At 34.5% G+C, this 134042-nt stretch overlaps 7 protein-coding genes, 3 long non-coding RNA genes and 3 pseudogenes across 11 annotated transcripts; 4 read left to right on the forward strand and 9 right to left on the reverse strand.

Annotated features, from left to right (window-relative positions):
• Positions 1 to 5082: 5082 nt before the first annotated feature.
• Positions 5083 to 5595, reverse strand: LOC137000682 (uncharacterized). Its single transcript, XM_067358022.1, has one exon. The coding sequence runs from the start codon at positions 5593 to 5595 to the stop codon at positions 5083 to 5085; it is 513 nt and encodes a 170-aa protein (XP_067214123.1).
• Positions 5596 to 11228: 5633 nt separating this feature from the next.
• On the forward strand, positions 11229 to 12803 carry LOC105669022 (uncharacterized). The gene has a single exon (XM_012361765.2). The coding sequence runs from the start codon at positions 11229 to 11231 to the stop codon at positions 12801 to 12803; it is 1575 nt and encodes a 524-aa protein (XP_012217188.2).
• Positions 12804 to 14917: 2114 nt separating this feature from the next.
• LOC137000392 (uncharacterized) lies at positions 14918 to 20502 on the reverse strand (annotated as a pseudogene).
• A 10059-nt stretch (positions 20503 to 30561) lies between these two features.
• Positions 30562 to 32636, forward strand: LOC105669023 (E3 SUMO-protein ligase ZBED1-like). The gene is made up of 5 exons (XM_067358023.1): positions 30562 to 30594; positions 30820 to 30993; positions 31071 to 31140; positions 31300 to 31557; positions 31717 to 32636. Exons 1-5 carry the CDS (start codon positions 30562 to 30564, stop codon positions 32634 to 32636), a joined length of 1455 nt encoding a protein of 484 aa, XP_067214124.1.
• Positions 32637 to 33777: 1141 nt separating this feature from the next.
• On the reverse strand, positions 33778 to 35062 carry LOC137000683 (uncharacterized; annotated as a pseudogene).
• Positions 35063 to 36654: 1592 nt separating this feature from the next.
• Positions 36655 to 40162, forward strand: LOC105669173 (putative nuclease HARBI1). Its single transcript, XM_012361969.2, has 4 exons — positions 36655 to 38024; positions 38133 to 38279; positions 38347 to 38614; positions 38688 to 40162. Exons 1-4 carry the CDS (start codon positions 37759 to 37761, stop codon positions 39210 to 39212), a joined length of 1206 nt encoding a protein of 401 aa, XP_012217392.2. The 5' UTR covers positions 36655 to 37758; the 3' UTR covers positions 39213 to 40162.
• A 520-nt stretch (positions 40163 to 40682) lies between these two features.
• On the reverse strand, positions 40683 to 45170 carry LOC137000394 (uncharacterized). Its single transcript, XR_010890644.1, has 3 exons — positions 41453 to 45170; positions 41011 to 41196; positions 40683 to 40913 (listed from the first exon to the last, which is right to left on the reverse strand). It is a non-coding gene; the product is annotated as an uncharacterized lncRNA (long non-coding RNA).
• Positions 45171 to 54835: 9665 nt separating this feature from the next.
• On the forward strand, positions 54836 to 57626 carry LOC105674038 (uncharacterized). Of its 2 annotated transcripts, XM_067357340.1 has the most exons (5): positions 54836 to 55780; positions 55864 to 56148; positions 56229 to 56393; positions 56509 to 56635; positions 57027 to 57626. In XM_067357340.1, the coding sequence occupies exons 2-5, from the start codon at positions 56083 to 56085 to the stop codon at positions 57473 to 57475; spliced, it is 807 nt and encodes a 268-aa protein (XP_067213441.1). In that variant the 5' UTR covers positions 54836 to 55780; positions 55864 to 56082; the 3' UTR covers positions 57476 to 57626. The 2 variants fall into 2 exon arrangements, with proteins under 2 accessions (XP_067213441.1, XP_012225512.2); XM_012370089.2 differs by lacking the exon at positions 54836 to 55780 and having other exon boundaries at positions 55837 to 56148.
• Positions 57627 to 64393: 6767 nt separating this feature from the next.
• LOC137000897 (uncharacterized) lies at positions 64394 to 110915 on the reverse strand. Its single transcript, XR_010891066.1, has 3 exons — positions 110691 to 110915; positions 66760 to 66957; positions 64394 to 64853 (listed from the first exon to the last, which is right to left on the reverse strand). It is a non-coding gene; the product is annotated as an uncharacterized lncRNA (long non-coding RNA).
• LOC137000898 (uncharacterized) lies at positions 83740 to 86761 on the reverse strand. The gene is made up of 2 exons (XR_010891067.1): positions 85613 to 86761; positions 83740 to 85498 (listed from the first exon to the last, which is right to left on the reverse strand). It is a non-coding gene; the product is annotated as an uncharacterized lncRNA (long non-coding RNA).
• A 3109-nt stretch (positions 110916 to 114024) lies between the features above and the next one.
• On the reverse strand, positions 114025 to 114927 carry LOC137000685 (uncharacterized). The gene has a single exon (XM_067358024.1). It carries the CDS (start codon positions 114925 to 114927, stop codon positions 114025 to 114027), a length of 903 nt encoding a protein of 300 aa, XP_067214125.1.
• Positions 114924 to 115877, reverse strand: LOC137000686 (uncharacterized). The gene has a single exon (XM_067358025.1). The coding sequence runs from the start codon at positions 115875 to 115877 to the stop codon at positions 114924 to 114926; it is 954 nt and encodes a 317-aa protein (XP_067214126.1).
• Positions 115878 to 116589: 712 nt separating this feature from the next.
• Positions 116590 to 118458, reverse strand: LOC137000650 (uncharacterized; annotated as a pseudogene).
• Between the last annotated feature and the right edge of the window lie 15584 nt (positions 118459 to 134042).

The raw sequence follows: 134042 nt of genomic DNA on the forward strand, positions 1-134042 counted from the left end.
CCTGAACTTTGAGCTAATAAACTCACGAGATTCCAAATGTTCTCGGGAGTCAAATCGTTCGCCGGACGGAACGATATTCCAGCGGGGCCATGAGAAAGAGCCGGAGAGTCGAAAGACAATCCAACATAATCTCCCGGTACGCATGAAAATATCGCGTAAGAGTGAATTTCGCAAAACGCGTTTTCCAATCGTGTGTAAACCTCCCCTCCTCCCTCGGGAATCGGAAGTATACGGAATCTAGCCTCTCTACCCTCTATCCCGAAATTTCTAAACCTACGCGTGTTTTCCGATACTAATTCTATATAATTAAAATTATCGCCGACCTGATTATTATTCCTTTCCGCCGCCGATGCTGCATCGATATCCTCCTCGCCTCGTTTCCTCCTCCTCCGTTCTTTTCTCTTCCTGCGGCGCTCTTTCGTCGTTTTCGCCAGTCGATTCAACGCTCGACCGAGTTTCCTCCGGCTCTTCTTCTCTACCACCACCTGTTTGAACTGCAAAAGTCAAAATTAAAAAATTAGCGAATTAATTAAAAAATTTGATAAAATATTATATTTTATATCTTCATGCTCGAATTTTATTTGCAATAAAAATCGAAAAAGTGTTAAATCAGCTCACCTCTAGATTTTCTTCTTTTTTATTTTACACCCTCGTTTGATAATTATAATCGGGAGAGTAAGAAATCACAGGGGGTCTGTATCCTGTAAAAATTTTAATGTTTAAAAAATAAGATTTGAGCATAAAAGCAACTGTAAAAATTTTCAATCTTTCTTACCTCTGTCACCCATTCCCCATCCGTCGTGGCTTTGTTCATCCCTTCCTTCATCCCCTCCTTCATAATTCCTCTCCTGTAATTCCTCTTCCTGCTCTTCCTTCTCCTGCTCTTCTTCGTCTTCCTGCTCTTCCTCTTCCTCTTCCTCCTTCTCCTGCTCTTCCTTTTCGTCGTCAGCCCCGGGTAATATTACTCTCTGTTGACGGTCGTTATCTAAAAATTTACGTTATTAATTTTTCAAATTTTTAGTTATTTTATGCTTCTGCTAAGATAACTTTTCTTATCACTTACTGTACAAAGGACTGAATATTTCCTCCTCATCGAACGAGCTCACTTCGCGAGGAGCCGGCTGACTCGTCGATTCGTTGCTCACAAGATCGACAAGCTCCGGCGTAAGAATAATTCGCGCGCGAGCTAAAACATTAAATTTTTTGAAAAATTTCCTAATATTAAATCAATGCTGTTATTTCATATAAATTACTTTTACGAAGGTCTATTACTTACACGAAGGTCCAGCCTCAGGCGAGGTATCGGCTTGCCGTCTTACCCCGCGGCGTTGAGTAGCTCGCTCTTCGACATAATTTTGACGCACGCTACGCGCCACACCCTCCACCGTCATGACTTTTTTCGGCTCGTGACATTATAGCGTTCCTAAAAAATAATGATTTTAATTTTTTTAAATTTTGTTTTAAATATTCATAATAAAAAATAAAAACTTACCATTTTTTACCGCACCACGATAGTAATTCAGCAGGCCGGCGATATAGCCTCTCGCATCCTCTTCTTTGTTGTCGTTAAACACACGCCTCATCTCGATTATTTCGCCGGCAATAATCAAAAGCTGGAGGTAAATCGAGAAATGCCCCAAACGGAATAAAACCGCGAGCACCGCGCTAGGGCACGCACCCGCAAACTTTGCGAATACAACATAATTATTATCGTTGTTGTCGGATAACAACGATAAATAATTATCGATGCAGAGCCCGTTTAAACTACGCATCAATCGCAAACACGATTCGATAATTTTCCGCAAACTAGACATTTTTAATTCAACGCGGCTTCGATACGCAGTGAAATCACACGAAGACGGAAATACAGATCGCTATAATCCCGAATGCGCGAGAAAATGTGAAACTGTGCGATTTTTCAACGTCTTCCCGTTTTATACCAGTTTTCCCCCCACCTTGAGAAAATTTAGGAAAAAAGCGTCGTTTTTAAATATTTTTATTACACTTCCTTTGAAACTGGACAACGGCCCAGGTCCTTTCGGCGTACAACGTTTCGGTCATTTCGTCATACTTTTCACGATAATCCTATTATTCAACGAACGATAGTTCAAGATAGGAGAGCAAGGTGCTTCGGAAAAAATAAAATATCAAGTTGATTGATTCAGGGTAAGAATAATCCTATAGTATTAAACACGTAGTAACAATTCCGACGATAAACTTGTTAAGAAATACTACGCAACGGGTAGAAATTCTATTGATTGAATAAGAATAATGCACTATATATCAATTGCGTAGTAAAAACCACAATAATAATAATAATAATAATAATATTGTAACGGGGGGTCGTTCCTCTTTCGATGCACCGCCCGCGGCACCCAGACATTGTCCATTGTGCCTCCCCTCATAAACTTACTTATGAGAGACCTGTTTTTCTCCAAAAGAGAATCAGATCCCTCACCGGCAGTTTCCTGATCTGCTCGGGCCCAAGTAGTGCTGAGCCCAGCATCTTGTGTCTCAACCCTGCCTGTGCAGGACAGTCGCTGAGCACATGAAGGCTTGTTTCCTCGTCGTCTCCACATGCCCTGCACTTGGATGTATCGCTACGCCCAAGCTTGTACATGTGGTAGTTTAAGGTGCCATGACCCGTCAGTATGTGTACCGCTGTCCTGGCATCTTTCCTACTCAGAGCCCTTATGCTCCAAGTCAGTTCCCTATTAGGAGTATCCCCCATCAGAGCTCTAGCCTGTCTGCATTTGGACTCAGATTCCACTCTTCAGTGTCTTAGATGTTCTCTGCGGAGCCATTCTTTGATCCTCTTCTTTCCTAAGCAAAAGGGGATTTCCAGGGCCGGCCCCGGTCCTACCATCGTTAATTCTGAACCCGCTTTTGCCAGCTGGTCCGCACATTCATTACCTTGGACGCCCGAGTGACCCGGCACCTAGGTAACGGTAACTTCTCTCTCTCTCGCCAGTTCGTTCAAAACGCATCTGCACTCCCGAACCAACCGCGACGTTATTGTCGGAGCCCCCAGCGCCTTGATGGCTGCCTGGCTGTCCGTAGAAATTCTGATGTGCTCTCCCGCTTCTACCCTACTCCGTACGGTCTGAGCACAGCTTAGGATAGCCACAATCTCCGCTTGGAATACCGTGGCATAACTGTCGAGAGAAATGCTCTCCTTCCATCCCTCTCGACTGCCAAAGAAGCCGGCCCCGGAGCCCGTGTCCGTCTTGGAGCCGTCCGTATACCAGACATTTCCTCCACGCACTCGAGCTCCTAAGTTTCCACCTTCCTTTTCCCATTCCTCCGGCCTCGGTATATGCACTTTGAAGCGCCTACCAGAAGCCCGAATAATAGGTATTCTGTCCTGTCGCATCTCGAATATCGGATCCAGCAGAACGTCTTCCGGCAGCCTCGTATGCCGGGCTCCCTTCTTCCATTTTAGTTCGCATCTCAGATGGTATGCCGCCATTGCTGCAGCAGCCACCACCACCTAATGAAATGGTTCGATGCCGAACATTACGCCCATTGCCGCCACTGGTGTCGTAACCATAGCACCCAGGGCCCCTCTCAAAATCAGAGCCCTGACATGCTCCAGCGCAACTTTGGCTGTTTTCTTTTGCACCCTAGTCCACCATACTACGGCTGCGTATGTGAGTCTGGGGCGAAGTATGGCTGTGTAGATCCAGTGTATCATACTCGGTTTCAAGCCCCAAGTCTGGCCAAAGGTCCTTCTACACGTCCAAAAATACTGGCACAAGCTTTTGCACCGATTACGAAGGTGCTCCTCCCAAAGCAGTTTCTTATCCAGGATAACTCCCAAATATTTCACCGATTCGGTCGGAACTAACCTTACTCGTCCAAGAGTGGGTTCCACAATGGTGCCCACCTTGTATTTGCGAGTGAAGACAGTAAGACCGGTTTTCAGTGGATTCACCGCTAAACCTGTCCTCTGACACCACTCTTCTACAGCTTCCAGTGCCCCCTGCATGAGCTCTAGAAGCGTCTCTAGGAACGGGCCTCGCACAAGTATTGCCACGTCGTCCGCGTAGCCTTGTGCAGTGAAGCCTCTATCGTCCAGTGCCCTTAATAAACCGTCTGCTACCAGGCACCATAAAAGTGGGGAAAGTACTCCGTCCTGCGGGCAGCCTCTTCCCACCCACCCACAGACTTTCGCAGTTCCCAGCGAAGTCATCACACGCCTCCCTAGCATGCCCCGGATCTACTCAACGAGCTTTATTGGGACACCCCTTCTGGCGGCTTCCTCACACACTACCTCGTGCGGTGTGTTGTTAAAGGCGTTCTCTATGTCCAAGAAAGCACCCACCGCGTAGCCCTTCCTTTCCAGCTGCTCCTCAATATACGCTACCGTCTGATGTAGAGCAGTCTCGGTGGAATAGCCCGAACGATACGCGTGCTGATTCTTGTGGAGAGGGTGACTCCACAGAGTTGTCTCCCTCAGATACGCGTCCACCAGCTTCTCCAATGTCTTAAGGAGAAACGATGTTAGGCTAATTGGCCTGAAATCCTTTGCCTTGGTGTAGCTCGTTCTTCCCGCCTTCGGAATGAAAACTACCTTGGTCAGTTTCCATGCGCTGGGTGTGTAGCCCATCGCGATACAAGCCCTTAAGGTTCGGGTCAGTGGGCCCACGATCTGTTCCAGTCCCTCTTGTAGAAGAGCCGGAAAGATACCATCCGGTCCCGCTGACTTGTAGGGCTTAAAGATGTTAATTGCCCACTTGATCTTCTCTGGCATGACAATCTTGGCCGCCATTCGCCAGTCCGCTTGTCGGGCTCTTCTGAGTGAGCCCGGCTCCTTATATGCAAATAGCTCTCTCTGCTCTCTATGGAAGCCCGGAAAGCTCACTTCCAGTAGATGCTCCAGACATTGCTCTCCAGTCACCACCGTCCCATCAGGGAGTGCGATGGCTTCCAGAGTCGCATCCGGGTTCCTAGCGAGGATCCTGCAGATTCTTGCCGTTTCAGGCATTCCCTCTACTTCCTCGCAAAACTTTCTCCAGCTTTCCACAGTTTCGCCCTAACCACAGAGTCTCTATATTCCTTCTGTGCCCTCCTAGAGAGCTCCTAGTCGGATTGGCGGCCCGTGTTCCTGGCTCTGTTCCAGGCCCTACGAGCCGCCCCTCTGAGACCCTGCAGTCTAGGGGTCCACCAGGAAGTTCCTCTACTATTTGTAACCGCCCTTTCGGGGCAGTTACTTTCGTAGCAGTTTACCAGAGACCTCTGCAAATAGTCCACACAGGTCTCCAGTTCGTCCTCTGTCTCGTGCCTTTTAGGGAAGCCTTTAAGACTGTTGGCCAAATCTTCCTTATAGGAGTCCCACTTGGTTTTTCTCGGATTCCTGAATTTGACCTCTTTCCCCCTAGCCTTAGCTATCCTGAAGGAGATCTGCCTATGGTCAGAGAGCGAGGGCTCCGTCGAGACCCTCCACTCCACTACCTCCTGTATCAACTGCCTGGAACAGACAGTGATGTCGAGCACTTCTCTGCTCGCTATAGTGCAGAAGGTGGGCTCGTCTCCTGTGTTGAGGATTTCCAGATCCGTAGATGCTAGAAATTCCAACTTTCCTCCCTCTTTCATTGGTGTCCGAGCTTCCCCACACGGTGTGATGCGCGTTAGCGTCACATCCCATGATCAGGGAAAGCCGTTTCTCTTGGCAGTATTCTGCCAGTTTTATCACCGGTACAGGCGGCACCGCCTCCCCCTCGTTATGAGAGAAGTAGGCCGAGCAAATAACCATCTTCTTCCTGTCACTGGAGTCATCAGTGAAATTCACTTCTACAGCCGCAACGTCCCTGGAACACAGGTGAGGTATCAGCTGGGCTTCCATGCCCTTGACGGCCACGCAGGCCCTGGGCCGGTCCACTGATGGAGCCCTAAAGAGCCTACCGCAGGCCGCCAAACCCCTGATGCAACCTCAGATTACCCAGGGTTCTTGCATCAGTGATATGCATGTTTGTCTCCCAGCTTGTTGCCTGGCCAAAACAGCCGAGGCCCCTTTGCTGTGATGCAGATTAACCTGGGTGAAGGCTATCCCTCTTGATCCCGCCATTTGGCTGCGAGACCGTTTTAGGAGGGTTCTCCTTATCCCTCTTTACCCCCCCTGGGCTCCACTTACCCGAAAGACAACCCTGTCGAGCCCAAAGAATGGTCTGAAATCCAGTGTCTTCAATTTGAGGACATTGGACCCCGGGACACCGAGGACCAGGTTCCCACCCTCCCTGGTGGTCCCTACCCCCTCCGCGAACACTTTCCAGCTGCCGGTGATGAGACCCGGGTTCTGCTTCTCCAGCCGCTTCAGGACTGTGGCCGCGCCCTTGGGAAGTCCCGGGACCCAAACCACCGCCCTGTGCTGCTTTTGAAGCGCGTCTAAGCCCATCACCTTGAGCCTGGCGCCCTCCCACGGAGTGATGCCGCCGATCCGCCCCACGAGCCAATCCAGCAACGCCCCATCCGCGCATCTTAACTCCGCCGCACTACTCCTTAGAAAAGTGCCGTGGAATCTGGGCACCGGACCCTCCTGGATCCCGTCGATCTCCTCCAAGACCGCACCCCTCAACAGAGTCAACTGCTCAGCAGTGATCCCTGTCTCGGGGTAGCCCTCCGCCACAATCACCTTTGCCAGAGGGTCAGCAGCGTCCGAGTAAGCATGTTGCCCGTCGCGAGTCCTTTGCTTTTTCAGTGGACGGCCGCCCGATAGAGGGGTATCCTTGGAACCCTTCCGACGTTTACCGTCGGCGTGCCCCTTCACCACCTCCACCGGCGTACAGGGGGAAGCCACGGGAAAAGAGCGAGCCCCTTCCAGAGCCGCTGCTCTCATCTGCTTCGCCCTCCTTTTTTCGGCCCTGCACCGATTCTTCTTCGTTGGAGGTGAAATCTTCTGCCGCGCAGCCGGGCCGGCCTTACTTCCGGAGCCCTTAAGGGTCCCGTCCGTCACCGTCCTAGCTCCTTCCCTCGGAGACCCGTCACGCGAGCCCTTCCGACTTTCCACTTCGTTCTCTACGTTTAATTTTAAATTCGAATCCATAGTGGTCCCACAAGTAGCTAGGGAACTACACGGTCCGCCCACGCAGAGCCCCGCATGCGTGGGTAAGGCTGGATACTCTGGGGTTTCGCCCGGTTCCCCAGAGGTATCGTTCGCGACACTGCTCCCCCAGTGACATGCAGCCATCGCCACGATGGCTTACAACTTGGCTTGGGGAGCTGGTCCGCGGCAACGGTCTTCCCTTACCCTCTACAGGGTTTTACTTCCGTGGGGCCAGGTTATAACCGCCACTACCCAGCAGCACTAAGTCCCCTCAGAAAACTCACACCTACTGGGCATCCTCCTATCCGACACCTGGAGACGCGCCCGGTGGGTAGCTCAACCCCCGGGAAAAACCACAATAAAGTAGCAAAAATTTTTCCGTTGTAAGATCATGAAAATTTATTCCGTAACATGTTGCGACACGAAAATTGAAACTTTCTTTATCTAGTAGAATTTTCGTGGGAATTCGGAAAAGTAATATTTGTTAATGCGTCGTCTTTGCGCCCAATCATAGTGCATAAAAGTTTATATGTGTTCAAATTTCCCCCACCATTTTCCGATTTTCTGTTACGCGGAAGATTGTAACATTTTTCTCATTCGTCTCCTAGCATTCGAACCTACAAGTTCAACAGCGAACAAGTTTCAGTTTTCGTATTTTTGTTTCGCGTCTGCGTATAAAAATCAGTGTCATGGATAAACGACGGGAAATTGTGAAATCCGAAAAGCCGACAAAGTGCAGCGACACTTCCGAAGCAAGATGCGACATCTCCGAAAAAATTGTGCAGAATTGCATGCTGTTATCTACAACATATGGATTAAATTTTTCCTATACAAAGAAAATTCATGTTGGGCTGCAAACTTCAATCAACGGCGACGAGTTTGATTTTCAACCTTTCGTTAAATTTTCGTCCAAGGGAGCTGATGGTATTTGCTTCAACATGGCGGAATGGCAAAAATTTCAAGAAAATATGAAGCAAATGTCGGATTACTTAAATGGAAATAGTATTACGGCAAACTCGATTATTATCAACAAGATAATTATAAATTTCACCACTGTTTATGGAGCAAGAGCTTTGTTATTGACATATCGAGAAAACGGACAAGAAGTTCAACCTTTGGAAAATATCACGACTAAAGAAGAAATTCATGCTCCGAAGAAACGCCGGACTTATTTGCTCGCTATAGCAATGCAGAGAGCTAGTTTTCTGGGGCTAGAAAATATACTCGAATGTGTAAACGCTAATTTGAATCGACTGAATATAATCACCACTAGTGCCAATGATTGCGCTAAATATCTTATTAATGAAATACAAATAAGACTACCTATCGTGGGCTATATCGAAAACGATATTATAAAACTCGCGTTCAAATCAAATTGTCACGAAATACAAACTAATGTACGTACGCAACTAAAAGATTTAACATTTCTCGACGATTAATTTGAAATTGTATTTTTAGAATTAATCGCTCTTTACTTCGATCAAATTGTACATATAATTAGATTTCAACGAAAATTGTAATTCATACATTAATGTATACTTTTATCATTTATAATTAAATTTGATTCTATTGAAAATCATAAAATGTATAAACTTTATTTTGTCAGTACAATTATGTATTCTTAAGAAAAATTTCAAATAAACGATTTTGTATTCCATTTCTCGTGTTTGTTTCCTTTCTCTTTTCACATGTTCCTGCACTCCCCAATCCATACAGCGCGCTTAATCCGCGAAAACGGGTGGCTGACGCTCACTCCGTTTACGCGATATCGCTGCACTCTTAACCAACATGCCGAATATTAGACTGAAGGGCGTCCGATCATTCGTCGCTGCGTTTTTTTGTTCGCTATACCGGCGCGCGCTCTATACCGTTTGCATCCCTTTAGTCGTCATCTCGTGGAATATTGGTCTAGCAAACTAGAATCCACCGTTTGACTCCGCCGTTCTTTTGTTCTCCCATACTTGCCCGCTCACAGGTCGTAGTTCTATCATCCCCCGCCCGACATCTTGGCGATGTTTGTTTACATTTCCCATACCTGCCAGAGAGTCCGGGGTACCTCATATAGACGCGGCCCCACCATAAATACGCTCCTTCACGGGGCGACTGTGTGACGTCGTTTGTTTTGATGCCCCATACCTGCCAGAGAGTCCAGGGTACCTCATATAGACGCGGCCCCACCATAAATACGTTCCTTCACGAGGCGACTGTGTGACGTCGTTTGTTTTGATGCCCCATACTTGCCAGAGAGTACGGGGTACCTTATGTAGACGCGGCCCCACCATAAATACAACCCCTTCTCGACTGCGTGACGTCGTTTGTTTTGATACCCCATACCTGCCAGGCCCCATAGCTTGTGACGTGACATTTTTGAAGTCCGTCACAAGGGCGAGAAAGCCCGATTGAGGAGGGAAATTTGAGGTCGGAGACCCCACCGCGGGGGGCGACGACCTCTCCCTCTTAATTCTCTTTTGGAGATTTTAGATTTTGCGTTGTAGCGAATTAAGCGAGTCGTGGTGAGTGGCCAAACTCCCATATTGTGAATTACCGTGGAGCAGCCTTCGTGGGACCTACGAGGGACTCAGCAGGCAGGACGACGGAGGCCCGGACGGCGTGCAGACGGATCCAGGATAAGGGCAAGTAAAAACACCCTTGCAAATATCATTAGATTCCAGACACAGTCGCTACCGCAGTTACGATTTCAGATACGGAGCATATCGAGGCCGGTGAACGCACCGAGAGAGATGACGCCCGAGAGGGAAGCGCGCTCTCACACGCCGAAGACCCGGGGTGGAGTACCCGAACAAGGAGCTGTTGTAACGAGCCAGGAAAGAAGAATCCGGTCGGAACCTGGCCAGTTCCCGAATGATTCAAAGAAGGTTCGGATCCGGAAACGGAGAAGGCCACGAAGGGCGTTAACGGCAGCTGCCAAAAGAGAGAGACCGGGGTCACCTCGGAAAAGCGTCACCGAGGGCCGAAATATCGAGGAGCGACGCGAGGATCGAGATCGCTAGATATATCGAAGGATCAAGTAGCGCTAATCGATAGCGCGGATCTACATGCGCAGGACGATGCGCGGAATGTCACCGCTGTCCGGCGAGCCTCGCTGTCGTCACTGTTCGGCGAGTCGGCAACCTAGGCGGAACCTCGAGGACCACTACGGGCGTACCAGCGATTTGTAAGGCCACCACTTCGACTTCGCGGTAAGAGCGGTATCAGCAGGCGGCCCGAGCCTCGCGGACTTAAGAACCCGCATATTTTGCGTAACGAATATAGCTTATCTCGAGATGCCTCGCGCTATCATGTGAGGTTAGATTTTGGCCGGGCCCCGCTGACTACCGCTTCTGTAGATTAAGATTTCGCCATGCCTTCTTTCCCCTCGGGGCTGCCGAGCCGACAGTCGTTTTATATGGAATAATGTCTTTTTGTGAGTAACCATTTCGCGTCGATTTATGTATTGCTGTACCGAGCGTTAAAATCTTGAAGTTAGCCTATCGCGTATTTCTCGCCTCGGCCTTCTGTCGAGCGTTTACTATCCGAACCGTGAGAATAATATTGAGACAGAACTCGTATTGTAGGCTAACCGTTAAAGAGAAAGGTTAAAGTTGAGTTAATCGTAACAACTGTATTTAATGAGAGTGATCGAGCTTGCACGCCAAATATTATACCGTGTGAGACGAGAGTACGCGGATTTCCGCGAGTCGAACAGCCAAATCCTAAAGCCTCTCACAGAGATAAAAGAATGTCTCCCCTTCGCGGGACTGTTAAGGCGTCTATCAACCGGCGTCAACCTTATTTAACCTAATTACAAGGATTAAATGTTACTTGTTATCAAATAAATGTGTTCTTAATAATCAACTTCTTTCAGACTCCTCTCTCCCAAATCAGTCTTGAGCTTCTCTAAAGAACCTCGCCCCTCTGCCAGTTGTAGAGTGGGCTAGTCGCGCTTATCGCCGTTGCTTTCAAACAAATAAAATATTGTTTTGATGTAATTTGTTCGTGCGGCGCGTTAATCCGCGCCTGGCGCCCAATCATAAGAATTGTTGAAATTGTTGACATCCAGTAAATAAAGCAACGAGGTTTGATACGCTTACCGGCGGGTCTACTTCTGCCCGACGGAAAAGTCGTCGCACTACATTACTTTTATACACGGGAGAAGTTGTCAGTCCACAGCGTCGACTGCCGGAAGATGAACGACTGCGCCGTCATTCTTCCCAACAAAGACAACAAGTGGCTGACGTTCCGCAACTACAACCGGAAGGAGCGGCTCCCGTTTGTAGTGTACGCCGATTTGGAATGCACGCTGGAGAAAGAGGAGGGACAAAACCATACCACATACGCCTACCAACATCACAAGGCGTTTAGCGTAGGATATTATGTAAGTTGCGCTTACGATAACTCATTATCTAGTTTTAAGTCTTATTGCGGTGAGGATTGCATAACATGGTTCGTCAATAAACTCCACGATTTGGCGCGCCGTGTGAAAGCGATCCTTACCACCGTCGTCCTCATGGCGGATCTTACGCGGGAGGAATCGGAGGAATTCCGTAGCGCCGTAAATTGTCACGTGTGTGAAAAACCGTTCGCACCGGAAGATACGCGGGTGCGCGATCATTGTCATCTTACCGGACGTTACAACGGTGCCGCGCACTCGTCGTGCAATTTAAATTACAAAGACTCCCACGTTATCCCGGTGATATTTCACAATTTATCCGGTTACGACGCGCATTTTATAATCAAAGATGTCGCTAACGCCTTTGAAGGCAACATTGATTTACTACCGCTGACAAAAGAGCGATACATTTCTTTTACTAAAAACGTTAAAGATACGGAGGATGAAAATTCCAAAATTTGCGTGAAATTATGTTTTATAGATTCGTTTAGATTTCTCGGCACCAGTCTGGAAAAATTGGCATCTTATCTGACAATAGATGAATTAAAAATTTCACGATCGGAATTCAATCATTTATCCGCGGAACATTTCAATTTGCTTACTCGAAAAGGTGTGTTTCCCTACGAGTACGTCGACAGCGTCGACAAGCTCCGGGAGACTTACCTACCTCCGCGCGAATCATCTTACAGTTCGTTGACTGGTGAAACGGTATCCGAGAGTGATTACGCGCAGGCGACAAACGTCTGGCAAACTTTTTTGATCGAAACTCTTGAACAGTACAGCGATTTGTATTTAAAAACGGATGTTTTTTTGTTGGCGGATATTTTTCAAAATTTCCGAAACACGTGTATCAAAAGTTACGGTTTAAATCCCGCTCAGTATTACACATTACCGGGATATACGTGGGGCGCCATGTTGAAGCACACGGGCATCAAGTTTGAATTACTCACAGACATCGATATGGTCATGTTCGTTGAACGCGGTATACGCGGCGGTCTCAGCCAATGCTCCAACAGATACGCTCGCGCAAATAATAAATACATGTCATCGTACGATCCATTGAAACCATCATCGTACCTCATGTACTTTGATGTAAACAACTTGTACGGCTGGGCAATGTGTCAACCGTTGCCCTATGCCGATTTTCAGTGGGTCGAAAATGTCGAAAACTTTGATGTAATGTTCGTAACATCCGATTCGGCTACCGGTTATGTGTTGGAAGTCGACCTTCCGTATCCGATGAATCTTCACGCGCACACTGACTTACCGTTCTGCCCAACGCGCGATAAGCCGCCCGGCAAGCGGGAGGTCAAGTTACTCGCTACGCTGTGCGATAAGCAGCGATACGTCATTCACTACCGTAACCTGTAGCAATGTATTCGACACGGGTTGCAGGTTACAAAGATTCATCGAATATTGCAATTCGCGCAATCTCCATGGCTTCGAGGATATAAAATTAGTAGTATGTTGGCAGGTATGGGGCGTCACAACAAACCCCCACCACCTACCCCATATTTGACCCAGTGACCTACTTATGGTCTGGCGTCAAAACATTCTCCCACCCCTCTCTGACGGGATAGAAAAAAAGATGGCGGTCAAACAAGATGGCGGCTACGGGTAAACAAGATGGCGGAAATTTTTATTTTTCCGAATTGAGAAAATCCAAACGGGGTTCGAACCTGGATCGCTGGGTTTCTAGTCCTGGTCCTAGTCTGCTGGGCTACCTATAGATCTAATGAAGTAAGTCGTAGGGTTGTATTTATAGTAGGCGCGGGATGACGTAAATTTTTATTTTTTTCCGAATTGAGAAAATCCAAACCGGGTTCGAACCTGGATCGCTGGGTTTCTAGTCCTGGTCCTAGTACGCATGGCTACCTATAGATCAAATAAAGTAAGTCGTAGGGTCGTATTTATAGCTTGCGACGACTTTCCCGTCGGGCAGAAGTAGACCCGCCGGTAAGCGTATCAAACCTCGTTGCTCTATGCAATGGATGTTAGTGATTACTTCATTATTTAAAGTTGGGCGCCAGGCGCGGATTAACGCGCCGCACGAACAAATTACGTTAAAAACAATGATTTTCTTTAACGAGCAACGGCGATAAGCGCGACTAGCCCACTCTACAAATGGCAGAGGGGCGAGGTTCTTTCGAGACGCGAAATACTGATTTGGAGAGAGAAGTCTGAAATAAGGGGGATTATTAACAACACATTAATTTAGTAACAAATAACATGTAATTAGAAATTAGATTAAGTGAGATTGACGCCGGGTGATAGGCGCCTTAACAATCCCGCGAAGTGGAGACATATTTTATCTCAGTGAGAGGCGTTACGATTTCACTGTTCAACTCGCGGAAATCCGCGTACTTCCGTCTCACGCGGTATAATATTCGGCGTACAAATTCTGTAACTTTCATTCGGTACGGTTGTTACAATTAACTCTACTTTAATCTTTCTCCAGAACGGTTAGCCTACAATACAAATTCTATCTCAGTATTATTCTCACGGTTCGGATAGTAAACGCTCGACAGAAGGCCGAGGCGAGAAATACGCGATAGGCTAACTTCAAGATTTTAACGCTCGGTACAGCAATACATAAATCGACGCGAAATGGTTACTCACAAAAAGACATTATTCCATATAAAACGACTGTCGGCTCGGCAGCCCCGAGGGGAAAGAAGGCATGGCGAAATCTTAATCTACAGAAGCGGTAGTCAGCGGGGCCCGGCCAAAATCTAACCTCACATGATAGCGCGAGGCATCTCGAGATAAGCTATATTCGTTACGCAAAATATGCGGGTTCTTAAGTCCGCGAGGCTCGGGCCGCCTGCTGATACCGCTCTTACCGCGAAGTCGAAGTGGTGGCCTTACAAATCGCTGGTACGCCCGTAGTGGTCCTCGAGGTTCCGCCTAGGTTGCCGACTCGCCGAACAGTGACGACAGCGAGGCTCGCCGGACAGCGGTGACATTCCGCGCATCGTCCTGCGCATGTAGATCCGCGCTATCGATTAGCGCTACTTGATCCTTCGATATATCTAGCGATCTCGATCCTCGCGTCGCTCCTCGATATTTCGGCCCTCGGTGACGCTTTTCCGAGGTGACCCCGGTCTCTCTCTTTTGGCAGCTGCCGTTAACGCCCTTCGTGGCCTTCTCCGTTTCCGGATCCGAACCTTCTTTGAATCATTCGGGAACTGGCCAGGTTCCGACCGGATTCTTCTTTCCTGGCTCGTTACAACAGCTCCTTGTTCGGGTACTCCACCCCGGGTCTTCGGCGTGTGAGAGCGCGCTTCCCTCTCGGGCGTCATCTCTCTCGGTGCGTTCACCGGCCTCGATATGCTCCGTATCTGAAATCGTAACTGCGGTAGCGACTGTGTCTGGAATCTAATGATATTTGCAAGGGTGTTTTTACTTGCCCTTATCCTGGATCCGTCTGCACGCCGTCCGGGCCTCCGTCGTCCTGCCTGCTGAGTCCCTCGTAGGTCCCACGAAGGCTGCTCCACGGTAATTCACAATATGGGAGTTTGGCCACTCACCACGACTCGCTTAATTCGCTACAACGCAAAATCTAAAATCTCCAAAAGAGAATTAAGAGGGAGAGGTCGTTGCCCCCCCCGCGGTGGGGTTTCCGACCTCAAATTTCCCTTCTCGATCGGGCTTTCTCGCCCTTGTGACGGACTTCAAAAATGTCACGTCACAGTAGACACCTGTAATAATTTGTATGATTAAAACTGCGAATAAAGTTTCGAATTATTCTATAAATGTGTTTTTACTCACCGATCACAAATGTACTTTTTATGTGTGTGCTTGCTCAATTGCGAGCTCACTAGCCGAGACAGATCCTTGATGCACACAAAATGTGCCTCGTTGTTTCCAGGCACATAGAGAAGGTTGACACGCTTCTCCATCTTGTCGTTGGCGAGGCGTAAAGGGATGATTTTAGAGTCTTCGGTGGTAAAGACGTTGACGGAGATGGTGTTCAGTTTCTCGAACTTTGATATTTGCGGAAGCGTCATGGGGAACTCGATATCGCACAGATTCAGCACCGTTGAATAGTGCGGGTACTGCGATACTCTTTTCGGGGTACTTTTCCGCTGGATGTAAAGCGGCGACGACTGCCCACGCGAAACATGCATTGTCCGTTGATTGCACGTTGACCACCGCCCTTTTTAGTATAATTTTTCGCGGTAACTGAATGTGGCATCCCGCGCGTAGAGGATTGAATTTGTTGACGTTGATGCTGAGATCCAAGATACGTGACAATGCCCAGCCGCTGTCGCGTTCTTGAAACTCTTCCAAAGACGCCAGGATGATGTCAACCACATGCTTCGTGTACCACTCTTGTAAATCAGATACTGGAAAGAGCTCGCGGTTCTTGGTTGCGATAGTCTTTACGGCAGTCTTGTCACCCGCGATAAATTCTCCGTTGAACGCGGTGTTGATTTTAACGCTGTTGTGTTCCACCATGACGCTTTGGATCCGCTCGATGATTGTATTTCTTATCTCTTCCAAAAATTCGCGTGGATTGATGTAGTCGGAATTGATAACCGCACCGGTTAGTATTCGATTCCTGAAGGCTGTCTCGATTTCTTTCCAGGTGAATCTTCTCTGGGTTCCGTATCCGCCGCCGGTGGGTAGAAAACGCTCTTGAATGATCTTCCTCACACCCTCCAAACGCACTATTTGCGCCACCAGAGAGTGAATTACTCCGGTTTGTTGCTTCTTGCAACATTTTTCCCTCAGAGAATCGAGGTACTCGTCGCATTCGTAGTCCCATGGGAGGAACTCTCCCAACGTTTTGATATTCGCTGCTCGTACGGTAAGATCGCGCTTTTTCTTCATTGCGAATGACTTTCAAGATTTATATTTTTTTTCACTTGCTTTATATACCCGCTTGTTGCACACGACACTAATTAAAAATAGCGATAATGTCACACAAAATTGAAATCTGGCAACATGGCGCTGCCTAAAATTTGTATAAACAATCCTTATCACCCCCTCCATTGTCTGTTCTAAAAATAGCGATAATGTAATTTAAACAGGCGCTCTACTTTGATGTGTAGAAAAAACCTGCACGTGCCTGCAAATCATTTTTGTATAAACAATTCTTATCTTTTCCAGGAATCCTCAATGACTCATGTTTGTATTGTAAGTTGCAACCGATTACTACCGATAGTTGGCGCCAGCAGACGGCAGCCAGAGCATCGATAGCAGCTCCACGATATAATCGATTCTGCGCGGGCGCGCTCCCGCTCCATATATTTTCCTCTTGTTAAATTGTAACCGATAAAATGATCGAGAATCTTCTTGCGAGTCGACCTGATAGATAACACAAGAACGAGAAGGCACTCTCTATCGCCGAATCAACCAGAACAGTCGCACAATCGAAAGTATAGAGAGACAGTCGGGCCGAATTAGTCGAATCGAAACTTAGTCGTTTTTCGCACAGTTGTAATATTTCTACATAAAGACAGTTTGTTAAAAATCACGTAAAGCCAGTGTCGATATTATTTGATCATTCAGAACCATCCTTTCAATTACCGTTTTCATTAATATATTTTCTTTAATAAATAAAACATAATATCCGGGGTCATGTCTAGGACGTAACCGTCGCAGCCGTTTAAAATTAATTGTGTCGAGTCGAACTACTTTTTATCAAGAATTTAGAACGAATCTTTCAGCTCAGAAGTGGGATAACGGGCCTATTTAACCCGTGTCGGAAAAGTCGAAAAATTTAAAGTCGAAAATTGCCGTGTCGTGTCGGAAGGGATTGCAGGCCCTTTGAGTCGGAGTCGAGTCGAATAAAGTAGACGAACTTTGTCGTAATAGAACATTTATTTGAACATTTTTCGGACTGAATAAGTCCGCGCCGAGTCGAAAAAGTGACAAAAACTCTTGTCGTGCCGAGTAGAAGCAGTGTGCGGGCGGAAGTAATCCGCGTCGAGTCGAAAAAGGCAAAAGTTGCCGTCGGAGCGTGGCGGGTCGATCAACGGATTTTTCAAAGCCGCGTTGAGCTTTAGAATGCCGAAAACCAGGTCCATGATGGACAGAGAAGACCTAGAAAAGGCTTCGTTAGAACAGCTCCAGAGAGAAGCGAAAAGATACCAATTACCGGTCTCAAACGACCGCGATTTATTGGTAGATCAGATTCTGACTTACCTGGAGAGGACGAGCCATACCGAGAGGACGTTGGAGATGCCGAGAGAGACGGGTCTGATGCATGACCCAGCAGAGTCGTCCTCAAGTCGAGCCACCGATGCAGATCCACCAAACGCAGGAGCTCTCTGCCAGACTATCACAGAGATGTCGGTGATGATGCAGCAGCAGCAGCAGATCTTGCTCCAGGTGTTGCAGAGGTTGGCGCCACAGGAAGCGAGTGCACCGACCGCCCAGGATGCAGGGACAGCAGGTCCGAGCGGGCTGGTAACTCTGCAGAGATCATCGTCCGGTAATGTACGATCGAACCATAGTCATTATTCTAATAACGGACAGAGTCGATTAATGTCGAATGCGAGCGCCTTACCGGCCGGAAACGCGGTAAGCTGGTTGGCCTCGCAAATACCGGAATTTGGCGGGAGTGACGACGAAAATGTCGAAGTGTGGTCGAATCGAGTAGACAAGGTGGCGGAAATCCACGGCGCGTCCGACGGGATAACGTTGCTGGCCGCGTCCAGTAAACTCGTAAAGTTTGCCCGCCAGTGGTATGAATTCCAGACGGGTGAAACGATTGAGTCGTGGCAGGCGTTGAAATCAGACTTAATGAAAATATTTAAAAAACAAGTGCCGTACTATAAGATTATGCAGAAATTAGAGGCGCGAAAATGGATTCCGGGAAAAGAATCCTTTGATCAGTACGCGATCGCGAAGCTCGCGATGATGAAGAGTCTAAATTTGACGACGAGTGACGCGATTCACATGCTGATAGGCGGTATATCGCATGGTTCGCTAAGGGCTATAGCCCTCTCAATAAGTGATACCTCGATAGACAGATTTCTCGCGAGGATGCGAACAATCGCGGAAGGAAATTTTGAGTCCGACAGAAAATCCACGGCAGTCGCGAGCGCGGTGAGATCAGTACATACTACCGCGTGTAGAAACTGTGGTAAAAAAGGACATTCACATAAGGACTGTCGCGGTGAACTTACGTGTTTCTACTGTAAGTCGAAAGGGCACCGTCAGTTTGACTGCCCTAAGGTAAAGGAGAAAAACGGCGGGAATCCGCCGACGGCTCAGCGGTCTTCAAGGGCCACGGTAGCAGTCGCCGTTGCCGTCGATGAGGAGGAAGAAGAGGTGGTAGCTTGCGTTTCCGTTGCCGCGGGTGGAAACTTGGAAATCACCGAACCATTTGCAGAAATCTCGAGTATCTGCGGAAAAGAATGTAAAATTCGGGCGTTAGTCGATACCGGAAGTCCAGTCTCGTTTGTCGATAAAAAGATTTATTCTGAAAAAATCAAGCCGTTTGTTGAAAATTTTAAATTGTCGAATAAAAATTTCGTTACACTCAATCGAGAAAGATTAAATGTACAGGGATTCGTACAAACAGAAATCACATTGAGCGAACTTGGCGAAAAAAAGTACGAAGTCGACTTGTATATATTAAACGAACCGTTCGTCGGAGACATAATATTAGGAAGAGAGTTTCTCGACAAACAAAAACTCACCTTGATTAGACGAAGCCGTGAGTCAGCAGATTTCACGAGCACTGTTAGATTATTCGAACAACTGCCGTTATGCGTAAATAATGAGAATGTCGTTAATCTGAAAAGAGATTTTGAAATAGATATTAGTAACCTAGATGTAGAAACAAGAGACGAATTGCTTAACTTATTAAATAGAATAGAAGAAAAGAAAATCGTACCTGTCGATGACGATTATGAGGTGAGGGTTCATTTGAAGGATGACTCCATCTACGCGTATGCGCCACGACGTTTCGCGTATGCGGAACGCATACAGATACGCAAAATAACTGATGACCTCCTCGAGCGTGGCATCATAAAAAATAGCGTATCGCCGTATTGCGCCAGGGTAATACCTGTGAAAAAGAAAAACGGTGAAATTAGACTCTGCGTTGATTTGAGGCCGTTAAATTGTCGAGTCGTTAAGCAAAAATATCCTTTTCCATTAATCGAGGACTGTTTGTCGCGCTTGAGTGGAATGTCGATATTTATGCTACTTGATCTTAAGGATGGGTTCCATCAGATCAAGGTGCATGCCGAGTCGACGCGTTATTTTGCTTTCGCTACACCCGACGGACAATTCGAATATGTGCGCTTACCTTTTGGCTATTCGGAAGCGCCAGCCGAATTCCAGAAACGGATCATACAGATATTGAATCCGCTCATACGCGCCGATAAGGTGATCGTCTATATCGATGACGTGTTGATTCCGTCGAGGTCAGTGCGAGAAAATTTAGACGTCTTGGCCGAGGTATTGATGACCTTAAAAAGTTACAGATTTGAATTGAATTTTAGTAAATGTTTGTTCCTCAAAAAAGAGATAGAATTTTTGGGGTATATAATTTCGGAAAAAGGGATGACGTTGAGTCCGAGACATACCGAGTCGGTAAGAAATTATAGAACACCATCTAACGTGCATGGTGTGCAGAGATTTTTAGGATTAGCAAGTTATTTCCGGAAATTTATAAAAGATTTTGCTTTGAAGGCCAAGCCGTTATATAACTTGTTGAAGAAGGATGTAAAATTTTCATTCGACGAAAATTGCATTAGAGCTTTTGAGATATTAAAAAAAGAACTCACCTCGTCACCGATTCTCGCGTTGTATAATCCAGCCCTGGAGACCGAACTGCATACGGATGCGAGCAGTCACGGCCTAGGCGCTATATTACTGCAGAAGCAGAAGAGCGGGACTTGGTGTCCAATAGCGTTTTTCAGCCAGGCGACAAATAACGCTGAAAAAAATTACCATAGTTTTGAGCTCGAGATGTTGGCGATAGTGAGGTCGATTGAGAGATTTCATCTCTACTTATATGGATTATCGTTCATTGTCGTTACCGATTGCAATGCGCTAGTACATGCTGTCTCAAAAGCGAATTTGAACCCGAGAATAGCACGGTGGACTCTTACCTTACAGAACTATAGTTTCCGAGTATCACACCGGCCGGGTACACGAATGGCGCATGTAGATGCACTCAGCCGATGCGCAGCGTACGTGCATGAACTGCCGCTAGAAAGGGAGCTCGAATTCCGTCAGCTCTCAGACGCTAAAATAAAAAAAATATGCGAAGAATTAGAAATTGCCGATAATGATAAATTCGAGCTTAATGACGGTTTTCTGTATTATAAAATAAATGGAAACTTATATTTTGTCGTACCTGAGGCGATGGAAATCAGCGTGATACGTGCACATCACGACGATATGGCCCACTGCGGGCTGGAAAAAACGATAAAGGGCGTCAGTAAAAATTTCTGGTTTCCCTCTATGCGAAGGAAAATTAATAATTATATAGAAAATTGCCTCACCTGCGTAATGGCAAACGATTCCGTCACGCGATTCGAGGGAGAGACAAGTCTCTATCCCTCAGCGTCAGCGCCGTTCGAGATATTGCATCTCGACCATTTCGGACCATTACAGGAAACTGCCGACAAATATAAACATATTCTGGTAATAGTGGATGCGTTCACTAGGTTTTGCTGGTTGGTTCCGACGCGGTCCACGACGTCTAGAGAAGTCATTGTTAATTTAGAAAATCTTTTCGCGACGTTCGGAAGGCCGAAAGAAATAGTGTCCGATAGAGGTACGGCCTTTACCTCGAAAGAATTTGCCGATATAATAGAGAAATTTAAAATTAAGCACAGAAAAGTCTCAGTAGCGGCCCCGTGGGCCAACGGGACGGTCGAGCGTGTTAACAGATTTATTAAATCGTCGCTCACTAAAATGATTAACTCGCCGAACGAATGGAAGAACAGTCTAAACACTTTACAATACGTCATTAACAATACATACCACGCAGTCACGAAGTCGAGCCCGTCGAAGCTGCTTTTTGGTTTCGAGCAGCGCAGTCATGCCGATCACGAGTTTGCTCATTTCACCAAGGCCCTGGTTGGACAGGATACGGACCTGGAGAATGACCGAGACGCGTCACGACAGGCGGCGCGAAACGCAACAGACGCGATACGAGCCTACAATAAAAAATACCGTGATGCGAAGTTAAAGAAAGCAACTGTATATAACGTAGGCGACTACGTGATGATTAGAAAGACAAAAGCTACTCCGGGTGAGAGCGCAAAATTGCGCCCGAAATTTGTAGGGCCATACACAATAAAAAAGATTCTAGGAAATAATCGATATGTGGTGCAGGACATACCGGGTTTTAACGTGACAGCGAAGCCGCTCAATACGATCCTGTCATGCGATCGGCTAAAGCCCTGGATCCGATGTAGTCCTCCCTGATGAATCAATAGTCGAGAGTTGATCTACGAAAAAAAAAAATTTTATTATTAGGTTAATCATTAATTATAAGAAGTATTAATAATGTACGTTTTAGGATAGAAATATTAGAGCATATGTGATAAAAAAAACTTACCGAAGATTTGTGAAAGATAAATGTCGAATCGGCTACAACGAAATATTTCACTTTTGTTCACTATTTACACAAGCAATAAATTGCGCAACAATGACGCAATAAAGAACTTCGGGACGAAGTCCAGCGCTAGGACGGCCGAACTGTAAGTTGCAACCGATTACTACCGATAGTTGGCGCCAGCAGACGGCAGCCAGAGCATCGATAGCAGCTCCACGATATAATCGATTCTGCGCGGGCGCGCTCCCGCTCCATATATTTTCCTCTTGTTAAATTGTAACCGATAAAATGATCGAGAATCTTCTTGCGAGTCGACCTGATAGATAACACAAGAACGAGAAGGCACTCTCTATCGCCGAATCAACCAGAACAGTCGCACAATCGAAAGTATAGAGAGACAGTCGGGCCGAATTAGTCGAATCGAAACTTAGTCGTTTTTCGCACAGTTGTAATATTTCTACATAAAGACAGTTTGTTAAAAATCACGTAAAGCCAGTGTCGATATTATTTGATCATTCAGAACCATCCTTTCAATTACCGTTTTCATTAATATATTTTCTTTAATAAATAAAACATAATATCCGGGGTCACGTCTAGGACGTAACCGTCGCAGCCGTTTAAAATTAATTGTGTCGAGTCGAACTACTTTTTATCAAGAATTTAGAACGAATCTTTCAGTATAAACAATCCTTATCTTTTCCAGGAATCCTTATCCCTCAATGACTCATGTTTGTATAAACAATCCTTATCTTATCTTTTCCAGGAATCCTTATCTCTTCCGGGAATTGATGTAATCTGATACCTTTTCCTCTCCCCCGCACCTCCCTCGTCACCCCCTCTACTCCAAAATTACCCCTCTCCTCCAAAACGATGACGTCATTACCCTCTCTCCTCCAAAATTACCCCCTTCCCCTCAAACTTTTCCCCTCTTTACTCGCACTCCTCTCATTGCCTCATGGGTTAGAACCGCCATAGCTATATTATTATTATATGCACGACTTAGCTGGGTTAATTGTTCTTCTAATCCCTGCATCGCCATGTCTCGTCGCTCGTATTCCGCCTGCAGGCGCTCTCGATCCTGCCTGCATTCCTCTGAAGCTGCTCCAGCTCCTGCAAGATTTCTCACAACGTTTCCGTCTCAGCAGACACCGCTGGGGTTTGTGAGTAGGGATGAGCGATATTCGATGCTTATTTAAATATCGATGATTTTTTTCCTGATAATCAATTATTTTTGTCGATGTTTCTGTAAAACAATTAATCGATTATCGATATTTTTTTACACAATATCGATGTTTCTTGTGTTTTTTCTGGGAGTCGATTGTGTATCATAAAATGAAGTAAAAATTACAAAAGTGAACAAATTTACTAAAATATCTATGATCTTATTGATCAACAACTAGTAAATTTATTCATTTTTGTAATTTTTACTTCATTTTATGATACACAACCGACTCCCCTGGACCCGTATTCTGTATGTAAACAGTTACCGCAGAGAAGTCTTCTCTCTGGTTACCGCAGCGACGTGCCTGTATCAGACTATGCATTGAAGATTGAGATTAAAGATTGAAGATTGGAAATTTGACCAATTCGGAAGAAGCAAACAAATATTGTTTCTTCTTGATTGGTCAAATTCCCAATCTTCAATCTTTAATCTCAATCTTCAATGCGTAGTTTGATACAAGTTTTATTACACAATGCCAGGCAACAGGCAATAGGAACAGGAAATAACATAGAAAAGAAAGAGAGAAAAGTTATTTCTCTCTCTTTTTTTTCTACATCATTCCCTATTGGGGCTTAGGGCCATTTGCACCAACACCTATTAATTTAATCGGCAATTACAGGGTTGTCAACTTAAGAACGTAATTCAATGAGAACATAATTCTAGCTATTTGAAAAAATTGTTGGCTTAATTCAGTGTTCCAATTAGGGACCGGTTTGTTTGCGCATGTGCGGCCATACGGTGTCAATGAAGTGTCTCGTACATATAAAAAGAGACCGTTACCCAGCTTCATTTAAAGTAATAAAAATTTTTTTAATGTATTAAAAAATAAAATATATATACATATATATATATATGTACAAAAATACATTATATATATATAATTTAATTATTTTATAAATTTTAATTATAATAAATAAAAAAGCCTTACCTTATTTCTATTTTCCTAACCTCATCCTGTCAAAAGTCCCGCGTAAAGTCCTGCACACGACGTGTGTCGGCACTGCATTTCCATCGCCGCGCAAGCGCAAAGCCACATATACGCTAAGCAACCGGTCCCTAATCGAAACACTGGCTTAATTAACAATATTACACGACAAAGTATGTAACGAAAAATTATGGTTAAGTACACCAGAAGTACAATTGGTCACTGAATTATGTTCTTAAGTTGGCAATCCTGTAATCGCCGATTAAGTTAATCAGCGTTGGTGCAAGTGGCCCTTAAATGTGCTTACTGGCTAAATTGGTTAAGTTATACTATTCGATTGTATTCGATATAAGATTATCAGTTAGATTAAGTTCATCTAACCAAATAAATAATAAATTATTTAAAAATAAAGTTCTCAATTTTAAGGACGATGCAAAACAATAACGCCACGTAAGATATGATGTTCATATGATATTCAGTTTTATATTGCATTGATTTGTAACCTCTAATTAATTTTTTTTTTTTTGAGAGTTTAATAATGCCGTTTAATGTGCCGTTTGAGAGATAATAAGTTTTATCAACTGTAGGTCAAAAGAAGCGAGTAATGTATGGAACTTTTTTAAAAAAATTAATAATGTGGTAGCCCATTGTAATCTTTGTGATAAGAATTACAAACACGGAGGAAATACTACAAATTTACGACAACATTTGACACGGAAACATTTGATTTTTTACAACGTGTTGTTGTGTGTCGTAACATACAACGTGTCGCTATAAGGTTAATTAAGTTAAATACCAAAATAAAATATTAAGAAAGAATTATTTAGCAAATAAAGAATAACGATGAGGCTGCAGAGAAACAACCTCGGATTCAAGGTGACACGAATCAGCAATCCGAGAAATATCAACAATAACATATCAATAATATTACAAAACTCTTGATTGCCGATTCGTATAAATACAGTCGCGCGCAAGCAGCGACGGATTCAGTTTACGATACGCGAATACACCGACTCGTTTCCCCGTGTCCGTACACGGCTCACGAAAACCTAACACCGTCCTGGCAGTTTGTGAGTGATTAAATAAATTGTTCGAGTCAAGGTTTGCGTCCAGTTATTCCACACCTCTAAGCAGTGCGTCCTGTTCCCCAAGCGGATCTCGAACTTACGGTTGCGATCGGAAAGACTCGCAACATAAATTTGGTGGCAGCGGTGGGATCCGCAATTACCGAAGTTCATTCTGGACACCCGATGATCGGGAATCGGCAGTGGTAACAGAGGGACCACTGAGAGAATCTATCACCTGGAGCTACAAAAGTGAGGTGAGAAGGCAGTGTGGAAAATCGCCTGGATTCACAAGGCGACGACAGTCCGGGCAACAAAGCGGCGGAAAGGTGCCTGGCGGAGCAACGACCAAGCTGAGCCAGCGTAACCCGAGAGGACGACGACAGACAAGGATCGCAACCTACCTCAACAACGGATCAGCTAACCAGCAGCGTGCATCATGCGAGCGAGCGGCCTAATGTAAATCGATAATAAGAAATAATATTAGGAAAAGCGAATGTCCGGGAAACGAGAGAAATTAGGCTTCCAATTTTGGTTGAACGACGACCGAAATCATAGTGAGGCGTTAGATAGTTCCGCGAACGGAGAGGAAAAGCGCGTAATCGTAGAATCCCAACCAAACCAATCTCGGTTGATCCGCAACCAAGATCAACGAGCGTTGAGCGTAAGCGAACAACGTAGTAAGACGACAGGAAAGAAAACTGGAAATAAGAAGCAAAGTACCGGGGACGCGAACACAGATACCATTTCGAAAAAACCAACCGTTGAGCGCGATTGTACATTGCTAGGGCTCGACAGTGCTTTGAAAGCTAATCGCGAGGACAAAAAACCGCGACAAAGTAGGCATCTGCCAAGTAGAACTCCGAGTCACGTATCGGAATACAGTGAGTTCGCACTCACATCTTATGATAGTTGCGTTTTCGACCCAGACGAGTTTCGCACTGAAGTAAAAATGAATAATGATCAAGAATTACCGAAGACTACCGAGTCAGAAATCGACCGGGATATTGAGTTACTAAGAAAGGAAATGACGCAAAACGCAGGGGCAAAAACTGAAGATGCGACGCGAAACTCAGAGCTAACAGATACAATGATGGACTTTGTGCGCGAAATAAGACAACAGTTGACCGAAATGCAAGAGCAATTCCACGAACAAATAGAAAACGTACGGGGGCAACAGCAAGAGTGGCAGCAACGGCTCTTAGCTATGCCGGGCCAACGAGAATTGAACGTACCACTGACTACTAGGCGCGTAACTGATAACGCGGATGTAGCATATGGACGGGGTATGTCGGACATACGAAATAGGCCGATAGCCATGCATGGGTATATGCAACTAAAAGAAGCGCGAAGCTTAATCCCAGAGATTGACGGAACGTCACAGGCTAAAATACAAGAGTTCCTCAGCGCGAGTACTTACGCGGTGGAAAGTATAGACCCTTTGGAAGAATTACAGTTGCTGAAGGCGATACTGTGTACTAAGTTAAAAGGAAAGGTCTTGCTCGATTTTCAAACGAGAGATATTCAAACGTTCGTGCAATTAAAATGAGAAATAGAAGCAGGATATACAACTCATAAGAGTATAACGCACTTGCAAATTGAATTTAACACGCTAAAGCAGAAGCATGGAGAGAACGCCCAAGCTTTCGGTACACGAGCAGATCAGCTCGCGATGAAACTTTATGAAGCGATGATCGATGGAAAAAGTCTCACGGTCATGGAGAAAAATACAATAAAGACCACTATACAAAACTTAGCGCTACAAAACTACCAAATCGGACTAAACGAAAGCATTAAAACTATAGTACGCGCACGCAATTACAAAACGCTACAAGAGGCGATTGCGATAGCGACGGCTGAAGAAAAATTGCAAAGTCCGTATTCCGAAAATAGGAATTATAACAAATTTAGTAATAGTAACGGCGCAAGAGAAAAGATACTAAAATGTATCAAATGCGGCAAATTGGGTCATGAAGGGCGTGATTGCAGAATAGGACGCTTTCATAATTATAATAACCGGTATCAATTACCGAGAGCTAGCGGCCAGAAGGTCAACATGATGAACATATTTTGTAAACATTGCAAAAGATCGGGGCACAATCAAGATACCTGTTGGTCATTGCATGGAAGGCCAGACAAGGACGACGCCCGAACGAGGAAAAACGCCAAGCAAGGCGAAGGAGAAGAGGCAAACATAAAAACAGCACGACCCGCAAAAACATTGCAGATAGCATCAGTAGGCGAATATGCACAGGCCGAACTTAATCTAGATTTAATAGCAGTACCTATGCAAGAAATTCAAGCAGCACGGGCAGTTATGCTCGTAGATACAGGAACTGCAATAACTTTAATTAAATTGAAAACCTTAAAAGAAGAAACTTTAGTTTACGATGAAAAGATAATGATAATAGGCGCTACTGGACAGAAGGCCGAAACGTTGGGCACGATAATGGCTCACGTACTGTTGAAAGGGCAAGTTATTACGCATAAAATGCATGTGGTGAAGGACAATTTTCCGATAAGTCATGAAGGAATATTAGGAGTTGATTTCCTTAAAAAACATGTGATGAAATGGGACCCCACTAAACGACTAACGATAGGGGACACCAAATTTAAACTATTTTCGTGCAGACCAGTCACATTAAAGTCACGAAGTGAGACCATAATATCCGCCACTACAAATAAAAATATTACAGGCATAGTGCATGCATTGGAAATGCAGCCGGGAGTTATCATAGGAGGTTGCGTGACGACAGCTCAAGATTACGGTTGTGTCATAAGCGTAATCAACACTACCGAAGAGCCGGTAGATATACAGACTCCACACGTAGAGTTAACACTGTTAGAAGCGGAAACAGGAATTCAAGTATTTAATACTGAAGTTAACAAGGCAACAGATAAGCCAATGTCTCGTTTGGAGAAAATAAGAGACGCATTAAGAATTGAACATTTGAACAAGGAAGAGCAAAAGGCAATAACAAAGATTTGTGAAGAGTACAGCGATATCTTTCATATAGAGGGAGAACCGCTGACTCATACCGTGGCGATGAAACACGAGATCGCGACGCGGCCGGGGACGGCGCCCGCCAACTTGCGACCGTACCGGTTGCCGGAAAAGCATAAGAAAAAAGTAAAAGCTAAATGGTATTACGACAAACGGGCTAATCAAGTCATCTTCCAGGAAGGTGATAAAGTGTTATTATATGATGAAACGTTACGACGAGGACGTTCAAAGAAATTAGAAACGTTATGGTGTGGGCCATACGTAATAGTAAAAAGGAATTCGGAAGTAAACTATACTATTAAAAAGGGGAGGAAAGAGATGACGGTGCATGCGAACCGTCTAAAATTATTTGTAGAAAACTAAAAAAAAGGAGGAATAAAAATATGACGGAATATATTAAGCAGTAGAATAAGTTATGACGACAACAGTTAAAGAAAAGTTTATTCTGTAGGTGCATTATATTTCTTGGAACTCTGATGTCAGCAACGAAAACCGAGACGAATTTAGCCGTGGAGATAGAAAGATTCTCACACGAACCAGGAATATACTTTGAAGAAGTAGGTGAGATTAACGTCATCGAATCATATTGGAAGTTCGTGATAACTGTAGATATTTCGGCATTAGGAAAACGACATATTCGTGTACAAGAATGGCTAGAATTAGCGGAAAGCGCAAAGAACACGATACACTCCACACGAGCAGAAAAGAGTCAGTTCGCGAATTTACTACGATTAATTAGAAAAGACGAAGTTAGAGTAGCAGCATTATTAAAGAAACTAAAAAGAGTTTACGGAAATCCGAACGAGAAGAAACGGGGTCTAATTGACGGGATAGGAAGGGTAGCGAAATATTTATTCGGCACTATGGATGCCGGAGATGAAAAACGCATCAACAAGCAATTAACACTGTTGCAAAATAACGAGAGTACTTTTAATCATGTCACGAGGCATCAACTAAAAATATTAAACTCTGCAATAGCGCACATAAGCGATTTGGAAAAGACGATCGACGAAAATAACGAATTGTTGTACGACTTAGACGCACGCATTTATAATGGTACTTTATTAATCATCAAACGTGAGGAAATCAACGAGTACTGTGCATTACTCGACAGAATGTTAGCAGATTCCGACAGAGATATTCAAAATGTGTATGATTTCTTAACGCAGGCGTCGCATGGAATGTTGAATCCGAGTCTATTACCCGTCGAACGAATTTTCGCCGAAATGCGGGCTGCTGCGCCGTATTTACCACGCGGAACGTATTTTCCTCTCAAGCTAGATGTAAGTGATTGGTCAACGTTTGAAAAAATTACAAGTGTAAACTCGTATGTTAAGAATGAGACTATATTTGTAACATTGAAATTGCCACTTGTAACATATCCGAAATACAGGTTAATAAAAGCCATACCTTTACCTGTCCCTGACCAACGCGAGATATTTGTATTTACCGAGATTAACCAACAATTGTTTGCTGTAAATCTAGAATTATCCGTATACCTAGCGATAAGCGAAGAAAACTTAGAAAAATGTATTGAGATAGACAAGAAATATATATGTAAATCGGATAGTCCGATATATAATATTAACCCTCGAGCGTTATGTGAAGTACAATTGTATGTAGGTTTGACAAAAAGGGCAATCTGCGGAAATAAGTATGTAAGTTTTAACCAAACTATTTGGATAGCATTAACGAAGGAAAATTCTTGGTTATATTCGACTAACGGCGAACAAGACGTAATGATTACTTGTTTAAACCATAAGGAAATACAGACCAAAATCACACGAACAGGTAGAATAACTCTATTAAATAATTGTAAAATAATTGCGAAGGACATGACCCTGAACACAGGAATAATAATAGAAGGCCCGAACATTCATGCATATATACCACGTTTTAATCTAACGGGAAAAGTAGAAGGTATAACTAATGGTGAAACGAGCATGGAAATCAAACCGTTAAAATTGAAAAAGATGATACAAAATTCAAAGGAATTAATAGATTTGGGAGAAAAAATAAGAGAAGTAGACGACGAGTTAACAGAGGGAAAAATTATTCAACCCTTGATTTTGTATCCTGTGGTCACAAGTTCGCTTGCCATCGTGATTATTGTATTAGCACTAGGCATAGGAGCAATACTATTATTACGAAGAAGAAAGACTACTGCGGAATAATAGGTAGACGGTAGGACAAGAACTAACTGTAAAACTATACACTCGCACCGCCTACTCCGCACGGAAACTCCGTACCTACATTTCCTTCCATTCGCGGGGGAGGGATGTTGTGTGTCGTAACACACAACGTGTCGCTATAAGGTTAATTAAGTTAAATACCAAAATAAAATACTAAGAAAGAATTATTTAGCAAATAAAGAATAACGATGAGGCTGCAGAGAAACAACCTCGGATTCAAGGTGACACGAATCAGCAATCCGAGAAATATCAACAATAACATATCAATAATATTACAAAACTCTTGATTGCCGATTCGTATAAATACAGTCGCGCGCAAGCAGCGACGGATTCAGTTTACGACACGCGAATACACCGACTCGTTTCCCCGTGTCCGTACACGGCTCACGAAAACCTAACACCGTCCTGGCAGTTTGTGAGTGATTAAATAAATTGTTCGAGTCAAGGTTTGCGTCCAGTTATTCCACACCTCTAAGCAGTGCGTCCTGTTCCCCAAGCGGATCTCGAACTTACGGTTGCGATCGGAAAGACTCGCAACAGTGTCTAACGAATCTAACGATGACCTTTCATCAGATACAAGTTCTTCTGTTAGCAATAAACGCCAGAAACTTGAATTTAAGGTAAGTCATCAATATGTGCATTTGTGTGTGAGGAGGGAAGTGTTTTTACGTGTCACGTACAAATGTACAAATTACAGGTGAAGCTCAGACAGCCCAATCGTGATGTACAAATCGATATGGCATTTGAGAGAACCAATTCTTTTAGAGGTTAGTAAAATTTTAACTTGTACTTATGAACTATTAAGTTGCATTTTGAAATTTATTGCTAGTATTTTGACTTTTAATATTGACAGTGAATTTTGAAATGCGGTCTTAGTTACGCTAAAAATATAAAATCTAATGTTTTTGATTTTATGGTTTATGTAGACGGCGGTTTGATGGCTAATCGAATAACAAACGCAGTGCTATATATGATCGCTACTGATAATGCACCTTTATCAATAATTAAAAATGATGGCTTTAAGCTGTTAATGAAAACGGCGGTGCCATTATATAAACTACCGAGCAGAAAGACAATTACAAGACTAATGGCTGTTAAATATGAAATGCTCAAAGAGGATGTTAAGCTGCATCTTAAAGAACTTACGTCGTACACAATAACTTGTGACAACTGGACGGATGTAAGTAATTTAAGTTATATTGGAGTAATAATCCATTATGCAACGACCGATGGAATATTAAAAAATAGATGTCTGGCAGTTGAACCACTGCATGAAAATCACACAGCACAATATTTATCAGAAATTCTACTTTCTGTGCTTAACTCTTTTGGGTTGAACCCAGAGATTGCAACAGCAATTGTAACCGATAGCGCAGCAAATATAAAAAAAGCTGTGTACGAGTTGCTCGGTCGATCTAAGCACCTACCGTGCTTTGCTCATCTTCTTTCACATTTGGTTCCCGATGTGATGGCTGGTCGATGGGATAGTTCGATAAATGTAGACGATATTATTACTAAAGTGAGAAATATCGTCGTTTTAGTAAAAAGGAGTATCGTAGCTACCGACGAGTTAAAACGCTTACAAATCCGTGACGGAAAAACTGAAGCCACAGCTCTTAAATTTATCCAAGATGTTTCAACTCAATGGAACTCAACATTATACATGCTGGAGAGATTCCTCGTTCTCAAAGAATACGTTTATCTTGTAACATTAAAGTGCCGAAATATCCCAGAGATGTTAACACGTGACGAAATTCAATTATTGAAAAATCTCGTTTGCCTGCTCACACCAATTGAAAGAGTCATTAGAGAAATAAGCGGTGACACATATCCCACAACAAGTTTAATTATACCTATAATTCATTGCATGGAAGAAGCGATACACTCTTGGGAACCAAAAGAAGATGACAATGATAATGTGAAGAAAACAAGTATGGAATTCAAGGATAAACTTCTAAAGGCAAAAGAACACAGGTTTAAGGAACAAGAATTGAATTCAATTCTTGCTGTCTCAACTATATTAGATCTAAGATTTAAGAAACTACATTTCCAAAGCGCGCTGACGGCATCCTCTGCCATTACAAAAATTAACTCACTTTTGAAATTTGATGCAGCTTCTGAAATGTCCAATACAATTCCAAAAAAGCCTTTCAACAGTGAATCAAATATCTGGGAATACCGTGATAAAATGGTGACCAAGAATATGGATGCGAGCAACGACAAAGAAGGTCTCAACTTGGAATTGCGGCATTATCTTAATTAACCAGTCATTCCACGGTCTGAAAACCCTTTAAAATACTGGATATCTGTCAAATCAGCATATCCGTCATTGTATAAATTAGCTATAAAATATCTCAGTGTTGTCTCCACATCAGTTCCATCAGAGCGATTGTTTTCTAGAGCGGGTGCAATCAAAACAGAAAACCGCAGTAGAATTTCGGGTGAGCATTTAAATCAGTTGCTTTTTCTTGGGTGCCTCTCTCGTGAAGATTGGAGACTGGCTTAAGTAGGATTCTAAGACATTCTAAAATCTATATATAACTATAATTATATATTATTTTTACAAATGTTCCTTCTGTATTCCATTATCTTTTTACAAATTAAAATTGTCCCATCCAAATATTCCATCTACACTTTTCTTTATCCTCACCTTAATCATTTTTTTACTATTACAGATACAGTTTTTATATATGCATGATATTTTAATATTTATGCATAGAAACATATATGTGCTATATTTTAGAATGCTCTTATTTCTTATATACTTAATAAAAACTTTGAGTCCGATAAAGAATGCCAAGAATAAGAAAAGTTCTAAAATTGTTAGAAAATCTTTAAGTAAGATGTTTAGTATTTGTATTGTCAAAAAATATGATTAAGACATGAGTTTGCTTGACGGTAACATATATAAATATGTTACGTCAATTCTTATACGATATTTGTAGTTTGTGTTTTTAATTGGCAATTACTACTTGTTTAAAATTATGAGTAGAATTATGTGTCTTTTACTTTAATTTCTTACAGGTCGTACTATCGTTTCAGCCAAGACATGAAATGATGACAACATGTTTATTTCTTCAAGATCTACCACTAATTTTAATTTATGTAAAATATGAATAAAAGGCATGAATTCCATACACAAATGAGCATTTTATAATTTAACTTATTTTCTTGAAGCTATTTTAATATATTGGCTTAGTTTACACCGATTGTTTGATACGCGTACCAAGTACTAAATGTGCTTCTTTGATTGGTATAGATTTTACCCTAAATGATTTATACCAATGGTTGAAATAGGCTTAGTTTACACCGATTGTTTAGTACGCGTACCAAACGATTGGTGTGAACGTTGGCATAATGTTGTAATAACGTATGTTTTATATATATATATATATACAAAATAATTGATGTTTCAATGTTTTTAAAAATAGCATCGATGTTTATAATCGATTTTTTAGATAATCGATTTTTTCAACATCGATTTTTTTCTCGAACATCGCCCATCCCTATTTGTGAGCGCGTTCTTCTTGGCGTTGTTGCCATTTTAAAACAATTAATCACTGTCCGATCGTTCGTAAAGATCCCGGACAAGCCACCAAAAATATTGCGCCCGCGAACAATCTTTCCGACACGTTACAATTGGCACTCGCAAAAAAAATTAAATCAAGAACACTTTTTAAACACAACAGAAACTTTAATACACACAACACTGAACAGAACTTTACAGAACAATACTGAAAGATTTTGAACACCGCTGAGCTAGCAGAAACGCATTCGCACTCTTCTGCAGCTCCCAAAAATCTGAATCTGTCACTTTGTTTACAATAACCAAGCAATCATTCTCTTTATTTACAATATCCTAGTAATCATTCTCTTTTATTAATTATAAATCAATATTTACAATTTCCTAGCAACTATCCTCTTTTATAAACTTCGCAAATCAATATATCGATCCGTTCTATCAGCTGTTAAACGCAATACCGGGCGACAAAAAATCAAAACGGCGAGAACGCAACACTAACACAAAATCAACGACCTCTGGGTCAGCATAAATTAGTCTTCGAAATATCTTCCATTTAGCTGAAAGGATTCCAAAAATATTTTCTATTGTTCTTCTGGCCCGTGTCAGTCGATAGTTGAAAATTCGTTTCTGATCATCTAAAAACTTATCTGGATAAGGTCGTATTACGTTGGTAGACATTTGGAAGGCTTCGTCGCCAACAAAATAACAAGGTGTTTTCTTATCACTTCTTGAGAGCCGAGCTGTTCCTCTTGGCAAACGTACCTCCGTACAATGCTTTTCTAAAGGCAGATCTCAAAAGAATTCCTCCATTGCTATCGCACCTACATCGAACAACGTAAATCTATATCTGGCATCACTAACGGCCATCAGTACAAGGCTGAATGTCTTCTTGTAATTGAAGTAGATCCTGAGTTCGGAGGTGCCTGAATCGTTATGTGCTTGCCATCAATCGCTCCAACACAATTTGGCAAATTCCACAATGCTAAAAAGTCTGCATAGATCTTTTCCCATTCAACTTTTGTGAGAGATTTGAAATAGATTGGCATTAAAACATTTACTAGAACGGAGCATGTTTCTTTTACAATCATATGAACAGTGGACTTACCGACTCTGTAAGCTAGAGCCACAAACAGCATTTGGTTTCCGGTTGCTAAATATCTGTAACAAAATTAATAAATTATTAGCTAATTATTAGCTTGTTAAAACGTAAGTAATAAATTTAATGTAGTCTTACTAATCTAATTAACTTAACCAGTTCAGTGGTAGACTTTTCCGAAGAGTTTGTGCCAAAAGTGGTAAGAGTAAAAAGTTAAAATATCGAAAAACAGTGAAACACGGGTTCAAAGTTTTCAAAAAAACTACTTTTCGGAATGGGTATGGATCGTCCCTCACGCCCTGGGGGGAGGAGGAGAGTAGAATAGAAGTGGAAAATATTAAATGGCACTATAAGTCGAGTGGAAACTCATTTAAAAGGGCTTTCCAAGACGAGAACAATAATTTTTGAAAATATTTATTACGACCTTCCAATAAAAAGTTATGATCGTGTAAACCAAAATGTTGGGGATTGTTAAAATATTTAACCAGCTAATGATAGAGGTGAAAAAGAATTCTTTATTTCGAAATTTCAAAAAAGCCTTTGTGTACCAAGTACTATGCAAATATGTTAGAAATTATTGGTTTATTATTATAATTATTTAAACAATTAATAGTCGCCATATTGAATCTGCCATTTTGAATTTTGCAATTTTGACATCAGATTTGAATTCAGTAGCCCAAAAAACCTTACAATATCAAATTTTATGCAAATCTGTTGAAAATTATTGGAGTTATTTAAAAATATACATATATGATATACATTACCACTCAACTGGTTAATTAACTAATCTAACTACTTGAAATGAAAATGTTTTACTTCAATGTTATTGCGAGGCGCTATTTTGGACATATCAATGGTCTTATACTCCTTTTTTCCAAATGCAATCCTACCAGTCGAAGCAGTTCATAAAATGTAGACACATCCATTCTTGTGTACCGGAAGAAGAGATCCGGGTCTTCTTTCAACTCCAAAAACAGGGTTAGAAAGTTGCCATACTCTTAGTACGTCTCTCATTTGTGGGACGTACCCATCACCGTTGGTTTCTCCAACGCTTGCTTTTTTGTGCCTTCCATACAGTGTACAATTTTAGCACAGCCACTTGCATTATGCAGATAAATGCTAATTCTTCATCTTCCATCTTATCTAAAAATAATTTGCGTGAAAATATAATGCGTAGAACAATATACGTATACGTTCTCTGTAATATTTCACTTGAAACACTATAAAACATATTTACCAAAATCTGCTCATAAAACCATGTTGCAAAAGTACTCAGTCGAAGGCAAATTCCAACGTTTTGATACGAAATATTGGTCTATTAACAAACAGTCCTTTTGACACTTTTAGGTTATGTTTACCCGAAGAAGATGGAAGAATAGACTACAGTCTATATGCGATTTGATTGGTTGGTCTTTATTTCTAGCGCGCGCGTGCGCTATTCAGTATAAGGTATTGCCGCCTTTTCGACGAATTATCTCAAGCAGTCTATTTCTCATATTAATACATCTACTAATTTCGTGTTGAGGAATTTTCTGCCAAATCTCTTGGAGAATCCTTTCAAGTTCTGCTAATGTCGTTGGCTGCCTTGGATGACTTCTCAACTGACGATCCATATGTGTCCCAATACTAATTATATACAGGTGTTCAAAGGGTTAAGGTTGGAGCACAGACTTTTACATAAGGCATAAAGCATAACGCATAAGGGAATTAACCAATCAGAGATCCGCAGAATGAAAAGTGGGGATAGAAATAAAGGACTCTGATTGGTTGATTCTCTTATGCGTTATGTCGTATGCCTTACGTAAAAGTCTGTGCTCCGGCCTTTAACTTGCGTGACATTAGAAGTATAAAATACATCACTATTCTCAATTCAGGAGCCTAGTTGTGACTCATACGATAAAATATACAAAACCACGTATAATCGACAATCTCTGTCTTGTTATAGTGAGAATTAATAATAAAGTTCCATAATAATCAGTCTAGTAACTAAAGAGTTACTGGATTTCAGATCAGTATGGCTAGTTCGGTATATCTCCACTCGTTCTGACATTTTAGTTTGTATGCCGTGAGTCTGGCAATGTTGGCAATGATTGTTTTATCCAGGGGGGGGGGGGGAGGAATTGAGTGCTATTTTCAGCGCCTCTGTTGCTGTCGTTCTCATAGCTCCTACTGCTTCTCTAAGATAGCTGCCTTGTAGACTTTTCAGTAGGCAGTGTTCCGATTAGGGACCGGTTTGTTTGCGCATGTGCGGCCATACGGTGTCAATGAAGTGTCTCGTACATATAAAAAGAGACCGTTACCCAGCTTCATTTAAAGTAATAAAAATTTTTTTAATGTATTAAAAAATAAAATATATATACATATATATATATGTACAAAAATACATTATATATATATAATTTAATTATTTTATAAATTTTAATTATAATAAATAAAAAAGCCTTACCTTATTTCTATTTTCCTAACCTCATCCTGTCAAAAGTCCCGCGTAAAGTCCTGCACACGACGTGTGTCGGCACAGCATTTCCATCGCCGCGCAAGCGCAAAGCCACATATACGCTAAGGCCGCGGTCCGAATCGTGTTTTCAGCACTACTAACGCTCACGGCATTAATGGTCGGTCCGAATGAGAAAGCACGCTATTGATAGTTCGTTTCGGACCAGTCATAAGCTCGTAAATTTGTTACAGTAAAAAACATAACCTGAAAGACAAATGGATAGTGTTCTGTGTGCATGTATCAAATAGAAAAATAAAAAAAAAAGAAAAATGGAACTAAATGAAAAAATAACATTGCTGCAGTTTATTGAATTTTCTTTTGAAAGCGAGGATGAAGATGATGACGACTTGGAATTTGTAATGAATATGTCTTCAAGTAGTGACGAGAACGAAGAAGAAGTAAGAAACCGTATCACTATTGTAGACTTGATTCTAAATACAAAAAAAAGTGAAATGCAAATTAGACCTCGCATCAAAGACTATGTGGAAAAAATTATTCTCAATTACACCGCTGAGGAATTTAAATCGCATTTTAGGTATGGCTGACCATTGTTTAAAGAAACATTGTAGTATCATAAAAATTTTTAGTTTAAAGTAATTGTTAATATTTACATTCTGAAATTTCAAATTTCCTTTATTTACAGATTGTGGCCTACAACTTTTGAATTTCTATTGGAATTAATAGGACCTACGTTAAGCGCCACTAAATCAATTAGTGGCAGAAAACCTTTGGCAGCGCAAAAACAACTTCTAATAGCTTTGTGGATGATGGCAACACCAGACTCCTACAGGTATAGTAACATCTTAATTATTTGTCAAAACTATAAGCTTTTTTATTTGCTTGTCTCTGGCTTATAGGTCTGTGTGTGTAAAATTTAATATAGGAAAGGCTACAGCAATTCGTACTATGAGAAAAGTTACTTATGCTTTGCACATTCTCGCTCCGCGATTTATTCAGTGGCCTCAAGGTGAAAGAGCAAATAAAGTGATGGAAGAATTTGAAAAAGTTAGTGCATTTCCTAAGATTATAGGAGCCATCGATGGCACTCACATTCGCATAAAAGCTCCACTGGAAGATAAACAATCATATGTGAACCGCAAAGGATATCATTCAATCCATGTGCAAGTAAGAATTTTAAAAATGTCTTTAAGTGATTGGAAGTTCTTATCGTTTAATAATTTGTATTTCACTTTTTTAGGCAGTTTGCACCTCAAAATTGCTTTTTACAAGTGTTTTAGCTGGGAATGTTGGATCAGTGCATGATACACGTGTTTTTCGGCTCTCTCCTGTCAGACAATATATTACAAATCCACAAATTTATTTTCCTAATGATTCACACATTATTGGAGATGTTGCCTATGGTGTTCATCCTCATATCATGGTGCCTTTTAAAGATAATGGGCATTTAACAGTTAGACAGAAAAATTTTAATTTTTGTTTGTCTTCAGCGAGAATGGCAATTGAGAGAACATTTGGGTTGTGGAAAGGACGATGGAGAAGCATTCTTGATTGTTTGCCTATGATCACCTTAGAAAAAATTCCTGAATACTTATTAGCTACTTGTGTACTACATAATATTTGTATATTAAAAGGAGATTTGATAGATTTTGAGCAAACACATGAAGAAGATGTATCCAGTGAAGCATTAATATCTGATAGAATGGAGGACGGCAATACTAAACGACAAAGAATTATGAATAGTTTGATAATGAGATACCATTGATATTTTCAATCTTATTTAATGTTTCATTGATTGATTAATTAATGTTTTAGTGATAGTTATTTCATTATTTTTGCAGCAAATTATATGATGATTATATGATATGATTAATATTTTTATTGCAAATTATTTTTATCAAATTTATTTTTGTGAGCGCGTATGTTTAAGATTGAATAGAAATAACCTTATTATTTTTGCTATAGATTGTATTAAATATTATATAAATAAATGTCTTATACCAATTTTTGTGTATTTTAGTAATACAAATCTAAATTTTTATTAATTATCGCTTATTAGAATGATAAAAATAAATCAAATTTTAATATTGTAAACAATATTTATTTTCTACACTAATTTATAAAATATAATATCACATTGGTAGAAGAATAAATATCATAGCTTATTATTATTTAACTAGAAGCTGAAAATAATAGTGATGTATCTATATAAACTTAAATAGTTATACATTAAATAAAAAAATATTTATCTTATTTTCACAAAAAAAATTGATTTCACATATTACGCCCATATTGACATTTTCTAAGTTTAAAATGAGCTTTAATATAAAAATTAAAAAACATAAAATTATATTATTAATACAGTATCACTAAAATAAAACAAGTGATGAGATTAATAAGAATAACTGTAATATATTATTCCAAAGAATGCTCATCAGGATAGGCAAATCTTTAAGCTATTAATTCCAAAGCTAACTTTAACTTTTATATTTAAAAAAATAATATTTAATTTATTAATTAATAGTCAATTCATAGACTAGAAAATCTTCAGTTATAATTAGACAAACTATTATGTATGCAAATAATAAAATGAAAAAGATAATAGATATTCAAGTAAACAATTTTTCTTAAGCTCTATAAGACTACCAAAATTACTACATTGCAGGTACAGAGAGTATCCATGAAAAATAAAAATAATAGAACTCTTGGAAATAAAAACTACACAAATCGCATTAAAATACTAAAGAAAACAGTTGTCCAATTATTTCTTGGTGATAGCTTCAAACAACTTCTGCATTATTTTAATTTTTTCCTGATGCTGTCTTTCTCGTTGATCTTTTAAGTCCTGAAACAATGCTTCTTTGGCTTGCCTTTTTTTCTCCCTTTCTGCTCTTTCTTCTTTCATATCTAAGATAAAGTTGTTTATAATAGTCTCAATCTTCCGTTTATTGGATTTCCCTTCATTATTTTTACAATTTTTTGAAGAAGATTCCAGTAGGATTGCTTCTTCATTCGATGTAGATGGTCCAGCTTCAGTGGCAATAGCTTTGGGATTTGCCCATCCTGATTTCCCAAAAATTTCGTGCATTCTCTGGAAGAAAACAGAAATATTTTTCAATAAGTTTTAGTCTAATATGATTGAGAAGTATGAAATTTATAATATATTTATTTACTTTTCATATAAATGCTTACTTGAAAATATGGCCATGTTTTTCTGTCATTTCCTGATACTGAATTATAATCAATATTTTTTTGTATGTCTTTTTCAAACCATTTAATTTTGATTGGCATTGTGGTCCAGTCATTGTATATTCAATATTTGTTTTCCTCATATTATCAGCAATGGCTTCCCAAATTTTATTATGACGTTTTGTGCCTGCTGAAAATTCTTCTTTCCATTCCTCATATTTATCGAGCAGTAGATATACGCACTTGGATGACCATATAAACAATGATTTATCATTTTCTGGAATTATATAAAAATTTTTATGTATAAAGAAGACTTGGAATGAATATAAGAATCATATTGTAGGGGAGCCATTATATTCTTTAGTCATACTCACTTTGATCTTTAGGATTATTATCAAATTCTTGTGGCTCTGGAGATGAAACGTAAGATGCACTGCTTGCAGTTCTTACAGAATCAGTCTCATCGTTTTCATCAATCGAAATTTGACTTTCTTGACTGATAACATTTTCGTTTCTTTTTCTATAAATATTCTTAATAAGACTTGTCATATAATTCAGATCTGGTAATACAAAAAAAAGTTCCTTCTCATCAGCATTAATCAACATAAATCATAGTCATTGACATCAAGCATCAATTATTTGATGTCAATGATCAGAGCTAATTAGTATTAGTAATAGCTATTAGTAGAGCTAATTATCCATACAGCACGAATATCGAAAAGTAGACATCCCGAAGATATCTTTGAGATATGATATCTTCTAAAGGGTTAAGTATAATTTTATTATTAAAATACAAAAATTTATTTGTTTCCTTACCTTTAGTAGCCTTTGCAGCATCTTGTGGCGAAAGTTTTAAGGTCACAGTTTCACCTGTATCTTCTATAAAGACAGGGACGGAGATTAACTGATTTGACATTGTTTCTAACGCGACGACTAATAAATAAATTAATGTGTAGCACGTGTAGCATGTCTGACGTCACACAACCATAATCAGCCATGATGCTCACAGTGCCTCACCTTTCAACTAGGGGCACCGTGAGCACTGTGCGCGTCATAAAACTATGACGTGCTATGATGTCATTATGTCCACGAAGGCACTGCGAGCGTGAATTGGACCGATCGTTAGTGTACTGATAGCGCTGTGAACGTGAATCGGACCGCGGCCTAAGCAACCGGTCCCTAATCGGAACACTGTCAGTAGGTTCTTTGACTCCACCTTCTCCACTCTGGGCCACCATATTGGGCCACCGAGGCATATGTTAGTCTCGGTATTGCTTTGTATATCCAGAGAGAGCAACTCCTGGTTTAATGCTTCAGGTTTTGTCCATCACTCTTTTGCATGCCCACATGGAAATGTAGAATTTATTTCGAGATGTTGTTTCCAGTTTAGTTTGGGATCGAGGTGAACACTCAAGTATTTCACCGTGGAAGTGTATGCAAGCTCTTTACCTCACAATTTGAATAACTCAACGGTTCAGGCTTGTACTTTCTGGTGAAGATCATAACTTCGGTCTTGGAAGATTGACCATCAGACCTTCAGTTTCACACCAGTTTTGGGTGATCTTGAGTGCTTTATTCATAAGCTCTTTAAGGGTTGCCAGAAAGTTTCCTATCATCATTATGTCACGTCGTCGGCGTAGCCACAAATGAAGAAGCTTACTCCCTGCAGTTTGACTAACAAGGAAAGAGACCCAAATGTTCCCCTCCGATTTTGACGAGCTTTAAATATGTTGTAAAGTAGCTCAAAATAAGAGACACGTATTTTTTTTATGTGCTTTCATGCACGTTTAGGGTTGAAACAACCCCTACAAGCTAAAACGGTTTTTTTGGTTTTGACTGAATATTGTCAAAACTAAGAGATATCAAAAAATGTTTCCAATAAAAGTTGCATGATCTTTTATGAGTTTTATAACCGCGTAGCTCGATTTTTAAAAAATTTTATATTTTTTAATTTACCCCTATCTTTTCTTATTATTTTTACGAATTTCAAAATTTTTGTTATGACAAAAGTTGTAGCATTTTTCACGCTGAATACAACCATATATGATTTTATTATGTTTCGAAATCGCATCTTTTAGAAATGAGCTGTCAATGTCGCACTATATCGTTGCGCTGCGATATGCATATATGTATATGTATGCATGACGCATCGTTTGTGCCGCGCTTGTGTAATCAATGAAACGAATAAAATTAGAAATAAAGATTAGCATGTTATAAAGTATTTGAAAAAAATGTTCTGATCAAAGAACAAAGTTTACTAAAGTTGTTGCCAAGACATCCCCTCTATTTTACACTTTTATAGTCGCATTTCGAGCGCATTTATAGCGCAGCGCGTTGTCATATCCCGTCAGTGCATATTACGCTTTAAAGTTGTGCGCTTGTTAGTGATTACAAAAAAACAATATATAAAACAGCATAAAAAAAAGAACAGCAAATTCATTATAAAGTATTATTTTTTTGTACACAAATAAGGAGAAATATTTAATTGTTATATTTTTCAGAATGGCTCAATTAAATCCATTTAATGTAATAATGTTAGTATACGTAACTTTTTCGGCCCTTAATCTATCATCAAGTCCGATAACATCTGAAGAACGAGAAATGGCACGTAAAATAGAATCTATGCTGAAAGAAATGCGCGATGAGAGATACGAAATGGAAGTAGAAGAATCTTTTCTTTAGATTATGAAAACGATAACGATATTCCAACAGCAGAGCAATTCGAACTAGGAGATGAAGAGGAAGAAGGTGAGGTATTTGACGCAAATCCTAAAGTTATATGTACTACAGATGAACGTATTTCGTATAAATATAAAAAAAATGCAGTCGAATTTTGGAAAAGCAGTGCAACAAGGCCAAGAACATTAGAAGGAGTAAAACGAAGATTTCGGAAAGTATATTCATTACGTCAATTACGATGATGGGAAATTCAAGTGAATCAAGGTGGCAGTAGATTTGAAAAATTAAAACAAATTTTGGAATATACATTAAATAATTTTCATACAGCTCTTGAAAACAGAATTATTGTTCACGACGCTGATTTAGCTCGATGGGCTGTTCGGGCACAGGAAAATTTAAATATACCAGGATTCAAAGCTTCATTGCGATGGATACAAAAATTTAAAATAATACATAATATTGTATTGTCTCGTAAAATAACAAAATTTATAAGAAAAACATCTATAATGTCTAACGTCGATTTTGAAGAAAAATGTAACACATTTATTGAAAACGTTAAATATCAAATAATAGAATATGAAGTTGAAAATATTTACAACAGTGATCAAAGCGGATACCAATTAGAACTTCATGCCGGTTGTACATTGGCATATAAGGAACAAAAGAGATTGAATCTGCAGTACAATCCGTATCGGCAACTACGCATAGCTATACTATACAGTCTACTGTTTCAGCCGATGGTAGATTATTATCGCCTCTTTTTATTGTATTGAAAGAAGTTAGTAGAACATTTGGTCCCAGAGTGCAAGAAACAATGTTTAAGGCATCTAATATTTTTGTTACGGCTTCGAAATCCGGAAAATTAACAGCGCATTATTTTAAAATTTGGTTACGAGACGTATTTTTTCCAAATGTAGGTCCAAAATCTGTTTTACTACTAGATTCGTGGACTGGTCATTGTCCAAATATTATTCAGGAATCTAAACCAGAATCTACAGAAGATATTATTTTGTTGACTATACCAGCTGTAACAACAGGAAAAATACAATCATTGGATGTATATGGTTTTCGTTTGTGGAAGAATTTTATTAGACACTTTTCTGATATTGTAATGCTTTTAGGTCTGGAAGTCAATCTGCATGCAGGAAACACCATCTTAAAATTACAGTCATTGACTCATAATCAATTTTTATCGCCAAAATTCAGAAATTTATTGAAATACGCATAGTATAAAAGCGGGTACGTAATAAATAAGCCCAAAGAATTCGAAACACCAGCGGAATTTTGTTTCCATAAACAGTCAAAACCAACATGCGATATTTGTGACGCACCTGCAATAATTACTTGCGCATGGTGCAAAAAGTCGCTTTGTATAAATCACTTTTTTCACGAACATTACCTTTGTGATACGTTTGTTCCATAAATTCATCTGTTTTTAATATATTGTTGCGCCCAGGCTTTTTCGTCGCTGATGCTGCGTGCAGTCAGCTGAGAGACCGATCGATAATATCGATCGGTCTCTCAGCGAACAATTTTGGGAAGGGATGTCTCTCAGGCACATATTATACTCAATTTACGAATCGTCGGCAAAAATTTGGAGATGTTTCGGATTTAGGTGCTGAGATAGAAAGACTTGCCAGATTGGCATATGCGGAATGTACAATTGAAGTCCGGGAAAAAATAGCATGTGCACAATTCATCAATGCTTTGAACGACGGATTTATAAAGAGAACCCTTCAATTAGAAGGAATAACATCGTTAAAATTAGCGATTGAAAGAGCAAAAGTTATAAAAGAAGTCAATGAAAATAGTTTTTCTGAGAAATTTAAAAAGAACACGGAAAAGTTCAATAAAAATAAAAATAAGGACAATAATTATTTGAAAGAAACAAATAAAGAAGAAAAAGTCAAAAATAAAAAGGAAATTAAGGTTTTTCAAAAGAATGGGTTTCAAAAAAATAAAATTATTCAAAATAATAAAGAATGTTGGCAATGCGGAAATTCGGGTCATTTCCGAGCAGAATGTCCAACATTGAAGCAAAACCCTGAAAAGGGAAACTAGATTTAGTCGAACTAGTAGGGGCAAGTTCGGCTATTGAACTGAAGACCCCGTATGAGAATAATAAGATTTGTTGTAATAAGTTTAAAAATATTAAAAGTAAAAGAAAATTGTTTTGTTTTAAAGGTTATATTAATAAACAAATGTGTTTTAAAAATTGATATGGGCTCGGATGTAACATTAATTAATAAAAGTTTAGTGAAAACATCTAAACAACAAACTTTGGTAAATTTGTCTCATTGTTTGAAATATCCTACAGGAGAAAAGTTCCTATTGAATCCAAGGTAATTGTATTATAATTGAATTAGGAAAATATTCAGTTGAACTTCCGGTTTTTGTAGTAGATATGGATGAGGATTGTTTATTAGGGACTGATTTTCTTTCGGAAGTAAATTTAGAAAACATTTTTGAACCAATTTTTGGGAATTCTTTGCTGAAAGAGGAGAAGGAATTTGTTTGTTCCCGAATAGAAAACTATGTTGATAAAGTTCCTCAAATGTTAACTGAACTTTTTGAAAGGAAATCAAGAAATTAAAATAAAGATCAAAAAGATCTTTTTGTTCGATTTTTGATGGATTTTGAGGATGTGTTCTCAGAGGAAATTGTAGCCGGAAATTGTGACATGGTGGAACATGTCATCAATGTAAATAATTTTAATCCTATCAAGCAGACTCCTTGACGAATACCTTTGCGTATGCGAGAGGAAGTTGATAAAATCATTGAGGATATGAAACGACAAGAAGTAATAGAGGAATCACATAGTTCTTGGGTTTCTCCAGCAGTAATGGTTAAAAAGAAAGATGGAACAATAAGATTTTGTGTTGATTATAGGAAGTTGAATGCAATTACTAAAAAAGATTCCTATCCTATTCCTCGTATTGACAATATGTTAGATCAATTGTCTGGTAATTCTTGGTTTTCTACTTTGGATTTGAAAAGTGGTTATTGGCAAGTGAAAATTCGTTCAGAGGATAAAGAAAAGACAGCATTTTCTATTGGAAGTGGGCTGTGGCAATTTACTGTTATGCCATTTGGGCTTTGTAACGCTCCTGCCACTTTCGAGCGACTTATGGAAAAGGTTTTACAACAATTAATAAGCAAGATTTGCTTGGTATACTTGAATGATGTTATAATTTTTAGTAAGAGTTTTGAAGTTATGTTGGAACATCTGAGGCAAGTCTTCTTACGGTTACGTTCTTCAAATTTAAAATTAAATCCAAAGAAATGTTCTTTCTTTAAAAGGGAAATAAAATATTTAGGACATGTTGTTTCCGAGAAAGGAATAACTACGGATGATGAAAAGATTTTAACTGTTAAGAATTGGCCGGTTCCTCATACTAAAAAGCAGATTCGTAGTTTTTTGGGATTTTGTTCTTATTATAGGAAATTCGTAAAAGGTTTTTCGCTAATAGCGAAGCCGTTATTTTCATTAACGAAAAATTCCACAAAATTTGTTTGGTCTGAGCAATGTGAGACGGCTTTTGAGGAATTAAAGAGATGTTTAGTGTCTTCTCCTATTCTGTCCTTTCCAAAAGATGAAGGACAATACATTCTTGATACCGATGCTTCCAATCATGGAATTGGTGCGGTATTATCTCAGATTCAAGATAAAGAAGAAAAAGTGATAGCATATTTTAGTCGAGTTTTAAATAAATCAGAAAGAAATTATTGTGTCACACGACGGGAATTGCTTGCTATAGTTGATTCACTCAAGTCCTTTCATCATTATTTATATATGGAAGTAAATTTGTGATCAGAACCGATCATATCTCTTTTCGGTGGTTAATGTTATTTAGGAATTTAGAAGGTCAGTTAGCACGTTGGCTAGAACGGATTCAACAGTATAATTTTGAAATTATTCATCGGAAAGGGAAATTACATAACAATGCCGATGGTTTATCCAGACGACCTTGTGAAGAGGTCAATTGTAATTATTGTAATAAATTAGATTTTAAGGAAGAGAAAGAAAGATTAATAGGAAGAATAATTTTAAAATCAGAAAATTCAATAGACTGGAAAGAGGAACAAATTAAGGATTTGACGTTGATCAAAATTCTTCAAGGAAAAGAGAAAAATCAACGTCCTCATTGGCAGGAAATTGTTTCGGAAGATTCTTCAGCTAAAGTTTACTGGACGCAATGGGATTCATTAGAGATAAGAAATGGTGTTTTGTATAGGAAATGGGAATCCTCTGATTTACAAACTTATGTTTTTCAGATAATAGTTTCACGAAATAAAGTGCAACAGATTTTGGAAGAGGCTCACGATTCTTCTTCTGGAGGACATTTTGGAGTCAACAAAACTTTGGATAGAGTTCGAAAGCGATTTTATTGGGCAACCTGTAAACAAGATGTTGAAAATTGGTGTAGATCCTGTGATATTTGTATTGCAAAAAAAGGTCCCTCTGATAAAGGAAGATCTGAAATGCAAATTTATAATTCTGGAGTTCCTTTTAAAAGGATACAAATGGACATTCTTGATCCATTTCCGACTTCTACTACAGGGAATAAATATCTGTTAGTTGTGTCAGATTATTTTACCAAATGGGTAGAGGCTTTTCCATTAAAGAATTTTAAAGCCAACACTATTGCAGAAGTTTTTGTTAATCAGGTAGTTTCTAGATTTGGAGTACCTTCTGAATTACATACGGATCAAGGAAGGAATTTTGATTCACGACTTTTACTTGAATTTTCACATTTGTTAGGGATAAAGAAAACTAGAACAACTCCGTTTCATCCCCAATCTAATGGATTAGTAGAGCGTCAACATCAAACAATTACGAATTATTTGGCCAACTTTGTTTCAGAAAATCAACGAGATTGGGATCATTGGATAGGAATGAGTCTATTAGCGTATAGGTTTTCTAGACATGAAACCACTAAGATTTCCCCTGCTGAATTGTGTTTTGGTCGGGATTTGAAACTACCTTTGGATCTTCTTCGTGGTAGTCCCCCTGAAAAAATAGAATATTCAGAAAGAAGTTATGTAACAAAGTTAAAGGAAAAATTGAATAAAATTCATGAGGAAGTCAGACAACAGTTGAAAATGAGATCTCAAAAAGTTAAGGCTCTTTATGATCGGAAAGCTCGTCGAATTCGGTTTGAGCCTGGACAAAAAGTTTGGTTGTTCAATCCTCGGAGAATTATTGGAGGAACTCCCAAATTGCAAAGCAATTGGGAAGAACCATATGAGGTCGTTAAAAAATTAAATGATGTAGTTTATTGTATTCGGAAATCGAGAAAACACAAGAATAAAATAATTTATTTAGATAGGTTAGCTTCTTATCACGAGAGACAAATTTAGGAATTACAGAAAGTTTTATTACATCCGAAGCCCTAACTAATATTTTTCTTTTGTAATCAATTTACTTGTTTGAGTTTTGTTTTTTTTTTAGTGTTCTGAAGATTTCATCTTTATGAACATGGAACTGTTTGGAAATGGAAAGTAGTTAGAGGAATAGAAATGGAAAGAAGTAAAGAACGATTGATTGAAGACTGTCTCGCCCACGAGTTTCCTGAAAAGAAAAGAGGAAGGGTTTGAAGAAGGAAGTGGAGAAAGGATATTTGAAGAAAAGAGTTTGAAGATTTGAAGAAAGAAAGTAGAGGTTTGAAGAAAAGAAGTGGAAAGGATATTTGAGGAAAAAAAGTGGAGAAAGGATATTTGAAGAAAGAAAGAAAAGGAAATTTTGGAAGAAGAAATTAGGACAAAGATAGAAAGAAAAATGGAAAAAATTACAGAATTTTAAAGCTTTCATAGGAGACTGTTTCGCTCACGGTTTTTGAGCCGTGGTTTTCCCGTGAGCCGAAGGGCAAATGCCGAAGCAGAGGGCTTGAGAAGTCCTTTTTAAGGCGATGGGTCCACGGTGAATACCCCTCTCTTGTCCAAATTAGAAAGCAGAAGAAGCCAGAAAAATTTGAGAAGAAAGTCGATTGGATACAAAAAGATGGAGCTCGGTAACCTGCAGCAGAAGTGGCTCAGGGTAGAGCAAGAAACCATGAAGGTATCCTGGAATCGACGCTGCAGGGTTCGACGACAAAATCTTTCATGATTCTGAAGGTGTTTGATTGGGAATTTCGACGCTCGGTAACTTGTAGCAACAGCTCAGGGTAGGGCAAGAAATCGTAATGTCACCCTGGAGTCAACATTTGAAAACATGAAGACTACCGTCAACCCATTAAGCCAAGACAATTGTCGGGACGACAATTTTGAAGAAGAGGGGCAGTGTTGCGCCCAGGCTTTTTCGTCGCTGATGCTGCGTGCAGTCAGCTGAGAGACCGATCGATATTATCGATAGGTCATTCAACGGTTTGAGAAGCTGTTTCTTAGCAACTTTTTAATGTTATAAATAATGTCTCCATGGTAATATTGTTTAGACGTCTCTATGACAGTTTGTAAATAAACTGTGAGACGTCAGATTTTCGAGAGCTGCAGAAAAGTGCGGACGCGTTTCTGCTAGCTCAGTGGTGTACGGTTTAAACGGGATTGTTCTGTGTTATTCTGTTCAGTGGTTGAGTGAAATAAAGTTTCTGTTGTGTTCGTAAAAGTGTTCTTTCTTTTGTGCGTGCCGTTTGTGACGGAAAGACCGTTCACGGGCGCAACAATATGTTAATATATGTATTATATTCAATATATGTAGTATGTTATTGTTGAAGGTAAAGTTGTAATTGTTTCGACATATATTATTATAAAGGAAATAAAAAATAAACAAACAAATGTTTCTAGTATTGGTTAATAGAAAAACCTGAAATTAATTGTTTTCTTTGCAGTAACATTGAAAAACAATAAATTGCATTTTAATTGTAAGACTTTTATTTATTTAGTTCTTTTTCGATATAATCCACTCTTAAAAAAGGCATGAGAAGTCGATAGTCGAATGTATAAAAATCTCGAAAGTATCGAAGTGTATTGTTGCAGTTTTATCGCGACGCTGATTGGTTATTTCAATGTCATGTGCAAAAAATATATTTTGACAGTTTATATTTAAATGGTTGTCAAGGCAATATTGATTAGCAATTTATAAATGTTTCTATGACAATTGTTTACATTTCCTCAAGCTGTCAAGTTGTACAGACGTATTCCTTGTTTAAAAACCTATTTTTTTAAAAAGAGTGAAAGAAAAGCGAAAAAGTGAAAAAAAGAGAAGGAAAGGATAAAAGGGAAAAGAAAAGAAATTAGAAAGAACAAAAAAGGTAAGTAATAATTTTAAAAATTCTCATACCTATAGGCAAAAATATTTTAAAATATTTTTTTTTACATTGGCTGGATAGCTTAATATTAAAACGGTTTGAAAGATATTTGCAATTGCTCGATAATATCTGTTAAAATTAATTTCTCTAAAATTTTTAAATAATGTACGTATAAATAATACCAAGAAAATAGCAAATAATTTCAGCATTAACGATTTTGTGCTTTGATTTATGTGTTACGTCCTGATAGAAGTAGAATTTTTTCGTTGGGCTCGGCGATCAACGTAAACGGGCCTGACCGTACAAGCCGAGCGTTTAGGACTTGCGACGGGTCAGCGACTGGAAGAGTCGTTTTTACTCCGTCGACAGGTCAACCGCTCGTGGTTCCCTTTTTGGGTCAAGGAATTGAATCCCTTTTACCCGGGACGGAACCTTTGTGCGCAATTTGAGAGGGAAGGTGTGAGGGGGTGACGAACGAGGAAGGTGTGGTTAAATGAAAAAGAACAAAAGTTTTAATTTACTAAAGACTTAACATTTTAATTTAATTGAATTTTTAATTTGGATACAAAAACTTAAATTTTAATCGCATGTGAGCTTATGATTTTATTGTGTATTCTTTACAAATGTGCGCGCGCGCGCGCGCGCGCGCGCGCGCGTGTGTGTGTGTGTGTGTGTGTGTGTGTGTGTGTGTTATTCCTCAGAGGAGAGGACTAAGTTTTGGAAGTCAAACCCTGTGAATTCAGGATGAGGAAGATGGGGAGGAAGCTCGACGTATTCTATGGTAGTAGCTTCGGAGTTGACGGATATGTTGTTAAACTTTGGATTGTTACGTGAGAATTCCTCCAGTTGAGCCTTTACTGGAAGAGGATAGAAACGGAACAGGCGAAGGGGGTCTGTACTCCAGGAGCTCTTCAAGGAACGGAGAGATAGACCTAGGAGAAGGAAGTAGAGGAAGATCGAACACGGGAAAGGGTTGAGGAGATGGTTGAGGAATCGATGGTAATACAGGAGGTTGGTCGGTTTGCGTGTGAGTGCTTGTACGAGAGTTATATGACGAGTGTCGCCTAATTCTAACGGGTCTTACGGTGACCCTCGCCGCGTATCTAATATACGAAGGGAAAAATATGGCTAGGCAGAGAGCGAATGCTGAGAGGTCTGAACGGTTCCAACGATTGCTGGGTCGCGGCGAATGTTCGGTTCTCACTGATAAATAGCAAAAAAATTTTAAACAAAATAGGGACAAAGCACATAACAGGAATAAAGAAAATACCAGTGAGAGGGAAAAAAACAAATGAACTAACTTACTCGTTGCAGGGTAGTTTCGGAGCGGGTTGAATAGGTTCGGTGATTCTGAGCGGGCGCCCCGTTGAGGGATGGTGTTGTATAGGCGTCGGATCCTTTTTTTTGTAAACGTGTAGGCACCCTGCTGCGGGATGGTGTCGTCAGAGCGATGGACCCTCTACTCGAGATGCACCACTTGGTCGCGACAAAGTATCAACTAATTTTACTTTTTTGATTCGCGCCCCCGAACTACTCGAAAAACTATTTCAAGAAACTGAGCTAAACGGAATAAACTGCGCAAAAACTGCTTGAAGAACTGTGTGTAATTGTGTGTGGAGCCACCAAAACACGGGTTTTTATACCTTTTCCTTGGGGTAGATCCCTTTGGAAAATCTTAGGTTTTTGAGGCGGGGATCGAATAGGAATTAGTCTTGCGAGAAGATTTTTAATGTGAGGAAGGATGGCGTCATTTTTAGCTAATAGGATTGGGTTTAGATGATTAGGTTACTTGAAATGGGATAGGAAGAAAGAGGCCCTAACGAATAAGGAATAGCGTCGTTTCGGGTCCATATATGATGGGGGTAGGTTTTTGAGGTGGCGTAACCCGGTTGGTGTTAATTAGTATAGGTGGGGTGCATCTCAGTGTCTTAAGATCTGGGTGGGCGTAGTCTTTAGACCATACGATGGAATGATGGGTGGTCTATAGAAGTGCTTGCCCCCGATTCCCGGCTTTCGGATTGGATGGTTAAGAATCGGTATATAAGTTCGCAAAGTCTTGGGTCACTGATCTAATAAATTTGACTGTTTACGACTGTCGCGTGCCCTTGGTGTCGCGTGGAGAGTGCGACTAATGCATCTCGGTTTCCCAGACCTACTGAACACGTGCGCCGTATCAGGTGTCGCCTTCTCGGCATGCGACTGCGGTCATTGCCCGATCGTTACTCGGTAAAACCCTATCTATTAGCTAGGGTTCCCGTAGGTGGAATCCAAGAATATGACTAGCTAGTGTCAGTTTTTCTTTTTATCTCTTACTCTAACCGTCTGGAGTCGGTTAAGGACTCCAGCTATCGCAAAGTTTTGACTTTTACGGTTTTTCTGGCGACGATAGGCACGCTGAGCGGCCAAGGTATTTTGAAATATCCATGCCCCTTGCTATTTTTCTCTGTGAGAAGATTCGAACTCCTGGTGTCTCGTGAGAAAAACAGCTCTGGCGTTATAATATTTCTTAAGAGTTTTTGTTGGTCCCGCGTTTACTAGGTCTGGTATTTAATGAAAAGAAAAGAATTGTGAAGTCTGATCAGGACGTAACATATGTATAATATTTTTTTTTACATTGTAAGATAACTTCCAGAATCGAACGCGGGAGAGCGCCACCTTCTGGCAGCTCAGAAAACGCTTGGCGCCTCGAGCGCAATCGATTATCGAACCGGAATAATCGACCGGATTTAGCGGGTCCTTGGCGGAAATCCACCCCTTAATGGAACGTGCTCGAAGAATCGAGAACCTGCGTGCGAACGGAATAGTTTCCGTGCGAGACCATGCGAGGCACTCGTAAAGTAGTCGTCGAAGAAGCCAGTCGAGTCGGGAAAACCACTGGCTAGTCGTTAAATAATAATTCGGAACGAGTCGAGTCGTGTTGGCAACCGAAATCAAAGTTGTAATTCGGAGCCGGCAATTATACGTATTTCCTTCCAAATAAAGTGATTTCTCAAGTACAAGTGTACAGACGTTTTATTTCGGCCGGTTTAATTCGGAGTCGCTCGCGCACGCGAGACCGGAAACACGCTGTCGGGAAGGACCGTCGACGTGGCGAAAAATCTCTTCGCCGCAAGAGTTAAATATTTCGAAAGAACACTTCCACCGGGAAAGATTTAAAAAGTTCCCTAGTGCTTTTGTCCAAATTCTTACACATTGGCTGGATAGCTTAATATTAAAACGGTTTCAGCATTAAAATAGTAAATAGAGTATCAAATTATAATTATTAGCTCAATATTAAGCTATCCAGGCAATGTAAAAAAAAATATTATACATAAGTCAACGCACAAAATTATTAATGCTGAAATTATCTGCTATATTTTTGTTATTATTTATACGTACATTATTTAAAAATTTTAGAGAAATTAGTTTTATCAGATATCATCGAGCAATTACGAATATCTCTCAAAGTCGATCTCTCAAATGGAGATTGTTATTTGTATGAAATTAAATCATCAATGTACCTTAATTTCATACAAATAAGAATCTTTATTTGAAAGATCGACTTTGAGAGATATTTGCAATTGCTCGATGATATTTGTTAAAATTCATTTCTTTAAAATTTCAAGTACTTAATTACATTATTTAAAAATTTTAAAGAAATGAATTTTAACAAATATCATCCAGCAATTGCAAATATCTCTCAAAGTTGATCTCTCAAATAGAGATTGTTGTTTGTATGAAACTAAATCATCAATGTATTTTAATTTCTTACAAATAAGAATCTTCATTTGAGAGATCGACTTTGAGAGATATTTGCAATTGCTCGATGATATTTGAATTTCATCAAATGTCAACACACTATTGTATTTTTCAGCAAGCACAACACTTTACTTTGTAATATTATTAACAGTTTAATGAAACTCAAAAGCAATATCTATTTTTAAGGTGTTAAGCAGCACATTAAAAACATTTCAAACTGTTCTAAAAAAATATTAATTTACCAACTATATATAATTGATGTTACCAACCTAACGCAATGTTACGTAATGATACGTTAAATATTATAAGTCATTTATTTCTTTTTATTATCTAAATTACTTAATTATCTAATAATTTTTATAATTTTGCGAATAACAAAGCAGATAAATGTTTACTATTTTTGTAAGAACATTATTTTTTTACATTAAACATAAAAAATTTTTTCTAATTTTCACAATATTATTAGATTAAATTATTTATAACTCTCTACCAATTTACTAAAAACTCTTGAACTATTATAATACGGGAGAATCTCAACTGCCTACATTCCCATTTTCCAACAGCTTCGTTTGCCCACAACATTTTGCCAACAGCTTCAATTGCCGACATTCCCGATTGTCTACAGAGCGATTGCCTACAAACATTATTGCGCACATTTAAAAATTAAAAATACAAACGTACGTTTGCACAAAAGCCATTATTGTACACATACAGATTGCACACATGACATTATTGCGCACATACACATTGCACACATAATATTATTGCGAACATTTAAAAATTAAAAATACAAACGTACGTTTGCACACAAGACATTATTGCACAATATTTCATAAAATATGGTTAAAAAAATTAAAATAGTGTGTCATCTCGATTTTCATGTTCACACGACTTTAGCGATCTTTAGAACTCGCTAAAAAAATCTGAAAAAAATTGAGGATTACTTTTTTAACATATATTTTTGAATTCCGGTGAAGCATCCAAGAAAAAAAGTCAGTTTATATATATATATATACAGGGTGTCCGATAATTGCTGAATCACCTCTCGGGTGTAGAGCGGTTTAAACCGAATAGAAAAGTCCTCTATCATTTTGCGATTTTCGCAATAACTAATGAGGAATTAATTAAAAAATGTCGGCCAATTCGCGTGAGTTTGAGTGCGCAGCGAGAAGAGACCCGTGGCGGTACAGTCCATTGTTATTTGGTTACTAGGCACGCGATGAAGCGTTGGAAGGAGCGCTCTACAATTGACAACGGCAACATACGAGCGGTGTTGAACGCTAGATCCTTGCGTCCTAGCGACCACGTAACAACGGGCTGTCTCTTCTCGCCGCGCGCTTAGACTCGCGCAAATTGGCCGATCTTCTTTAATTAATTTCTCATTAATTATTGTGGAAATCGCAAAACGATAGAGGACTTTTCTACTCGGTTTAACCCGCTCTACCTGCACCTGATAGGTGATTCAGCAATTATCGGACATCCTGTATATATATAATTAAATATTCATTATAATACAGCTTATACTTACACTATAAATATATATTAATTTCTTAAATTTTATTGAAGGATAAAAAAAGGACAAAAGAGAGAGAGAGAGAGAGAGAGAGAGTGAGGAACTAGAGTGGGTAAAAGGAGAGTGAAGTCAATGCTGGTTCTTCTCTTTGATTGGTTTCGCCATTTTACGATCAGTTTCCGGCAGCGAAGCCTTCTGAGTACTTGACACGCATGGGCATAACCTTACTTTTGTGAAATTTATATTCATGATTTATGTAAAGTCAAATAGTTATGTTTTTTTTAATTATAAGTAAGTTATTAAGCAAAATAGTAATATTAAGTAAATTATTAAGTAAGGTAAGTTATTGTTTTTATAATTATTCACAATTACTAAAATACCAATTTTAAACACTTAAAATGCTTAATTGTCTATTCAGAATATTTTTACAATGGTCACGTGTGTTGCAAAAGGCTGCAGGAATTCAAACGCAAATGGTTCAAAAATGTGTAATTTTCCAAAAGATCCACAGCGATTACGTACATGGCTGGCAAATTGTGGAATGGAAAATAAAAAGTTTAATTATTGTGCTGCATTATGCGAGGTGCGTTATGGTTTTTCTACTTTTATATAATTTAAAAAATTATTTACTAAAATCAATGACTGCAGATCAGTAATAGAATAATAAAAAAGCTAAGTTAAATACTTCCATTTTTCAGTTTCACTTTACAGCTGGCATGTGGGAGAAAAAGCGAGTTGATGGATCCAAAAAATTAAAATCGTCTGCGGTGCCAACAATATTTGGTGAACTTGTGACTCAGCAAGAGCATCAGAAAATCACTAATGGTAAGTAAAAAAGATAGTTCACAAAAATTGTAGTGAAAGAGTGTTATTAATATATAATACTACGTGCGATAACGTATCCGCAAATCGTATTTTGATAATGCACAGTTACATAGAAGTTTTAGATCTTCGATCACTGATCGTGTACTCCAAAAAGCTAATCGATTTATTAGCGGATAATATATTTAAAAAAATGAAATGAATATATATTTTTACGTGTAGGAAGAAAAATTAGTGGTCTTTATATAGTCGATTTAGTACAGTAGTATGTATAGAGTATGTGATCAAGTTTTTACATTTTTGTTTACGAAAACTTCTTACAACCTTTCCCTCTCCCTCTCTAATTAAGACTAAAATTTTTAACAGAGTTGTGTAAAATATTATTTGTTTTCAGTGCCAACAGTGTCTACTGAAATTGAAGAAGTTATATCGGTGTTTACCGTATCGGCAAATAAAGAAGTAAAAATATTACAAAGCAAATCCGAAATTGCAAGAAATCCAGTAACAAATATTTCCGATAAGACAACACCCAACACACAAACTCGTAACTTTGAAAATTATGATCCAGATACTACCAGTAACGAAATGTTATATGAAGAGGATCACGTTGTAACGGATGAAACCAAGGGAGAAACTGAAGATGAGTCAATTACTTCAGGCAATTCCGAAGTCATTGAACAACTGCAAAAAAAGTTGCAAAAATCAGAAAGATTGAGGTTTGCAATGAAGAAGAAGCACAAACGCCTACAAAGAAAATACAGGAAAAAAATAACAAAATTGCAACAAGAAGTAGGTATACAAAAACATTTTTCGAGTGCATTAAAGAATATATATATTCAATGATGACCAAATAAAAAAGTTGGGGTGTAGGTATAAAAGAATGCCAAAATGGTGTGATTCCACTTTAGTCAAAGCCTATCAATTGAAATTTTCATGCGGGTTATCTGGCTACAAAGAACTATTAAAGCACGGTTTTCCACTTCCTTCATTGCAAACACTCAATCGAAAACTTGAAAATTTAAAATTTCAGAGTGAAATTTTTCATGAAGTTTTCGAATTTTTACAAATTAAAGTCTCGCAATTGAAAAATGATAGAGATAAAGATTGTTTACTTGTGCTTGATGAAATAAATATATCAGCAGGTACCGTTTTCGACATATCCACTAATACATATGTATAGGACGCGTAACTTTACCCGAGCATAATAACAACAAAATTGCGACCAATGGCTTAGTTTTTATGCTAGCAAGCATAGGGCACAGGTGGAAACAAACTGTGGCTTATTATTATACAGCCAAAAATACAAACGGTTCCGTGTATAAAAATATAATTCTTGAAATTATTCAGAAAGCAGAGAAAATAGGATTGTTCGTTCAAGAGATTGTTTCTGACATGGGTTCAGCCAATCAAGCAATGTGGAGAGAATTTAACATCAATGTCTCACGTCATTCTGTAAATAAAAATAAATGTGTACACCCATATGATGAGACTCGACACTTATTTTTTTTTCACGATAGCTTACACGCGTTAAAAAACTTTAAAGAAGGAATGCTTAACCACAAGTACATCACGATTCCTAAATATTACGTAGAAAAATATAATTTACCGACGAATGCAGCACTTTCAGCACATTTTACTGAATTATCAGACCGTCAAAAAAACACTTCATTGCTTTTGGCACCGAAATTGCGACCAGAATATCTCGACAGATCATCACATTTTTTAAAAATGAGAGTTAAAAGTTCCTGTCATGTTATGAGCCACGCAGTTAGTACTTATAATTTTTGGCAGAGGCGTTGAAACCTGAATATCAGACAACTTCGTGGCTGGTGAGACAAATTTGTAAATGGTTTGACATTGTTAGTGCACGAAAAATTACATTTGCTCTTAGTCGACACAATTTGGATAAATATAATGAAATCATTAATTTTCTTAGAGAATTTATAGATTTGATTTCACAACTCAGTTTTGGTGTTAAAGGCGATTGGAAGTCATTTCAAAAAGGAATGATTTTAACTACCCAATCATTAATAGATGTGACCGAATACTTATTAAGGGAAAAAAATTTCACTTATGTACTAGGTGGCCGATTTACACAGGATTGTCTTGAAAATCTTTTTTCCGTTCTGCGTAGTAAACATTGTATCTTAAATGCTCTTCAGTTTAAAAATAACTTAAAGTTAACAACAATATCTCAATATATCAGAAACATATCTACTAGTAACTACAATCACGATGATCGTGAGTTTTTACCTGATTTTTTGACAACCATTAAACAATTTAAAAAAAATGTATCAGACAGAATCGATGATGAACCAGTTACCGAATATGTTATAAAGACAGAAGTTACTATGGATATAATAGAATTGAATATTTCACACCATGTAGCTGGATATATTATTACCAGCATTACGAAAACACAAAAAACTTGTAATTACTGTCTCTCATGTGTCGGAAACAAAAAAGCTTCTTTCACACATTATAACAGATTAACGGCACTACGATGTTACGATAAAGAAACTTTATTTTTTGTGAATCACTTGACTTTCGAATTTTTTAGAAAAATGGAAGAAATGTTTAGAGCGTACGGAAAAACAAATTTATTTAAAAGTAACATTGACTTGAAAAGATATTTACTTGAAAAATTCGTAGCTGTGCATTACACAATACCGGATTGCCATAATTTAAAACGAAAAATTGCAAGTCGATTTGTTATTTTTAAATTGAAAACGCAAAAAAAAATTACTTTAAAAATGAAAAAAAATTATGCCAGTAAAACAATGGCCATACATTATAATGTCAATTAATAGGTAGATTGTAACAATTTGATACTCCATAAAGTATTATTGACTGATAGTTAATATAATATTGTTAAGGTATTGTTCTATTACTTTAGTGTTTATGTATTTTATATATTTCGTACATTAATCTTCTGTTTGCCTTATTTAATACATTTATCTCTTGTACCTGTATTTCAAACATTTATATTTATGTTGTATCTCAAAGACTGAAAACTGTTCTTTATTTATATATTATGAGAGATTATTTTATTTTATTGAGAATGATAACTATTGTTTATTTATTTTGTGTTTGAGAATGATAACTGTTCTTTATTCATTTTATGTCTAACAATAAAATGTTTTATTGATATTAAGTGTAATGTTTTGTTTTTTGATAATTTACTATATTTTTTGCATTAACTTGCAATTTTTTGTTTTAATCTTTCAGAAGAAAAACTTGATCATGAATACAGTACCAGGACTACTATTTTCTTGGGAACATATTACCAAATATTGCAAAAAATAATTCTACGTACGTTAGCAGTACTGAAAACTAAAATTTATTTCACATTTAAAAATGCTGAAAAATTGTTATTTCTTATTTATATACATTAATCAATTACTTTTCAAAATTAAGCAATTAAATCACACTTGTATATTATATTGTAGACACTCAGGGAAGAAGGATATTTTATTATAAAATAAAATATTGCAATACACCGAATATCGAAAACTGTGAATATTACTTCACAGACTGTTTACTGTATCTATACTTACTATAGCACAAAAATTCATAAATGATAAGGTCTGGCCAAGTTCCAAAAAAGACACTCCAATATGTTTATATTTTAATAATTATCTAAATTTTTAATATATCACCAACATGAAAAGTAACTGATATATTATTCAAGGTGCAAATTCAAAATAAACATATATAAAATATACATAAAATGTATAAATAAAACTGATCAAAATTTGATTTAAAAAAATTTAATTAAAATAACAAAATCCTATCTGAAAAAGTGCATGACATCGATTCTCGCATATCTCGAAAGTATTGTTGCCTCTTTTCCGCGATGCCGATTGGCTCTCTTTTTATACTGATTTCACGTATCTGCGTAACTGTTATTGCACTTATTTTGACAGTTTAACAGTTTGACTCGGGAAGTACGGTTATTTTATCGTTTAGATAGTTTAACTTTTAAGTGTTTGTTGTACATCAAGAAATACAAAGAGATACAAAGCACATCATAAAAATTAAGTGTTTAATTAGTATGCAGTATGAAGATTTCTTTGATTGCAATAATATCAAGATATGAAAAAACCAGCTTTTGTAACATATAGAAATATTTATGGGTTATAAAGAAAAATAAGTACATTATTATATATCCGTGATTGATTAATACATATTAATTAATTGATTAATATATTACAATTAATTGATTGATTAATACGTATATTAATACATTTTGTATTCCATCAGGATAGAAGACGAGAAGAGAAAAAGGAAAGAGAGAGAGAGAGAGAGAGAGAGAGTGAGTATAAGTGAAAAAGAGAGGGAAAGAGAGAGAAAAGTAAGAGAGCGTGAAGAAAATGAAGAAGGAATATTAAGAAAGAACCAGACCCTTAAATATATGATCTGACTATGAATACCGGCCTAATTTATTTATGCAACTACAACGTTGGCTTGTGTAGCGTTATTTTATGAATGTTATTTGATGTATATTCTATTGGATGTTTTGAATAATATATTAGAGACATCTTTATTTTTTTTATCTTTTTTTTTTTTTTTTTTTTAATTCTTAAATAAAATTTTTTAATATTATGTAAATTGTCAATTCAAATTAAATATTAGATAATACTTTTTTAGTATGATGATAAACTGCATTTGCAAACAAAGTATTTTATTAATTTGTTAGAAAATATCTGAATTGTATGTCTGTTGAGCTTTTACAATAAACAAATTATTATGATAAAAAAATTAATAAACAATTCTACATATACGAAAAAAATTGGCAAAAGTTTGTAGTTTCGTATTATTATCAGAATGAAAACCACGTCGATCATGTTCTCTCTCGCGTAATATCTTACCACCAATTTACTATATAACTATATAACTATTTCTACAATAGAATCGTAATTAAGTTGTAAGTCATAAGAAATTGACCAATAATTTAAATTAATTGTAATATATTAATCAATCACGGATATATAATAATGTACTTATCTTTCTTTATATAACCCATTTCTATATGTCACAAAAGCTGGTTTTTTCATATCTTGATATTATTGCAATCAAAGAAATCTTCATACTGCATACTAATTAAGCACTTAATTTTTATGATGTGCTTTGTTTTTGTTATTTCTTGATGTACAACAACACATTAAAATAAATAAAAGAAAAATTTAATATTCTTACTTTTTCCAAACTTTAATTTATCTTACTCATGTTGATTCTCAAACTCTCCCACGAATTTTTATTAAGTTTTTAAAGACACCGTTAGATCTAATGTACAACGTTTATAAAATTTAAAAATTAAATTTAAAGAAGAAAAAGAAGAGAGAGAGAGAGAGAGAGAGAGAGAGAAATAGGAAGATTTTATGATAACCTACTTATATATAATTTATATATATATTATATATTATTATATATATTTACATTTATTTTAATTTGAGCAAAATATTGATTTTTATTTTATTTAAATAATAAATGTATTATAAAAAGAATAAGATATATATATATATATATATATATATATATATAATACGGGTAAAATATAACATACTAATTTATCCAAATAATAAGTGTATATATATTTAATTAAATTATTCATTAAATTTATTTTTAATATAAAATTGTTTAAAATATAGAGTTTTTCTGTCCAAAAATATTTTATTATACATATATAGAAATTGATCTAAACTCAAATTATATTTATTTTCAAAAATTTTTTAAATATGTTTATATATATTAGATATTAGAAAGATAATTAAATTTGAAGATATTAATTAAATGTTTTACTTAATTTATTAATAAGGTAATAACATACACCAATAATTATTTAAAACATTACAAATATATTAATAATTAAATATTAATAATTATTAATTAAATTAAGAAGAATTAAATTAAGAAGAATTAAATTAAAGAATTGAATTAAACACTTCATATTACATATTTTTCTTCACTTTATTGTGAAATTTTCTTTGCTTCAATGTTTGCTTGAGCCTGTAAGAAAATAATTTATTGTATATTATTACATTTTTATATATCGTTATCCTTATCATATATATAATTACATTACATATAATATATAGTATATACATATATAGGGTGAACAATTTCAAACGTAACGAGCCCAATATTTTGGACAATATGAAAGATAGGGGAAAATGTTTTAAGTGAAAATTGTATGGTCCGAAGGGACGCAAGTATTGATAAAATTACTTTTCAAAAAAAATCAATTTTTTAAGGTCATATGAAGGTCATCGCCATTTTTTAAACGGAACTACCTTAATTATTTTAGGAAAATGGATCCCTTATAATATTCTACAAAGTTAATAATCCTTATAACTAAAAAATATCTTTATAACATTGTAGTAATTTCTACAAGTTATAAGGATAACATGACCAAAAATTGTATCATTTACGAGATATTTGTTAATTAATTAAGTTTGATGTATTTTGACATAAAATATACAATATTTCGTAAAATAATTTACTTTTTGATAATCTTGCCCTAATACTTTTATGCACAGAATAATGAGACGAATCATTTGGTTGGTGTATAGAAAGCGCATGTTTCGCGTTATGAATGCGTTTTATATATTATAACAAAAAGTACATTGTAAGTTATACATTTTTTGTTAAAACCATACGTTTTCTCTATATCAATTGATTCGTCTTATTATTCTGTGCATAAAAGTATTAGGGTAAGATTATCGAAAAGTAAATATTTTACGAGATATTTTATATTTTATGTCAAATTTATATAATTGTTAATTAAATATCTCGTAAAAGATACAATTTTTGGTCATGTTACCCTTAAAACTTTGTATACAGAATGTTACAAGAAATCTTTACATAAAACAATTATGGTAGTAGTTCTATTTAAAACAATGGCGATGATTTTTATGTGACCTTAACAATGTAACCCAAGGTCAAATCAATAGTATCTTTAATGTTTAGACAAAAGTTGTATGGTTATGAGGAGGATATAATGAAATTTATTCAATTGTAGATGGCGCCATTTTCTAGATATCTTTGATCAGACCATTTTTTAAAACGGAACTACCCTAATTTTTCTATCTAAGTAGATTTCTTATAACATTCTGCATAAAAAATTATAACATAACCAAAAATTGCATTGTTTACGAAATATTTAATATCTAAATCTGACATATTTTGACATAAAATATAAGATACCTCGTAAAATATTTATTTTTCGATAATCTTACCCTAATACTTTTATGTACAGAATAATGAGACAAATCAACTGGTGCAAAGAAAATGCATGGTTGTTTTATAACAAAAAGAACATTGCAAATTGCATTTTTTTTAAAAGCAATTATGTGTTTTCTTTGCACCAATTGATTCGCCTCATTATTCTGTGCATAAAAGTATTAGGGTAAGATTATCGAAAAATAAATATTTTGCGAAGTATCTTAAATTTTATGTTAAATAAAATATGTCAGATTTAAATATTAAATATCTCGTAAATGATGCAATTTTTGGCCATATACCCTTATAATTTTTTATGCAGAATGCTACAAGAAATCTACTTACATAAAAAAATTAGGGTAGTTCCATTTAAAAAAATGGTTTTATTAAAGATATCTAGAAAATGGCGCCACCTACAATTGAATAGATTTTATTATATCACATCCCCCTCGTAATTATACAACTTTTGTCTGAACATTTTTCTTATAAACCCATTAATTTTGCAATAAATCACTACAAGCCACGTTAAATCATACATACTGTATATTATACAGTTATATATTCTTATAATGTTCTTAATAATATTATATTATTGCATTGTAATTGCAGTGTTCTGTTCCAGACAGCACAAAATATTCGGAGAATATTCTAACAAGATTCTTTCATAAGTTGTAAGAATATTTGGAAAGAATATTCTATGTAATACTAAGAATGTTTTGGATGTTATTTGAATATTATTTGTTAAGTTCTTAGAATATTCCAATCAAGAATATTCTGAAGACTTAACAAATAAATATTATCATTATCATTATCATTATCATTATTATTATTATTATTGTTATATATTATTATATTGACATTTTATTTACTTGTGATAAATTGTCGTTTTCATGTTTCCTTTTTGTTGGGACTTTTACTCCTTTTAATAAATTCGGAAGAGTCATGTGCCCATCTATCTTCTGTATATCATTTACTGAATTTATTGTAAAGTATGCCGGTTCTATTGTAAAATTTATGTAAAAATATATTATTATATAAAATTATTAGCACCTTAACATAGATTAATATACATATATATATATATATATATATACCCAGACAGCACAAAATATTCGGAGAATATTCTAACAAGATTCTTCTATAAGTTCTAAGAATATTTGGAAAGAATATTCTATGTAATACTAAGAATGTTTTGGATGTTATTGGAATATTATTTGTTCTCAATTCATTAAGTTCTCAAAATATTCAATCAAGAATATTCTGTTTCATATAAAAAAAAGTTTCATATAAAAGTTGTTTGGTTTGAAGGGAAGAAAAAGATGGGAATATTAGTTTGACCTTGAGTAGAGGCGCCTCGAAGATTTGAAGGTCATCACAATTTTTTTAAATGGAATTATCCTTATTTTTTTATGCAAAAATGGATTCTTTGTAATTCTGCATAAAAAGTTATAAGGGTTACATGGCCAAAAATTGCATCGTTTACGAGATATTTAATATCTAAGTGACATATTTTTATATAAAATATAAAATATTGTAAAATATTTATTTTTCGATACTCTTACCCTAATATTTTTATGCACAGAATAATGAGGCAAATCAATTGGTGCAAAAAATCCATGGTTTATAACAAACAGTATACATTGCAAGGTTGCACATTTTTGTTAAAAATAATCATGCGTTTTCTTTGCATCAGTTGATTCACCTCATTATTCTGTGCATAAAAGTATTAGAGTAAGATTATTGAAAAATAAATATTTTACGAGTTATTTTATATTTTATATAAAATAAGTCACTTTTTTAGATATTAAATATCTCGTAAACGATATAATTTTTGACCATGTGACCCTTATAACTTTTTATGCAGAATATTACAAGAAATCCATTTGTATAAAAAAATTAGTTCCATTTAAAAAAATAATGATGACCTTTAAATCTCCGAGGCGCCTTTGCTCAAGGTCAAACTAATATTTCTATCTTTTTCTTCCCTTCAAACCAAACAACTTTTACATGAAGCATTTATTTCTATCTCGAAAATTGTGGATGTTATTTAAGGTGTGCGAGTTGCGTGTATCACCCTGTATATATATACATATATATATATATATATATATATATATATATATATATATATATATAACTTTTAGAACTCGGGCATATATAGAAAAACTTAAGCAATAAAACAAAAACAAAATTTAATATAATGAAGATAATTTAATAAGAAAAAGAAAAGACAATAAGATAAAGAGATAAGATATTAAAAATTATTTAATAAAGTTTAAAGATTGAAATTTGGCTAATCAAAATAAAAGGAGTTATAATTTCTTTGTCCTGATTAGTCAAATTTTAATCTTCAGCCTTCAATCTTTATCTTCAATGCATAGTAATATATAATCTTATTTAAAAAAAATTAATAACTTTCATATGACTTCTACGTCCATTTACAGGAAAAAACTAATAACATAAGAATGCTCCTCCGCTAGAAATCATTCAACTCTATTTGAATCATTTTTCGCTACGCATAATAATAATGACGTAAACTGAGTAGTATTTGGTGTAAACCACCCTGTATATTATATATTATACATAGAAACACATTAATTTATATAAATAATCAATGGCAAATAATAGTTGCACGCGGATGGATTTGCGAATGTTAAGAAATTTAATTTATGTGTACTAAGCACAATACTCTTAATGGAAATGTATCTCAAAAATAAGATCAATTAATTTTAATACTTGGTAAAACACCAAGAAATATTGTGCTTAGTGAACATAAATTAAATTAAATTTCTTAACATTCGCAAATCCATCCGTGCGTGGTTCTTATTTGGCATTGATTATTTATATTTGTATTTAATACAGAGAACCTTAAATCTTTATACATTAATTTATATAACATTATATACCTGTATTGCTCATCATTCCTGTTACTTTAATTTTGTCTCCATTTTTAATATCTAACTCATAGAATTTGTCCTCGTCGAAATTTACTACGTGTACTTCAATTTTATATATCCCATCAGTTATCGCTCCACAACCAATAAGCTTATTTAGCTTATTGTTATGAATGCTTTTTATATTAGTTCTTACAAATCCTTCAGTTACTGTAAAAATTATATATAATATATAAATAATATTTTATAATAAAAAAACAGGTATAACAGTATGTGTGATTTAACGTAGACTATAGTGATTTATTGTGAAATTAATGGGTTTAGAAGAAAAATGTTCAGATAAAAATTGTATGGTTACAAGGGGGACGTGTGATATAATGAAATTCATTCAATTGTGTGTATACATACATAATTATACATGTGTATACATACACACATAGTGTATACATACATAATTATGAGACATATGATTCATGGACCTTGTGGTGATTGGTGTTTGGTAAATAAAAAATGCTCAAAAAATTATCCTAAACCATATATTGAGGAGACTAGAATGGATAACGATGCTTATCCTTATTATCGTCGACGAGATAATGGCAGGAGTTTTGAACGACCTGGAGGATATATAGTTGATAATCGTTATGTAGTTCCATATTGTCCTATTTTATCAATTATTTTTAATAGTCACATAAATGTAGAAGTAGTTTCAAGTATTAAATCGGTTAAATATTTATATAAATATATTTATAAGGGACATGATGTTGCTGCTATAACAATTGAGCCAATAACAGAAAATATAATTATTGATCATGATGAGATACACAATTTTATAGAAACTCGATATGTTGGATCTGTAGAAGCCAGTTGGCGTATTCTTGAAAAAAAATTACAAGATAAAAGTCATACAATAGTACGTTTACCAGTCCATCTTCCTAATAAACAAAATATTATAATTGAAAATGAAGATATTGAAGGAGCAATGACTAATGTTTTAAATCAAGTTACAATGTTAATTGATTATTTTTCTTTAAATTCTCGCGACGAAAAAGCAAGACAATATTTATATATAGAAATTCCACGTTACTATACCTTTAAAAAAGAAAAAATTAATGGAAGAAATATATCGCGTTGGGTCAAACGCAAAAGTCATTATAATTGTATAGGACGAATGTATTCTGTTAGTCCAACACAAACAGAATTATTTCATTTACGTCTATTATTACTTACCGTAAAAGGAGCTACGAGTTTTGATGATATAAGAACTGTAAATGGAGAAGTATGTCAATCATTTTCAACAGCATGTTTAGCTTTAGGTTTGATTGAAGATGATGATGAATGGAAACGAGCTATGACTGAAGCTGTTGAATGGATGATGCCCCGACAACTTCGAAAATTATTTGTACGTATATTATTACATTGTCAACCATTGCATCCTGAAGAACTTTGGGAAAATTTCAAAGTAGCAATGTCTGAAGATTATGTTCAACATTTTGGTATAATAGAAGGACAAAAAAAAGCTTATACACAAATTGGCGTTATGCTTTCTGGTGAAGGTAAAAGTTTTGCTGATTTTCCACAAATGGAACAATTAATAGAAAATTATGAACTAGAAGATTATGTAACACTGGAAGAAGCTATGGAAGTTGGTACCAAACAATATCAACAATTAAATAACAAGCAGAAAGAAATAGTAGATCTTGTATTAAATAGATTAGATAATAATAACGATAATAATTGTTTTTATATCGATGGTCCAGGTGGTTCAGGTAAAACTTTCACATATACAACTATTTATTATTTAGCTAAAATTCATAATAAACGAGTATGTACAATGGCATTTACAGGCATTGCAGCAACATTATTGCCGTTAGGAAAAACGGTTCATAAAACATTTGGATTGCCAATACCATTATTCGCTGATTCATCATCTAGCATTAAAATCCAATCAAAGGAAGCTCAATATTTAAAAAAAACAGATGTTTTTATTTGGGATGAAGCGCCAATGGCACCACGATATGCTTTAGAGATTATGGATCGAACATTACGTGACATCATGAATAATAATTTACCTTTTGGTGGAAAAATTATTGTGTTAGGTGGTGATTTTAGACAACTTCTCCCTATTAAAATACATGGTACTCGAAGTGAAATCGTGAATCTTTCGATCAAGTTTAGTTCTACTTGGAAACATTTTACAAGTTTCTCTTTAATAGAAAATATGCGAGTTCTTCCAGAAGAAACTGAATTTGCACAATTTTTATTAAATATGGGAGATGGTATATTAAATGATTCTAATGATAATATACAACTTCCAGATTATTGTGTTACAAACATTAATGCCGATATTGTAGAAGATATATATGGTGATTTAATACGCAATAAAGAATTTAATAAAATGACGAAATGTGCAATACTTTCTGCAAGAAATGTCGATGTTGATGAAATTAATAAAAGAGTTGTTGAATTATTAGATACGTTTGAAGAACGAATTTATACAAGTATAGATAGTACTGAAAATTGTGATAATGGCGATTTTAGTGAAATTTTATTACCAGAATATTTAAATACTTTATCTCCGTCATGTCTTCCTCCTTATGAATTGCGTTTAAAACCGAATTGTATCATTATGTTGATTAGAAATCTTAGTATTAATGAAGGTCTTTGCAATGGCACTAGATTAATGATTATAGAACTTGCTGATCATTTATTGAAATGTAAAATTTTAACAGGCGATAAAGTAGGAGATATTGTTTTTTTGAATCGTATAACGCTATATTGCGAAAATATATATCCTTTTACTTTTAAAAGAAGACAGTTTCCAATAAAATTAGCTTTTGCTATGACAATTAACAAATCACAGGGACAGACATTTGACAAAGTAGGAATAGATCTTCGCAAAGATGTTTTTAATCATGGGCAACTTTATGTTGCCTTTTCACGAGTACGTTCTTGGCAAGCATTGAAAGTTAATCTTGGTAATCAACGCGAAAATAAACAAGTTAAAAATTATGTATATAAAGAAATATATGTTTGATCTCTCTTTTCCTGTAAATTTTTAAAAAAAGATTATACAGAATATCCCATTTTAATTGTCGCAGGCAAAATATCTCGAAAAATATGCAAGATACGAAAAAATGTTTTAAACAACAGTTATAGGGTTTGAAGGGAGACAGATAATGCTGATATTCATTGGATCTTTCAGTGATCTTGAAAACTTCTATTAAGTTAACTCTAAAATTTTAAATGAAACACTCTATTTTTGATTCCAGAATCTAATAACTGGTGTCAAGAGCTTTCCGAAACACTATAATAAAACATTTTTTTATGGAGTATTTTTCAAGTTATCATTATCCCTTATTTAACATATTTTGATATAAAATATAAAATATCTCGTAAAATATTTATTTTTCGATAATCTTACCCTAATACTTTTATGCACAGAATAATAAAACGAATTAATTGATGTAAAGCAAATGCTTGGTTGTCTTTAACACAAAATGTGTAATTTATAATGTACTTTTTGTTAAAAGTAACCATGTATTATCTTCATGATAACTTGAAAAATACTCAATGAAAAAATATTTTATTATAGTAATTTGGAAAGTTCTTGACACCAGCTATTAGATTAAAAATTGAGTATTTGACCAATCAGAAAGAAGCAAACAAATATTGCTTCTTATTGATTGACTAAATTCTCAATCTTTAATCTCAATCTTCAATGCGTCGTCTGTAGCGGATTTTAGTTGACTGCGATGATGTGTCTTGTTTTTGTTACCCGAGCAACATAACAACAATTGCATCATCCTTAAGAGAGTCCTCGAACCACGTCATTGTTCTTTGCATATTATTCGTGTTATTAATACATATTAATTAATTGATTAATATATTACAATTAATTTAAATTATTGGTCAATTTCTTATAACTTGCAACTTAATTACGATTCTATTGTAGACCAGGTATTATAATGAAAAGCTCAATGGCGCGCGCGAAGCGCGCGCTTATAATGTTCTAGTATTTATTAAAAAATACAAAAAAACTTGGCGCTGCCACACCAAACAACATGTTAACTTACATAATGTCAATTAATTACATGATCTCAATTAATCATTCTAATTATTACTCATTTTTATTGTTTCATAATACTTTGAGGTGTAAAGAGGGTTGGAGGGGCGGAGTGGCCCCTCGACGGGGGTGAAGGGGGATGTTGCGAAGAATTGCGCTGGGGGGAGGGGAGGCGATTAAAGGGGAGGGGCGAAGCCCGTTAGCAGCGCCAAGTTTTTTTGTATTTTTTAATGAATATTTTGTTATTTTAATTAAATTTTTTTAAATCAAATTTTGATCAGTTTTATTTATACATTTTATGTATATTTTATATATGTTTATTTTAAATTTGCACCTTGAATAATATATCAGTTACTTTTCATGTTGGTGATATATTAAAAATTTAAATAATTATTAAAATATAAACATATTGGAGTGTCTTTTTTGGAACTTGGCCAGACCTTATCATTTATGAATTTTTGTGCTATATCACCTACTTTTTTATAAATGTACAAAATTAATTATGTGACAGAATTGAAATTATTTTTCAATTATTTTTGCACATTTTGAATGTAACATTTATATTAAGTCAGTTATATATTAACTAAATTATTTTACATTCTAACACAAGTATTTTGTTTCATATCACACTTACATTCTATGAAACAGATGTTTGATTTCAAATATTCAAACTAAACTATTTTTAGTTGTAACATGTCTTCGATTTAACTGCCCCATTGATATGAAGTTATGGATAGCTGATATGAAATATCTTTGCTTCATATCACGGTTATGTTAAAATTTTTATAAAATATGCAAAAAAGACTATGATATAATATCAAAGACATGTTAAACATAAAATAATTTAGTTAGAACATTCGAAATGACACTTATTATGTTTCACCTAGCGTAATTGTGATATCAAACGTAATACTTATGTTATTAGTTATTTTTTAATATTACCAATAAAATCTGTTTCACAGGACATAAGTGTGATATGAAACACAATACTTGTGTTATATTGTGAAATATTTTAGTTAATATGTAATTAAATTAATATAATTGTACAAAATTAATTATGTAACAGAATTGAAATTATTTTTTAATTATTGTTGTACATTTCGGATGTAACACTTATATAAACTATGATATAAACTATGATATCAAATCAGCGACATATGAACATAAAATAATTAAGTTAGAACATTCAAAAGGACACTTATTGTGTTTCACATAACGTAACTGTGATATCAAACGCAAGACTTATGTAATTAGTTATTTTCTAATATTACAAATAAAACATCTGTTTCACATGACTTAAATGCTATATAAAACACAAGACGTGTTATAATGTAAAATAGTTTAGTTAATATGTAATTAAGTTAATATAAAAATGTACAGAAATGTACAAAATTAATTATATGACAAAATTTAAATTATTTTGGATTCACATTGGATTCTAATTAATAAGAAGATATCACTGCGTAGCTTATAGCGTTTATTTATTTAATTTTTAATGTTTTAACTATTAAGACAATGTATTTATTTTGTAATTTTCGATAGTGTCACTGAAGAAGGCCTAACATAGGCAGAAACGTTTGATTTTGAATGTAATTCATATCTATAATATAATTTGATTTTATGCACGAACACCTTGCAACGACTCTTTTCGCCTCTCATTTCTAACTATTGTTAATTTTGGAGCCTATCACTAATTCTAAATTGTTATATATACGCAGGCGTTAACATGCGTTTTATTCCGTTTTTCGAAAACATTAGAATACAATTTGGTAATACAACTTGCTTAATTGTGAAGAAATTTATAAAAATGTCGAAACTTTTTTTATCTCTACGTTTACGTATTAGATTCTTAAATCATTGTATTAATCTTAAATTAACTCCGTCACACTTAGAACATGCCTATAACAATAGAATCTTCTTATATCGAGATTTTAACAACAAAATTTTAAATTGTCACATGTTAAAACACATTAACAAAATCATAAAATTGGAATTACGTGACGCCCGCGATCATGCCCGTGTTACCCTTAACAAATTATATAACATTTCGAATCTTATCTCTCGTACCTTACCCTGTTATACCGCATCGGCCTTTTTTTCACACCAAGAGAGAATATATCTGGAATTGGAGTAGGGAATGTATTAGAATTGACAATAAAGTCAGTTGGTTAAATTTAAAAAAGAATAGAAGAATGATATCGTCAATTCAACCGATTAGGTATCATATAAACGCTCCTTCAAAGGATATACACAGCAAGGAGAACACAGATAGGATCACCAAACTTTCATCGGAGGTCGATCCCAACAACACACAATATAATGATGTTTTCACAGTCGATATCTCCGCAGACTCTTTTACGAATGAATTTAATTTGGAAACCCTCCACCACAAATGGCTAGTAAATCTTTCTGACGTCGAAATACCACATCAGGTTAAATCTCTATTACAATTGGGTGACAAGTTCGGAATGCCGATTACTAATAAAGACAAAACCAAAATTTCTATGAATCTCATAAAAAACTTGGAAAAAAATGTGGAGAAATGCAACAACAACATAGCATATGAGATCAGAAATAAATCGATACAAGTAATCAACAAATTTTGTAAGAATGATCTTCACCTGAACCATGAAGACAGGATTCTCCACACTTGGCTCATTAATACGGAAAAGTTTGTAAAGGATAACCCGGATCTAATCATAACTCGAGCTGACAAAGGGAATTCCACTGTTGTCTTGAACTTACACACATACATTGAAAACATGGAACTTCTATTAACTGACTCTACTACATATTGTGTTATTAAAAAAGATCCAACTAAAACACTAACTAACAATCTAAAAGAACTAATACTGAGATGGAAGAGCAAGAGACATATTAACGAATACACCTACAGAAGACTTCTGACTACTGATGGTCTTTTACCTAGAGCATATGGATTACCAAAGATCCACAAACCAGATCATCCTTTGAGAATCATAATTTCCTCCATTAATAGCCCCCTTCATACCTTATCCTCCTTTCTTCATAATATCCTTTACAACAGTCTTCCCAAATCTGACAGCCACATCTCTAATAGTTTTCAACTTGTTAATAAAATAAAAGGGTTAAAACTTGAGGGAGATTATCAATTAATTTCCCTCGATGTAACATCAATGTTCACAAACATTCCGGTTGATCTGGCAATTGAGAGTATAGTGAATAGATGGGATCTGATTTCGAGACATTCCCCGGTTCCTTTAAATGTATTTTTAACTGGCATACGGTTAGTCTTAAATTCTACCTTTTTTAGGTTCAATAATAAATTTTATAAACAAACTTTTGGAGCACCAATGGGTTCACCATTGTCCCCAATAATAGCCGACTTAGTTATGCAAGATATTGAGAAGCAGGCAATGGATAAATTAACTTTTAAATTTCCATTTTTTTATAGATATGTAGATAACATTGTCTTGGCTGCCCTTCCACACACTCTCAATAATATCCTTGAAACATTTAATTCAATTCATGATAGAATAAAATTCACGTTAGAAATAGGCTTCAATAATCAAATTAATTTTTTGGATGTCACATTAATTCTAGACAAAAGCAACATAATCTGCGACTGGTTTCAGAAACCCACTTCTTCAGGTAGATATTTAAATTATTACTCCCATCATCCTTTCTCACATAAAAAAGGTGTAATTTTTAACTTAGTTGACAGGATCTTTTTACTCTCACATCCTAAATTCCACCAGAAGAATCTATCCACTGCTATTAACATACTTACATATGTTGAATTGTTACCCGTTACCAGTGATTTTTAAAAATATTAATAATTGACTGAAATCCCTAATCCACAACCACCATAGAATTAATTATACTCTTGAGCACAACAATAACAATGACGACAAAGTAAAAACTTTCTTTACGATATTTTTTATAGATTCTATTGCTGATGACTTTACCTCGATTATTAGAGACAGGGAATTTAAGTTGGCCTTCTCAATTCCTAAAAACCTAAAAAAATTCATTAAAACGGGGAAAGATAATTTAGATTTGTTGTTCCATTGTGATGTGGTCTATAAGATCTCTTGTTTGGATTGTGAGGCTTCTTATGTAGGTCAGACAAAAAGACAGTTGATCACAAGAATTAAGGAACATAGGTTGGATATTAACAAAAAAAGTGGCTCTCCCTCTGTCATTTCCCGTCATAGATTAGACTCCACACATGACTTTGATTGGAAGAATGTTCGCATATTAGATGAAGAACCGTCATATTCAAAAAGGCTCACTTCAGAAATGCTCTACATTAAAAGACAGAAGGAAGGGTTAAACAGACAGAGCGACACTGAATCTTTACCTAGTTCATATTTACAAGTATTAAATTTATTCCCATTTATTTGATTTCTGTTCCTTACTCTCCTACTCTCTTTGTTTATTGTTCCCCTTTCCTTTCTTTTTTCCCTTCTCCTTCCCCCCCCCCCCATCTCTCTCTGTTTTTGATAATATCTGAACTCCCTCCTTACTCCATCACCTCAGGTTTCCACACAATTTTGTGCGGATAATTCGTTGGTCACATTACCTTTTCAACCATTTGACCAAGTTGACACATTTACTGCTATGATTTTGACACTTCGGTTTTTAAGTTTTAACGAAATATTTATTATGAGTGTTGAAGGCGAATCATGGGACAAAATCTATCTCTGGCTCTTCCATTAGAAGTATGTATCAGTTTTTATGTTATCATTGTACAATTTATAAAAGAATATCATATGTTAATTTACACGGGCAATAATTTTTACAGTTCCAATTGTATATATCCTCACATTGGATTCTAATTAATAAGAAGATATCACTGCGTAGCTTATAGCGTTTATTTATTTAATTTTTAATGTTTCAACTATTAAGACAATGTATTTATTTTGTAATTTTCGATAATGTCACTGAAGAAGGCCTAACATAGGCAGAAACGTTTGATTTTGAATGTAATTCATATCCATAATATAATTTGATTTTATGCACGAACACCTTGCAACGGCTCTTTTCGCCTCTCATTTCTAACTATTGTTAAATTATTTTTCAATTATTTATCTACATTTCAAATGTAACATTTATATTAACTTAATAACATATTAACTAAATTATTTTACATTATAAGTTTTGCGACTGGATCGATGTCGACGTCGATGTGTTCTTTGTTCATTAATACTAATAAAATTCTATTACGTAGCAGTTTATTTGTTAATAAAATATTAACAAAATTAAAGGATATAATTTTCTTTTTCATACTTTGCAGAAGTTCTTTTTAATATCTTTGAGTTATTTTATATCTTAATCTAACATATTTAATATTTGATATAAAATTTAAATTAAAATATCTCTGAAAATATTAAGTTATCGATAATCTTACCGTAATACTTTTATGATTAGAATAATGAGAAGTGGTATAAAGAAAACGCATAATTGTTAAAAAAAATACATTGTAAATTACATACTTTTTCTTCAAAATAATAATGGGTTTTTTTACACGTATTGATTCGTTTTATTATTCTGCGCATAAAAATATTACGGTAAGATTATCGATAACTAAATATTTTAAGAAATTTTAGATTTTATATGAAAATATGTCATATCTCTCTCTCTCTCTTTTTCATGTTTGTGAAATTCCCGTAGCGCAACTCCCGAAAATCGAATTCGTCGACCCTTGGCACCTGGTGCAAAAAATTCCCGTAGCGCAACTCGCAAAAGTTGAATTCGTCGACCCTTGACACCTGGTGCGAGGAATTCCCGTAGCGCAACTCGGGGAAGTCGAAATCGTCGACTCTTGGCACCTGGTGCGAGAAATTCCTGTAAATTTTAATGATAATGATAATACCCTGGGCCCCGTAAATTCTTCATCCGCCCCTGCGGACAGAGGAGAAGAATAAGGAGACGACGTTTCTTAATTTTTGCATTACCAACATCACTTTTTGACCGCTTGTATCTCCGGAACGGCTGGACCAATTTAAATTTTTTTTTGCTCAAATTAGTCGTGGCGATGCCGCCTTTAAGGATATACTATGTGTTTTTGTAAAATTTTTTATATTTTAGTTGCTACAATTCCCCGAAAAATCGACTTTGTGCGCGCAGGATAAGAGACTTAGTAGTGTCATTTTCTGAATTTTGCCAGAGACTCTTTTCCTGACTTAGTAGTGTCGTTTTTTGAACTTGGCCGGAGACACTACCGCGTCTCCTGATATTAATCGATTATTTCAATATCAATTGTATATTTTCGTTTAATTTTGCTAGAATTGTATCTATTATGCGAAAAATTATAAATATAATTTATTAATTTTTAATACATTTAATTATATTGAATAATTGTAATTGTTCATTATTATCCTAATATTCTTTTTGTTATAATTTTCAATTTTTTTTTTAATTATTGCACTAAAAAAATTTTAAATAAAAATTTTATAATTAAATAAATTATAATTTATAATTATTTAAAACATTGATAATGAAAATAAGTTAACATATGTCAAGCCACGTTCATACAATTTCAATAAAGCCGATTTGAAATATTTATTTTTGTTTCAATTTGTCCGTTTTGCGATATATGTATCTTAGAAATTTATGTTTTCTAATAATAGGTTCAGTAAAAGATTTTTTTCGCTCTTACCTACTATATATAGATATATATAAATAGTGTTGCACCCGCAGAACGGAATATCACACGCGTCAACGAAACTCGCGGAAAATAAGTAAAACAACACAACACTTTAAGAGAGAACACTTTAATTATAAACACTCAACAAATAGTAACCGAGAATACAATTTAAATATCAGAGCTGTCATAAACGTCCGCCCGAGCAGACAGCTACTGAAGATCTGACATATGACAGCTTGTTTACAAACTGTCATAGAGACCCTTTAAACTGCTAATCGATATCGTCTTGACAACAAATATAAGAAAAACTCTTGTCCACTCTTAAAAAAGGCATGAAAGATCGATACTCGAATGTATCGAAATCTCGAAAGTATCGAAGTTTATTGTTGCATTTTTATCTTGACGCTGATTGGTTATCTCAATGTTGTATTATATTTTGACAGTTCATATTTAAATGGTTGTCAAGGCAATATTGATTAGCAATTTATTGATTAGCAATTTATAAATGTTTCTATGATACTTGTTTACATTTTCAAAAGCTGTCAAATTGTACAGACGTATTCTCTGTTATTTTTTTAAAAAGAGTGAAAAAAGAGTGAAAAAAAGTGAAAAAAGGAGAAGGAAAGGATAAAAGGAAAAAGTAAAAAAAAGGTAAGTAATAATTTTAAAAATTCTCATACCTATAGCGCGCACCACTTCCAGTACATGCTTTCCTCTCCGTATTTATTATTTGTCATTTCAAATTAATAGCCATACAGTTTATTCTTTACTTAAATTTAAAAAAACTGCACCGCTGTGATCTATCCAATCATTATTTGCGTTTTTAAATATATTCTCCTTTTCTCTCAAGAAATTTTGTTACATGCTAAATTTTGGTAACTGCACATTGCATAATAATTGTATAATCTTAAATTGCACAAATTTATCAACTTTTTAAACACTATTTTTGATGCATGATTAGCTTTATGATATAATTTTAACGTAATAAATTCTTGAACATAAAATAAATTCTAAATTATTGTGGAATAGCAATTAAAATATACAAAATATACAGGCCAATAAAATTAATATTAAAAATTATAAGATGCGATAAAATATTTAAATGGAAAGTAGATAAAAAATTATTTTTTTATGTGAACAAAATAATTACACCGAATAAGATTTGCATGTGATTTATAAACGTTTATAGATTTCAAATTTTAAGTAGCAATTCCAAATTATAATTAACTGTTTTAAATTAAAAAAAGACTTTTAATTAAATTTTCAAACTAAAATATATTTGCAACGCTGTTTTTATGATAAAATCAATATTTTATTCACTATAATTAGTAATAATATTAATAGCCATACAGTTTATTGATATATATTTATTCTTTACTTAAATTTAAAAAAACTGCACTGCTGTGATCTATCCAATCAATTGCTCGATGATATCTGTTAAAATTAATTTCTCTAAACATTTTAAAAAAAGTATGTATAAATAATAACAAGAAGATAACAAATAATTTCAGCATTAACGTTTTTGTGCTTTGATTAATGTATAATATTTTTTTTTACATTGGCTGGATAGCTTAATATTAAAACGGTTTCAGCATTAAAATAGTAAATAGAGTATCAAATTATAATTATTAGCTCGATATTAAGTTATCCAGGCAATGTAAAAAAAAATATTATGCATAAGTCAAAGCACAAAATCATTAATGCTGAAATTATCTGCTATCTTTTTGTTATTATTTATAAGTACATTATTTAAAAATTTTAGAGAAATTAATTTTAACAGATATCATCGAGCAATTGCAAATATCTTTCAAAGTCGATCTCTCAAATAAAGATTTTTATTTGTATGAAATTAAAATACATTCAGCTTATACTTACACTATAAATATATATTAATTTCTTAAATTTTATTGAAGGATAAAAAAACGACAAGAGAGAAAGAGAGAGAGAGAGAGAGAGAGAGAGAGAGAGAGAGAGAAAGAGAGTGAGGAACAAAATAAAAGTGGAACAACAAAAAAAAAGAAATATTAAGAAGAAATAAGCAGAAAAAGGAAACAACGTTTAGAAAAAGTATGTATATAAATAAATAAATAAAGGTAAAAAATTTTAAAAATAATGTAAAAAAAATATTATACATAAGTCAAATCAATGAAATTAAAGTACATTGATGATTTAATTTTATACAAATAACAATCTCCATTTGAGAGATCGACTTTAAGAGATATTTGCAATTGCTCGATGATATTTGTTAAAATTCATTTCTTTAAAATTTCAAGTACTTAATTACATTATTTAAAAATTTTAGAAAAATTAATTTTAACAGATATCATCGAGCAATTGCAAATATCTTTCAAAGTCGATCTCTCAAATAAAAATTTTTATTTGTATGAAATTAAAATACATTGATGATTTAATTTTATACAAATAACAATCTCCATTTGAGAGATCGACTTTGAGAGATATTTGCAATTGCTCGATGATATTTCTTAAAATTCATTTCTTTAAAATTTCAAGTACTTAATTACATTATTTAAAAATTTTAAAGAAATATATATATATATATATATAAATTGACTTTTTTTTTTGGATGTTTCACCGGAATATATATATAATTAAATATTCATTATAATACAGCTTATACTTACAATATAAATAGATATTAATTTCTTAAATTTTATTGAAGGATAAAAAAACGACAAGAGAGAGAGAGAGAGAGAGAGAGAGAGAGAGAGAGAGAGAGAGGAACAAAAAAAAAGTAGAACAACAAAAAAAAAAGAAATATTAAGAAGAAATAAGCAGAAAAAGGAAAAACCGTTTAGAAAAAGTATGTATATAAATAAATAAATGTAAAAAATTTAAAAAATAATGTAAAAAAAAATATTATACATGAGTCAAATCAATGAAATTAAAGTACATTGATGATTTAATTTTATACAAATAACAATCTCCATTTGAGAGATCGACTTTGAGAGATATCTGCAATTGCTTGATGATATTTGTTAAAATTCATTTCTTTAAAATTGCAAGTATTTAATTACATTATTTACAAATTTTAAAGAAATGAATTTTAACAAATATTATCTAGCAATTGCAAATATCTCTCAAAGTCGATCTTTCAAATGGAGATTGTTGTTTGTATGAAATTAAATCATCAATGTATTTTAATTTCATACAAATAAAAATCTTTATTTGAGAGATCGATTTTGAAAGATATTTGCAATTGCTCGATGATATCTGTTAAAATTAATTTCTCTAAACATTTTAAATAATGTACGTATAAATAATAACAAGAAGATAGCAAATAATTTCAGCATTAACGATTTTGTGCTTTGATTTATGTATAATATTTTTTTTTACATTGACTGGATTGCTTAATATTAAAACGGTTTCAGCATTAAAATAGTAAATAGAGTATCAAATTATAATTATTAGCTCGATATTAAGTTATCCAGGCAATGTAAAGAAAAATATTATACATAAGTCAATGCACAAAATCATTAATGCTGAAATTATCTGCTATCTTTTTGTTATTATTTATAAGTACATTATTTAAAAATTTTAGAGAAATTAATTTTAACAGATATCATCGAGCAATTGCAAATATCTTTCAAAGTCGATCTCTCAAATAAAGATTTTTATTTGTATAAAATTAAAATACATTGATGATTTAATTTCATACAAACAACAATTTCCATTTGAAAGATCGACTTTGAGAGATATTTGCAATTGCTAGATGATATTTGTTAAAATTCATTTCTTTAAAATTTGAAGTACTTAATTACATTATTTAAAAATTTTAAAGGAATGAATTTTATATGATATTTCTTAAAATTCATTTCTTTAAAATTTCAAGTACTTAATTGCATTATTTAAAAATTAATAAATAAAGAAATTAATAAATATATCCAGCGAACTCCAGAGCAATAGTTAATACATTTAGCGCCATATATGTCCATTTATACATATAAAAAAAAGTAAAACTTTAGTTTGCTTCGAGGAACTAAATAACCGATGGTTACAATGTCATCAAAATCGACGTATAATATTTGCAATTGCTCGATGATATTTGTTAAAATTCATTTCTTTAAAATTTCAAGTACTTAATTACATTATTTAAAAATTATTTTTTTTGTTTATAGAAAAAATGGAACAAATAGAAGATGACTTACAAGTAGAAAATTTAAATATGGAGGATTTATTATCTCCAAATGAACATTTTGATAAAATTAAAATGTTTGATTCAACAGTGTAAGTATATATTATAAACTTACACTTTGACATTTTTAAACTTTTTTTTCAAGCACTTAATAAATGAGAACTAATTTCAATAAATTTTTTTTATAGAATCGTGTGTTTGGCTATTTTTGAGTATCTATAGAAAAATAACACGAGCCAATCTAAGTGACATAAAAAAAAAGTTTAAATTAAGTTTTTTAAACTAAAAATTTAAAAAATCTGATGTCATGACGTTGGAGTACTAGGGAACAGTTTTTCTATATGAGCGTGCACCATTTCCAGTACATGCTTTCCTCTCCGTGCACGCTGTTTGTCTCTCTCAAATTGTGGTGTATTTTGTTATTGTGAGTCTCTTGCCTATCAAGGTGCTTTTTGTCATTGTAAAAGCATTTGTTGGAATTGGTATGCACTCATATAGAAAAACTGTTCCTGAGTACTCCAACGTCATAACATCTGATTTTTTGCTTTTTAGTTTTTACTAATGCTTTAAATTTAAAAGAACAAGGTTCAAGCTTTTATTTTATTTTTCCACTTAGAAAAATCTATTAGCTTTCGTTATTTTTTTATAGGTATTCAAAAACCCTTTTTTTGCATTTTCGACACTTTTTTCAAAAACTAGGGTCAATTCATTATTTTTTGCTTCGGATTCGGATTCTATCGAAAAAAATTTATTGAAATTAGATTTCATTGCTTAAGAAGATGTTGGAATTGTTTATTTTACCTCCTTTTCTAATTTTTATGGTTTCTTTTATTGTTTCTACAAATCTTTTTGTGTGATTAAAGTACACACGCTAATATATTAATGTCTGGTAAAATTAAAAAAAAAAAAGAAATAATTATGGAAATTTTATCGACATGCGTTTATATTAATTTTTTTCTATTTTTGGTTTTAATTTAACCAATATATCAATACATTAGCTTGTGTATTTTAATTATACTAAAAGATTTGTAATTTTATAGAAGTAATAAAAAAAGTCATGAAAATTAAAAATACGATATGTTTTTCTTTTTATTTTTCGTGAAATTCTTTTTTTGGCTACTTGCGGAATGAAAAATTCTTTTAAATCAAGTTTTTTATATTATTAGCATACGTATTTTAATTATAGAAAAGAATTTTTTATTGCAATCAAAAAAAAGAATTTGACGAAAAACAAAAGTTAATAAAAGAGAACTTCAGCGTCTTCTTAGGTACTAAAATCCACATCGAACAGTGTTATTTTAAAAAATGTAAAATTTTTTTTTTTAAATATTTAAATTTTTTTTACAAATTTGCTACTTATTTTTAATATTTAATTTAATTCAATGATGTATATATATATATATTACATTTGTTACATTTGTTTATCTTATTTTTATGTTCATTTTACTGTTCTTCTTGACAGTGAGATTATTGGATATGTTGACGGGATAGAATCTCCTCGATTAGTAGGTACAAACCAGCAATATAAATTTTATAAATTTTATTTAAATAATAATAAAGGAAGACGTGTTCAGGTAGTGGCGTGGAACGACGACATTAAGAATGTTGAACATTTTATTATGTCGAATCACGTAAGCATTGATAAAAAAATAATAATCTTTAAATAATTAATAATAATAATAATAATAATAATAATAATAATAATAATGATGATAATAATAATAATAATAATAATAATAATAATAATAATTTTTTAATGTAGATAATACATATCGATGGAGCGTTTGCGAGACAACCTAGAAATAGCCAATTTAATAATGGCAATGTGGCATATGAGTTATTAATAAAAAAAAATACAATTATATCAAATTTAGGTTATTATGAAATGAAAACTACAAATAATAAATATAAGGAAACAAAATTATGTGATGTATTAGATAGTCCAGGATACATTAGTAAGTTATGTTTCCATTTCTATATAAATTTCTCTAAAAGTATTATTCAAAAATTTAAAATATTTTATTGTACTTTATTTTATTTTTTATTTAATATTTTAAATATTTTATAAATTTTTTTTCTTTTAAAATATTTATTTCATTTTTATACTATTATAATACATTAGTAAGTTATGTTTCCATTTCTATATAAATTTCTCTAAAAGTATTATTCAAAAATTTAAAATATTTTATTGTACTTTATTTTATTTTTTATTTAATATTTTAAATATTTTATAAATTTTTTTTCTTTTAAAATATTTATTTTATTTTTATACTATTATAATACTAATAAAACTAAACTTTTATATTTCTTTACCATATTATACATGTATATAAATACTTCAGTTTTAGATGGATATATTAAGACAAATTTTTCTGAAATTTTTAACACAAAATTAAACAAAATTATTGGATGTGGATCAATTACTGATGGCTTATATAAACTGGAAATACATATTTTAGATTTTTCTGATAATAATTATTTAGATTTAAATTTAAAAAAAGGTGACAAAGTTGAAATTAAAGGAATTATGCAACTCAATGGTAAAAATATTTATATTTCTCACTAATTTTAAAACTTTAATTTAAAAAATATTGTAATTTTATTAATTTTAATTAAAGATAATATAATATTTATAATATTTTTTTTATTCATCTCGTAATAAATATTAAATAATATTAAATATAAATAAATATAAAAGCAAAAAAGCAAAAAATTGGAAGAATAAAGAATAAATTATTTTATTTTTAATAAATAAAAATTTTAAATAAATAAAAATTTTTATAAAATCACACACTTAAAGTACGTACACATTAATTTATATATATAACTTTGATAATTTTATAGCTGATCCGCCATATTTACTTGTAAATGACATCAATGATTTAAAACAAAAAGATGGTCGAATGTCAATACTCCATTTATTGAAAGGGATAAATACACCTCAGAAAAGAAAATTAGAAGGTATACAATTACAATAAATTTATTTGATTTAAAATTATAAATTTTTTTTTTAATAAAAATTTTAATTTAGAATTTAGAAATTTTAATTTAGAATTTTTATTATATAATATTAGTTTTACAAAATACATAATATTTCGTTACAGAAAAATTAGAAGAAACAGAATCAAAGAGTAAGAAGATAAATTGTACATAAAAATGTTACCATTATTATTAATTGTTATTATTTTATTTAATGTTATCATTTAATTATTGTTATAAATGTAAAATATGTTTGTATAAATTGAAATATAAATTCTTTGTTTTAATAAAAATTATTAAAATTATTATTATTTTTAAATGTTTAATACATAACCAAATTATTAAAATTATTAAAATTATTATTATTTTTAAATATGTTTAATACATAACCAAATGTATTCAAGGAAACAAATTAAATTTACCTGTCTGATACTCATGGTGCATAATATGTATAAAAATATAAATGAGCATTCCATATAATCATCGCCTGGAAGATTTCTATGGGATAAACCTTGTATTCAGCTGATTGGAACAAACGGTAATCTCGCAACAGTTCGTCCATCAAATATGTTATTGAACATACTTAACAGTGCCGTAAACGCAAATCTAATAGCAAACATGGATTTCATTTTTACAAGAGATAATTTTCGATTATTATTCTTTAATCTTTCCTCTTCGCGTTCTATCTTCTTCTTCTGCTGCTTGTCCAAAGAGTCTTCATGAGCCTCTTTTCTTTTTTCCACTGGCAAACAAAATCACTTTATACAGATATTTTTTTGTATATACAATTCCTCATATAATACCTCATAAATATCTTGAATACCTCATAGATATTTTGTAGACTTATATTTTTTACTCTGCTTTTCAATTTTAGCCTTTAATTTTTGATATTTTTCAGTTCTATACACCATTAACCATGTCAAACCTAAACAATATATATAAAATAAATATATTAGAACAAATAAATTAAATAAATTATTTTGTTTTTTTTTCAACTTATAAATACATTTATGAAAATATTGCTTTTTATGTTTTTTACCTTTACCCGATAACGCTGTACATATACTGATAAATACAATAAGGATGGTGTCTGCCCACATATTTGGGAATAAATTTTTTATTCGAAGTTCATATAATTCAACAATTAACACCAAAAATTATTGTTAATTCATTGAACTTCTTTTCCGTTAAAAGTGACTACGTATGCACTGTACAATATATAAGTCACGTTGTATCAGAATTAAATTATGCACTTCACGATGCTATTAAATACATTCGTGTTAATTCAGAATATCGGATATAGCGTGAAATCAGTCTTCTTTTTAACAAACTTGCACATTGCTATCACATGCAGACATTTGGATTTTCAGATCGAATAACCTCTTTTCGATCCGATGACTATAACCGACGAAGCTATTATAAAACAGTACAGTGATAAATTACAATACTTGTGTACTTCCAGTACAGTTGATAATGTCATCGCTCTATAGTTACCTTCGGGCCCTTTTATGAATATTATTAATATTTATTCAGAGCTGTGTTTACTTTCTACTTAAAAAAATCTTTTCCACTCATGCACAAGCCTTAACATATATTTTTTTTTTAAGTACAAAGTAATTATCTGCAATTCTCTCATTTTTTTTTCTTATTTTTTCACATACTTTTATTTTATTACTTTTTTTATTTCACGCTTTCTCGCTTTTTTAGATTTCTTTATTTTACGAGATTTTCATATTCTTTTATAAAATTATATTAATAATAATAAACTATAGTAATATATTAATAATAAACTATAAATAATAAACTATAGTACAAGTTTTTTAAATTTTATAAACCGATTCTGTATAGAAAATATTTGATTTACAAATAGAATTTAGTTATGTTTAGTTGTGATTTAAATTTCAGAAATATAAGTATAGATATCTAGCAAATCTCATTATATAATTACAAAGACAATATAAAATAAGTAATTATAATGTTTAAGGAGTTAATGAGAGAGAGATAAAGAAATAAATAATATGAATGCACTAATATGTATATATATATTATTATATGATATGTTGGATATTATTTATAAACTTTATTTTACAGCACAATATATCAAATTATTATTGTATATAAAATAAAATAATTTAATAAAAATACATGTAGAAATTTAATAAAATGTTAAAAAATATAAGTATGAAAATTTGTCATTAAATCTATTGGGAACCAGCTTAACATGCCAAGATCATATGGAGGTCATTTGTTTTTTTAAATAGAACACCCTATTTTTTATTTCCAAAATCTAATAGCTGGTGTCAAGAGCTTTTTAAAACACTATAATGAAGTTATTTTTTATTAAGTACTTTTTGAGTTATGAGGATTGAAAGTTACAGCATTTGGACATAAAATACAAAATATCTTGTAAAACATTCAATTTTTGGGAATCTTACCTTAATACTTTTATGCACAAAATAATGAGACAAATCAATTGGTATAAAGAAAACACATAGTTGCTTTCAAGAAAAAATATGTAATTTGTAACATGCAACTGCATACTTTTTTTTAAAACCAGCGTGTTTTCTTTATACCAATTCATTTGTCTCATTATTTTGTGCATAAAAGTATTAAGGTAACATTCCTAAAAACTGAATGTTTTATAAGATATTTTATATTTTATGTTAAAATACTGTAACTTTCAAGCCTCATAACTCGAAAAGTACTTAATAAAAAATAATTTCATTATAGTGTTTTGAAAAGCCCTTGACACCAGCTATTAAATTTTGGAATCAAAAATAGAGTATTCCATTTAAAAAAACAAAGTTGACCTCTATATGACCTTGGCATGTACACCCTAGGTTAAACCAATGTCATCATCTTATGTCCCCCTTGAAGTTATAAAACTTTTGTACAAAACAATCTTTGATACAAGCCTTAGTTTACGAAAAAAATCAATGCGTCACTTAAAATGACTCACCCTGTATATATATATATATATATATACATTCCTTTTTAAAAAAAAGCAAGATTCCTCGAACTAGAATATATCGAAGTGTTGAAATGTCTGTTTTTCGCGATACTGATTGGTTATCTTATTTGTGAGCTGCGATTTGCTTCACTCTTAACTGTCATATAAATTTTGACAGTTTGTTTCTGAGTAGATATTACATAAATAAATAATAATTATCTAATATTAAAGAAAAAAATTGAGCAGTAAGAGAAGGAAAAAGTAAAGAAAAGAGAGAAAGAGAGAGAGAGAGAGAGAGAGAGAGAGAGAGAAAGAGAAAGAGAGAAATAAGAAGAATAAGAAGAAGGTAGAAAAGGGAGAAAAAAGGTATGTATAATATACGTTTATCGGTTGAAGCTCTTACAATTAGTTTTTTACTTTTGTTGCTGACTTAGAATGCGTTTAAAAATTACGAGAATCTTGAAAAGCGAAAATTTTCACGAATCAAGAAGCGCGAGCAGATAGCAAAACCTCATTCTTTATTTGAATTCCGCCGGACTTTTTGAAAGATATTCGCAATTGCTTGATGATATCTGTTAAAATTAATTTCTCTAAAATTTTTAAATAATGTACGTATAAATAATAACAAAAATATTGTTTGTATAAAATTAAAGTACATTGATGGTTTAATTTCATACAAACAACAATCTCCATTTGAGAGATCGACTTTGAGAGATATTTGCAATTGCTGGATGATATTTGTTAAAACTCATATTTTTATAATTTTTAAATAATGTATGTAATTAAGTACTTGAAATTTTAAAGAAATGAATTTTAACAAATATTATCCAGCAATTGCAAATATCTCTCAAAGTCGATCTCTCAAATGGAGATTGTAATTTGTATAAAATTAAATCATCAATGTACTTTAATTTCATACAAATAACAATCTTCATTTGAGAGATCGACTTTGAAAGATATTTGCAATTGCTCGATGATATCTGTTAAAATTAATTTCTCTAAAATTTTTAAATAATGTACGTATAAATAATAACAAAAAGATAGCAGATAATTTCAGCATTAATGATTTTGTGCTTTGACTTGCGTATAATATTTTTCTTTATATTGGCTGGATAACTTAATATTAAAACGGTTTCAGCATTAAAATATTATAGTAAATAGAGTATCAAATTATAATTATTAGCTGAATCTTTAGCTATCCAGGCAATGTAAAAAAAAATATTATACATAAGTCAAAGCACAAAATCATTAATGCTAAAATTATTTGCTATTATCTTTTTGTTATTATTTATACGTACATTATTTAAAAATTTTAGAGAAATTAATTTTAACAGATATCATCGAGCAATTGCGAATATCTTTCAAAGTCGATCTCTCAAATGGAGATTGTTATTTGTATAAAATTAAAGTACATTGATAATTTAATTTTATACAAATAACAATCTCCATTTGAGAGATCGACTTAGAGAGATATTTGCAATTGCTCCATGATATTTGTTAAAATTTATTTCTTTAAAATTTCAAGTACTTAATTACATTATTTAAAAATTTTAAAGAAATACATATATATATATATATATATATATATATATATATATATATATATAAACTGATTTTTTTTTTTATGCTTCACCGAAATATATATTAGGTCCTTGAATAAGTTCTCGCTGTTTCTTAAAAGATGGCGTAGCGGCACTCTGTGCATGGAATTTCGTACGGAAACGCATCAGCTAAGTAGTACTATATGTAACCTCAAATTCTAGTAGATACAGTTTACCACAGTGTCAACCACGTGTTTAATTACCTATTGCGAAAATGTCTACTTTTGTGCCAAATAAAGTGTTTTTGCGGGGAATTTTATTGCACTGCTTTATTCAAAAGAAATCTGCAGCTGAAGCACACAGAATTCTTGTTGAAACATATGGTGACAATGCTCTGTCGAATACGACATGCAGAGACTGGTTTAGGCGCTTTAAAAATAATGACTTTGACCTTGAAGATAAAGAACGTTCTGGAGCACCGACAAAGTTTGAAGACGAAGAAACCTAATGAAACTATCACGGGAGCTCGCTATCGACTTCAGATGATGCGTTTGAGTCGAGCTCTAAAAGAAAAGCGGCCACTATACGGGCAGAGACACGACAAAGTCATTTTGTTACATGACAATGCTCGGCCACATGTGGCAAAACCAGTCAAAACTTACCTGGAAACGCTTCAATGGGAAGTTCTACCTCACCCGCCGTATTCACCGGACATAGCCCCCTCGGATTACCACTTGTTTCGGTCGATGGCGCATGGTTTGAGCGAGCAGCGCTTCCATTCTTTCGAAGAAACCGAAAAATGGGTCGATTCATGGATTGCGTCAAAAGATGAATCGTTTTTTCGACGGGGGATTCAATTACTGCCAGAAAGATGGGAGAAAGTGGTCTCTAATGATGGACAATACTTTGAGTAAAGTTATTGTAAGCCTTATATTTTAAATTAATGTTTTTTTTTAACAAAAAAAACAGCGAGAACTTATTCAAGGTCCTAATATATAATTAAATATTCATTATAATACAGCTTATACTTACACTATAAATATATATTAATTTCTTAAATTTTATTGAAGGATAAAAAAACGACAAGAGAGAGAGAGAGAGAGAGAGAGAGTGAGGAATAAACTAAAAGTGGAACAACAGAAAAAAAGAAATATAAAGAAGAAATAAGCAGAAAAAGGAAAAGAAAAAGTATGTATATATATATATCTTTTTGTTATTATTTATAAGTACATTATTTAAAAATTTTGTTATTATTTATAAGTACATTATTTAAAAATTTTATTTGTTAAAATTCATTTCTTCAAAATTTTTAAATAATGTAATTAAGTACTTGAAATTTTAAAGAAAATTTTAACAAATATCATCGAGCAATTGCAAATATCTTTCAAAGTCGATCTCTCAAATAAAGATTTTTATTTGTATGAAATTAGAATACATTGATGATTTAATTTCATACAAACAACAATCTCCATTTGAGAGATTGACTTTGAGAGATATTTGCAATTGCTCGATGATATTTGTTAAAATTTTCTTTAAAATTTCAAGTATTTAATTACATTATTTAAAAATTTTGAAGAAATGAATTTTAACAAATATCATCCAGCAATTGCAAATATCTCTCAAAGTCATATAGTACTTATATTAGTCTTATATTACTTTTTTTGAGTAGTGTATAATAATTTTTTATATTTTTAAAATAAATATAAATATATTAATATTTATTATTTCTTTTGTTTCAGGTACTTTGAGTGAAGTTCTAGAAAAAATTAATAAATATAAACAATAGAGAGACAGAAAAAGAAAAAGGGAAAACAAGAAAAAAGGAGAAGAGAAGAATATCTATTCATATTATAATATTACTAATTAGTTGAATATAATTATTATTATTATATTAAAATGTTTAATTATATTGTGTTGTAATATATAATTACGTTGTATATAAATAGTAATTTTAAACACTTAGTTAATATTTTATTACAGTTATATTTATATTATTAATTATTGTGTTGTAATTTATTTTATGTGTAATCTATTATATGTGTAATTGATAATAAATATAATGTTAATCTTAATGAATGATAATTGATGATAAAGATTATGATGATAATTATGATGATGATGATGATGATGATGATGATGATGATGATGATGATGATGATGATGATGATAATGATGATGATGATGATGATAATAATGATGATAATAATGATGATGATAACAATGATGATAACTATGATGATAATAATGTTGATATTTATCATTTTCCTACATATTTGCATGCATTAAAAAAATTCTTTATATATAATTTTTATTGTATACTAACAATTAAAAGAATAAAACAAACTAAATTTTGATAACATATTTGTTTAAATTTAATAAATAGAATTTTATAATTAATGTAATTATATAAATATATATAATATAATATAAATAATATAAGTATATTATAAAATTAATATAGTGTATACTTATATTTTTGTCAAATGCCGAAACGTAAGAAAGAGCGTACTTTAAACGAAGAACTTGAATTTCAACGACAATGTCGTGAAAGAATTGCAGAAAATCAACATCGTCGTTATTCAGTTGCTAAAGAAATGAAAAATAAATTAAAAACAGTTGATTATAGAAAATATGCTATAAATGTTACTGGTACAATACATGATAATCATATAACAGAACTGAACAAAGAACATTCTTTAGATATTACACTAATAAACAAACAAATTAGTTGCACTGATAACATACATACTAATCGCATAATAGAAATAAATGAAGAAATAATTGAAGGAGATCCTGGAAATACTATATCATTAAATCAGCAAAAAAAAAGTTATGCAGAATATCTATCTCATTATCGATCACAGAAAAAACAACAACCTTGTTTAAATATTAATAATACAATATTAATTGACGACATAAATGAATACTATATTGGTTCTATGGATGTGTCTTGTGTTCATTGCAATGCAAAATATTTTGCAGCCGAAAAAATATCTAATAAAGGCAATTCATTTCACGATTGTTGCAATCATGGCGCAGTATATTTGCAACCATTGCCTGAATTTCCTCAATTTATTCATAATTTATTTGATGGTAGTCATGTAAAATCTAATGATTTTTTTAAACATATTCGCAGTTATAACAGTTCATTTTCATTTGCATCATTTAATGCCAATTTAATTAATTTTCAAAATAGACGACCTGGTCCGTACTGTTTTAAAATACAAGGACAGATTTATTATCAAATTAATACAGCGTTATATGCTGCGCAAAATGAAAGTCCTTCTTACGGTCAACTTTTTATTGTGGATTTAAATGAAGCGATCGATCATCGTCTTAATCAAAATTCGTGTTTAGATTTTGAAATTGTTCAAAACCTTGAACATATAATGCGGAGATCTAATGTATTTGCTCAATCTTATCAAATGATGGGTGAAGAATTAGAAAATCAACGACGTTTGGAAATGGAATCTGGTGATTTGTTACCAGGATTACAATTATCATTTACTTTAAGATCAGGTATGGATCGACGTCGATATAATGCTCAAAGAACTAATGAAGTTGCAGCTGTTTTTCGTACTACTGCTGATGGAGAAATTCCAGAATCATATGTTACAATACGTAATAAAAATACTAAAATTTTGCAAAAAGTAAGTATTATGGATCCAAATGTTGAACCATGGATATATCCATTATTTTATCCATATGGCACTCAAGGTTGGCATCGTGATTTAACAAAATTAAATAGCAATAAACGAATAACAAGAGGACAATATATTAAATATCGTATGGCTATTCGTGATGAATTTAATGTTTTTATATTAGGTCGTCGCTTATTTCAACAATGGCTTGTGGATAGTTATGTAAAAATGGAAAAGGATAGAATTGATTATTGCAAAACTCATCAAAAAGAACTACGTTCTGAAACATATCAAGGTTTAAGAGATTATATACAAACTATGGCAAATCATTTAAATGGACGTATTGGCAAAATGGTAATACTTCCTTCCACATTTATTGGATCACCACGTAATATGATGCAAAATTATCAAGATGCAATGGCAATTGTTAGTAAATTTGGAAAACCAGATCTTTTCATTACAATGACTTGTAATCCAAAATGGCGTGAAATTGAAGAAAATCTTTTGCCTGGTCAGCAAGCTTCTGATAGACCTGACACATTTGTGCTCGCGTTTTTAACATTAAAAAAAATTATTTAATTGACTTGATTGTTAAGCAAAAATTTTTTGGTGAAGTAGCAGCGTTTGTGTATGTTATTGAATTTCAAAAACGTGGTTTGCCTCATGTTCATATGTTGATTACTTTAAAATATAATTTTAAAATAACAACTCCACAGATTGTTGACAAATATATTTCTGCTGAAATTCCTGATCCATCTGACAATCGTATTTTACATGATATAGTTATGAAGCATATGATTCATGGACCTTGTGGTGATTGGTGTCTGGTAGATGGTAAATGTTCGAAACATTATCCGAAATCTTATTTTGAAGAGACTAAAATGGATGAAGATGCTTATCCCTATTATTGTCGACGAAATAATGGTAAAAATTTTAAACGTCCTGGTGGTTATATAGTTGATAATCGTTATGTTGTTCCATATTGTCCTACTTTATCGATTATATTTAATTGTCATATTAATGTTGAAGTAGTTTCAAGTATCAAATCGGTTAAATATCTATATAAATATATTTATAAAGGGCACGATGTTGCTGCTATAACCATTGAACCAATAACAGAAAATGTAATTATTGATCATGATGAGATACACAATTATATCGAAACTCGTTATGTTGGACCTGTAGAAGCCTGTTGGCGTATCCTTGGTAAGAAGTTACAAGATAAAAGCCATACTATAATGCGTTTACCAGTCCATCTTCCTAACGAACAAAATATTATAATTGAAAATGAATCTAATGAAGACACAATAACTTCTGCATTAAGCCAGGTTACTATGTTAATCGATTATTTTTCATTAAATTTGCGTGATGAAGAAGCAAGACAATATTTATATATTGAAATTCCACGCTATTATACATTTAAAAAAGAGAAAATTAATGATAGAAATGTGTCACACTGGGTTAAACGCAAAAGTCACTATAATTGCATAGGACGAATGTATTCTGTTAGTCCATCTCAAACAGAATTATTTCATTTACGATTATTATTACTTACAATAAAGGGGGCTACAAGTTTTAATAATTTAAGAACTGTAAATGGAGAATTATGTCAATCATTTACGGCAGCATGTTTGGCTTTAGGTTTAATCGAAGATGATGATGAGTGGAATCGAGCTATGAATGAAGCTGTTGGATGGATGATGCCACGACAACTTCGTAAATTATTTGTACGAATATTATTACATTGTCAGCCATTACATCCTGAAGAATTATGGGATAACTTTAAAACAGCTTTGTCGGAGGATTATGTTCGACATTTTGGTATGTTACAAGGACAGAAGAAAGCATATATACAAATCAATAATATGCTTTGTACTGAAGGCAAAAGTCTTGCTGATTTTCCACAAATGGAGCAATTATTAGAAACTGAGTTGTTAAACGAAGAGAATGATTATGTGATATTTGAACAAGCTATGGAAATAGGTACCAAACAATATAAACAATTAAATGATAAACAAAAAGAAATAGTTGATCTTGTGTTAAATAAATTAGATAACAATATTTATAATAATAATTATTGTTTTTATATTGATGGTCCAGGTGGATCAGGTAAAACATTTATATATACAACTATTTATCATTTAGCAAAAATTAGAAACAAACACGTGTGTGCAATGGCTTTTACGGGTATTGCAGCGACATTATTACCTGCTGGAAAAACAGTTCATAAGACATTTGGATTGCCGGTTCCATTATTTGCTGATTCAACATCTGCTATTAAAATCCAATCAAAGGAAGCTCAATATTTGAAAAATACAGATATTTTTATCTGGGATGAAGCACCAATGTCACCACGATATGCTTTAGAAATTATGGATCGAACATTGCGTGATATTATGAACAATAATTTACCTTTCGGTGGAAAAATTGTTTTATTAGGTGGTGATTTTAGACAACTTCTGCCTATAAAAGTACATGGTACTCGAAATGAAATTGTAAATCTTTCTATTAAATTTAGTGCTATTTGGAAACATTTTGTAAATTATTCTTTAACACAAAATATGAGAGTTCTTCCAGAAGAAATTGAATTTGCAAAATTTCTTTTAGATATGGGAGATGGCATATTGAATGATTCTAATGATAACATACAAATTCCTGAATGTTGTATAGCACCTATTAATGCTGATATTGTAGAAGATATATATGGCGATTTAATACGGAAAAAGGAATTTACCAAAATGGCTAAATGTGCTATACTTTCTGCAAGAAATACTGACGTAGATGAAATTAATAAAAAAGTTGTTGAATTATTAGATATAACTAATGAACGAATTTATACAAGTGTTGATAGTACTATGAATTGTGATGATAATGGCGATATTGGTGAAGCTTTGTTACCAGAATATTTAAACAGTTTATCTCCATCATGTCTTCCTCCTTATGAATTACGTTTAAAGCCAAATTGCATTATTATGTTGATTAGAAATCTTAGTATCAATGAAGGTCTTTGTAATGGTACTAGATTAATGATTATAGAACTTACAGATCATTTATTGAAATGTAAAATCTTAACGGGTGATAAGGCAGGAGATATCGTTTTTTTAAATCGTATAACATTATATTGCGAAAATATATATCCTTTTACCTTTTCAAGAAGACAGTTTCCAGTAAAATTAGCATTTGCTATGACAATTAATAAATCACAAGGGCAAACGTTTGATAGAGTAGGAATAGATCTTCGCAAAGATGTTTTTAATCATGGGCAATTATATGTTGCTTTCTCAAGAGTTCGTTCTTGGCAAGCATTAAAAGTTTTTCTTGGTAATCAACGAGATAATAGACACGTTAAAAATTATGTATATAAAGAAATATATATGTGAAATAAAAATATATATTAAATTGAAAGCTGTATTTAAAGATGTATGTTATAGTTAATTATGTAATTAACAAATATCATCCAGCAATTGCAAATATTATACGTCGATTTTGATGACATTGGAACCATCGGTTATTTAGTTTCTCGAAGCAAACTAAAGTTTTACTTTTTTTTATATGTATAAATGGATATATATGGCGCTAAATGTATTAATTATTGCTCTGGAGTTCGCTGGATATATTTATTAATTTCTTTATTTATTAATTTTTAAATAATGTAATTAAGTACTTGAAATTTTAAAGCAATTGCAAATATCTCTCAAAGTCGATCTTTCAAATAATACATTGATGATTTAACTTCATACAAACAATAATCTCCATTTGAAAGATCGACTTTGAGAGATATTTGCAATTGCTAGATAATATTTGTTAAAATTCATTTTTTTTTAATTTTTAAATAATGTAAAAAAGTATTCATAAAAGTACTCATAAAAAAACACTCGGATTAATAAGAAGCATAAAGAACAGCGTGCACGGAGAGGAAAGCATGTACTGGAAGTGGTGCGCGCTATAAGTATGAGAATTTTTAAAATTATTACTTATCTTTTTTTTACTTTTCTCTTTTACCCTTTCCTTCTCCTTTTTTCACTTTTTCACTCTTTTTTCACTCTTTTTAAAAAAATGCGTTTTTTGAACAGGGAATACGTCTGTACAATTTGACAGCTTGAAAAAATGTAAACAAGAGTGGATATGCGAAGATATGTTTGATAGATTGAGAGTGAAGGTTATTTTGACGGTTTTTTAAAATAAAAAAAATTTATTAAAATATTTATATTTTTTAATTATTAAATTACTATAATAAGTGCGCGCGCGCAGCGCGCGCCTGTATTGTTCTAGTTTATTTACAAATTCCATATGGCTTCAACTTATAGTGACCGATCGATATTATTGATCGGTCCGTCAGCTGTAACACACAGGATCAGCGGCGAAAAGAACAGGCGCAACACTGCCCCCCTTCTTCAAGATTGTCGTCCCGACAATTTTTCTTGAAATTATACCAGGAAAGTTAATTGTTGTTTTCAAATTTTTAGTGTCGACTCCAGGGTATTTCAACGACTTCCTGCTCTACCTTGTGCTGCTGCATCATGTTACCGAACGCCGTTATCTTGATCCCAATCGAACACCTTTGAATTTGAAAACCGTCGACTCCAGGGTACCCTCTTGGTTTCTTGCCTTACCTTGTGCTGTTGCAACAAGTTACCGAGCACCAATCCTAGGTCCCAATCGATTAACTTCCTCTCGCCATTTTCAATTCCTATGCCGCCGCTCTTCACAATTCTTCGGACAAGAGAGGGGTATTTGTTGTGGACTCATCGCCCTAAAAAGGACTTCTCAAGTCCTTGCCTCAGCATTTGCTCTTCGGCCCACGGAAAAACCACGGTCAAAAACCATGGGCGAGACAGTCCTTGTTGAAAACTTTAAAATTCTTTTCTTTTTTCCATTTTTCTTTCTAACTTTGTCTTTATTCTTTCTTCCAAAATTTCCTTTCCTTCCTTTCTTCAAATATCCTTTCTCCACTTTCTTTCCTCAAATATCCTTTCCACTTCTTTTCTTTAACTCTCTACTTCCTTTCTTCAAACCTTCAAACTCTTTTCTTCAAATATCCTTTCTCCACTTCCTTTCTTCAAACCCTTCCTCTTTTCTTTTCAGGAAACTCTAAACAGAAAGAAAATAAGCAGAATCAAAGTTTAACTCAAAGTTTGTCTCGGAATATACGGAGCTAATCCATCTGAATGAATAATCTTTTTCTTGTGTTTTTTTGATTTTTGAATACAAAAGACAACATCACTTAATTTTTTCATAATTCTATACGGACCCTCCCAATAACTTTGCAATTTGGGTGTTCTACCTTTAACCCTACGAGGATTATAAAACCAAACCTCATGTCCTTCCTCAAAACAGATTTGACGAGCCTTCTGATCGTACCTAGCCTTAGAACGCAATGATTGAGTTTTTATTCGTTGTCGAGCTTCAATGTGAATATTATTTAAGTTTTCTCTAAGTTTTTGTAAATAAACATCAACCGTTATGCCATTATTTTGATTTGGAGGACTTCCTCTTAATAAATCTAAAAGCAATCTTAAATCCTGAGCGAAATATAATTCTGCTGGGGAAACTCCAGTAGTTTCATGTTTTGAAGATCGATACGCCAATAAATACAAATAGATCCACTTATCCCAATTCTTTTGGTTTTCTGAAATATATTTAGCTAAATAATTTAAAATTGTTTGATGATGGCGTTCTACTTGTCCGTCTAACTGAGGATGCAGAGGAGTTGTCCTAGTCTTTTTTATGTTAAGTAAATTTGTCATTTCTAGAAAAATTCTAGATTCGAAATTTCTTCCTTGATCCGTGTGTATCTCTAGAGGAAACCATGACGAGAAACTACTTGATTCACAAATGCTTCGGCAACAGTTTTGGCTCTAATGTTCTTTAATGGAATAAACTCTATCCATTTTGTAAAACAATCAATAATTACCAAAAGATAACGATTTCCTTCTAAAGAACAAGGAAGGGGACCAAGTATATCCATTTGTACCCTTTCAAATGGAGTTCCTACATTATAAATCTGCATGGGTGATTTTCCCTTTTCAGATGGTCCTTTTTTTGCAACACAAATTTTGCAGGAACGAATCCAATTTTCTACATCATTCTTACATGTGGCCCAATAAAATCGTTTTTGTATTCTTTCTAATGTTTTATTAATTCCAAAATGTCCACTTATCGCAGAATCATGAGCCAATTCTAATATTTGTTTAATGTCCTTTCTAGAAACAATAATTTGAAAAACTACAGATTTCAAATTCGGAGTTTCCCATTTTTTGAATAACACTCCGTCTTTTAATATTAATGCATCCTAATATGATAAATAAATTTTTGCAGAAGGATCAAACATAGCTAATTCTTGTTGGAGAGGTCGTTCTCCTAATTTCTTTCTTTGAATGAAAATAGAAATAATGGGATCTTTTTCTTGTTTCTTTTGCCAATCTTCTAAATTTTCCTCTTGAAAAATTATCCAAGCAATAGAATTTTCCTTCATTTCTATTTTAGAACAATACGTACAACCTGATTCTGAACAAGGTCGTCTTGATAAGCCATCAGCATTTTGATGTAGCCGTCCTTTTCGATGAATTATCTCAAATTCATATTGTTGTAATCGTTCCATCCAACGAGCCAGCTGTCCTTCTAATTCTTTGAAAGACATTAACCATCGTAATGAAACATGATCTGTTCGAATTATAAATTTTCTACCATAAAGGTAATGATGAAAAGATTTTATTGAAGCTACAATGGCCAATAATTCTCGGCGTGTAACACAATAATTTCTCTCTGGTTTGCTTAAAACTCGGCTAAAATAAGCAATAACTTTCTTATTACCATTTTGAATTTGAGATAGAACTGCTCCTATCCCATGATTCGAAGCGTCAGTATCCAAGATAAACTCTCCTAACTCGTTTGGAAAGGATAAAATCGGTGTTGAAACTATTTTCTGTTTTAGTTTCTCAAAGGCTTCCTGACATGTTTCAGTCCATTCAAATTTGATTTGATTCTCAGTAAGTGAAAATAACGGTTTGGCTATTAACGAGAATCCTTCCACAAATTTTCTATAATAAGAGCAAAATCCAAGGAAACTTCGTACCTGTTTCTTGGTCCTAGGAACCGGCCAAGTTTCTACAGCAGAAATCTTTTCAGGATCCGTAGAAATTCCATTTTCAGAAACAACATGGCCTAAATATTTCACCTGTCTTTTTAAAAGAAAACATTTTTTTGGATTTATTTTTAAATTTACTGAACGAAATCGAAGAAAAACTGATCTAAGATTAGCCATCATTTCTTCAAAAGTTTTGCTAAATACAATAATGTCATTTAAATAAACTAAACAAATCTTAGATAAGAATTCTTGAAGAATTTTTTCCATTAATCGTTCAAAAGTCGCTGGGGCATTGCAAAGACCGAATGATGATTGTGAATTGCCAAAGGCCATTTCCTATGGAAAACGCCATTTTTTCCTTATCCACAGAACGAACCTTAATTTGCTAATATCCACTCTTCAAATCTAAAGAAGAAAACCACAAATTCCCAGACAACTGATCTAAAATATCCTCAATTCGAGGTAATGGAAAAGAATCTTTAATTGTGATATCATTTAATTTTCTATAATCTACACAAAATCTAAGGGATCCATCCTTTTTCTTCACAATCACTACCGGAGAAATCCAAGGACTTTTAGACTCTTCAATAACACCTTGCGATTTCATGTCAAGAATAATTTGTTCAACATCCTTTCTCAAATGAATAGGAATTCGTCGAGGGATCTGTTTAATGGGTTTAGAATCCTTTAATTCAATTTCATGTTCCACAACATTACAATTTCCTGCAATGATTTCTTCAGAAAATATATCCTAGAATTCGTTCAAGAATTCGGCAAAAACATTTTTTTGGTTTGAATCCAATTCCTTTGAATCTTTTTCAAAAAGTTTTTTTAATTTCTTTGGAACCTTGTTTGAAAAATTAATCCGCGAACAAGAGAATTCCACTTTAGAGAAAATATCTCTAAAATAAGGTTCGAAAATCTTTTCCAGATTTATTTTTTTAAGAAAATCTTCTCCTAAAATGCAATCATCTGAAATTTCAGCCACTTTTATAGGAATTTTCAAAGAAAATTTTCCTAATTTGATTTCTACTTCTGAGCGAGATTGAATTAATACTCTTTCTCCTGTTGGATAAATTATTTTTTCATTTCCAAAAATCTTTTTAATATTTGATTCTTCTATCATTTTTTTATTTACAATAGAAACTTCTGAACCTGTATCAATCTTGAATTTACACCTTTTATCATTTACAAGTCCTTCATAACAAAAACTTTCTTTTGCTATTCGTCCCAATTTAAATTCCGGGGTCTTTTTCTTTTTTGCCGAATCGACCCCGATTAATTCGACAAAATCTAGTTTGTTTGTTTCTCTTTGATTAAAATTGGACATTCTGCTCGAAAATGTCCCGATTTTCCGCACTGCCAACATTCTTTTTTTTTTAGAAAATTATTATTAAAATTTTTATTTTTTGAAAAATTTATTTCTTTATTTACTTTTTAATTTATTTTTTTTTCTTTTTCCTTTATTTCACTCTCTTTTCCTTCAATTTTATAATTTCTATTTCTATTTTCCCCAAATTTTTCTCCATATTTTCTATTTTTTTCCGAAAAACAACTTTCATTAATTTTTTTTATCGTTTTAGCTTTTTCTATTGCTAATTTTAAAGAGGTTATCCCTTCTAATTGTAATGTTCGTTTTATAAATTGATCATTTAACGCATTAATAAATTGCGCACATGCTATCTTTTCTCGGACTTCCGCCGAACATTCTGAATAGGCTAACCTTGACAACCTTTCTATATCAGCGCCTAAATTCGATATTTCCTTACCAAATTTTTGTCGTCTATTTGTAAATTGTGTGTAATACGTTCCAGAGAGATGACCCTCACCAAATCGTAACTCTAATTTCGATTTTAGCTCTATAAAACTTAAATTTTCGATTTCTGAAACACAATCTAACACCGTTCTTGCTTTTCCCCTAAGACAGGATGCTAACGCAATAGTTTTTGCATTTTCTGTCCATTTATTCGGACTCGCGATTAAATTAAATTGAGAAAAGAATTCCCTTAAAGATCCCGTCCCGTCATACATATCTGGTTTCAATTTATAACCCAAGTTTACTGACACCGAATTTATGAGCGCGCACGAAATATTTCCCGTCGCAGAACTCTCACCCAGATCGCCATTCCCAGTAATAATATTGGAACGACTTAGCTGATTAATCTGCTGCTCCAATCTGCCCAGTGCCTCGTTCCGCTGTCTCAGTTCTGTTTGAACTCGCTCCTGCTCCTGTCTTCGCTCCTCCCGAAGCTGTCCGAGCTCCTGCAGAATTACGCGCAGCGTCTCCGACTCAGCCGACGTTGATGGAGTCTGGGAACGTGTTTTTCTCGGCGAGTGGACCGTTGACATGATGAAATCACTGTTCCGCACTGCACTGCACCATTGAATAATTGCTCCCATCCCGGACGAGCCCCCAAATGTTGCGCCCGCAGAACGGAATATCACACGCGTCAACGAAACTCGCGGAAAATAAGTAAAACAACACAACACTTTAAGAGAGAACACTTTAATTATAAACACTCAACAAATAGTAACCGAGAATACAATTTAAATATCAGAGCTGTCATAAACGTCCACCCGAGCAGACAGCTACTGAAGATCTGACATATGACAGCTTGTTTACAAACTGTCATAGAGACCCTTTAAACTGCTAATCGATATCGTCTTGATAACAAATATAAGAAAAACTCTTGTTATTTACAAATGCCATATGGCTTCAACTTATAGTGACCGATCGATATTATCGATCGGTCTGTCAGCTGTAACACACAGCATCAGCGGCGAAAAGCACAGGTGCAACAATATATAGAAACATAAATAGATTATATATATATATTTATGTTTTAATTATTATTTATAGCCGACTATGTATTACGTATTAAATTTTTTATTCATTCAGTCATTCATATTTAAAGATATTAAATTTGAAAATGTCAAGCGAATTGAAGAATAAATTGTTCATTTACGTAGTTCAAATTTACGCGTCTCAGTAACGTTGTCAATCTTAAAATGGCAACTTCCGGCTTATTGGCTTCACTCTCCTTTTACCCACTCTATGAGGAACAAAATAAAAGTGGAAAAACAAAAAAATAAATATAAAGAAGAAATAAGCAGAAAAAAGAAAAGACGTTTAGAAAAAGTATGTATAGTGTTGCGTCCGTACTTTTCGCCGCTGATGCTGTGTGTTACAGCTGACGGACCGATCGATAATATCGATCGGTCACTATAAAGTTGAAGCTATATGGCATTTGTAAATAACAAGAATCTTTCTTGTTTTTGTTGTCAAGACAATATCGATTAGCGGTTTAAAGGGTCTCTATGACAGTTTGTAAACAAGCTGTCACATGTCAGATTTTCGGTAGCTGTCTGCTCGGGCGGACGTCTATGACAGCTTTGATATTTGAATTGTATTTTCGGTTATTATTTGTTGAGTGTTGAGTGTTTATAATTAAAGTGTTCTCTTTCATAAAGTGTTGTGTTGTATTACTTATTTTTCACGAGTTCCGTTGACGCGTGTGATATCTCGTTCTGCGGGCGCAACATTTAGGGGCTCAACCGGGATATATCAAGCATGACAGAACGGGAAGCAAATGAAAATGGATTGGTGTCACGGAAAAGACCGCGGCTGCGAGGAATGACGCCACTGAGTTCTGCCGAAGGGACATCATCGTCCGAGACTACGGCGCTCCAAATTGCTATGCGGGAAATACAGAAGCTTCACGCAGAACGACTACAACAGCAGGAGGAATTTCAAGTGCAGCTTCATCAGCGGGACGAGATGCTACGAGGAATGGAGGAGTGACTTCAACGGATTGATGAAATCCAGCTAAGTCATTTAAATTTAAGAGATAGCGATAGAATATCGAACAGGGTAGCGAGAGTAAACGAATTAGATACGCGGGAATCAATTTCAAAAGATTTAGGGTTTAAATTAAAACCAGATATGTTTGATGGAACGGGATCATTAAGAAAATTCTTCGTTCAGTTCGATTTAATAGCAAAAGCGAATTTTTGGTCGGAAAATACTAAAACTGTCACGTTAGCTTCCTGTTTAAGGGGAAAAGCTAGGTCGTATTAGATTGCGTTATAGAGATAGAAAATTTGCAATATAGAGATTTAAAATCGAAATTGGAGTTACAATTTGGAGATGGACATCTTTCGGGAACTTATTATACACAGTTTACTAATCGGCGGCAGAAATTTGGAGAAAATCTTTCAAATTTTGGCGCAGATATCGAACGATTGTCAAGACTAGCATATTCAGAGTGTTCTGAAGAAGTTCGTGAAAAAATAGCTTGCGCACAGTTTATTAGTGCAATCAATGATGGATTTATTAAACGAACATTACAACTAGAAGGGATAACCTCTTTAAAGTTAGCTATAGAAAGAGCCAAAACAATAAAAGAAATTAATGAAAGAATAAAGACGAAAGAAAATAATTTTAAAATGAAAAGAATGGTTTTGAATTTGAACGGGGAAAAAGAATGTTGGCAGTGTGGGAAGACGGGACATTTTCGAGCGGAATGTCCGACTTTAGTTAAAGAAGAAGATTAAACATTCAAAAATTTGTTAATGTAAATAAATATTTATTTTAAAAGAACAATTTATCTGTTTTAAGTTTTTATGTATTTTAAGGTAAGAAACTTCTTTGGAAGAATAAATCTGGAGAGATGGATTTCTTTCTCGTTTTCAAGAAATTTTTCCGGACATTCTTCAAACATTTTCAACAAGGACTGCCTCGCCTACGGTTTTTGACCGTGGTTTTCCCGTGGACCAAAGAGCAAATGCTGAGGCAGGGACTTGAGAAGTTCTTCTTAGGGCGATAGGTCCACGGCAGATACCCCTCTCTTGTCCGAAGAATTGTGAAGAGCAGCGGCATAAGAATTTAAAATGGCAAAAGGTAGTCGATTGGGACCTAGGATTGGTGCTCGGTGACTTGTTGCAACAGCACAAGGTAGAGCAAGAAACCAAGAGAGTACCCTGGAGTCGACGGTTTTCGAGTTCAAAGGTGTTCGATTGGGATCAAGATAACGGCGCTCAGTAACTTGATGCAGCAGCACAAGGTAGAGCAGGAAGTCGTTAAAATGCCCTGGAGTCGACACTAGAAGTTCGAGGACAACAATTAACCTTCCTGGATTGATTTCAAGAATAATTGTCGGGACGACAATCTTGAAGAACGGGGGCAGTGTTGCGTCCGTACTTTTCGCCGCTGATGCTGTGTGTTACAGCTGACGGACCGATCGATAATATCAATCGGTCACTATAAAGTTGAAGCCATATGGCATTTGTAAATAACAAGAATCTTTCTTGTTTTTGTTGTCAAGACAATATCGATTAGCGGTTTAAAGGGTCTCTATGACAGTTTGTAAACAAACTGTCATATGTCAGATCTTCGGTAGCTGTCTGCTCGGGCGGACGTCTATGACAGCTTTGATATTTAAATTGTATTTTCGGTTATTCTTTGTTGAGTGTTGAGTGTTTATAATTAAAGTGTTCTCTTTCATAAAGTGTTGTGTTGTATTACTTATTTTCCGCGAATTCCGTTGACGCGTGTGATATTTCGTTCTGCGGGCGCAACAATATAAATAAATAAATAAATTATAATTTTTTTTTTTTTTTTTTTTTTGTTTCGGGAGATGAGAAAAATCTTCAAAAGACATCCTGGAGCCCGTACCCCAGGATAGTGCTGAATTCGACCGGGACTCGCATCGGAGCTACAGCAAAACCTGACTGGATGGGCATTCCCCCACCCTAACCTGGATCCGTCGACCATCCGATTGTCAGCTTTCCCTTTTCGAGGATCCTGATTGCCGCAGTAATCGGGCATTGGGCGAAAACCACCCCCATACCTCCACGGACATGCCGAATTACACCACACGTGACATTAAGCACATCACAGGTACCTTCTTTTGCTAAAATGTTTTTAATTTCTTGTGAAGAAATAGAGTCATCTAGACCCGATAGTCTAAGCTGGACTCTCTTCAAAGGCCTACGTATACTAACTCCTTTTACATTAAAGAACAACTCTCTTAATTTGTTACCAAGTTTATCAGCTTTTGTTTCAGATTCTATTCCGGGAATTTCAATGAGCACACCCCCGTTTGCTGCGCGTTTAATTCGGGTATCGGTGATCCCCAAATCTGAGAGAGATATCTTCTCTCTCGCCATGCTCAGGATGTCAGCATAAGAGTACTCGCATTCGTCCAATAGAATCGATATCGCAGACGTATTGGGAATCTTCTTCAGGTTAGAGAGCAGTTCCCTATTTGTGTTGACATTCTTAACGTTCTTACCTTTGGTTATACTCACAGGTGTTAAAGATGGATTATTATTAATAATAAATTTTTTATGTGGAGTAGATTCCCCCCCCCCCATATTTCCCCCATTTGTTTTCCTCCTTTTTGTTCTCTTACACACAGTAGCCCAATCAAGTCTATTGTCATCCTTATCAATAGGAGAATGAGAAAGCCCTTCATTATTACCACAATCTAATTGAGAGTCTACAGAAGCAAGATCCCTTTCAACTGTATGTATAAAACTAATGTTCTTCTTTTTTGTTTCAGGTTTGCCCAACAACACAGACGAATCATCATTATGATCCGAATATTCAGGTATTCTGTCTTTAGTTTTCTTATTCTTCTTCTTTTTGTTCATATTATTTGCCTCCACACTTTTAGAAACCACAGAGTTATCAGCGCTGAATCTAATTAAGTTTTCCCTTCGAGAATCATCGTAAGGGTCACTCACCTTTCTTTTGTGCTTACCTCTTTCAGTATCCTGCTGTTCCTTAAGGATAATACCTTGGTCATTCAAAGTTTCCCTCGTCCGTTTTGTTTCCTTGATTAATTGATTCATTCCCTCCCCTAGTTTATCCAGAGAATGAACAATGGCCCTATCCAGATCGATTCTATCCATCAAGCCAGGCACATTACTTTCACTAGTCACTGAACCTTTGTCTGTATTCCCAGTCACTTTTTTAGTGTACCAATTTTTCTTTTTTCTTTCACAGTTCTGTCCTCCGAGTCACTGGCAGAAGGTGCTGAAGTTGCTCTGTCAACGTACTCCTTTTCACTTATATCATTCTCATACGCATTTTTAATAAATTCTTTCTTCTCGTATTTGCGCAATTTTTCTTCCAGAGCATTCATCCTACATCTATTTTCATTGGATTCCTTCTCTAGTTTATAATATTTCGCCTTCCAAAACTCAGGATCCTCATTAGAGGTCGTTTTGATTGACAAGAGAGAACTAGCCCTTCTGATTACCTCCAAGAAAACTTTCATTTGCCCACTGAATGAGCCTTTGATGTTCGTGGACTTCCTTCTTATATTTTCTATTTGATCGGCCATATCTCTGATCTTTAAGTTTATTTGGGATGCATGCTCAATTTCCAGACCGGCCAGTTCGTCCTCCACTCGCTTTTTGTTGTTAATAGAGAATCTGACACCATACTTTTCCTCCTCAATCTCCTCATCAGGAGGGGAATTTCTTTTCTTCCTCTTTTTTTCTTTAATAAGTCCCGGTCTACTACGCACATTACATCTTTCAGATGAGCAAGACGGTCCCGGTCCCTCCGAGTCCGAAAATTCCGTTCGACAATAGGAAGATGCACCAATCATCTCCATCCGAGATCGAGATGGGAGAGTCCCGGCCATCTGTTCGCGATGGTGCTCTACAAATCGTAACCTCTGAATCTAGTTTTTCTATTGAGGCGATAACAGCTTTGACCTCGGAACTCGCCGTAGATCCCGAGGCTAGCCCTTTGCATGCTGACGACCCGTGGGTGACAGGGACGATATCACCCACGTGCCGGTTCCCGGTATCCGATTCCGGGACGTTATCCTTTCTTATCAAACTCATATCCATGAAAATTTGCTTGGTTTGTTTACAAGAGTGACCTTCTCTTGTGAGACACACTGTATAATTAATTAATTAATCAATTAATTAGTGCTAATAGATCCGTGGGTGCCCCAATCCATTGATCTAAATGGAATCCACAAGATCTAAGTTCAGGTTATAATCAAAATAATCATAATAGACTATGTCCAACCACAGATGAAACACTGTTGTTATTGAGTTCATTAATTGTTCAAACTAACTTATTCGTGTACAACATTATTTCTATATATATATACACTGTATGCGCGTTGTACAAATATAAGAGTCATTTCATTAATAATTTCTCTGTTTCAGATTAGCCAGATAACCACAAGCAGTAATAAGGTAAGTTATATAATAGTCAATTAAAATATATGTATTATTGCATCAGAACTATCAAAATCAAATATCAATATATCAGATTCACAAATTTAGCAGTTATTATTAGTTTCATTTTATAATTGTTCCAATTCATTTAACTGTTAATGTCTATGTAATACTATTTCTCCATAATGCACTTATACACGTTATACAAATCAAAGGCCATTTTATAAAATAAAACAGATTCTATATTTCAGATCAGCCCATCCTCACAAGAAAGCGGTAATTACAATCCCACCATAAACAATCTTCTCATTGAAAATTGTAATACTAATAGAAAGCACCTCTTGGTACTATTCCTATGTAAAATGCACTATGTACATATTATGCAAAGTATACAAGTCAATTCAGTAATTTCAATAATTCAGTAATTGTTTCTACTTTTCAGATTAACCAGAAACCACAAAAGCATTAATCCAGTAGTTTATATCATTAGTCAAGATCTATGTATTGTTGTATCCATAAGCTAGCACAAAATATATCAAGTCAATATGGGTAAAGCACCATTGTTATTAATTCATTATTCAATTGCTCCATCATTGTTCAATTGTTCCAATTTACTAACTTTGTCATGTTCATATCAGAAAACCATTAAAGAACACTTAATAATCAGCCAGTGAACCTCCACGCACAATATCAAATATCAAAATACACATACCGGTATAGACGACTCACTTATTATTTATTCAGTATTCTTACAATCCCAAATAACCAATATCCAGATCAGAATAGTCATTCGAATATAATAAGCCCTTATTGTAATTTTATTCTATCAGTAACTAATAGTAACCTTAATAATAATTAAGTACTCATTTACTTGCTTAAATAAACAAAATATTCACTACTTAATCACTTACTTATTTAATAACTTATTGTAAATTTAACTACTACTTTATTTTAGATCTATTTTAAATTTTATCAGTATCAGTATTCCGATTCACTTAGTTACTATTCTATCGTTTACATATAACTCAAAGATTCTAAGATTAAGGTTTAAGTCCTGTCAATATATTATTACTATCATTAGGTTCTAATACTTAGTTATTTCGGATTTTAAGTTTAGGTTTCCCTTCACAGCAATCACATAACACAAACACTTACTTTACATGTTCTATATACCATCCAGGATTTATATATCCATTTACGTAAACCTGAAAACCTCCGTACGTTGCATAGGAAGAACTCCCTATGATTACATAGCCAAATTTCAGTTTTCCCATTTAATCCTGGCTGCAAGGAGTAACATAAACAATATCCCTTCACCTATGATTAAAGGGTGCCTTCTATAAACGTTGCATAGAGATTACTCTCTATGATCCGCAACATCCATAACTTTTGAAGAATTCTGCAAACATATATATAATAAGTCACAGTCAACAAAGTCAGTATATCCGTTAAACAAATCACACTAAATCACGATAATTAATTAACATAATCATCCTTAGACTGTCATTCAGTTCTAACATATTAACAATTCATAGCCCTATATATATCTATAACTGCAATAAGCATATTATGATCCTCATAATTGAAATATCCAATCCGTCAGATAATTAATTAATTCATCCGTATTACCACCGTTTGTATTATTATAACCACACTCTAACACTTATTCAGTTAAATCAGAATCACCAACAATAATAAATGTCATATCTACGGCATTGTCACGAGACCCAAGACTCGCATCTCATATGCCTCTATAGGCACCATAGAAATAATCTAGATTGGTCACTATGGTGACCATACCGAAGGTCACTAGGCTGCTCTAGGCTTACTTTTATATGGAGATATATATAAAATTATTGTATATATTGTTAAAGAATGATAGTCTCAATATAGAGAAAGGCACACATAACCTACAAATTCATCTAGTATATATATAATTTAAACTCTCATAATTTTGACTAAGACATAAAAATATATTTATATATACACATATTTAAAGCTTGTTCAAGCATCCTTAGCACAAATTTTAGACAGCAATTGCTGTTATAAATCAATAATACAGTAAGAAATAAATCAGGATATCACTATCACAGTGCACCACATATATAAGGAGCTGCATATGCTGCATTAGATCGAAGCATAACACAGCTGTTAACACGTGAGTTAAATGTTAACAACCTCTTTATTTAAACGATTAAATGATATAATCTCCTTATACCACTCAGTCACTGCAGAGGGTGGGAGGGAGGGTCATGTAGCTGTGCAATGTACAACCGTGCATTACCCATATAACCCCTGTTTATACAGTATTAAGATATGCATATAAGGTTCTCCATGGAAATCCTCGTATACACTTCAACTCTGAGTTATGCATTACTACCCCATCGTACATATTTATTAGATCAAAGAGTACATCGCCCGTCCGACCTTATAGCATATGCGCATGCGCTGGGGCTATTGCACACAGCACATTTTGCAATAAAAATCGTAAATCATACATGTAGAACATCAAACAAAGTTGAGAATCAATGCAATTCCTTAATGCAGAGATCACAGACTGCATAGAGTACCATATAAAGCGCGCATGAATGTGTTTAAAGATCACTATGTATTATAACCTTCCTTTTCCACGCGAGTGATAATACATAAGGTTTATAATAAAAGATACTAAACCATATAATAAAAAACTTCACCAAACCGCAGCTGGGAGCACGCTGAGTCCAATTCTTGTTATTTTTCACTAAAGATCTCTGTATTTTCCACTCTTTCAAGACAATACAGGAGAGCTGCCTACAGACACGTCCGCTCCACTCGACGGCCACGTCAGCACCAAATAAATCCCAGCAAACACCAAGTTACAGTTATATAATTGTTAGTTGTAATTTCCCACTCAACAATATAACTGTTATATAATACACGTGTTATATAACAATTATATTATTGAGTGGGAAATTACAACTAATAATTATATAACTGTAACTTGGTGTTTGCTGGGATTATAATTAGTGCAACTATATAGGATGATATATGTATCTTATATATACAAAACAATGTTAAACATCTAAAACAAGATATCTGAATAACTCTTATTTTTAATAATAAAAAGAAGTTTTAGATAAAAATTGTAAAATTTTGATAAAGTCATTACATAATACCTGTATTTTTTTTTAAGTAGAGTTTAATAAAAGATTCTTTGTAATATTTTTGTGTATAAAAGTGTATAAAAGTGTAAGATTAATTAAAAAATTAATATTTAACGAGATATTTCAGTTCATATAAAATTATGTAAAATTAAAATATAAAATATTTCATAAAGTATTCGATTTTTGGCAATCCTAAATAACTTTATACCAAATATTGCAAGGAATCAATTTATGTAAAATAATTAGGGTAGTTTCATTTAAGAAAATTACCTTCTTACTGATGATTTTCAAATCTCTGAAGCGCCTCTACTTAAGAGGATGCTGGAGTTACCGGCCGGATTATATTTTTTCGAACAAGAATATCTTTTTATTGGTTGCATAGAATTGTAAATCCTTTTGCAGGATTAAAAAGTACAGAAAGACGGAATTCGGCCTGCTCGACTTCATTCGGAAAAAAAAAATTAATAACAAAATTTGTTTCTATTTATTAATTTCTATTCTGCTCTTAGGATAACATATAGTATAGGGCTATCTATTTTCGTTTTTTATAAAAGTTTAACAGTTTTAAGACGCTGAATAAGAGCAGCCCGAATTGTGGACTGCAGAATGGAATGTTCTGGAACCATTAAAATTGAGCTGAAAAGTCTAATGTAAAAAATATTCTTGTCCGACTATTTTTACATACGTGTGCGTCCAATATCGGTATAACAGACGAAAAAACAGCAATAAATTAGTTCCCGGATAATATCAGAGAGGCGCTATATAGTTCTCAGTGCTATCTGTCATATACATCAGAATCTTTTAGGTTAGTGTGCGTGTGTAGTTATGTGTGTGTATTATGTGCTAAGAAACCTGACTGAAGATAGGTTGAAGGCACTCTAAAGGATTAAAAAAATATATGTATTATATATTAATTTTGCAACATTTTTGCAACAATTTTGCAACATTTCCATTATTTAATTACATACACTTATATCCTAATTTCTGTAAAATACTTTAATTCATGCGCTTTATGTGTATATATTATGTATATTATGTGCTCCATATATGTATATTTACATCAAAATATCTATGTAAAAAGTTAATTATTAAGATGTAAATTAGCTATGTTGACCCAAAGCCAGGTGTTAGATGCTCAAAAAATAATAATTAACTAAGTTATATGTTCAAACGTTTCGGCACATTTATTTCGGCCATCTTCAGTGATAATATAAAGTAAACAATCGTTATAGCGGAAACATGAAATAATAAGTTAATAATAATAAAAAGTTAATATCATTTTGTATATTGTATATATTTTTATAATAAATGAATACGTCTTATAACTTATATTATGTATAAATAAGTTATATGACGTATGACATATGTCATATAACTTATTTATAAAACATGAAATAAAAAGGTATTTTTAGTTTTTTGTATGTATCATTTGTAAAAAAATCTTGATAAAAGAGACAACATTAATTTTGTGATTTGTAATAATCTGTTTCAATATATACTTCTTTTAAATACTTACAATTAGCCTTATTTTATGCGTTTACTTTGGTATCTAAAATACACATCAAAATATAAAACTTATTTCTATTACAGTAGAAAAAAAATATGTTATTATATATGTTATTATATATAATGTTCAATTTTAACAGTTTTTATTGGACTGTACTTTAAGCAATATTATATTTTGCCATTTCTGTTATAAGACAATGTTTATTTTTTATTGTAATAGAAATACATTTTCAATTCTGATATGTATTTTAAATACTAAGTTAAGCACATAAAATAAGGCTAATTTTAAGTATTATTTAAAAAAAACATATATTGAAACAGATTATTGCAAATCGCAAAATTAATGTTGTTTCTTTTATCAAGATTTTTTTACAAATGTTAGACACAAGAAATTAAAAATATCATTATATTCCATGCTTTAGAAATAAAAAATATGGCAAATATCATATACGTTTTTTATAATAACAGTATACAAAATGGTGTTAATTTTTTACATAGATATTTTGATATAAATATAAATATGGAGCACAATATACATAATATATACTTATATATATATGTATATACATAAAACACATGACGTAATAAAAGTATCTTACAATAAAGAATAAGACAAGTCAGAAGCGATCTAACGTGTGCTGGCGATGTAGAAATAGAAAAGCCAGAGGCGATCTAACGTGTGCTGGCGATGTAGAATTAGAAAAGTCAGAGGCGGCCTACCGTGAGCTGACAATTTTTAATAAATACAATCAGAGACGATCTAACGTCAACTGACAGTTTAGAAAAAACAGAGCCAAAGACAAATTTATTCGTGAGCTGATAAATTGTAAGAAATATTGTCAGAGGCGATCTAACGTCAGCTGACAGTTTAGAAAAAACAGAGTGTTAATTCTTCGCTCATGTGCGACTGGAATTACCACACGTGTTCACGGTACATTGCTTCGTGTAACGGTGTGGACGAGAAATAATGATGATTTCTTCTCTACTTTAGAATATTTTATTTTGTTCTTCAAGGACACGTGGCCGCCTTACAATATGCGTCATTTTTAGAGAGCGAGTCAGTAATAATAATAACGGAAGTGGGCGCATCCTAAAGCAGCAGGAAAAAGAAACGCAGCACAAAATGGTAACGAAGAGTAACTAGAGAAGGCGCTCGACGGGCAGTCTGTCGCGAGAGCGCGAATACAAATTAATAATCCAAATCAATAATTTATTTTAGGGATGTGAGTACCGTACACGCCGCCCGCCTTGAAGAGTTCGTCTTCAAAACTAAATGAATCTTGTTAACAGACATAGTCCTTAATAATAATGCACTTGACTTAACAACTAATTGAATCATATAGATGCGTGGATTACACAAATACAACTTAGAGTGAAATTAAGAAATTGAGTCCGACGGATCGATTGGTAAAATCGCTAGCTTGGTTAGTGGTCTCGTAAAGACCCCCTTGACAGTTTTTACGGTTGCAGTTCGTGCAACACCGTCTGCTCCAACGTGAATTTCTTGAATACGACTTAGTAGCCAATGCAGGGGAGACAAATCCTGCTGTTTTATAAGCACCAGGTGATTTATCCTTAATTGAGTTCCCTTGTCAGATTTCCATTTTGAGCGAACTTGTAAGGAATGGAGGTACTCAACGCTCCATCGACGCCAAAAGTGTTGTCTTAATTGCTCTACGCGTTGCCACCGCATCAAGCGATTTTCGTTTACGTCGCCTAGATCGTGACAAGGGATACTATTCATAGCAGTGCCAATTAAAAAGTGACCCAGACTTAAATAAGCTAGATCATTTGGATCGGCGCTCAGGGCTGTGAAAGGGCGTGAGTTCAATACAGCCTCTATTTCACCGAGAGCGGTTTGCATTTCTTCGAATGTTAAATGAGCCTTACCAACGACGTGATTTAAATGGTGTTTCGCGGACTTGACTGCTGCCTCCCACAGGCCACCAAAATGAGGCGCGTTGGGCGGTATGAAGCTCCACGACGTCTGCTGATCGCGGAGGAACTGCCTTACGTTGTTTTGCATATTTTCCTTATACAGAAAATCAAACAATTGCTTGAGCTGATTTTGAGCTCCAACGAACGTAGTTCCGTTGTCCGAGTATAAGTGAGAGGGTTTGCCTCTACGAGAAATAAAACGCTTGAGTGCTGCTATGAAGGCGTCAGATGTTAAGTCGCTCACCAACTCCAGATGCACAGCCCTGACCGCGAAACAAATGAAAACGGAAACATACGCTTTGTGGTTGCGCGCGTTTCTTCGCTTGCCTTCTCTCAGAATCATTGGCCCGGCGTAATCCATACCGCAGTGCGCGAATGGCCTAGAGTTATGCGACCCGCGGGTAATGAACCCATTGTGGCTTCCGAGAAGATCGGCTTGGCTCTGAAACATCTCACGCATTCTAAAACTATTTTTCGCGCAGTCGAACACAATGACAAGGGCCAAAATTGCTGTCTTACGAAAGCCATAGTGCCCTGAGTTCCGGCGTGCATGTTTTGCACATGTGCCTTCAATATGATTCTTTTCGTTAGGTTGTGATTACTTGGCAAAAGTATTTGATGACACGCGTCGAATGATAGATTCGAATTTTTTAGCCTACCTCCCACTCGGATCAGTCCGTTTTTGTCTAGAAACGGCGATAGCGAAAGAATTTTGCTGGACGCATGAACTGTTTCCCCGTTGATTAATGACTTGTACTTTTCTGGAAACGAACGCTGTTGAACAATCTTGCATATCTGCAATAATACTGCCGAAGTTTCTTCGTGTGATATAAACAATGTTGAGGGTTTCGGCCTCGTCCTTGTGATTCTAAGACAGTAAGCGACGATATGACAAACCTTGTCCAGACTCGAATGCTTGTCGAGCACCTCCTCGATTACACCACATTCCAGGACGGCGACGTTGGCGTGAGTCCTTAGCAGTTCGGGCATTTGTTTGCTAAGGGAATTAATTTTGTTGATTGGCCATTGATCGTTATTTTGTCTCAAAAATTCCGGTCCGTGCCACCATGAAGAGGCGTTAATCAGTTCATGTGAGTTTAAACCGCGTGATAACATGTCGGCTGGGTTGAAAGGAGATGGTATGTGACGCCAACTCCTTGGCTCCGTCAGTCTTTGGATTTCGCCCACTCTGTTCGCCACAAAGACTGACCATTTGCGGGACGGGAATGATATCCATGTTAGTGCTATCGTTGAATCTGACCATATGTAAGTAGATTTGAATAGCTCCTGCATCTATTGATGTTTGAACCCTTTTGACCAAGCGAGACAATAGAAGCGCTGCCGATAGCTCTAAACGTGGCAAAGAAATTGCCTTCAAAGGCGCCACTCTTGACTTAGAGCAAAGAAGCTCAGACCGACACTCACCAGAATTGAGTTTTGTCCGGATGTATATGCAGGCCCCATAGGCGTGTTGGCTGGCGTCGCAGAAGCCATGTAATTGTACGCGTTGCCAGTTTGCTTCGAACTTGACGCGCCGTGTTATCGTTAGCTGATTCAACTCGAGTAATTGCGATTGGATGGTTGACCAGCGGGTATGGATGGCTTGCGGAACCGATTCGTCCCAATGGGCACCAGACTTTCAGAGATCTTGCAGTATTAGTTTGGCGACGACTATAACTGGACCGAGTAAACCTAGGGGATCGAATAGCTTGGAGACTTCCGATAGTATAGTTTGTTTGGATACCACGTTGTGTTCCGCCTCAGGCCAATATGAAAAGTGAAACGTGTCAGTGGACTGGTTCCATTGTATGCCCAAAATGGACGAGTTATTTTCATCATGGATGGGTATTGGCTCGTGCCCTTGATGATCTACTGATTCCAACAACTGTGAAGAGTTTGAAGCCCACTTGCTTAGTTCGAACAATCCTTGTTTCAGCAGTTGGATTACTTCGTCTCGAACAATTTTCGCGTCCTGGATGGTATCGGCGCCTGTAAGCAGGTCGTCGACATAAAAGTCTCGCTTGACATGTGCAAATCCAATGGGGTACGTTGATGAGTGCTGCTCAGCTAAGTGCCTCAAGCACCTGGTAGCGAGATATGAGGCGGATGTTGTTCCGTAGGTTAGTGTAGTTAGTTCCTATGTTTGAACGTCCATCGAAGGATCATTCCGCCAAAGTATTCTCTGTAAGTACGTTTGCGAGGGATGTACCAAGATCTGCCTGTACATTTTCACTATGTCTGCTACAATGACATACGCAAATGTGCGAAAACGTACAACGATGGACATTAAGTCTTGTTGAACAAGTGGCCCTGTTCTGAATACTTCGTTCAATGATACGCCGGAAGTAGTCTTGCATAAAGCATCAAATACTACTCTGATTTTAGGTGATTGTTCCTTGAATACTCCGTGATGCGGTAGGTAAAACGATGGTGTCTTGTCATTTAAAGCCTCATTGACTTGCTTCATATGTCCTAGTGCAGAATATTCAGAAATGAAATCAATGTACTGGGTTTTCAGCACTGGATTTCGAGCCAAACGTCTTTCGAGGGCTTGCAGTCGTTTCAGTGCTATTTCCTTGGATTCGCCTAATTTCAATAATGAAGACTCCTTGATTGGAAGCTTGACGACGTATCTGCCTTGATCATTTTGATACACGTTTTCCAAAAAATGTTTCTCACACAGGGCTTCCTCGGCCGTGTGTTCGTGAATGTCGTGAATGTTCTCAACCCTCCAAAAATGTGTCAGCTGCTCAAGTAATTGAGTGTTGGTCACCACTGCATGAAACGACTGTACGCAATGTGCCTCTTTTAAAGGATCACACAATCGACCGGCCAGAATCCATCCGAAATGGGTCTTCTGTAGTGTTGGGTGCTCCGGAGACCGTCTAATCTGTCCCACACATAGCAGGTCCCAAAATATTTCGGCCCCGACAAGCAGATTTATTTGTGCGGCGACATTGAATTGTGGATCCGCTAATTTGATGTTTCTGGGCAAGCGGTATGCGTCTCGCTTCATTGTGAGCGCAGGCAATTTGCCTGTTATCTGGTCAGAGACAATACATTCGATCCTGACGGTGTATGCATTTAATCTTGACTGGAGTCTAACTTGAACCGCTTGTGTAGACCTCGTGGCTGTATTGTTTATACCCGTAATTGATAGGTCTAGCGATCGCGGTTGCAATCCAAGAAGGCTTACGCAATCTCTGGTGATGAAATTAGCTTGTGAACCGCAATCCAATAATATTTGACATAACATTGGCTGACCGTCACTCCTGAAAGCCTTAATTACTGCTGTTGAGAGCATAATGGATTCCTTGTTGTAACTGTTGAAGGTGTGCGCTACCAGGGCTGTTGAGGTTGCCGTGTCTTGATCCTTGTCGTTTGTGCATTTGCTGGGTACCCCTGTGGTTTCGTCGGTTTGATGTAGCAACGTGTTGTGTTTGATGCTGCAGATTTTTCACCCCCTTGATGTGCATTTACCGGCCGAGTGGGAGGAAGAGCGTAGGCAATTGCTGCATAATTTGCGAGTACGAACTTCTGACAATCTACGAGGAATCGACAATGCTAAAAAATTCTTACAATAATAAATAGCGTGATCGCCATTGCAAAATTCGCATTTTGATTTTATTGTCGCAACGCACGTGGTTTGATGTTTCCCGTTGGATTGAAAACGCTTGCTATTGACCTTCGGCGCGGCGACTGCATTAGTTGTTGCTTCGAGCATTTGACAACGATGCGTAATAAAATTATTGAACTGCGTGAATGTTGGAGGATCGGTACCTACTAATGAAGATTGCCATTCCCGTGACGTAATAGCATCTAACTTTGAGCTTAAAATGTGTACAAGTAAATCATCCCAGTGCGCCGTGGGCTGCTTGAGAGCTTGAAAAGCTTATACGTGTCTGATCGCTCCGTCAGCAATTTGTCTCAGCTCAGTTGAATTTTCCTTTGTCATAGATGGTAACTGTAAGATCGCCTTGATGTGTGTATGAATAATAACACGTTTGTTGTCGTAGCGTTCGTTCAGTAATCTCCACGCGACCTCATAATTTAGATCCGATATTTCTAACGAACTAATTACGTTGATCGCGTCGCCTGACAAGGAAGACTTTAAATATTGCAACTTTTGTACGTTGGTTATGGACGTATTCAAATGTATGACGGAGTTGAATGAATCGAAAAATGGAAATCATTCGTGATATTTACCTGAAAATGTAGGCAAATTTAGTTTGGGTAGCCGTACGTTCAATTGAGCCTCCGAGTGATCAGACACGTGCGATGTAGAAGGTGAACTAGTTGTTATACGAGACGATATTACTGGATTGATCAACTCGCGAATTCTAGCGGACAACGAGTAGTATGCTTCTTCAAAGGCGGCACGATCGTTGCTCTCATTCTCGTCGAGTAGCTCTAGTTGTGACTAAATATCGTTATATTGAGACCAATAATCATTTAACTTGGCCTTGCGTTTCTCAAGCTGAGCTAAGACTGATGGCGTGACAGAAGTGATTGATTCTACATAAGTTCTTATTCGCGTGCACGAGGATTTGACGGTTTTGCGCATTTTTTTTAGAACGGTCGGATTTTGATTAGCATCCATTCTAAATTAACCTTAGAGTGGTGACGCAACGATTTATCTATATGTGATGGCACTGCTATGAAATAGTTACCCTTACCGATTTCGTGGTAAAAAAAAAGGCGCGTATGATGTTACGTCTCTGCAGCACCGTCCTTGGAGGGAGTTGATGACGTCCTTGGTCGACGGGTTTCTGAGACATTGTTCGGAATCCCTTGGAAACCTTTGTATGGTAGGTTATGTGCCGGGAGCCCGCTGCGATGTCCCGCTGGCGATCCAGAAATGTTTACCTGCTGCGGCCTGTTGTTGCTGGCTGAGGATTCTTGCCCGCTTGGTCGCGAGGTCTCAGCCGTCCTTGTCGAACAATGCGGATATGAGGTTATCCGGCTCGAAGGACCAATGTTAATTCTTCGCTCATGTACGACTGGAATTACCACACGTGTTCACGGTAGATTGCTTCGTGTAACGGTGTGGACGAGAAATAATGATGATTTCTTCTCTACTTTAGAATATTTTATTTTGTTCTTCAAGGACACGTGGCCGCCTTACAATATGCGTAATTTTTAGAGAGCGAGTCAGTAATAATAATAACGGAAGTGGGCGCATCCTAAAGCGGCAGGAAAAAGAAACGCAACACAAAATGGTAACGAAGAGTAACTAGAGAGGGCGCTCGACGGGCAGTCTGTCGCGAGAGCGTAAATACAAATTAATAATCCAAATCAATAACTTATTTTAGGAACGTGAGTACCGTACACAGAGCCAAAGACGATTTATTCGTGAGCTGGCAAATTGTAAGAAATATTGTCAGAAGCGATCTATCGTAAGCTGACAATTTTTAATAAATACAGTCAGAGGCGATCTAACGTCAGCTGACAGTTTAGAAAAAACAGAGCCAAAGACGATTTATTCGTGAGCTGGCAAATTGTAAGAAATATTGTCAGAGGCGATCTATCGTGAGCTTGCAGATTTTAAGAAATACGTATTTCTAAGTTTGTTATTTACTACAAGTGTGGTCTTTTAATGTTTTTTAATCTTTTAATGTTTCGCATAATTTATAAAGTCATTTCACCTTTTTTCTCGCAATTGAAATTCTATCGTATGGCTGTGTAATGTACATACGAGACGAAATAGACTTATACAAGGTGTCTAATAGATATAAATTTGATATGATAAAATATTTTATTTAAAAAATGTATATATAATACTATATATCTAATTGGAAAAAAATATTATATGCTTTCTCTATTTTTATTTTTATGTAATTAATACAAAATAAATAAATAAGTTAATTAATTATTCAATACATACATATACATATTAAATATAGTTATCTTTATTTTATATTTTATATAATGACCGAATTGATATATACTCTCATTATTTCAGCCATTATCATATAAAATACAAAATAGAGATAACTATTTATTCAATATATGTGTATATGTATATATTAATAAATTGATTAACTAGCTATTTTGTATTTACTACATAAGGATAAAAATAAGAAAAATATATGACATTTTTCTTCAGTGATATATATAGTATTATATGTATATTTTTAATTTATTATTTTGTCATATTTAATTCATATTTATTTGACACCTTGTATACGCCTATGTCTTCTCGGACATTATATTGCAGCCTTACAACGAAATTTCAGTCGAGGAAACAAGCGCAAGCATCGCCTGTTTACAAACTATCCGATCACACGTACACAAACCATACGTCAGTGTAGTGAGTTACCACTACAAACAAATGCGTACACACGGACCTGTGCGGCATAGGTCTGTAGGCTACGCCGATAATGTCATTTCATTTTTAGTACCATCGAAATGATGGCGCTCTTGCGTCGGAGTTCGGCTTCCACTCCAGCATCCTCTTAAAGTTAAACTAATATTCCTTTTTTTTCTCTCTTTAAACCAAACAATTTTTATTTGAAGCATTTCTTTCTGTTTTCAAAGTGGTGGATGTTATTCAGATAATCAATCTTAGGTGAGATATCCTGTATGTGTATGTGTGTATGTGTGTTATAATTATGTTATAAATTGTGTTATAATTATGTTATAAAATGAACAAAAAAATATCAAAACATAAAAAGCAAAGAAAATAAAATTCATTATTATTAATTTATTTTATTAATTTTACTGAAATTGATAAAATGCAGCAAATAGAAGAAGATTTAAAAAAGGACAATTTAAATATTGAGGATTTATTAACGCTAAACGATGTTTTGGACAACATAAAAATATACGATTCAACAGTGTAAGAATATATTATACATTTATACTATTCGACATTAAAAAATTTTTTTTTTACTTTTGTTATTTTTTTACAGGCGCTCACAAATGGTTAAAAATACGTTTTTAATCACTACAGTTAATTTATTACATTTTTGTGATTTTGTGTAAAACCCACCGAAATAAATTTTCTCTTTTATTATTAAAATATTGAAATCAATTTTTATTTTTTATAAGTTTATTTATTTTTAATATTTAATTTAATTTAATAATTTAATTAAATATATGTGTGTGTGTCTTACATTTTTTTACATTTATTTTATTATTTTTCATAGTGAAATAATAGGATATGTGGATGGCATAGAATCTCCTCGACTGGTTGGTAACAACCAGCAATATAAATTTTACAAATTCTATTTAAATAATAATAAGGGCAGACGTGTCTAAGTCGTAGGTTGGAACGACGATATTAAAGATGTCGAGCATCATGTTATGTCGAATCATGTAAGCATTCGAAAAAATAATCTTTAAATAATTAAATAATTAATTTAAATAATAATAGTAATAACAACAGTATTAATAATAGTAATAGTAGTAATAGTAGTAGTAATAATGTTAATAAAAATAACGTTTTAATAATATTTTATATATAATATATACAGGGTGTCCCAGACCTATACTTACTTACGTTATTTTTACTTTAACTCTTTATAATGCCAAAATTATGACACCCTCGATATTTTGCCAAAGAAACTTTTATCTCAGAATAACATCAGGAATCTACCCTGAAAAGGTTTGACGGTAGGTCTGAAACATCTGTATAATGAATAAATAATAATTTTTATGTATATTAGATAATATATATAGATAGTGTTTAGATAAGAAAACCAAAAAATAATATAAAATTTTCTCCGTGCATATATAACTTACTAATTTGTCAAAAAGTATTTAATATATTGCTCAATTTTACTTTTTTGATTTATTGTTTGAATTTTTTTTGGTTCGAAATATTTCACATTTGAAACTATCGTATTATTTTTTATCAATAGCTTATACTACACATTTTTATTATTGAATTGATTATTCTTTGGTTTTCTTGCCTGGGCACCATCTATATGCATTATCTATTATACATATATATATATATATATAAAACATGTATAATATATATAATAATATAATTAATAATTTTTATGTATAATAGATAATACATATAGATGGTGCTGAGGCAAGAAAGCCAAAGAATAATCAATTTAATAATGGAAATTTGCAGTATGAGCTATTGATAAAAAGCAATAATATTGTTTCAAATTTGGGATATTTCGAACCGATAAAAACCTCAAACATTAAACCAAAACAAATAACATTAAACGCTATATTAAATACCTCTGGACAAATTAATAAGTTATATATTCACGGAGAAAATTTTATATTAAAAATTATTTTGTACAGCAGTAATTGCGGACCATAATGGTTTTATAATTTCTTCATGATCCATAGTTACTACTGTACATAGTAATTTTTTATATGAAATTTTTGCCACGTAGTGCCAGTAAGTTATAAGCAAAGTTTTAAGTTGTGTATAGTCTTTTAAAAGTCCGAAAAATTTAAAACGTTTTATTTTATGTTAAATGTTCATGAACATGTACAAAATGATGCATGATTCTCTTTACGAAAAACAAACATTTTTTCTTTAATTGCTAAATTTTTTCAAAAATTATGGATTTTCATGAAAAACGTGTCAGACAATTTTAATGCAGAATTTTATGTTCTTTCAGAATATGCAATGAAAAGTACTACATTTCATTTAAAAAAAACAAAGTTGACCTTTATATGACCTGCAATTTTACCTTCATCAAAAACTCAAGCCCACCATCTTGTGTCCCCCTCCAAACCCTACAATTTTTGTCTGAAACATTTTTCTCTAAACTCAACAGTGTTTGAAATATTCGCCTGGCTAGATTAAAATAAAACACCCTGTATATATATATATATATATATATATATATATATATATATATATATATATATATATATACAGCGTGTGTCAAAAGTTCCGGGACGGCTGGATAATTTGAAAAATACGCATCACAAAGGAAAATGACCTCGACAAAAGTTGTAGGATTTTTCTCGGGCAATCCGATGGTGACCTTAGATTTGGCCTTGACCGTGACCTTCAAAGTCATTCTAAAGTCAAATCGAATTTTTTAAATAGAAATCCCTATTTTTTATTCCAAAATCTAATAGCTGGTGTCAAGAGTTTTTCAAAACACTATAATGAAGTTATTTTTATTAAGTACTTTTCGTGTTATGAGGCTTGAAAGTTACAGCATTTTAACATAAAATATAAAATATCTTGTAAAACATTCAATTTTCGGAAATCTTACCTTAATACTTTTATGCACAAAATAATGAGACGAATCAATTGGTATAAAGAAAACACATTGGTTTTAAAACAAAGTATGCAGTTGCATGTTGCAAATTACATATTTTTTCTTAAAAGCAACTATGTGTTTTCTTTATACCAATTGATTTGTCTCATTATTTTATGCATAAAAGTATAAGGGTAAGATTCCCAAAAATTGAATATTTTACAAGATATTTGTATTTTATGTCAAAATACTGTAATTTACAAGCTTCATAACTCGAAAAGTACTTAATGAAAAATAACTTTATTATAGTGTTTTAAAAAGCTCTTGACACCAGCTATTAGATTTTGGAATCAAAAATAGGAATTTCTATTTAAAAAAATAACTCTGACCTTCAAATGACCTTGAAAATTGACTTCAAGGTCAAAGTCACTAGCATAAATAGGTGATCCCCATTGTCCTGAACAACTTTTGTCTGAACCATTTTTCTGTATTTGGCTTACTTACGGAGTTATTTGCGTGGATGGATTAAAATGGCCCACCCTGTATATGCATATATCGCAGCGCGACGCATATAATGCGACATTGACAGCTCATTTCTGAAAGATGCGATTTCGAAACATAATAAAATCATTAATGGTTGTATTCAGCGTAAAAAATGCTACAACTTTTGTCATAAAAATTTTGAAATTTGTAAAAATAATAAGAAGGATTGGGGGTAAATTAAAAAATATAAAATTTTTTAAAAATTGAGCTACGCGGTTATAAAGCTCATAAAAGACCATGCAACTTTTATTAGAAACATTTTATGATATCTCTTACAGTTTTGATGATATTTAGTCAAAACCAAAAAAACCGTTTTAGCTTGTAGGAGTTGTTTCAACTTTAAACGTGCGAGAAAGCACATAAAAAAAATACGTGTCTCTTATTTTGAGCTACTTTATAACATATTTAAAGCTCATCAAAATCGGAGGGGGACACTTGGCAGTGTTGCTAGACGGGACGCTTTTTCTCGCGCATGCGCAGCGCTGCAGCTATGAATCCAGCGGTGTATACGGTTTATAGTGTTGGGTGCTGGCGCGAAAAGTTAGACGTTTGACAGGCTACAGGAGAAGGTTAGGTGAGTATATGTAAAAAATAATAATATTTATATCATATATATATTTATATGTATTTTTTGTTACGCGAAATATGGATAGTTCAAAAGGAGCCATTAAAAAGACGCATATTAAAAATTTTCAAAATTCTTGGTTAGCTGACGATTTATTTAAAGGATGGCTGGCTCCTCATCCTACGGAAAATAAGGCAATTTGTAACTTGTGCAATATTACCATTAGATGCTGTAAATCAGATTTAATACGGCATTCACAAAGGGCTAAACATATTAAAAATTGTGACAGTAATTCTGAAATAAGTCAAAGCCAAAGCCAACATTCCAAAAATTCTCATATTGAAAACGTTAAACAAGCCGAAATTAAATTAACAACTTTTTATTCTGAACATAATGTTGCTCTTTATACCGCAGATCACTTAGTTCCTTTGTTAAAAGACATTTGTATAGATTCTTCAATCGTGCAAAATCTTTCACTGGCTCGATCAAAGTGCACCAATATTATTAAAGAAGTTCTTGCAAAGCGGGAAATTGAGAAAATTGTTAACATTTTACAGAATCAAAAATTTTTAATTTTAATAGATGAAAGCACGGATATTGGAGATACTAAAATTTTATGCGTTCTTGTTCAATTTTTTTTTCCATTAAAAAAAAAGTTAAAACACAACTATTAGAATTATTAGAATTAAATGCTGCAGATTGCTCTGCAAATAGTATTTTTGAATTATTTAAAAAACTTTTACAAAAATATGAAATACCTATTACAAATATAGTTGGAAAGCCAACTATACATTTAATTTTATATACATTATATTTACATTATTATATATAGGCGTGTTTGCCTAAAGGATTGTGTTCGACTGGTGAGAAGTGAGATAGAGTCAATTGTGTAGAAATGTGTTTATTTCTTTGTCAGAGAAAAGTATGTATGTACAAGTGTGTGTGTAACTTGAGTGCGCCAGCGGCGCATTCGCGGCAGAGTGTAAGGCCGCGAGTTTCGAATGAAAGGTGACGGGCGCGGTAAGATATTACCGGCCGCGTCTGCGTGGTTGGAATCGGGTCCTTAACAGGACGATTCATGCGAGGGTGCGTGTTGCATCCCGGCGGCGAGATTTGCGTTGCGGTGGAGTATGTCTCCGTTGTGCCATGCGCTGCGACCGTCCGGCTCTCGATGGCGCAAGTGAGTCTGCGAGCCGAGGCGGGAGAGGCCTTCGCATTCGGATGTCCCCTGGAACGTGAGTGTCACGTGGGGGCCGAGTCAACCGGGCACAGAACTCTAAGGGAATTATTTTCCGCTGTAGAGTCTGTGGTGGCGACGGCGATGCTGGTGCGTCAGCTGACCGTAGATGTACATCCTACGTGAGGTGTGCGGTCAGAGCTGAGACTGAGTCTTTCGCTTCCGTGCCTTCCCAGGCACTGTGAAAAGTCGAGAAGACTTGCTGGTTGCGCTCTTCGAAGCAGAGCTGTGACTCCGTTCAAGGGCCCTTAGTGAGAGCTCGCCTTGAAGCGAGTGAGTGAGTAAAGATCTGCGGAGCAGCTCTTTTATATCTCGTCGATCGAAGCTTGATCGCGAGAAAGCTCTTCACCGCCTGCGCAACCTGGCGGTGGGTCCGCAAGCTTATAACTGGTAGAAGGCCTGCGGCGCGTAGCGGCGCCGCGGCGTATTATGCCGCTTCAGTACAGCTGTGTGGCGGTGAGCCGCCACATTATATATACATTAAATTTTATTAATTATTTTATTATTATAAAAATAAACATAATATTTACATGCGTTTAATTTATTATTATTTTATTACTTTTTATCACTTTTTAACTATAAACAAAATTTTCTAATAATTTTTTAATAGAAGGGTCTACAAGTACCCTTTTTTTTCCTCAATTAGTACACCGTTGAGGTCGATTCTTAAGTGCGTTCGTGAAAAAAAGCGTCCCGTCTAGCAACACTGTTAGACGGTTAAGTTTTTTACCTCATTACCTTCTACATTGCACGCATGGTTTGCAAATTTGAGAAAGCTAATATTTTTAAGACTACATCTTTGAATTCAATTTTAAAGGTTTCTTATCAATCTTTGATATACTCTTCTTCTGCCCATGGTTTTGTTTTGCACATGCAAACTGTATAATTTTCATATAAAATAAATATTTATATGAACCGACAGCTTTTCGATAAAATTTCGAAACTTTTTTTTTGTTTTAAATCTAGTACCTGCCCAGTAAACATTCGATATCCCATGTATATATATGAAATATTCATAATGTGAAAAAAATGTACTGTATATACTATGTACACACATATGATATACGCTGATGTAGATACATTTGTGGATATACATAAGATATCTTATAGATATACATACAATGTATATTCGAACGAGATCGCTGCCTGTATATACATAGAATATACTTCGTGTACATTCCATGTATATATATCAAACGTATATACATCAAGAGACACGGTAGTGTCTCGCGCCAAGTTCACGCGCAGCGCGCAACGCAAGCGCAAGACCGACCGTGTCTCTTTACGCGAGCCCGAAAGTTGAGACGAGCCGAGATTATTGGATCTCAATAACGGCTGGGCTGATTGAGTTGATAATAGGCTCAATCGATAGCGCATACCCAAATTACATAAAAAAAGTATGCTTGTTTTTACTGTAGGTGCTGTAGAAAAAAAGTTATAATAATCTAAAGTCGAAATGTTGACATATTTGTCATATATTTTCTAGGTTTTCTAGGATGTCCAGCTAAAATGTCCAGTTTCCGATTTCTGACATTAGGAGCGCTGATGGCACTTAGAAGCCGCGCGTCGCGCGCTTACGATTTGACATTTTTTACATATAATAACCTTTCAGATCAGAAAGTGTTATATAAAAAAAGTAATAATAATGAATTTGGTCTAACAAATATAACAATTTACTTTGGTGCACACTCAAGACTGTTTATTAATCCAGAGCAGTGTAGTGCGAGTGACCAAATTTGTTAGAAATTCGTATTAAGTGATAAAGTATTTCTGGACAAAAATGATAAATATTGTTAAAACTAATTTAGTATACATAGAACAGAAATATTAAACTTTGATATTTAATTTTATTTATTTTAGACATTAGACAAATCATACACTAAAGTATATTTATAGTATATATATTTTATTTATTTTATACAATCATACCATTTATTACTATGCCTTATGTGACAATTGTTACATGTTTTATTTTATTACAAAATATCACATGTTGAAAATAAATGTGCGTCCACCGCCGCCGCGCTTTTTGTAATAGTTCTTATTATTATGTTGACCCCTACCACCTCTGTTCCATCTTGGTCCTATAAAAAGTTTGTTATTAATATTTTATTTATTTTATTATTTGTTATTTATTTAATATTATATTTATGTATTACTCACTTGTGAATCTATTTACCATTTTGCTCTTTTCTTCTTCCTTTTTTTTTCATCTTCGTTTTCCTTCTTTCCTTTTTCTTTGCTACTGTAAATTTTGAAAAAATGATTTAATTAGTTATATATACATATATACATATATATACATACATATATATATATATATATACATATATACATATATATACATACATATATATATATATATATATATATATATATATATATATATATATATATATATATATATATAGTCTTGCGCAACGCGCAATTATTCGACAATCCTTCTTAATTAATATCTCAATTATTATTTTGAAAATTACAGAATAGCAAACGTAAAAATATAATAAATAATCATTTGCTATTCTGTAATTTTAAAAATAATAATTGAGATATTAATTAATGATTGTCGAATAATTGCGTGTTGCGCAAAACTAGATCATTGTGTATTAATCCTGATATTTTTCGTTATTTAACTCAACAGCAAAAAGTAAAAAATCTGTAGTTAAATAAAATGCGTTCAAACATTTGTATTTTTTGATTCTATTATAAATAAATTGCCCGAAAAACAAAGAAAACTTAATATCAATTTATAATTACGCTACTATAAAAATAAATTGTATTTTTTATTAAACATTGTAACATTTTTATTAGTGTGCAATATAAAATTATCCTAAAATATAAATTATATATGTTCGAACAGCAGTATAGCTAGAGAGGCTATCAATTATTTGTGTGAAAAGATATTGGTGTAAATTTTAAATTATTAAAATTGTGACTCTAATTAAAAACAGACAAAAAATACAAATGTTTGAACGCATTTTATTTAACTACAGATTTTTTAATTTTTGCTGTTGAGTTAATAAAAAAATAGGACATATTAAAAATTTCGGGGGGGATTTTGACCCCCAACTGGGTGCGCCACTGTTTATTATCATGTCTAGTCGTGTGCGATACGCGATTATTTGTAAATAATAATATATGTAATGTATTTACCTATTTTTTTTAAAGATTCCAACTCTTCTTCAAGCTTTTTGATTTTTTCAGCTGCATCTTGCAGCTGAATGTCTTGTTCCATGTCCATGTCTTTTAAAAGGTCGTCTTCTAATAATTCTTTATCAGGATTTATCCCCAGTTTTGACATTCTGAAAAATAAAGATGTACATAATGTTGTATTATACATAATATTTGTTATGTAAGCGCTATAAAATGTCATGCATGACAGATGGTTTGACCGACAAACGAATATATATTCTCATAAATACGTTTCCGATACCGGCTTGTAAACCTCTTAATATAAATATGTTTTCATAGCGGCGTCTTTGATATGCCGCGTTTTTTGTTTACCGCGCTAGGACCGCCGTGACGCTATCCGCCATTGCCTTGAGCCGCCGCGTTTGTTTTTGTGGTGGCCACCACTTTTCATATGCGACATCGACGAATCACGGCATCTTAGACTGATAACCACCAATTGGATAAAATTAGAGGAGGTCCTAAGATCTCTTGGTGGCGGCGCGCATCGTTCCGTTTCTCAATATTCGCGTAGTAGCTCTCGAAGTGAACAGTCGGTCATATACGAGTACGAAAATTATACGAATACGAGTCTTATACGAGTACGTTACAAGTCCGGTGGAAACGGTCGATTTAACGGGTTGGTCTAACCGAGGACTCAGGGTGAGTTTAGGCTCATCCCTAGGCGTTGTCCTTACAACATTATTCGATACAATCGGGGACTCAGGGTAACTTCAGGTTAACCCCTAGGCGTTGTCCTCGCAATAATACAGTTAAGGAGAAGTGATTGCAAATGTACAATAAGTGATACAAATAAACTCATTGTGAATAAGCAATTTTGTTCATTGTTTGTGCCTTATATAAAATAAAAACAGTGCGGACATTAAATTGTCCAAGCTGAACGGAACAATATTGTAAAATAATATTATTATTTTACTTACTTTTTTCTTATTCCTCCCTTATTAATCTTAGAGCTGGTGGCTTGTGCGCTTTCCATGTTGATTAACAATGTTGTATTTTACTATGACAACAAATCGATAATAAACAAAATTGTTTTCGCGGACATTATTTATTCTGCTCCCTGACAATATTTGTCACGTCAGATTTGACATTTATTGGAGTAATTGGAGTATATATATTATATTATATATATATAATAATTAATATTTTAGAAAGAGAAAATAGAAGATAGAAAAGGGAAAAAGAGAGAGAAGGTCAAATAAAGAAGGTAAATAAAATATATGTATGTATATATATATATATATATATATATATATATATTTAATAAATTAAGAATTTTAAAATTAATTTTATATTTTAAGGGGATGCTGGAGTGGCAGCCGAACTCCGACGCAAAAGCGCCATCATTTCGATGGTATTAAAAATGAAACGACATTATCGGCGTAGCCTACACCGCGTAGGTCCGTGTGTACGCATTTGTTTGTAGTGGTAACTCACTACACTGACGTGTGGTCTGTGTACGTGTGTCATCGGAAGTTTGTAAACAAACGATGCTTGCGCTTGTTTCCTCGACTGAAATTTCGTCGCAAGGCTGCAATATAATGTCCGAGAAAACAAAGGCGTATACAAGGTGTCAAATAAATACAAACTAAATATGACAAAATAATAAATAAAAAATATACATATAATACTATATATATCACTGAAGAAAAATGTCATATACTTTTCATATTTTTATCCTTATGTTGAAAATACAAAATAACTAATTAATCAATTAATTTATATATATATATACACACACACATATATATTGAATAAATAGTTACCTTTATTTTGTATTTTATGTGATAATGACTGAAATAATGAGAGTATATATCATTTCAGTTACATAAAATACAAAATAAAGATAACTATATTCAATATATATACGTATGTATTGAATAATTAATTAACTTATCTATTTATTTTGTATTAATTACATAAGAATAAAAATAGGGAAAGCATATAACATATTTTTCCAATTAGGTATATAGTATTATACATACATTTTTCAAATCAAATTTTTTATCATATCTAATTTATATCTATTAGACACCTTCTATATTTCGTCTATTTCGTCTCGTATGTACATCATATAGCCATACAATAGAATTTCAATTGCGAGAAAAAAGGTTAAATGATCTTATAAATTATCCGATAAAACATAAACAAACCACACGTGTAGTAAATTACTAACTAAGAGAAATACGTATTTCTTAAAATCTGTCAGTTTACGAATAAATCGTCTTTAGCTCTCTTTTTTCTAAACGGTCAGCTGACGTTAGACCGCTTTTGAATATATTTATTAAAAATTGTTAGCTGACGTTAGATCGCCTCTGACAATATTTATTAAAATCTGCCAGTTCACGAATAAATCGTTTTTAGCCCTCTTTTTTCTAAACGGTCAGCTGACATTAGACCGCTTTTGAATATATTTATTAAAAATTGTTAGCTGACGTTAGATCGCCTCTGACAATATTTATTAAAATCTGCCAGTTTACGAATAAATCGTCTTTAGCTCTCTTTTTTCTAAACGATCAGCTGACGTTAGATCGCCTCTGACAATATTTATTAAAATCTGCCAGTTCACGAATAAATCGTCTTTAGCTCTCTTTTTTCTAAACGGTCAGCTGACGTTAGATCGCCTTTGAATATATTTATTAAAAATTGTTAGCTGACGTTAGATCATCTCTGGCTTTTGTAATTCTAAATTGCCAGTTCACGAGAAAACCGCCTCTGGCTTGAAGAGAAGAATAAGAATTCTCTAATGCCAGTCCACGAGAAAACCGCCTCTGGCTTGTCTTATTTTATATTGCCAGTCCACGAGAAAACCGCCTCTGGCTTGAAGAGAAGAATAAGAATTCTCTAATGCCAGTCCACGAGAAAACCGCCTCTGGCTTGTCTTATTTTATATTGCCAGTCCACGAGAAAACCGCCTCTGGCTTGGAGAGAAGAATAAGAATTTTCTAATGCCAGTCCACGAGAAAACCGCCTCTGGCTTGTCTTATTCTCCATTGCCAGTCCACGAGAAAACCGTCTCTGGCTTGTCTTATTCTCTATTGCCAGTCCACGAGAAAACCGCCTCTGGCTTGTCTTATTCTCTATTGCCAGTCTACGAGAAATCCGCCTCTGGCTTGAGGAGAAGAATAAGAATTCTCTAATGCCAGTCCACGAGAAAACCGCCTCTGGCTTGAAGAGAAGAATAAGAATTCTCTAATGCCAGTCCACGAGAAAACCGCCTCTGGCTTGTCTTATTCTCTATTGCCAGTCCACGAGAAATCCGCCTCTCTCTTGAAGAGAAGAATAAGAATTCTCTAATGCCAGTCCACGAGAAAACCGCCTCTGGCTTGAAGAGAAGAATAAGAATTCTCTAATGCCAGTCCACGAGAAAACCGCCTCTGGCTTGTCTTATTCTTTATTGTAAGATACTTTTATTACGTCATATGCTCTATGTATATATATATAATGTATATTATATGCTCCATATTATTTATATTCATATCAAAATATCTTTCTAAAAAATTGACATCATTTTGTATACTCTTTTTACAATAAATGTATATGATATATGCCATATTTTTTATTTCTAAAGCATGAAATATAAAGATATTTTTAATTTTTTGTGTTTATCATTTGTAAAAAAATCTTGATAAAAGAAACAACATTAATTTTGCGACTTGCAATAATCTGTTTCATTATATGCTTCTTTTAAATACTTACAATTAGTCTTATTTTATGTGATTAACTTGGTATTTAAAATACGTATCAAAATCAAAAATGTATTTCTATTACAGTAGAAAAGAAACATTCTTGTCTTACAACAGAAAGAAATGGCAAAATATAATATTGTCTAAAGTACAGTCCAATAAAAACTGTTAAAATTGAACATCTTATAAAACCACCGTGATTCATGAAAAATCAGAACTATTATTTCAAAAATATAGACATATTTCGACTGTGTGTTTTAAACTGCACTACACATTCAAAATTCACAGAATAAATTTATTTCTGCAAAGTTGTGTATAATGTCAGTGGAAAAGTGATTTATTTGTTATTACATATACATGATATTTTACCATTCCTCTCTGATGTAAGACTACAATGTTTTCTTTCTACTGAATTAGAAATTAATTTTATATTTTGATGTGTATTCTAGATACCAAGGTAAAATAAGGCTAATTGTAAGTATTTAAAAGAAGTATATATTGAAACAGATTATTGCAAGTCACAAAATTAATGCTTTTTTTAATCAAGATTTTTTACAAATGATAAATACAAGAAGCTAAAAATACCTTTATATTTCATGCTTTATAAATAAGTTATATGACATATACATTTATTATAAAAATATATACAATATATAAAATGATATTAACTTTTTACATAGATACTTTGATGTGAATATACATAATATGGAGCACATAATATACATAATATATACACATAAAGCACTTGAATAAAAGTATTTCACAGAAATTAGAATATTAATGTATGTAACTAAATAATGTAAATGTTTGCAAAAATGTTGCAAAATTTATGTATAATACATACACTTTTTTATCCTTCAGAGTGCCTTCAACTCATTTTTTTCAGCCGGGTTTCGTAGCACATAACACAAACACACACGCACACACACAACTAACACACACATAACTAACCTAAAAGACTCTGTATATGACAGATAGCACTGAGAACTGTATAGCGCCTCTATCCCAAAATCCCGGAACTAATCTATTGCCCTTTTTTACCTCATTATCGTC

This window comes from Linepithema humile, chromosome 6 (assembly GCF_040581485.1).
Source record: "Linepithema humile isolate Giens D197 chromosome 6, Lhum_UNIL_v1.0, whole genome shotgun sequence".
Lineage (NCBI taxonomy): Eukaryota > Metazoa > Arthropoda > Insecta > Hymenoptera > Formicidae > Linepithema > Linepithema humile.

Coding starts and splice junctions, on each gene's coding strand:
- LOC137000682 (XM_067358022.1), bottom strand. CDS start 5,595: ATGAAAGAGGGAGGAAAGTTGGAATTTCTAGCATCTACGGATCTGGAA.
- LOC105669022 (XM_012361765.2), top strand. CDS start 11,229: ATGAACGACTGCGCCGTCATTCTTCCCAACAAAGACAACAAGTGGCTG.
- LOC105669023 (XM_067358023.1), top strand. CDS start 30,562: ATGAGGCTGCAGAGAAACAACCTCGGATTCAAG. Junction 30,595..30,819: donor GAAACAACCTCGGATTCAAG/GTGACACGAATC, acceptor GTTCGAGTCAAG/GTTTGCGTCCAGTTATTCCA. Junction 31,558..31,716: donor TGACAACTGGACGGATGTAA/GTAATTTAAGTT, acceptor GGTTGAACCCAG/AGATTGCAACAGCAATTGTA.
- LOC105669173 (XM_012361969.2), top strand. CDS start 37,759: ATGGAACTAAATGAAAAAATAACATTGCTGCAGTTTATTGAATTTTCT. Junction 38,280..38,346: donor GCAACACCAGACTCCTACAG/GTATAGTAACAT, acceptor TCTGGCTTATAG/GTCTGTGTGTGTAAAATTTA. Junction 38,615..38,687: donor ATCATTCAATCCATGTGCAA/GTAAGAATTTTA, acceptor TCACTTTTTTAG/GCAGTTTGCACCTCAAAATT.
- LOC105674038 (XM_067357340.1), top strand. CDS start 56,083: ATGTTTTTTTTAATTATAAGTAAGTTATTAAGCAAAATAGTAATATTA. Junction 56,149..56,228: donor TAAGTAAATTATTAAGTAAG/GTAAGTTATTGT, acceptor TTGTCTATTCAG/AATATTTTTACAATGGTCAC. Junction 56,636..57,026: donor GCATCAGAAAATCACTAATG/GTAAGTAAAAAA, acceptor ATTTGTTTTCAG/TGCCAACAGTGTCTACTGAA.
- LOC137000685 (XM_067358024.1), bottom strand. CDS start 114,927: ATGATTCTGAGAGAAGGCAAGCGAAGAAACGCGCGCAACCACAAAGCG.
- LOC137000686 (XM_067358025.1), bottom strand. CDS start 115,877: ATGCAGGAGCTATTCAAATCTACTTACATATGGTCAGATTCAACGATA.